This window comes from Taudactylus pleione, unplaced genomic scaffold, assembly GCF_031769625.1.
Source record: "Taudactylus pleione unplaced genomic scaffold, aTauple2 ptg000186l, whole genome shotgun sequence".
Classification (NCBI taxonomy): Eukaryota; Metazoa; Chordata; class Amphibia; order Anura; family Myobatrachidae; genus Taudactylus; species Taudactylus pleione.
Genome location: NW_028284588.1, coordinates 9,013,833 through 9,135,728, shown reverse-complemented (window position 1 = coordinate 9,135,728; position 121,896 = coordinate 9,013,833). Strand labels below are relative to the sequence as shown.

The 121,896-nt window shown below is 41.2% G+C and overlaps 1 protein-coding gene across 1 annotated transcript; it reads left to right on the top strand.

The window, feature by feature from the left end:
• Positions 1-254: 254 nt before the first annotated feature.
• LOC148519650 (uncharacterized) lies at positions 255-65,847 on the top strand. The gene is made up of 16 exons (XM_088476304.1): positions 255-341; positions 4,664-4,735; positions 7,286-7,304; positions 7,835-7,912; positions 11,123-11,259; positions 15,520-15,645; positions 25,749-25,782; positions 29,603-29,633; positions 47,853-47,871; positions 48,345-48,383; positions 48,836-48,943; positions 51,375-51,435; positions 51,925-52,113; positions 60,623-60,823; positions 61,551-62,273; positions 64,670-65,847. The coding sequence occupies exons 2-16, from the start codon at positions 4,679-4,681 to the stop codon at positions 64,723-64,725; spliced, it is 1,878 nt and encodes a 625-aa protein (XP_088332430.1). The 5' UTR covers positions 255-341; positions 4,664-4,678; the 3' UTR covers positions 64,726-65,847.
• The last annotated feature ends 56,049 nt before the right edge of the window (positions 65,848-121,896 follow it).

Genomic DNA, 121,896 nt, shown 5'->3' with positions numbered 1-121,896 from the left:
TCCGCTGATCAATGTGGATCCCATGGGTAACTTCACCATGGCTAGTTAGGAGTATGTGATGGTGGAAGGAATACTATGCTGCAATTTTGAATTGAAAGATAAATTCACTTTCTGTTTCTCTTTCGTACACTGAGATCTGCATCATACGGTACCACAGTACCTCAACTGACTGCATGTGATATATGACACCCCTGACAGATGAGAGGCGGGTCACCGGTACGTGCACCGGAAGTGACGTGTAATGGTGGCGCCGGGCTTCCTGGCTGCGCTTGGGAGATGTGAGCAACGCTCTTCCTGCTCCTGAGTCTGGAATCGGCCCGTCTGCATCACACCCGCTAACCGTGAGTCTATTATATCGTGTACGGGGCGCTGCTTGCTGTCCGTGACACGTGGGAGAGGCCCTGCACTCTCCGCTGCCTCCGCCAGGCGCGTTGTAGCCAGTACATGGTGCAGGGAATGACGTATCATTATGTTACGTTCAGATTACAGAGTGAATGGCCTTATAGCTGCAGCTACACTATAGACGGCGTTTTCCTGCCCAGGATCCCAGCTCCATATGTACTAATGCGCATAGTGTCTTGAATTTCAAAAGATGCGCAGATTTTATGCATAATGTCCTTACACCCTTTACACATTAGATCTGTAGTGGAATGTATGTTTTACTCTGAAAAATTGGACCAGTTTGTTACCCATTATAGGATTTTCTTAGTAAATTATGTATATGAGTCTTACACCAATAGGTGTAATGCAGCGTACACACAGTCAGATAACCTGTCAGATTTTAATGATAATGATCCTATCGTTATTGTTAAAATCTGACCGTTTCTGCCCATTGCAAACGATGGTCGATACGCGGGCATGGATGGTCGTTATCGACCATCGTCCGTGCCTGCAGGCCAACCTACTCAATATCGACCAGGTTAGTCTGTTTACTATAGGGACCCGCAATTGTTAATCGCGGGTTGTTATATTCGTTAGGGGGTTAATGCATGTGTTGGATGCTCGTTCACTATCATCCAACACATGCAGGACGATCAGATACCAATTATAAAGAATATATAGAGGCGCTATTTAGTTGTCGCACTTTTCAATTGTTGTACATATACACAATTGACACACGTCTGTCTACCAATTAATATTGAATATAACTGGGATTTGCTATAATTCCTGAACTGTGTTAATTGGTTTAAAAAAAAAACAGTTAACAAAAATTGTATACGGAATAACATTTGGGATTTGGTGGAATTCCTAAAGGTGCGTACACACTACACAGATATATCTGCAGGTGATGGTCATTCATACACACTGAACGGCCATCATCTGTATCTGCCCGCAGGTCCTGGCGGCCAGGGGGCATGTCCCGACGGGCGGTGGGGGAATAACATCATGATACTGTGATAATTGAGATTATATATCCATATTTAGTAGACTGAACTTATATAGATTCAATCAGTTATAGATAGAATAACAAATCAGTCCTTTTAGGAAGATTATAGTACCCACAGCTAGCATAGTTAGCCATTTCAATAAAACCACCTTGCACTTTTGTTACCAAGATGTGGATTTAACTGGGAGTTTGGAAAATTATATTATTGTTGCAATATTTGAGAAATACATAGAACTGTACTTGCATTCTCCCTCACAGTTCATTTGTGAATAGTTGAATTGCTATTATATAAATCACACAGCGGGACATTACATTTTATTATTAATACCTTTTCATTTGTCAAGTCAACTCAATATATGTTTGTCTATAGTCTTGAAACATCTTGTTTCTTTTTAAATACTTTGCTGTTCATTTCTGTGTAATATATGTTTATTGTATATGAATTAAAAGTTATGTTTTAACTTGTGCGCCTGGAATAAGACAACCTTTTTTTCTCTTTTGATGTACATACTGTTGTTATCAGGCTGTACCCCCAACATGAATATAATATTATAATTTGGATATATTGTTAAATAGGAGCATATGGGGTTCTTTATAAAATGTATGTATTTAAACCACAAACTAGTGCAGTGACCTTCCTTTTCTTTTTTGTAATTACAGTATCATCATGATAAATTATTTAAAAAATTGCATACTTTTAAGGATGATGTGTCACGGGTGATTGTGGACTACAACTAAGGAACTGTCATAATAACAGACATTTATTTCAACATAATCTGTGTCTGTCACATGAGTTCCTCATTGAGGGCCTGATTCAGAGCCGGACGCTATTTGCGCTCGCTCGTTTAGAAAGAGGGGCCGGCTATTTAAATTGAGCGCTCGCTCTTTGCGGGCCGTGGTTGACGCATCTATGTCTGAGCGAGCGAACGAAATATGCGCTCGCTATTTTGTAAAGACGCCCCCTGGCTGCTTGCATCCTACGTCATCTCTGCTATTTGATTTATCGAGTACATCGAAAGGCATCTGAACTGCTCGCAGTGCTTGTGGTTGGATTTTCCTACCGCAATCATGCGACCAGTTCAGGCTAAGAAACAACCAAGTGACGTGGTCGATGAAGCTGCTTTGATAATTATGCACACCCTTAAAACGCCCGTTTTGACCTTTTGGCACGCCTGCGTTCGGATCTCCACTCCCCGTTTTCAAGCACCTTCCCCTGTTACCACCCACAAACGCCTCATTCTGTCACTCAAATTAGCAGGCATTAGTTATTTTGCAAGCACACAATTTCTGACTGCAATAACTAGTTCGCGCATGCGTATTACAACCCATACGCATGCGCAGTTGTGCGAACATCGCTCAGAGCGAACGAGCGGCCGCTTACGAGAGGCTCTGAATCAGGCCCTGAGTTACATGCTCACTGGTGATATGAATGGGATCAATTGGATTGACATTTATTTATGCAACTAGGGGCCATATTCAATATGGGGCGAAAAGTCCATTATCGGCTATAATTTATGACGTCATTGGCGATAATTTATCGCCAATGACGTCATTTTCCCCAGTTTCATTTATCATTTATCCCCATATTCAATTTCAAAGACTTTTCGCAGGTGGGAAAAGTCTTTGTTGAAAAATGGGGATAAGTTTTCACCACTGTTTAGGTGGCGAAAAAAGTGCAGAATTGGGGTTTAGGGGTGCAGAATAAAACAAAATAGCCTGTGGCCTTTGGAATGCCCACTTAATGTAATTGTGTAAGAAGAAAAAAAAATCCTTAGGACACCCCAAAAAAGATACTTGCATTTTGTGGGGTGGAATAAAAATGTTGGGGGACAAACTTTAAAAATAGCAAAATTGACTCGGGGGGGGGGGGGGGGGGCAGGTGTTTTCTAATATGCGGGTGATAGCGGCAGTTGGATTTTTGAAGATTTTTTAAAAATGACTTTTGGGACTTAAAAATATGCTTGCACCCATTTTCATGTACCCCAAATTTGATAGGACTAGTTGTTGTTGGTTTTTTTTTTAAAAAAGCCCTAAGTGCTATTCGTCACCACTTCTTAAAAATCCGCATTTATGCTCCTGGCGCGGCTATTAAAAACCCAGAGTAGCTTCAGCAAGCCAAATCGGGGGGTACCCATAGTGATCCCCCATGTCAGAACATCTTTTGGGGGGGGTGACAGCATGATTTCCCCAAAAACTGACAGGACTTTTCGATACTTACCTTTCCGCCGGGTCCCATTTTCGACGCATCCTAATTGAATACTGGGATAAGCGGGCACGCACCCAATACTTTATCCCTGAAAAAAACTTATCTGATGGCAAAAAGTACGACCTCTGACTTTTCGCCTCAAATTGAATATGGCCCTAGGTCTTAAAGTCTCAAGACACCTGACACCATTGACAATATAGGTAATAATATAATAAAGAATAAACACACAATAATACACAGACAACAAGTGTATCTGAGGTGGTAATTATTTATTGAACACTTTTCATTAAAATTCTAAATGTTTTTACAATAATATATATATTTGTAACAATAAAAACAAATATTTCGCTGATTTTATAATTTTAGGGATTAAAATAAAAACTACATTTTATTATTTTTCATTCAAGGGTACAGTTATGTGTAACCTATCAATATGTCATAACCGCTACATTACTCACTTTATATCACCCTAGGGCTAATAGTTACTATATGCCCCAAGTCCTTGGTACTAATATTAATGTGAGTCACAGTATAATATGGAACTGACAGATTAAGATAATACATGTGTATTTTTCCTTCTGTGTGTACACCATTATAGGAATTCTTTATTCTCTTTTTGTTTCTCGTGTGTATGCACCATAAGCGTATCATGTGTGACATCAGACTGCACACAAGTGGGCACCGGAAGCCGCCATCAAATGATAGCTAGGCTACCACCATCAAAACATTTGATGTGATAATCGTTGCATCAAAAGAATTAAATGGAAAAACATTGCGATGGTTCTTGAATGCGCAAAATACCATGTTTGCGGTGCAGTAGTGTACAGTGGCCATTAGCAATGTTGAACAGCTGAGTTCAGCTGTATTTTGACATCGAATGGTCATCACTTCTACAACATTTATATTGTGTTAATATTTTCCCCAAGTAGCCATAATTTACTCACCTGTTGATTGATCGTTCTTCACTTGTTTCAGACCAACTTGCACACGTTTGGAATGTTATGAGTGCTTCTGATGACCTCTTTCATGCTTTTGCATGTTCAATTTTATTTTTCTGTTTTGTTCAATAGGACTGAATATTTAAAATGAGTTTTACCAATGAAATACCGTCCTATTCAAAGAAAAGGGCATACTTTTGTAAGGTAAGGTGAAGTTAATGCAGTGCTATACCCTATTTGAATAATGCATTTTGAGGCCTCTCATTAGGGTGTCATATGGCTGTAGACTGCTGCCACCTGTCTTGCAGTGTGTTTGGGAGAGATGTAGTGCAGTCTGCTACATCTGAATATGCATTTTTTGGCTAGAATGAATTTGTTGATAATTTTATTTTTCAAAATGTTTCTTTTTTTTTTTTTTTGATTCACAATATACCAAAGAAGAAAATGAATGAAATATTAATACAAATAAAAAGCTTATTTGCATTATTTCAACTTTTTTTTTTCCTATTCTCCTTTACCATCTCCTCTCAGTCTCCATTAATATAAAAGTGTATCGAAGTTCAGAAATAGGTGCTACAAGAAGCTCTGTTATTGTCCATCTCTGTCCATGCTCCTAGAGCCACAAGTGAAGTGCTGGTGTTGCCTGATTCTCAAATATATTCTTTTCTAGTCACCGTTCTTAAGTGCAGCACATTAAACTACTACAGTAATACTGTGCTGCCGACGATCCTTGCTAACACTAAAATAGAAGCTATAAGGACTCTTGCTGCAGTTATACTATACACTTATTTATTTCAGTTCATTTGAACTATCACAGGTGTTTATTAAGGAATCCCCATGAAATTTGGACCCGTAAAGTAACTTTTTCCATTCAACTCCAAAAATCCAAACCAAATTACTTTATCTTCCTTACGTTTCGAGTTACAGCAAAAATGCAAGCTTTTGGAACAGAAATAAAAACACTAGATTAAATCAACATTAGGTTTCCCATTTTTTTTTAGTACTACAAAAAAAATAATTAGCATGGACGTTTCAGCATTTTTGCTGTAACTCAAAATGTAAAGCAAATAAAGTAATTATTTTGGCTTTTTTTTTCGGGTGGAAATTTCATGGTGTTTTGTTAAGATGCTTTAAATAAACTGGAATAAACAAGCCGCAATTAGTAAATAGTTTAATTGAAAAAGATGGGAGATTTTACATTGAATGATTCAGCAGCAGGGCAGCAGCAGTGGGGTTTGTGGTGACAGTGGGTGGTGAGATGCAGGGTACTGTGGCGATATGGCATAGGTTGTTATAAGATGCAGGTGACTGTGGTGATATGGCATAGGTTGTTATAAGATTCAGGGGACTGTGGTGATATGGCATAGGTTGTTATAAGATTCAGGGGACTGTGGTGATATGGCATAGGTTGTTATAAGATGCAGGGGACTGTGGCGATATGGCATAGGTTGTTATAAGATGCAGGGGACTGTGGTGATATGGCATAGGTTGTTATGAGATGCAAGGGACTGTGGTGATATGGCATAGGTTGTTATAAGATTCAGGGGACTGTGGTGATATGGCATAGGTTGTTATGAGATGCAGGGGGCTTTGGCGATTTCCCAACCAGACAGTCAGATTGTGTCTTCTCTACCTATCCACCGCACATCCAGAAACTTATTGCACACCCCTCGTGTGTATGCAAAGCGTAAAATGGTAATGTTATATACATGTTGTTTACCAGATTTTTAAAGATCAATCCATAATGCAATAAATTAACACCGTTTTTTTAATTGTAACATATTGTATATATTTGTATTATATATATTTTTTTCATTTTAATACTATGTGTGGTCAAGCTCTCGACTGTATACCGTACAAACGGTTTAAAGTGTTGGTCAAAAAATAAAGTGTAATGTGGCATGCCCCTAAACACTGGGGAGCAGCAAGTCTTCAGAATGTCCTGCTTGTACTGCAGGTGGAGGGGATGAATTTCATAAAACGATGCAGAAGACTGCTGTTTGAGATTCACCAAAGTACGCAAAGTGATATGATGAGCAATCCATATCCAATAATACTTTTATACCAAAAATAAATTAAATATGTTAATCTGGGAACATTTCTTTTTTTCCTTCTTGGTGGTGGTCTGTCATTTACGAGTGATTGAATGCGGATAATATGTGACAAAAAATGTTTTGGTAACTGAATTTTATGCATGTACACAAACTTAGTTTGAGTCACAAAATTATTATAAATATTGTATAAAATTACTTTCATGCTGTGTGTGTGTGTGTGTATATAACACACAAATGCATTCTGTGTGTATATTTGGGTCCCATTCCCAAGATATTTCATTTATGATATGTAAATATTCCAAAATACGGAATATTCCATTATCCAAAATACCCCTGGTCCCAAGCATTTTGGATATGGGAGACTCAACCTGTAATACTATAATATACAATATGGGCACGCTACTACACACTTTTGGCACAGTTTATGGAACCACTTACCTGCTGCTCCTCATATCTGCCTTGAGAATGAGCATCCAAAACTGATTTTCATATAAGCATATTATTTATTTATTTTTTTTATTGTACACTTTATTCCTTATTAAAAAAAATGTTTCTGCTAAAGTTGCACTGCTATTCGTTGAAAATGTGCCAGTGTTGGTAACACTAATCATGTTTTATTATTTGTTTGCACTGTGTATATATAATATACTATTTAATGTATTAACTTTGTTTTGTTTTTGGCTTGAAATTACTCTTGAAGGCAGAAGATTCTTTCAAAGGTATGTATGCAACTACTTAAAAATGTATTAATGACTAGGCTTCTTTGTAAAGCATTTAATGTCATAGAAAGCAGTTTTTTACACTTTCAGGTGTATTATGTTGTACTCCATGTGTGCCAAGATGTTCCGCTGCACACATTGCAGTAGATTACAGTTCACTACCATCACCAATTTTCCTGCACACCTCTGTGGATTGCAATGTAAAATTGGTGATTTTGGTTATGGTAAAGTGCCACCATTCCAACGTCACATCATGGTCAGGATCAACACACCCTTATGGTTGAACATATTTATAGCTATGATAGTGTTCCTAAATGATCACAACAGCACCCATTGAATTATATTTTCATTGTGCTCTGCATAATGCAGGGATTTTGATAGTGATGGATTTTCCATTCAGTATATACCAATAAGTGGGATTCATTGTTTACTCTGTGCTTAATATTTGTGATTAATTTAATGAAATGCTCAACATGTTTCATTTTACTTAGTAGTTAACATGATTTTAAGCATAAACTATGTTCTTTTAGGTTCAAGATATAAGGGACCTTTTTACAGATACTTGCAAGATTATATTACAAACCCTAAGCGAAACGAACCCCTTATTGGTAAGTTGTATAATGACAACCAGCTGTTTTCTAGGATGGGATAAACATCTCACTTTATCACAGTGCTAAGTGGATAATTAGTAACCAGTGGTTACTCCTCCCAAAGCACATCAAGGAAAACAATACCAAATATTATGAGCATCTTGGGGAGGGGATATATATATATATATATATATATATATATATATACACACACACATACAGTCAGGTGCATAAATATTGGGACATTGACAGAATTTTCATATTTTGGCCTCTATTCACCACCACAATGGCTTTGAAATGAAACAAACAAGATGTGCTTTAACTGCTGACTTTCAGATTTAATTTGAGGGTAATTACATCTAAATCAGGTGAACGGTGTAGGAATTACAACGGTTTCTATATGTGCCTCCCACTTTTTAAGGGGCCAAAAGTAATGGGACAAACTAAACAATCCTAAATCTAACTTTCACTTTTTAATACTTTGTTGCAAATCCTTTGCAGGCAATTACAGCCTGAAGTCTGGAATGCATAGACATCACCAGACGCTGGGTTTCATCCCTGGTGATGCTCTACCAGGCCTCTACTGCAAATGTCTTCAGTTCCTGCTTGTTCTTGGGGCATTTTGCCTTCAGTTTTGTCTTCAAGTGAAATGCATGCTCAATTGGATTCAGGTCAGGGGATTGACTTGGCCATTGCATAACATTCCACTTTTTAGCCTTAAAAAACTCTTTGGTTGCTTTTGCAGTATGCTTCGGGTCATTTTCCATCTGCACTGTGAAGCGCCGTCCAATGAGTTCTGAAGCATTTGACTGAATATGAGCATATAATATTGCCCGAAATACTTCAGAATTCATTCTGCTGCTTTTGTCAGCAGTCACATCATCAATAAATACAAGGGAACCAGTTCTATTGGCAGCCATACATGCCTACGCCATGACACTACCACCACCATGCTTCACTGATGAGGTGGTATGTTTTGGATCATGAGCAGTTCCTTTCCTTCTCCATACTCTTCTCTTCCCATCACTCTGGTACAATTTGATCTTTGTCTCATCTGTCCATAGGATGTTGTTCCAGAACTGTAATGGCTTTTTTAGATGTTGTTTGGCAAACTCTAATCTGGTCTTCCTGTTTTTGTGGCTCACCAATGGTTTACATCTTGTGGTGAACCCTCTATATTCACTCTTGTGAAGTCTTCTCTTGATTGTTGACTTTGACACATATACATCTACCTCGTGGAGAGTGTTCTTGATTTGGCCAACTGTTGTGAAGGGGTTTTTCTTCACCAGGGAAATAATTCTTCTGTCATCCACCACAGTTGTGTTTCGTGGTCTCCCAGGTCTTTTGGTGTTGCTGAGCTCTCCGGTGCGTTCTTTCTTTTTAAGAATGTTCCAAACAGTTGATTTGACCACACCTAATGTTTTTGCTATCTCTCTCATGGGTTTGTTTTGATTTTCCAGCCTAACGATGGCTTGCTTCACTGATAGTGACAGCTCTTTGGATCTCATATTGAGAGTCGACAGCAACTGATTCCAAATGCAAATGTCACACCTAGAATCAACTCCAGACATTTTACCTGCTTAATTGATAATGAAATAACGAGGGAATAGCCCACCCCTGTCCATGAAAAACCTTTCAGTTGATAGTCCCATTACTTTTGGCCCTTTAAAAAGTGGGAGGCACATATAGAAACCGTTGTAATTCCTACACCGTTCACCTGATTTGATGTAATTACCCTCAAATTAAATCTGAAAGTCTACAGTTAAAGCACATCTTGTTTGTTTCATTTCAAAGCCAATGTGGTGGTGAATAGTGGCCAAAATATGAAAATTCTGTCAATGTCCCAATATTTATGCACCTGAATGTGTGTGTATATGTGTATGTATATGTGTGTGTGTGTATATGTGTATATATAATATATATATATATATATATATATATATATATATAATTACATCTACATTTATTTTTCAACTGGATAGCTTTTCCCTATGAAATTCCTTTTGAAGTATGCTACAACTGCACATGGATCCTAAGGGTATGCGCTTAGGTTTTCAGAGAGGAAATAACCTGAACAAGCTCACTATGCCAAAGTATAAGTATCATATAAAAGTCTGACCTGCTTTTGGGTTAGCACCACCCTCTTTTCCCAAAAATGCTGTGCAGTTTAGCCTCTTTTATGTCTCAAATCATGAGTGAGGGTACCACAGAACAGGGTTTGTTGCATGTGACATTTTGCTTTCCTTTTTAAGGATTACACTGGGCAAAGTGCACCTAGAAATGCACTTTTCCAACGCATGTAAATTGCATAACCGCTCTAAGCGCACACTACTCTTTTCTGAAAAAGAAGTTTACCCCACCCTAAAACTGTACCCTTTCCTCCATTTCTTTTTATTTCTATAATCTTGCACTTCAATATGCAATGTCATTTTTTTAATACCACACAAAACTTGAAACCCTGTCTCACTTACATCCTGGCACTTCTACTTTGTTCTTGTTGTTAGACAGCTCCATTTGAACAACATATAATGCTGCTCTGATGGCACTGCTTTTGGTGTTCTAATATTCATAAGGTGTCAGTGACTGCACCAAAACATTTTGCTGGCTATTCCTGAGAAGTGATGTGCTTTTCATTGCATTCATTAAGAGCTGGCCCTAGGCATAGACAAACTAAGCAAATGCCTAGGGGCACCCAAGGCCGTCTAGGACCGGCAGAGGTTTGGGGCAGGCACAGCCAGGGCACCTGCTGCTAGCTGGGCAGAGACTATGGCATCTGCTACTGTCACTGTGCAGCGTCAATGATCGGAGCTCAGCTGACAGCTCCGATCGGGCCTGGCAGAAGCACACAGTGAGCAGGCTGTGGCGGAACAGCCCGTGGCAGTTTGCGGGGACTGGGCACCTGGACGACAGCTAGTTTTTAGCTCAGGTGCTGGGAAAGGCACCTGGACGACAGCTAGTTGTTAGCTCAGGTGCTGGGAAAGGCACCTGGACGACGGCTAGTTGTTAGCTCAGGTGCTGTGAGGGGTGCTGTGCTGGGAACAGGGTTGCTGTGTGAGGGATACTGTGCTGTGATCTGTGATCCCATGGCGGGCACCACCAAAATCTTGCCAGGGCACTAATTTGGATAGGGCCGGCTCTGCATTCTTTTAACAGTTTTAGACCGTAATAGTTTGGTGTGTGCTTTGAGAACGGACAGGAAAAGTGATGGTCTTATTTTGTTTTTTTTAGGCTTACAATATATAATACAGATGTATCCACAAGGTAACCGTGCAAATGCTTTCACATGCAGTTTGTGCAAAATGAGTGGACCTATCTATTTTATTATAAAACATCTCAAAGGCTTCCATCATAGGATTGGTTACTTGGTAAGTACATTTTTTTTATTAAGTTATTCAGAAAGAAATAAGTACAGGTACACAATAATTTTCTGATATGCAGGGTCGTTTTATTACCTCTACTATGAAATCTTTAAATGTTCACACTTGTGCTGTGCAAGACAACTTTTACTGATCATTGGGTTACTGAGCAAGTAATGCCAAATTTGTGAATAATTTTATGTAGCAAAAGCTATGTATTACACTGTTGAATAATATAAATAAATTGCTTCAAATGTGCAAGTCCACATAGATTTCTCCAGCAGGTTCTCCTGTAATATCCCAAATTTGATTCTGTGGCTTTCAGTGCAAAAAAATGGACTATGCGGAAAGGATTTAATATAAGTGCAGCAATTCCTTTTCCTCTGTCCCTCCATACATTGAGAAGACTAACTAAATATTTTTATCATGTCTTAACAAGAAAAGCCAGAAGGAACTTGTCATGTTTTTCCTCTTTCGTAACATAACTAGAATTATGGACCAGGCATTGCTGGTTTTTTTTCCCCTACCTCGAACCCCCTCCCCTTTCCATGTCTTTCCTCCTTTTTCCCCCTCCTCTCTGCGTCCCTCTCCTTTGTGCTATTCCTTATCTGTCTGTCACCATCCCCCCTTCCCTATATCTCTTTACTGTGTTCTCGCATCTATCTCTAGTCACTTATTCCTCAGCAATTTGGAAAGCTCCACTTCTCCAGCATATATCTGCAAGATAACTGTGCACCACAGACCCTACTTCTACAGTTATCAGGGAGGGAGTGGTGCCTCCCTGCAAATCTTTACTGAGCCTGTACTAGTCACACGGTCTTAGTTCATGTTATAATATGATTATTCATTAATGCTGTAAGAATTACTAGAGTTAATGTTTGTATTCTTTACTACAAATGTAAGTAAATAGAATTCTGGTCTGATGCAGTACATAAATTGTAATCCCACTGTGCTCTGCACAATACAACCCACTGCGTCTGCTGCAGGCTTAAAGAATATCAATCCCTATACCAAGACACCACCCGAGGTCGGAGAGCAGAACACAAAGTGCCAATATTTTTCTTAGTTTGTGTGCTTAATTACCCTGTCCCTCCGTTTCTACTGTGTATATTTCTTCTTTTGTTCTGTGGATACTTATTCTTTGGATAGGGTTTAGCCTTTCATGCTAACTTACAAAATATGGATTTAATGCTTATAGGTGCATACACACAACGATTTTTTGAACGATTATCGATAACGATGTTGTTCAGTCGTTGTAAAAATTGCTCACTTTCTGAGTTAAAACGATGAACGATTATTGGTCATGCGCGATTCACGTTTGTAGTTCAGCCTGACTGACCAACACAACGATTTTCAGTAAGGGAATATGCAAAAACCATTTGTAGTTCAAAAAAATTTGTTCATTACATTTAGTAAATGAACGATTTTAGTAAAGGAATTTCGTTCATTTTTCCCTTGAAAAAATGAACGAAAATAGTTTACCAAAATCGTTCATTTACTAAATCGTTTGTCTGTGTATGCAGCTTATTTCTTAATGTAAAAAATAAAATCTCTTTAAACCCCTGCCATCGGGTTAATTTTGATATTTTTGGTACACTGTAAACAAAGATTAAACAAAAAGACGTTAGGTTGTATGGCAAGTACAATCATTTCTACGCTTGTTTCATTCCAGCATTTACTCACCTGGCCCCAGTACCCGTTAAGCAAACTTTACACTGTCTTATACTCTAAGGCAGGGGTGGGGAACCTTTCTTCTGCCGAGGGCCATTTTGATATATATAACACTATTCGCTGGCCTGGTGCAGGCCACTCCCCCTCTGTGATGTCACATAGGGGCGGGGCAACAATTGCCGGAGATTACTGCAGTGCCTGGAGCATCCTGATGATGCTCCGGAGAGATGTAAGCACAGCTGTGTGACTGTTTGAAGCATCCTAAGGACGCTTCAGGCGGCACTGCTCCATAAATTCTGGCTGCAGGGCGCCATTCTAGGCATCCTGCTAAGCAGATGAGGCTCGCGGAAAAAAGCTCTGAGGGCCAGACCAATTTATTCTGGGGGCCTAATACGGCCCCCGGGCCTGAGGTTCCCCATCCCTGCTCTAAGGGCTCATTCCAATTAGGCGCAAGTTGGGTCCTGCAAGCCATTCTCATGTCGAACTCACACTGGGAATTACATTTGAAAAATAAATGCTTTGGAATCTGATTGCAGAGGAAATTTGCGGGGGGGTTTTCTGCGCACCCCAAAGTAGGGAAAATCTTTATTCTAAGGTAAAAAATGTCAGGATGCAGTACAGAACCTCTTGTACACCCCTCCCAATGACTAATCATGCACTTGAAGATAATTTGGCCAATAAAGACGTGTCAATTTGAGGTGAATTTCTCTAAAAACCTTAATAATGGGTTAAATGATGTAGGACAGGTATGTGGAAGTGTAAATTATATGGGACAGGTATGTGGAGGTGTAGCGTTTCTGCGGGGCTGTTTTAGTGGGGCGCCGCGTCCTGCCAGATTTCAAATGGGCAGAATGTACTCTGCCCTTTATGGCGTCGCCACGCTAAAACAGCATGCTGGGTGCCGTCCCCACCCGCGGACCGCAGTGTCCTGCGGTTGGGAAAAATTGTGGTGCAGTGATATACACTGGTGAATAGATGCCATGCGCATGCGGACGTCATCTATTCACAGAGGGGAGAGCTTGGGGGCAGCGTAAGTGCTGGGCACGCTCTCAAAGAGTGATGAAAAGGGGGTCCTGTAATCTCACTTTTTTGGGCTCGGGATGGTTTCCTGACTTTTTCATGCGCTTCTCCCAGGTCGCATTTTGTCTCGACTTCTCTTGCGTGTCTCGGGTGCGCACAGTCATGCGATGTGAGTTTCATGAAGCAAACACGCATTTGCAAATTTGTACCTAATAGGAGTGAGCTCTAAATATATTTTGGCGGGATACTAATAAGTATGTGGATATTATTTGTTTCTATTTATTGATTTTCATCTGTTTGTGTATTTTGCAGTCATGGCAATATTTAAACGTTCTCGGAAGAATGGGAACATTTAGGAATGGTATTTTGTAGACATTCGTTTTTTCACACCCTAAATTTCAGTTACCCATATGTAACCTTGAAGCCTAATATAAAAAGTCTGCACACCCTTTGAAATTGCTGGTTTGGGGATGTAAATGCTTGAATATGTATAAATGATGTAACTGGCCATTTTTCCACTTTTTGAAACCAATAAAATCTAATGAAATGCCAATAGACCATATTTTAGGAAAGGGAAGTGGAAATAAAAATCCAGCTGTCCACATTGTCAGCAGTCTTGATAACACTTGATCTAGATCATGTTCTGTAGTATGATTATAATTCTACAAGAAACGCACATCTATGGCTGGGTACACACGTAAAGATTTTCTGTAGTTGATTGGTTGGAATGAAAATCTGGTAAGGTATGGGAGTAACTGATGATCAGCAATTTGCTCCTAAATACCAGAAAACAGATAAAAATGGTCGGTCAGACAAGTTTGTTAAATGTTTGATCAAAACAATTTGTTCAAACAACAGTTTTTGTCCATTTTCCGGCGGAATCTGTATGATTTACCGCCAGACCCCTGCCCAGCGGTTGGAATCCCGACAGCAGCATCCCGGCAGAGGTGGAAATCCCGATCGTCGACGGTAAGTACTTACTAACCTATTTCTTACCCCCTAACCCTAACCTCCCCCCCCAAGTGCCTAAACCTAACCCACCCTTCCCCGCCGCCTAAACCTAAGTACCCCGGGGGAGGGGTACCTAACCCTAACCCCCCCTTCCCCTAGCCTAATCCTAACCTCCCAGGGGGGTGCCTAACCCTAAGTCCCCCCCCGGGAGCCCTAAACCTAACCCTCCTCCCCCGCAGCTGTCCGCGCTCGGCCCCGGCATCACTTCGATCGGGATGCCGGTCTCCCAGCGTCGGTAAAATGACAGGCGTCTAGATTTAGACGCCTGTCATTTAACCCTCGCCGAGATAAAGCAGTCGGGAAGCCGGCTGTTGGGATTAGGTCCGCCAGCTCCCCGACTGCATACCTTTTCCGGCATTTGGGAGCAAATTGCTGATTGTCATTTGCTTTCGTATGTTACCAGATTTTCATTTCATCCAATCAACTAGTTGGATGGTTGGACAGAAAATCTTTACGTGTGTATGCACCCATTGGTTTCACACTGCACAAACGGCCATGCAAAATACTTTGCAAGTGTTGCATTCAAGATCGACAATGACTTTGACTGGTAATATATTTGTTTTTCAGAGTGGCACCTACAGCCATCTGTTTCCTTTATATTCAAAAGGTCTACCATTTAAGGCCAAATACAACATCGTTCGAGAATATGCAGCGGAAATTGAACTTCTAGAGAGAGAGCAACTTGACTTCAGTGTAAGTCCTGTGATATTGATCTTTTTGGACAATGTATAGTACATGCATTATATATGGAGTGTATTATAAATGTATTACCAGTGAAACTGTTTTTAGATTAAAAATGATTATTTTACAATATTATTAGTTATTTATAGGAGTTGGGTACAGGTTGCAGTAGCTCGGGATCTCGGCGGTCAGAATCCCGACGCTGGCATTACTGACATCCCAACAGTATCCTAACCATCCCCCTCTCCCTGTACATAACTAGCCCTCTCTCCCCGCTGCCTAAACTTAATCCTCCCCCCAGTGCCTAAATTTAACCTCCCCCCCGCAGCCTAAACCTAACCCACCCCCTAGTGCCTAAACCCACTGCTTACCGGCGGGATGCCGACAACGGGATTATCACTGGTGTTGGGATTCTGGCGTTGACATTCTGAGCGCAGGCATCTCGACAGCCGAGATTATGACTACATCCCATATATATAGTGTGCATATATTCCGCACCGCTTTACAGATGACATTCAGCCATTCATATCAGTCCCTACCCCATTGTAAATAGAAGACAGGTGCACAATGTAGTCTGTGTGAGGACTAAATTGACTACTGAGCTGCTACACTAAGTGGAAACTGCAACCCACTAAGGAAAACTACAATGTAGAAAAAGAAGTGTAGCGCTGGTAGACAAATAAAATATTTATTAGATCGCAAGGTTAAGCTAAACAATGAATATACACACAAAAAATAGACAATAAGCCTAATGAGTGTAATGTATCGATATACAAGCTACTAAAACAAACGGGGTGATAGCGATGTTTCTTCAATGTAACATTTCTGACATGTATCAGTCCAGATAGTAAAAAATGCTGAATAAAAAGAATTAATGTATCACGCAGATGAAAAGGGTCTGCAATGTCCAATATAATTGAATTAAAAATATTCCAGTAATGCGCTGTCTGTGTGACACAGGGGAGTGAAGGTGGGGATTGTTGGAGTGTGTGGATTAATTTGAGGGTGCCGTGGTGTAATTCCCACTTTGGTCCAGTGGCTCACCTCAGCCTGAAACTGCTTCCTTAAATGCAGTCTCCGTTTAAGTCTCCTGGGACTCTTCCCTCAGTGATCTGTATGTATGGCGCATGGGCTCCTTTTGAGTTTTGCTGCTAAACCTAAGACGCATTGTCTGCGGCTGACTACATCCACGGGTATTTCGATTACCAACGGCACTTTGGAGGAGTTGAGCTGTGACACTTTGCTGCCGAAACAGTGTTATCGCGGCTACTGGTCTCTGAGCTAACCCACTGAGCTCTGCTGCTTGCCACGGGAGTTCCAAACGGAGATTACTCAGCTGATTATTCACCCAAAGTGAGACAGTGGACCCAACTGTTTATACACTTGGTCCTGTTCCATCACGGCGGCTAATCATAGATCATAGTGCCATACATACAGTTACCATGGGAACGCCTCCTTCTGGGCAGCCACGCCCACCAAAGGGGTCGTGCTGTCACTCAACATCGACAGCACGCCCCCTTTGGTACGAGACCCGGAGTGACGGCTTGCCCGTCGCTATCCGGATCTCGCGCATGCGCACTGGGCCAACATCGACACGCTTGCGAGCGGGTCTGAATCAGGCCCCCAGTTGGACAAGTTTCCCCCGTAAAACACATTTATGAGCCTCCCACACTGACCTCGGAGACTTCAGGTGTCTCATTAAAGGAGAAGTAATCATTAATTGCCTCAACCAATTGAGAATAAAATTGTGGGTCAGCTAGAATTTGTTCATTAAGATGCCACACACATTGCTTTGAATAGGGGCATGAAGTCTCAAGGGTCAGAGAAATGGGGGCGTGGTCAGACCACGTAATAAGACCTATGGTAGTGGAATTAATCAAATGTAAAAAATCCCTGTGGGAGCAGAAAATAATCTAGTCTGGAGTATACATCATGGGGTCTGGAGTAAAAAGTGTAGTCCCTGTCCCTCTGGTGCTGGAGTCGCCAAGTGTTAACCAACTGGTGGTCATGGTGGGATCGTCTAACCTTGCGATGGGAAGTCAGCGAGAATCTAGCAGGTTTTCCTGAAACATCCATTTACAGTTGGAGAGACCCATTGTCTATTTTTTATGTGTATATACATTGTTTAGCTTAACCTTGTGATCTAATAAATTTTATGTCTACCAGCGCTACACTTCTTTTCCTACCCCATTGTAGCTTACAATATATATTCCCTACCACATGCTCTCACACACACACACTAGGGGTATTTTTTTTTTTTGGGGGGGGGGGGGGAACTAATTAAACTACCATTATATTTTTGGAGTGTGGGAGGAAACCGGAGCATGCAGAAGGTAACCCACGCAAACACAGGGAGAATATACAAACTCCACACAGGGCCATAATGGCAATCGAACCCACAACCTCAATACTGTTAGGCAGTAATGCTAACCAATTATACCATCCATGCTACAATATTGCATAGATGGAAGATAATAGCTGGTACGTATCTAATGGAAAATGAAGATGAAAACTGTATTTGTATTATGTTTTATTTTGGTTACTGTACATTTTGCAGACTACTGTGTTTACATGAATTGTTAGAAGATCAAACACTGTGGGTGGCAATTGATGTGCCTTCAATAGAGTGGTCCAAATGAATGTAACAGAAAAAAAACTGGGGCAACATTTTATTATTAAGCGATTTAAATCAAAGAATATTTAGTGTAGTTTCCCATATTAGATTGTAGGAAGCAATCGGTCATTCTTAATCTGATATTTCTTCTTCAGAGTCCATAGGGGGGAATTCAATTCAGTGAGATGTAGAATAGCTGCAGGAGAGAGCTCCCGCAGCTATTCAGTACAACGCTCTGTTTGGATGGGCAAAGGATTTCTTCTCGCACCCCCCTGGGAATGCGAGGAGAAATCCGACAAAAGTGCCAGGCACGCAGCTGTTTGCCGGTTTAGCGCAGCGCTAACAGCCGCACGCCTGGCACTTTAGTTGGAGAATGCCGGTTACCGCACCTTAACACCCAGGTTAATTCGTGAGAACCGGCATTCTCTGACTTACCTGCTTCCTGACAAGGCACACAGCGCATTCAATTTAATAGCTGCGGGAGCTCCGTCCTGTGGCTATTAATCATCGCGCTGAATTGAATTCCCCCCATAGGGTTCCACAGGGAGACAATGGGGTGTAGGTGGGATTTGGAGGACCGGACACCAACAGTAAAGCTTTTCAATCACAAGTTGCTCCGGTCCTTCCCCTTATACTCCGCCCACAGCCTGAGAGCAACTCGGTTTTGTTGGTGTTTGACAGGAGCTGGATCACCGTTTTTATGGGGCTGCAATTAAGCAACCCAACCCAATTTTAGTTTAATTTATTCTACTAATGAGCAGCAACACGAGACAGTCCTTTGGACATCTGCACTGCTGCCGTGACACCAGCCCTCGGCTATGTACACTCGGAGGGGTTTTGAGGGGCACCTAGCTAGCGAGGCTCCCCGGACCCCAGACTGTAGTCGGGACTCAAGGGGCAGGTAAGGCGGATCCCCGCTCTTGGGGACCCACGTGTATGCGCAGTCTTACCTGCGGTCTTAGGAGACAGACCGGAGTCGCTGATGTGGCCAACGTTTCGTTCTGGACTCCACTAGACCCACCAGGGCATTCCAAACACTGGCGCAGGGCATGTGTAAGGCCAGGGGACCCAGTGGTTAAAGTCAGCATAGGGGAGAAGGCGCTCTCCCTGCGGCCCCTCCCACAGCTCAGTGTGCCATTCCACTGCAGTCTTGCTGCTCCTCCCTCACCCTCCGCCCCCTCTAAGACTCACGGCAGCCATTTTCTGCATTCAGGTCTCCGAGAACGCTGGGTCCAGTCTCCCTGAATACCTCTCCCAAGGGCCAGGTTATATAGCTCTATAGCCTACCAGCCACTGCGGTCTGTTAGTTGATTTTAGTGCCCACTGTAGTTATATTGTATATTCTGCATTGTATGCGACTTATGCTAGCGCTGCTGTCTGTTTTCTTTTTCATATGTCTGTCAGCTTATACCTTTCCCTTTCTTCTACTATAACCCTGGCATACTAAAGGTATAGGGGGTTCATTGTACCTCACATCTCCATATATTTGTGAGGGCTATCTCATACTATATATCGATATTGCGCACTACACTATGCCATATTACACATACAGCTGGCTTGCACATTGCACTGTGTCATATTGTGTGTTACATTATTTTTGCAGCTATGACTGGTAGAAGCAATACTGACAAGCAGCCTGCTCCTCCCACTCTGGTGTCTTGTAAGTCCTGCTCAGCAGGCTTAACTTCTGAGGACCTCATTCAGGATGGTCTTTGTGCATCGTATTATACTGCCCCAGGCCCATCAGCCCCGATGTCCTCACCTCAGGACCCACCCTGGGATACTTTTTCACAGGTGCTGGCAAAAGTTGTGGACCATCTAACTGTCCCTGTGGTAGTTCCCCCTACGGGGTGGCCACAGCAGCTACTCCCTGCAAATCCTTTGCCTCCCCCATGGGTAGACCTACTCTCTACTTCAGTGCAGAGTGCGGTGGATACCGCTATAGCTTTTCAGCAAATGCTGCAAAAGAAGAGACCCTTACCTAGTAAACCTACTAAGCGTAATGTGTTATCTTCCCAGTCCACCCAGCTATCAGATTCTGATTTAACTTCTGGGGAAACAGAAGATGCAGACCTCTCTCACTCTGACTTCTCTTCGGGAGACGAGGAACCCCTCTCTAAAGTAAATATACCTGCACTTTTAAGAGCTGTAAAATCTATTCTTCAAATAGAAGGGACAGAACCTGCTCCTATGGCAAAGCAGCCATCCTTTAAACGATGAAAGGTAATTTTACCAGAATTTCCTTACTCGGATCAGCTATCTGATCATATGAGTGAGGCATGGAATATGCACAGTAAAAGATTTCAGCTGCCTAAGCGGTTGTTCCTTTTACCCTCTTCCCGCTACTGATTGAACTAAATGGGAAGTTCCCCTAGCAGTGGAATCCCACGTGACATGTCTGGTCAAATATGCTACCTTACCTATCCATACTGCAGCCTTCTTGAAGGAGACTACAGATAGAAGGATGGAAGCTTGTCTACAATCTATATACTCTTACAGGAGCTATTACTTGTCCTGCTAGGACTACGGCCTGGGTGTCTAAGGCCATTGAGAGTTGGGCAGAGGCCCTAGAGAGACATTTCCCTCTGATGCTTCGAGGGAACAGCTGTTCTACATATCTTACATTAGAGATGCAGCATCCTATTTGGTTGAAGCAGCCATGGATACAGCTCTCCTGGCCTCCAAGGCACCTGCCACTTCTGTAGTAGCCCACTGTATTGTTTGGCTCTGCTCATGGAAGGCAGATGCGGACTCTAAAAAGGCTTTGGCGTCTCTGCCTTATTCAGGGGATAATCTGTTTGGTCCAGAATTGGACAAAATTGTGACTACCTTGGCAGCTTCCAAGACGGCGTTCCTGCCCTCTGTACATCTTGAAGCCTCGGATGTCATCCTTTCGTCTTCAAGGAGAAGCTATAGGTCAGTCCTTTTCAAGGTATCAAGCATCAACTAAGGCTTCCAAGCCTAGAACCAAACAGACCTGGACTACTAGACGTCCACCTACCAAATCTGAGGACAAGCCTTCAGCCTGACCGGGCGGGCCTCTTCTGGCGTAAGACCGCATCAGATGCCTGGGTAAGAGAAGTGGTCTCCCACGAATATGCCCTATCCTTCCTGAGGCGCCCCCCCCCCCCCCCTCCCCAGCAGTTCTTTTGCACAGGCCCTCCATCGTTCCCACGCAAGGCCCTGCTGCTCCAAAAGGCTATTCAGTCCTTACTGCTCTCAGGAGTAATAATTCCGGTCCCCTCTGCACAGCGAGGGAAGGGCTATTATTCTTCCCTTTTTCTTAGTTCTGAAGCCCAACGGGGCTCATCGGCCTATCCTCAACCTCAAGTCTCTGAACAAGTTTCAGGGTTCCCAGGTTTCGTATGGAAACCCTCCGCTCTATTATCCTGGCTATAGAGCGTGGGTACTTTATGGTGTCTCTGGACATTCAGGACGCTAACCTACATGTACCTATCTTCGGTTTGCTATACTACAGCAACATTAACAATTTCAGGCTCTGCCTTTTGGCCTTTTAACAGTTATGGCAGCCTATCTTCATCGTAAAGGGATCAGACTTTTCCGTTGGCCAGCTCCCCAGAAATTCTTCACTGCCAACTACAGGTAACCATTGCCTTTCTACAAACGCACGGTTGGTTTATCAACTGGAAAAAGTCTTCCTTGTAACCTTCTCAAAGAATGGTACATCTGGGAGCCCTTTTCGACACTCAGGCTCAGAGAATCTTCCTAACGACAGAAAATATCCCTGTATTACAGCACCAGGTGCGTGGACTACTACACAGTCGCCAAGTGTCAATTCACTCTGCAGTGCAGGCCCTGGGATCCATGATGTCCACCTTCGACATGGTGGAGTTCGCTCAGTTTCACTCCAGGCCCCTACAACACCTGATCTTCAGGTGGAACTGGCTGCCTCATCTGCTCAGATCTCAGATGAGTCTTTCCCCGGAGGTTCGCCTGTCCCTAGCCTGGTGGCTACAAACATCCCACTTGAACAAGGGATGCCCCTTTTGGATCCTGAAGTGGGAACTCCTAACCATGGACGCAAGCCTCCGCTGGTGGGGTGCGGTGGCTGGCCAGCACTCCTTCCAGGAAGCTGAACTCCAGCCGTGGCGGTCTTGTCAATCAACGTCCTAGAATTCCGAGCCATCTGCAGAGCTCACTCTGGGTCAGGATATTCTTCAGAGCAGGCCAGTACAAGTACAGTTCAACAACGCCACGGCAGTGGCCTACCTCAATCACCTTGGAGGCACTCGAAGTTTGGCAGCAATGGCAGAAATGTCCCGCATTCTCACATGGACCAAAAGCCATCTCTGCAGTGCTAATCCCCGCAATTCTCAATTGGTAAGTGGATTTCCTCAGCCGTCACGACGTGCATGTAGGAGAGTGGTCTCTACATCCAGAAGTCTTTCAGCTTCTGGTGGAAAAATTGGGTCTGCCAAATGTGTCTTGAGGCCATGATATCCACAACCACAAACTTCCAGTGTATGGAGCCAGTACAAGGGATCCCAATGCGGCCTTTGTCGACGTATTATCTGTGAGGTGGACATTCCAGTTGGCGTACCTCTTCCCTCCAATATCCCTTCTTCGATTTCTTCGGAAATTCAACCAGGAAGGGGGCACAGTCCTGTTGGTAGCTCTGGCTTGGCCCAGACTGCATTGGTATTCCTTCCTTTTAAAGTCTCTCCAAAGACATTCCTCTTCAACTTCCTCTACGACCAGACCTGTTACCTCAGTGTCCCTGTCTACATCCAGACCTGGCCCACCTGTCTTTAACGGCTTGGCCCATGAGATATCCCTCCTAAGGTCTAAGGGATTTTCTAGCTCTGTGATCCAGACCATGATCAGAGCTTGTAAACCGGCCTCTGCCAAGATTTATTACCGGGTATGGCATACATATTTCGAGTGGTGTGCCCCTAGAAACAATGACCCTCAGATTTTTAAGTTTCTAGAATACTTGCGTTTCTTCAGACTGGATTGGATATTGGACTCCGCCTAGCATCTCTAAAAGTGTATGTCTCTGCTCTGTCCATCTGGTTCCAGCGCAGAATTTCTTCTCTACCATATGTTCACACCTTCCTGCAGGGTGTTTTATGTATTCAACCTCCCTTTGTGACTCCGTGGGAATTGTCAGTGGTTCTCCACGCACTTCAGGAACCTGCATTCGAACCCTTGCAATTAGTGGCTGTCAAGTGGCTCACTGCGAAGACTGTTTCTTCTGGCCATAGCATTTGCCCGTAGGGCATCGAATTTATTGGCTCTTTCATGTCTCTCCTCCTTTTTAATCTTTCATCAGGACAGGGCTGTTCTTAGAATGCGCCCGGGCTTCATTCCCAAAGTGGTTTCTCATTTCCACATTAATGAGAAAATTGTGGTTCCGGCCTTTCAATCACCAGACCTCTCGGCAGGTGAGGCCTCTTTGGATGTGGTCAGTGCTCTAAAGATGTACGTGGACCGCACTAGTTCCATCAGGAAATCAGACTGCCTCTTCATCTTATAAGGATTCCATAAGGGGGGATGGCCAACTAACAAACAGACTCTGGCCAGATTGATTCGCATGACTATCTCACAGGCTTACGCGCAGACTAACCTTTAATGGTGAATGTGGGTTTCAGTTTTTATATAAATAGGCCCCATAACTCCTCACAAATAAACAGGCTTATTTAGCTTATATACTTGCTATACACACCAGGGGGAGATGCATCAAGCCTTGGGGGTAGATTTACTAAAGCTTCTAAAACAGACAAATTGAGGTGTTCTGTGGCAACATAATCACGTTTAATTTTCTAGAAGCTTTAGTATATCTACCCTTTGGAGAGCAAAAGTGGAGAAGTTGCCTAAACGACCAACCAACTTCTGTCATCTCATTAAGTGACAGAAGCTGATTGGTTGCTTTGTGCAACTACTCCACACTCCATAATTTTTTTTTTTTCTAAATTTTTTTTAAACCAACTGTTTTTTTATAATGTGAGTTACAGTTAGTGACCTTTGACCCCTCCCACATCTGTCAGTAATGTTACTTCCAGAGTGATACTGCATAACACAGCTACAGTTTCCAAACACTTCTCATTTCATATAATTACTCATCACATATACCTCATGATGTTAACAAAGACACTCCTGGAATTCAACCGATAACATCACAATATTGCCCAAAACCAAATATGTATAAAAGGAAGGAAAAGGAACATGGATGCACAGGCCATACACGGTACAATATGTACCGTGCGACGCGTCAGGGTGTCCGACAACTCGACCGCCCATGTCGTCTACCCCTCCCCACCCACATAGCGCTGCATGGGATTGCACATCGCATCCCCAGATTGACTGAACCTGCAGTAAGATCTGGGGGTACGATGTACAATCCCACGGGTGTGCGCTCTGTCCAATATCATGCCAATACATTGTGCGATATAGCAGCCAAATCGTACCAATCTGTCAGATCGGCTGATTTATCGCACTGTGTATGGGTTGCTTAAGAGGGTGAGAGGAAGGAGAAAATGCGTGGAGGAGCGCTGAAAAGGAGGAACCTGGATCAGCATCTTTATTGGTGGCCATACACTGTGCGATGCACCGTGTAGGGCGACTGCCGATCCGTCGGCAGACTGATCGTGCTGTCCCCGCTGACAATCGCGTGGTCCCCACTGACCGCACGATATGCCGGCTCCCCCTTCCACCATCTGAATGGGATCGTACATCGCATCCCAGATCATATGAACCTGCGGGAAGATCTGGGGATGCGATTTATGATCCCGCAGGAGCGCGCAGCACAATATCTGGTATTATATCGTGCCCATACACGGCACGATATAGCACCTATATCGTGCCGATCCGTCGATTCGGCACGTATATCGTGCCGTGTATGGCCACCTTTAGAGTATCTTGATGTGACCACATATTAGATTTACCAGTAATCCTCAACAGTTGGTGTGTTAAACATGTTGTAGATGATTACTTAAAGGAAAACCTGGTGTTAAATACCCCATCCCAAAGTGAAACCTACACTCATAACCTGAGTGGGTTCATATTCGTCCCACTGCTACATAATATTTCCTGATTGCGTGGGCCTGTATGTTGCCTTTAGGTACCCACTTCACTTCTATTAACCTGTGTGGGGTTTTGATATATTTATGTGCTGTGTATTACCTACAAGCTATGCGCTGTGTTGTTACTAAATGTCATTGAGTCGCTTGTTTCTGCTTTATTTAATGCATCTTGGTTCTATCTGGCCTGTCACATTTGTGTTAGCATGTCCTTCTTTCAGAGTGCGCTGTTAATCTTTCTATTATTGTACATTGACCTTGTCTCCCTGATATATTGATTACTGTATTTCTTATGTGGGTGTAACTTTTAAAAATCAAATAATATACTCCAGTTAAAAAAACCTCATCACCTTCAATCTACCTTAGCTATATGATCTAGTACGCTTTGTGTATACTACATGAGGCCTGCGCATAGTTTTTCACTAGTAAATATATTGTTTATTTTTTTTTCTCCCAACTAGGTTCAAAGCAGCTGCAGCACTGTTTATAAAGATGGTATGTATTCATGTTGGATTGTAATTGGTGTAAGTTCTGACCCCCTCACACCTCTGTCAGTGTTGTCAATTTAAAGCAGTATCACATGATAAAATAAGACACATTAATAGATATACCTAAAATTAAAGGTGAAAATCTCACTTAAGTTGCAAAGCGTTTCACGGCATCTAGCCACTTCCTCATGAGTTGAACAGTGAATCCCTGTCAGCCTAATTAAACTAATTTCTACAACAACAATCTCATTTTCCATTTGTCGTGTTCAAACTAATCTAAAAACTACTGTCAAATTAGTAATAATTCCATAAAAACACTACTTCAGCATTCCTAATGGAATCAAACAGGAGATGAATCTTATAATAGATAATTGTTTTCTGGTTTAGACAATGGAGTCACAAATGTAAGCGCTTCCTTTTGACAGGCGTGCTGCCCGCCTAATCAGAAAAATATAAAATAATTAGGAATCAGCCATGCTGGAGATTTAAATATTTAGGGGAGACTTCAATTTAACCCCGAAGTGAGGCCGCTGGCAACACTTATTGGGGATTTTTTTTCGCCCTGCACAGGCAGTGAAAAAAAAAAATCCCTGATAAAGTGGTTAATGAGTGCTGCGGCCCTGTTAACGCACAAATCCATGACCTTTTCACAGATTGTGTGCGTTAACGTCCATTAACAATTTAACTGGCGTTATCAAAGGCATAGGGTGGAAAAAGGGAGCCTACTCTTAAAAATGTGCAAAAGCAAATATTTGGTTACTGATATATAAATGAACATATGTAAGTGTGAATGACCACAGAATTGTACAAAACAATATTACATGGTTACATGTTCGAGACTCTTAAGGGGGTATCCACTAGGCAATTTTAGCAAGCGATTGCACGATAACGACGTCGTTATCGTGCAATCACTTGCAAATCGTGCATGCATCGGGCATGTTTTGGTTGGAAGCAACCAGCGATGCCCGTGCACGCTGGTCACTTCAGACATCTATCATCGCCCGTACATGCTGGTCAACCTGACGATCCAGTATGTGCCTGGACTGAACGGGTGAACGTTCAATCTAGGCACATCACTAGATATACAAACGAGAGCACGATTGCAATGTCGTAATCGTGCTCTCGTTTGTATATCTAGTAGTGGATACCCGCCTTTGTGCTGTACAAACTATTTTTCTTATTTCAACGTCAATTTTATGTGTGTGTGAATTGTTTGTTTTGGAATGAATTGTAAATAATTTTTGATTACATTTTTTTTGTGTGTAGTAATCTATTGCATTTGTGCAATTACTTGACCCTCTGAATGTGCACATATCCATCTATGGTGCACTGTTAACATCCTACCACAAAATTGTTTGTTTTTTGTTTTTTTGGAACCAACTAATGCCAATTCATCATTGAATTTGCCTGATTTGGATCTAGGTCCACAGACTGCCACAACACCTGAGGCTCTGACATCACTGGGGTATATAGAGCAAAGCCCTTTATGTGTTCATCTTTCTTGTGCTAGGGTTTATTACCCTCTACACACGGCATCTTTTCACCAGGCGGCGAATGTAAGTTCTTTCCCAGACTTGTGGGTAGGTGCATTGTTGTGATGGAGAAGGGCACCACGAGCACGAGTCCTTGGACGGCGCCTGGAAATGGCTTCTAGCACTTGCGGCAGGCATTGGTTGGCGTACCAGTCCCCAGTGATGGTGCGTTGCTGCACCAGTAGTATGATAGCTACTTGACCAGTTTTGGCCACAAAACAGACACCATCTGCTTTTGTGGCTGTTTTGTTTGGGATGGTTATTCCTCCCCAAAAGCAGCTCGCAGTTGGTCAGAACAGTCCTGCTGTCACAGAGCCGTCTTGCAGTCGAAGAGGATCATGGCTCTCCAGTGGCATATGTTAAGTTCCATATCGAGTTTCTTGAAGGAAGGGAACAAGCGGACTACTTTGGTGTGCAATGCTGCCTATATACGGTTCTGTGCCCTGAAATTTCACAAGAACTTTAGTCGGAGATTACAGTTCACAACCAGACAGTCAGATTGCTTCTTTTCTACCTATGCACCGCACATCCGGATACTTATTGAGCTACACCTATACACTTAAATCATTTAAGAGGCAGACCATGCAATGTGATTTCTCATAGAAGAGTTCAATCTCATTTATTTAGAACACTTCCCCAATCACTAGTAAGTGGTGGAAGGTATATACTTCAGCAAACCGACAGGTTGGTCAGTGTAGTAATCTGGAAAGGGCTAGCGAGAACAAGCGCCTAATAGAGTAATATATTTTCATAAACCGTGGTGCAACCTTTATCTGTATAGTTTAAATGCGTACCGGAAATACGCCAATCAAGTGCTGTAGATTTTGTCTTCTGTCTTTAAATTTTTCGCTTGCTGGATAATCACAGATATGAAACTGTTTTGTTGTGATATAATGCAGTGTTTCCAAGGAAGGGATGAAAACCAATCTAGTGTAATACTGCAACTTCTATATCTCTATTTGCAAATAGTGTAGAGTTTTATATCCTAGTGACATCGTGCTGTTCAAGTGTATAAACTCGTACTAGAAATAAATTCTTTAGCTTATCTGATGGATATAATTTACTTCATCATATGTTTTTATCTACTAAGAACGGCCAGGTGGATTATGTGAATATAAAGCGACATATCTCCATAGCGTAGTACAGTGGTTCCCAAACTTTTGTGAATCACTGCGCCCTAGAGTATCAGCATTGTTTTCATGGCACCCCGAAGCCAAATTTCTTATTGAGAAATTCTAAAAATTAAGTGAATTGTGCATATGTCATCCTTGTGTTCAGTTTGCCTGTCACATGGACCATGAATAATTGATCCTGGACCACCAATCCATGGCACCCAGTTTGGGAACCACTGGCATAGTATTTTATTTTAATATAATGACATTTGTTAAACACTACACAATGAAAACTGTAAAAATGTACATAAGACTAAGCTTCTCTGCATCCAAGAATGTGGAATTTGCATATTTTAGCAACTGCGTTCCATCTGGACTCACATCTGCGATTGCTGCAGAATCAGGCCCATAGTCATCTTTGTTTAGTATTGATTTTCTGAAGCTTTCACTGTGCGCCTGCTTTTTTTTTTTAGGTTGAGGACCGATCTAAACAATACGATGTGTTAGGAAACCTATTTAAATTAGACACAATTCTAACATTGTGTTTGCCTGTCAGCTTACATAGAAATGTGTTTTTATAAATATATTCCCTAACCACCTAACTAATAATTTTTTTAAAAATGTTTCAAATTGTCATTTTGCTTTTTTTTTTTTTTCTTTTGCTGTATTTGGGTCGGTTCAATTCAGTGTGCTATGAACATCTCTGGGAAGTTAGTCCCTGAGCTATTCAATTCAGCTTGCTGTTTAGTCCAACTGTAACGACTTAACACATAGAATGACGTTTCTTGCGTCTTAACCTGGGTGTTTAGTCGCGAGAACCGGCTTTCTCCTACTAAAGTGCCGCGTGGCCGGCTCTTGAATCGCATTTCTCAGGAGGGTGCGAGAAGAAATCCTTTAGTCTGCTTAACAGAGCGCTGAATTGAACAGCTTCGGGACCAACTTCCTGGAGATATTCACAGCGTGCTGAATTGAATCGGCCCCCTAATGTCTACAACATCTTTTTAAAACTTATTCAACACAATTTTATTTAAAAATATAATTTTTTAGAAACCGTGCAATACCTAAAATGACAATTTTATAAAATGAATGAATTAGTACTTTTTAAAATTATTTAGAATGTATATAAAACTTATTTAACATTTAATTTAATAAAAACTAATTTTGTTTTCTTTTCATGTCTCAGATTTTTGGAAATACATCAAGAGGAAGCAAAAGTAAGTTTTTATATAGATATGTATTTGTGTTTGTTTTGCGAAATAAGATAAATTCACAGCATAGAGTACCAGTAAATTTAAATCCTAAATCTTGCCCATACCATGTTGAGTTCAAGTCATTTAGTGTCCACTTGCTCTGTTTCATATTATTTTGCAAACTTTCATCTTACATTTTTGCTATAGCACTTCAAAGGGGATGTAGTAACCATCCCGGCGGTCGGGATGCCGGCACTCAGAATACCGGCGCCAAAATACTGACGGCAGTCGAAATCCCATTGCCAAATTCCCGACCGCCGGCATTCCAACTGTAAGTATATTAGGTTAGGCACTAGAGGGGAGGGTTAGGCTGTGGGATATGTGGGTTAGGGGGAGGGTTAGAAAACTTACCTAATTAGGTCGGGTTTCTGACTGCTGGGAACCCGTACCCAACCCCTTCAAAGGGGGTCCGTTCAGTTACCTGCAACCTATTGGCACAATGTACCACAATGTAGGGAAGCAAATATATAACAGTCATATATGGTACCCTCTAAATCTTGCCTACATCATCGATTTCTGTGAACACCTGTATGTGAGCAATCAGAAATAGGCTATGTAGGGGGGCACTGCATGTGAAGTTCTGTAATGTGATGAACGGCATATTGGACCTAGTTGAATCGACCCCAAAGTGACTTAAAATGTTCAAGTTGCACAGTTGAGCTTCAAAAACGAAGATATTAATACCTCACAGAATTGGTACATCCAGAATAGGAGCGTAGTAAACCAAGCAAAAATATAAGTGTAATGAAGACCTAGTCAAGAACAAGCTGGCACAGTACATAGGTAACAACAAGGTAGAAGCAGTTAGGCGGTCACAGTGGGTGTGGTGTGATATGTCGACACGCATAATGTTGACATATTGTCCCTGGTGGCCCAGCAGTCACCTGCTCCTGACAAGTGCATTGGCGTCTTCTTCATACCGGTGATCATGTGAGTGTCACTTCCATCTGATGGATCTGCATTCTGGTAAGTATTCTCCCCACTAATTCCTACCCCTAATCTTCCCTCTAGTGCCTAACACTCTCGTCCCGCAGCCTAATCCTAGTGTCAACATTTTGACAATGCAGACATTTCACACATCGACATTCTGAGACTATCAATGTTGCCTGTCAATAATTTAACAATGACTGTATTTTATACTACATATATATATACATTATTCAAGGGAAAACGGAAAGATGCTGAAGATGTGTGTTTAAGTAATACAGTGATTCCACTGGTTAAAATTGCTTGGTAATAGTCCCTCAATAAACCTAATTTTAAAATAACTCTCTATAAGTGGAAGACCAGCAATATAAGATTAGCAACACAGAAAACAAACCGAGTCCAACAAGGGCCCAGTTCTTAACATTAGTTTTCCTTTCTTGATTCTATAAATGGCATCTGTATCTTGACTATTTGCAAATACAAATCTAAACGGTTTTTGAGAACCTTCTTAACATTAGTTTTCCTTTCTTGAGTAACAAATTTAATTACAGGTGTTAAAATTGTTAGACAAGTTGATAGAATTGTTTTTAATAATTTCACAGCATATACATTTTATAAAGGCTCTAAAGTGTCTCCTCTGGGCCATAATGTACGAAATTTACCAGGTGCTGTGACTTCTCTGCTACCATAAAGTCAATTTTCCCTAAACTCTTACAGAATTAGGTGCTGGATTTCAGCACCCAGGGAATGAATTCTCATTGAAAGGTTGCTGAGTGAAAAGTTTGCACTTTAATGGAATCAGGGAGTTCTAAACAGAAAGTCACTGTTTTAAAGTGGTATTCTTTCATTTTATAGCCAAACCTGGCATCCCACATGCTTACAGGAGAGCTATCTGCTGTGTCTGCTGCTTTTTATGGGGTGCTTGAGTGTTTTGAATTGTTACATGAAGTAGCTCTTATTTCTGGCCACTCATGCTCATGCTGTAGACAAATATCTCCAGAATTTTGACGTTGGTTCAGAAACCACATACTTCCATGGTAACTTAAAACTTCTAAATCAGATGTTAACTCAGCAGTAGTGAGACTGCTAATGGGAATGAAATGAGCCATTTTAAGATTTTTTTTTTTTTTCATCCCTATGATTTTATTTAATAGCTATGGAACTGATTAAAAATCTTCCTGAGTAACTCAGGAAATAGGCGTTTTTAATATTCTGTAGAGGTTTGGAAAGAGTAGTCTGTCCTCTGTTTATACAATTTAGCTTATATCACTGACTACAAGAGTACCTTCATGTTCCACCCTTTTTTTGAGAATAAGGAAACTTTAGAGGTTTTCATTACCGTTTATAGGAAGCACCCTCATAATGTTTAATATCCAAAAAATATAAATCTCTAGCCCAGGTAAAATTTCCACATCCTTGTGAAGTTTGGAAATCCTGTAGATCTCTGCACTTTATTTTATTATTGCATTTTGCTAGGATTCATTACATTTGTATTGTCTACTTGGGATGGACATGAGAGCACCCCAATACCTGGCAGCATCTACTGTGATTTTTTATTTTTTTCCCCCACCTATTCTACCACTTTCCTTTTCACCCTCGCAAAAGAGGAAACGCAACTCCCATATATTTTCCATGAAAATTATGTACTGGCTTTTCTCAGATTATTTGTTACAGCACTTGGTGAGAACAGCAGGTGTAAACATTGACCAGTTTTGTCATCAAGTGTTGCAATAATTTTTACAGGAGACATATGGCCTGTAACATATATATAAAATAATAATATATATATATATATATATATATATATATATATATATATATATAAGCTAGATTTAACTAGCTGGCGGTTAAATGTCACAAATGTAATAATGCATGACCCAAATTTTACTTATAGATATATAATATATATACATAGAGCTAAAAATACAAAGCTCTATAAAAAAATGTATTCTCTATATAGGAAATTGGACCCGTCTGATATTTGTAGTTACATTTATTTTCGAAATGTTTTCTCTTTGCTAACATTATCCTGTTATGATATGGTAACACAGAGGGAGAATAAATTACAAGCAAGTATAACACCCCAAAAGTTGATTAGAGGCTTTTTCTACCTTTGCAAGATCAAACGTTGGTTGGCGCATTGCGTAAGGTCATTGGATGTTTACAGATTTCTTTCACTTTGTGGCAGAGAGGCAAGTACTCCAATTCCCCAGCTCCTTAACTGACACTGTTCTCATACACTACAAGGTTTTCTTAAACTCCAATTGCATCAATGTAGGCTATGAGATAGATAGATAGAAATTATATACACAGTACAATACCAATAAAACTCATTAAATCCAAAACATAACTGACATCTATTATACCAGAGTACAAGCATTGAATTTGACATAGCTACATTGCTTTCTATTACAGATGTATCTATTCTGTAATCTCCCTTTTATTATATTATTATAAATACCACCTCCCAAGCCAGTAAATTAACCTTTAATTAAGGAGATTTTACATACAAATTAAATTTGACTTATCTATATTGTTTTTTCATTTAAAGAAAAATATATAGATACCATGGAATGTGTTATTTATTTATTTAACAGTTTCTTATATAGCGCAGCAAATTCCATTGCGCTTTACAATTGAAATCAACATTAACATTTTACTGGGTTGTAAAAGACATACATACATGACATACGTAAGACACATACATAAGGGTAAGAGGGCCCTGCTCATAAGCTTACAATCTGTAGGGAAATAGGTGTTGATACACAAGGATAGGTGCTATATATTGCAAATTGGTCCAGCCCGATTGCAGATGTTCTTGGTGGGCTGTATGATCCCATCACACTGGAAAGTTGGCCTAGGGTTAGAAGGAAGTAAAATTGAAGAAGGAGAAGATGTGATGGGTGTTTACTATAAGAAGAGAGTTAGATATGGAAGCTATAAAAGGTTATGTGGGCGGTTCTGGAATCTGATAAGCTTGTCTGAAGAAGTGAGTTTTTAGAGAACGCTTGAATGTTTGGAAACTAGTGGAAAGTCTTATTGTGCGTGGTAAGGCATTCCACAGGGTTGGTGCAGCCCGAAAAAAGTCCCGTAACCGTGCATGTGAACAAGTAATGCGCGGGGATGAGAGACGCAGATCTTGTGCAGAGCGGAGATGTCGGGTTGTAAGATATTTTGAGATAAGTGAAGAGATGTATGTTGGTGTGGTTTGGTTAATAGCTTTATGCGTGAGTGTAAGTATTTTAAATTGAATACGGTAGAAGACCGGCAGCCAATGGAGGGACTGACAGAGTGGATCAGCAGACACTGAACGTTTGGTGAGAAAGGTCAACCTCGCAGCTGCATTCAAAATGGATTGTAGTGGGGAGAGCCTGTTTTTGGGAAGACCAATAAGCAGACTATTGCAATAATCAATGCGGGAAATAATGAGTGCATGTATTAGAGTTTTTGCAGTGTCTTGCGTGAGATATGGTCGAATTTTGGATATGTTTTTTAGATGTATGTAACAGGATTTGGAGACATATTGAATGTGGGGAACAAAAGACAGTTCAGAGTCAAGGATGACACCTAGGCAGCGATCTTGTGGGGTGGGGTTAATTGTCGAGTTGTCAACAGTGATAGAGATATCAGGTTGGTAACTACAATTGGCTGGTGGAAATATAATTAATTCTGTTTTGGATATATTAAGTTTGAGGTGGAGAGATGACATCCAAGATGAAATGCAAGAGAGACAGTCAGTGACACGGACCAGCGTGGATGGTGACAAATCTGGGGAGGATAAGTAAATTTGAGAATCGTCCGCATACAGATGATACTGAAAACCAAAAAAGCTAATTAGCTTGCCAAGAGAGGTTGGTATAGATTGAGAAAAGCAGAGGACCTAATACTGAGCCTTGTGGTACTCCCACTGATAGAGGTAGCGAAGTGGAGGTAGAATCAGAGAAGCGAACAGTGTAGGAGCGATTAGATAGGTAGGATGAGAACCAAGAAAGGGCTGTGTCTTGAAGACCTAGGGATTGTAGTGTTTGTATGAGGAGAGAGTGGTCAACAGTGTCAAAGGCAGCAGAGAGATCTAGAAGAATTAGAAGTGAATAATGGCCTTTAGCCTTGGCAGTGACCAGATCATTTACTACCTTAGTCAGTGCTGTGTCTGTGGAGTGTTGGGAACGAAAGCCAGACTGAAGTGGGTCTAATAAGTTGTGGGTGTTAAGAAAGTGTGTGAGGCGAGTGTAGGAAAGTCTCTCCAGTAGCTTGGAGGGGCAAGGTAGCTGAGAGATAGGACGGTATGTTGTATACTGCAGAGTAAGTAATAGAGGAAATATACTTTCCTTTCCTGTAGGATGTAAACGGTATGATCTTCCCAGTCAAGCAAAAGACCGATATGGGAAGACAAGAATAGGGAAAACTATGTGAAATTGTGTGTGTCAGATTACACAAACACTTCAAAATGCCAACAAAAGTTGGGCACACACACAATAAAGATATACTACTGATGCAAGGTGGAGGTTTACCACTAAATTGTGTGTCAGGTTACACTATGTTTTCCATATTCTTGTCTTCCCATATATTATGAAAATTAGTGCATATCTTTTTCTTTAAATGTTATTTGGTTTTAAGGGTGTAAACTATAGATTACTTGAGCGCCGCAAGTGTCCTAAGTAGCGCCTTATTTTCTCCAGACATAGTATTTTTCTATATTGTTACTTCAAATTCAGATCAGCATTTCTATACGTTAGTGGGTTCACAAAATGACAATAACATTAACTAGGCACTTTTAAAATATGGCGCATATATCTAACTTGTTCAGATTATTAGGAAAGTCTGGCCCGGGTCATAAATATTGAGGAAAGTTGTGGTCTGATTTTATCCTGACTAAATGTGTGATTCCAGTGTCTGTATCTGAGTCCTGAAGAAAAAGTGCACTAAATAGCAGTTTACAGCATCTACATAGAGCGAGAGCAGTGTTACTAGCTTCCCAAGCTTCGGCTATGCTACTGCTGCTGTTGGGGTATGAGGCTGATCCCTCCGTTTCATTATCAGAGAAGCTGCTGTCACAATATGCACAGGATGGGCTTCCCAATTTATTTAAAATAGAAGAGTCCTAGTTATGGTCCACAGGTTCCCAAACTCTGTCCTCAGGACCCCAAACAGTGCACGTTTTCCAGGTCTCCTCACAGAATCACAAGTGAAATAATTATTTCCACCTGTGCATCTTTTAATATATGTCAGTGAGTAATGAGTACACCTGTGCACCTGCTGGGTGACCTGGAAAACGCGGGGGTCCTGAGCACCGAGTTTGAGAGCCACTGTTATATTCTATAGTCCCTTTGGAGAACAATATAAAATTCACTTCCTCTCGCTGTACACACCAAGATTATTACCTTCTGCCGCAGTGTTTGCAGATGTGCCTATTAGTGAAGTCTTCACCAACAGTAATACAAAATCTGGGCATCTCTCTAAATTTATGGGGAAGCATGGAGTTCTCCAGATAGACTATTACACGTTACAAAAAGGTTACAGCTTTACACCCCCTCCCACCGGACAAATGCGCTAGGTGGGAAGTTACGCCGACGGTCGATGCTCATGTGGCACTTGGTCAGGAGCGCTACATTGCCCATTCCATCTGCATCTTCCCTTAAGGATTCCAAAGATAGAAGACTTGAAGCCTGTCTCAAGGCGTTTTTTTCTCTGTCAGTGTTGTTACCCGCCCGGCCACAGCCTGGGTCTCTAAGGCCATTGAAGAATGGACAGGGGTACTGGAAAACACTCTTCCAGAAGCTTCCAGAGAACAACTGACAATTATCTCCTATATCAAGGAGGCAGCCTTGTACCTGGGAGAAGCAGCATTAGACGCCAGTATTCTGACTTCTAAGGTATCAGTTGTCTCAGTTGTTGCTCACAGGGCTCTATGGTTAAGGGACTGGAAAGCAGATGCAGGGTCCAGGCTTTGGAATCCCTGCCCTTTACGGGAGGCATTCTGTTTGGCACAGAATTGGATAAAATTGTTGCTATGTTGGCAGCCTCCAAGGCAGCTGGTCTGCCTTCAACGACTACCCCTAGACCTAGGCAGTCGTCCTTTCGAGCTTTTCTGCCACAGGGAAAAGTGAAAGGTCAGTCTTCCTCTAGAGCCAGTTCTCATAAGAGACTGTAAACTAAAAGATCATGGGCAAACAGAAGTTCGGCTTTGAATTCAGACGATAAACCCATGGCCTGATGGGGCCGGCCTCCCCCTGGGAATCCTGGCATCTCACCATAACAGATGCCTGGGTTCGGGAGGTGGTCTCAAGGGTACGCCCTTACTTTCTGGAGAATTCCCCCACAAAGGTTATCCTGCACAACTCATCCCGCGCAGTCTAAATTCATATTTGTATATTTTCCTCCGGCAGAGTCTGCAATGGCATTGGCCCTCCAGCAGGCCATTCGTTCCCTGCTGGATTCAGGGGTAATAATCAGGGTTCCAGTGGATCAACAAAGAAGGGGTTATTATTCCAACCTATTTTTGATCCAAAAACCCAATGTATCCCACCGGCCTACTTTGAATTTGAAAGGTCTCAATACATTTATCCAGTTGCCCAAGGCCCTCATTCAGAGCCGTACGCTCTGAGCAGAGCGCACGCTCTGCATGAGGGCCGGGCTCCTTTTTCATGGAGCGTCCTCCTGGACGCTCGTATAGCTGTGGGTCACCACCCACAGGCTATACGAGCGTGCATTTTGATGGCCGCGATGGTCGTGACCATCGCGACCATCGAAATTGCGAGCCGGAGCCTGCGGTTGAGGTTTTCAACCGCAAGCTCCGGAGTGATTTTGGCTCTATCAGAGCCAAAATCACTCCCACTGACATCACTAGTGATGTCAGTGGGCCGGCTTCTGACGGGAGGCGTTCCCGTGGGAACGCCCCCGTCAGGGAGGCACGCCCCCGGCACGCCCACCAAAGGGGGCGTGCTGTCATTCAACATTGACAGCACGCCCCCTTTGATCGGACACAACGAGCGAAGGAAAGTCCTTCGCTCGTCGTGTCTGGCGCATGCGCACGACGGAGCTCCCTCCGTCGTGCGCATGCTCAGTGCAGACCATCGACCCACTTGCGAGCGTACAGCCGCTCGCGAGTGGGTCTGAATCAGGCCCCAAGTTCCATGTGGAAACCCTTCGGTCAATTGTTATGGTGTCTTTGGACATTCAGGACACATATCTGAATGTACCAATTACACCTTCCCACCAAAGGTTTCTGTGGATTGCGGTTTTGTAGAAAATCCTATGCAATTTCAGGTGCTGCCTTTTGGTCTGTCAACAGCCCCACGGGTGTTTACCAAGCTAATGGCAGTATTGACGGCCTACCTCAGGCGTCAGGGAGTGAGGGTACTGCCATACTTGGACGTTCTCTTGATTATTGGCACAATTTCCAGAGGTATTGCAGCATCATCTCAGACTGACTATTGCCTGTCTACACAGACACGGCTGGATTATAAATTGGAAAAAGTAATTGCTGTTTCCAGTGCAACAGATGGTGCATTTAGGTGCACGCCTGGATTCTCTGGCACAAAGGATATTTCTGCCAGAAGACAAGATCGTGGCCCTTCAATTGCGCATTCGCAGATTTCTCCGCAATCAGTCAGTATCTGTCCACTCAGCAATGCAAGTTCTGGGATCCATGGTGTCCACATTCGATATGGTGGAATATGCTCAGTTCCACTCTAGACCACTGCAACAGCTGATCCTCTCTGGGTGGAACGGGGAGTAGCCTACCTCAACCATCAGGGAGGCACGCATAGTCGGGCAGCCATGGCAGAAGTGACAAACATTCTCGTCTGGGCAGAATGTCATCTTCCAGCAGTCTTGGCAGTATTCATACCAGGAGTCCTCAACTGGGAAGCAGACTTCCTAAATTGGCATCATATACACGCTGGGGAGTGGGCTCTTCATCCAGATGTATTTCAGAATCTTGTGGACAGATGGGGACTACCAGAGGTAGACCTCATGGCCTCAGGCCACAACCACAAGGTTCCCAGGTACAGATCCAGAACCAGGGATCCCTCAGCCGATTTGGTGGACGCTCTAGCAGTGGAACTTTAGGCTAGTATATCCTTTTCCTCTGTTCTCCCTCCCAAGGGTCATCAGGAAATTCAAGCAGTGGGGTAGAACAGTAATAGTGATTGCCCCTGCTTGGCCCACACACCATTGGTTCAACGACCTTCAGAGTCTCTCCATAGACACTCCATGGCCTCCACCTCTAAGGCCAGACCTGTTGACGCAGGGTCCCTGCCTGCATCCGGACCTTCCCCATCTGTCTTTGACAGCATGGCTCTTGAATCTTTCATCTTAAGAGCCAAGGGTTTTACTAATTCTGTAAATTAGACTGTGCTTAGGGCACAGAAGCCTTCCTCTGCCCGCATCTATTACAGGATTTGGCACTCGTATTTTCAATGGTGTAAGCATAGAAAATATGATCCTGAAGTTTTTAGGGTCTCCCGAGGGCTTGTTTTTCTCCAGGCTGAGTTAGACCGGGGTCTCTGCCTGGCCACCCTGAGGGTTCAGGCATCTGCACTCTGCACTCTAGTTTCAGCTAAGGATTGCCCCTCTGCCTGATGTTAGGACATTTTTTCAGTGTGTTCTGAGGGTTCAGCCTCCCTTTGTCCCTCCGGTAGCTCAGTGGGATTTGTCTTTGGTTTTCAGGGCTCTACAGGCTCCCCCATTCGAACCCCTGAAATCGGTAGACCTTAAGTGGTTGACAGAAAAGACAGTTTTTCTTCTTGCTATCTCCTCTGCCCGCAGGGTCTCTGGTTCGGCAGCCCTTTCTTGTCGCTCTATCTTTTTGAATTTTCATCAGGATAGAGCTGTTCTTCGTACCAGGGCGGGTTACCTTCCTAAGGTTGTATCTCGCTTTTATGTAAATTAAGAAATTTAGTTCCAGCCTTCCAGTCTTCAGGCCTCTCAGTAGGTGAAGCTTCTCTGGATGTTGTAAGCGCCCTACGTATCTATGTGGATTGCACCAACTCCATTAAGAAATCATATTCTCTCTTTGTGTTGTATTGCTGTCATAAGTAAGGCCGGCCAGCTAACACTCTGGATAGGTGGCTTCTCACACACAAGCTGATCTCTCTCTTCCAAACACAGTGACAGCACATTCTACTCGATCTGTGAGACCATCATGGGCATTTCGTTGTGGTGCCTCTGCTGAACAATTGTGTAAGGCAGCCACGTGGTCTTCTGTCCACACTTTCCTAAAATTTTACGCATTTGATACATTTTTCTCTCCGGATGCTTCCTTTGGGCGTCGGATTCTCCTTTCTACTAGACAGGAGCGTCCCCACCCTTAAGGGAACTGCTTTGGGACATCCCCAAGGTTATTCCTGTGGACCCTGAAGAAGAAAATAAGAGTTATGGTATAACATACCTTTTGTTGGCGTTTTTTCTTCAAGGTCCACAGGACAGCCCCCCTAACGCAACTGGTGTTATTGGGTAATCTTTTTCTTTTGTATTGCAATGATTCCCTCTTCTTAGTGTTTCTGTTGTACAATTGTCCTTCCTTCTCCTCTTTCCTTCTCCTGGCTTGGAATAGAATGCCTGTAACCAGGGGCAGGGTATATATGGAGGAGGACCCAGTGCATCCTGGAAGCTAAAGCTTGTAACTGTTTGGTGCCTGGATCACTCCAACCACATACCCCAAGGTAATTCCTGTGGACCCTATGGACCTTGAAGAAAAAGTTAACAAAGGTATGTTATACCATAATTCTTATTTTATTTTTTTTTATTATTTATTTTTTTTAAGCATTTCCTGTACATTTGTGGGAGTCATGTAGTTGTGGTATTGTGTGTTAGAACTGGGTAAAAAGAGTGCCTGCAAGCCCTGAAAGACTATGTTATCTAACCATCTTTAGAGAAGTAAACTTCTGTAACATATTGTATGCTGTTGAGTAACGGTCTTTGTTAAGACATGTTCTTTTGAGCAATAATCATCTACTTTCTTCAAGATGCCTGCATCTGCTTGCATTATGTGACCACCAGAAAAGAGCAAAATGCTATTCTATTTTCCTGCTGACTTGAAATGAGTCCATTGTTTCCAAGCTGAAACTCTGTCAGCTTACTCAGTGCAGACTGGTCCATGGTAAGAGACCAGTCGGAGGTTTTGCATGTCCACACAAACCCAGAAGTAGACCATTACAGGTTCCGGGATAGGAGCCTGGTGGTGGCAGCGAGATACCAGCCCTACTGCACAGTGGGAGGATTTGGTAACAGGGTGGTAACTTATGGTGTTAGTAAACCCTAGGAGTAGTGAAGAAAGCCCACTCTGGTTACTCAGAATAAAGAGAGTGGCCTATCTGTGACAAAAATCTGTAATCGCCTGGCGGAGTGAGGTCATTCGGTCACGTCAACTGTTTTTCTTATATCTGCAGACTAGTCACTACGCATTCAGTAAATTATACCCCAGAACCTCTTGGATATCTTGAACCAGTGTCCCCTTCATTTCTGTTTTAACACTTTGTACTACCCACAAGTTTTAAATTGAGATTCCTGTATTATGAAATGTTACCTACTAATATTGAGAGATTATGATCCCAAGTTTGGGCAGCCTGGACCCATGATTTCCCGGGATTTGACTTGCCAGAACACATCTTGAAATCTATGCAGTTTGTAGGCTCAGCCAAGCTGCAGGAAATCCATGTTAATATCTTAACTGTCTATATTTCACAACCCCAAAGACGACATATTGTAACAGAAAAATCAAGCCACTGCCTAAAATGTCATGTAGGGTCTGAAACTTTTATTCATAATGTTTGACAGCGCCCCAAGATCAATAAATTTTGGTATTCACTCCCAACACTTTATTACACAACTAAAGGAAGTGATGGTTCCATTCTCCTGGAAGGCTTTCCAGTTAGTGAATTTTGATTTCTTGTCTCCCACGCTTATACCTGCCACTAATATCCCCTTTCTCTCAGTAATGATTATTTTAGCCAATCAAGCTATATTGAGGAAATGGCTTTTTCTAAATCCCCCCTCCTTGCAAATGGTGAAATCTGAGCTACTTTCCCTTTACTCAGCTAGGTGCACAATGATGCTTGATATTAAATAAGGCTTAGCCAGATTCTATAAATGGCATCTGTATCTTGACTATTTGCAAATACAAATCTGAATGTGGATGGTATATAGTAGATTAATAGTGAAGACATTAAAACTATGAAAGAACACATGGAATTATGTTGTCAACAAAAAAGTGTTAAATCAAAATATATTTTAGATTCCTCAAAGTAGCCCCCTTTTACTTGGATGACAGCTTTGCACAGTCTTGGCATGCTCTCAATCAGCTTCATGAGGTAGTCTCCTGGAATGGTTTTCCAACAGTCTTGAAGGAGTTCCCAGAGGTGCTGAGCACTTGTTGGCTACTTTTCCTTCACTCTGCGGTCCAACTCATCCCAAACCAGCTCAGTTGGGTTTAGGTCGGGTGGTTGTGGAGGTCAGGTCTTCTGACGCAGCACTCCATCACTTTCCATTTTGGTCAAGTAGCCCTTATATAGCCTGTAGGTGTGTTTGGGGTCATTGTCTTGTTGAAAAACAAGTGATGGTTCCAGTAAGTGCAAACTAGATGGGATGGCATGGCGCTGCAGAATGCTGTGGTAGCCATGCTGGTTAAGTGTGCCTTGAATTTTGAATAAATCGCCAACACTGTCACCAGCAGAGCACCCCCACACCATCATAACTCCTCCTCCATGCTTCACAGTGGGAACCACACATGCAGAAACCATCCGCTCACCACCTCTGCATCTCACAAAGACACGACGGTTGGAACCAAAAATCTAAAATTTGGACTCATCAAACCAAAGTGCAGATTTCCACTGGTCTAATGTCCATTCCTTGTGTTTCTTGTCCCAAACAATTCTCCTCTTCTTGTTCATTCTCAGTAGTGGCGTCTACGCAGCAATACGACCATGAAGGCCTGATTCACGCAGTCTCTTCTGAACAGTTGATGTTGAGATTTGTCTGCTACTTGAACTCTGTGAAGACTTTATGTGGTCTCTAATCTGAGGTGCTGTTAAGTAGCGGTTTCTGAGGCTGGTAACTCTAATGAACTTATCCTCTGCAGCAGAGGTAACTCTTGGTCTTCCTTTCCTGGGGCGGTCCTCATGAGAGCCAGTTTCATCATAGCGTTTGATGGTTTTTGCAACTGCATTAGAGGATACATTCAAAATTCTTGAAATTTTCCATATCGACTGACATTCATGTCTTAAAATAATGATGGACTGTCGTTTCTCTTTACTGAGTTGAGTGGTTGGTGCCATAATATGGATTACAGCAGTAGTCAAATAGTGGTGTCTACTGTGTACTATCCCTACCTCTGCACAACACAACTGATGGTCTCAAACACATTAAGAAGGCAAGTAATTCCACAGATTGACTCTTGACAAGGCACATTTGTTAATTCAAAACCATTCCAGGAGACTACCTCCATGAAGCTGATTGAGAGAATGCCAAGTGTGTGCAAAGCTGTCATCCAAGCAAAAGTGGGCTACTTTGAAGAATCTAAAATATAAAACATATTTTGATTTGTTTAACACTTTTTTTTTTTTGTTTTCAAAACAATTCCATGTGTGTTATTTCCAAACTTTTGACTGGTACTGTATATATATATATGTGTGTGTATGTGTGTGTATATATATATATATATATATATATAGATATATAGATATATATATATAGATATATTCATAAATACACACACATACAGTCAGGTGCATAAATATTGGGACATTGACAGAATTTTAATATTTTGGCCACTATTCACCACCACATTGGCTTTGAAGTGAAACAAACAATATGTGCTTTAACTGCAGACTTTCAGATTTAATTTGAGGGTAATTACATCCAAATCAGGTGAACGGTGTAGGAATTACAACGGTTTCTATATGTGCCTCCCACCTTTTAAGGGGCCAAAAGTAATGGGACTATCAACTCAAAAGCTATTTCATGGACAGGTGTGGGCTATTCCCTCGTTATTTCATTATCAATTAAGCAGGTAAAAGGTCTGGAGTTTATTCTAGGTGTGACATTTGCATTTGGAATCAGTTGCTGTCAACTTTCAATATGAGATCCAAAGAGCTGTCACTATCAGTGAAGCAAGCCATCATTAGGCTGAAAAATCAAAACAAACCCATCAGAGAGATAGCAAAAACATTAGGTGTGGCCTAATCAACTGTTTGGAACATTCTTAAAAAGAATGCACCGGAGAGCTCAGCAACACCAAAAGACCCGGAAGACCACGGAAAACAACTGTGGTGGATGACAGAAGAATTATTTCCCTGGTGAAGAAAAAACCCCTTCACAACATTTGGCCAAATCAAGAATACTCTCCAGGAGGTAGGTGTATATTTGTCAAAGTCAACAATCAAGAGAAGACTTCACAAGAGTGAATATAGAGGGTTCACCACAAGATGTAAATCATTGGTGAGCCACAAAAACAGGAAGACCGAAGACCAGATTAGAGTTTGCCAAACAACATCTAAAAAAGCCATTACAGTTCTGGAACAACATCCTATGGACAGATGAGACAAAGATCAACTTGTACCAGAGTGATGGGAAGAGAAGAGTATGGGGAAGGAAAGGAACTGCTCTTGATCCAAAACATACCACCTCATCAGTGAAGCATGGTGGTGGTAGTGTCATGGCGTGGGCATGTATGGCTGCCAATGGAACTGGTTCCCTTGTATTTATTGATGATGGTACTGCTGACAAAAGCAGCAGAATGAATTCTGAAGTGTTTCGGGCAATATTATATGCTCATATGCAGTCAAATGCTTCAGAACTGATTGGACGGCGCTTCACAGTGCAGATGGACAATGACTCGGAGCATACTGCAAAAGCAACCAAAGAGTTTTGTAAGGCTAAAAAGTGGAATGTTATGCAATGGCCAAGTCAATCCCCTGACCTGAATCCGATTGAGCATGCATTTCACTTGATGAAGACAAAACTGAAGGGAAAATGCCTCAAGAACAAGCAGGAACTGAAGACATTTGCAGTAGAGGCCTGGCAGAGCATCACCAGGGATGAAACCCAGCGTCTGGTGATGTCTATGCATTCCAGACTTCAGGCTGTAATTGCCTGCAAAGGATTTGCAACAAAGTATTAAAAAGTGAAAGTTAGATTTAGGATTGTTTAGTTTGTCCCATTACTTTTGGCCCCTTAAAAAGTGGGAGGCACATATAGAAACCATTGTAATTCCTACAACGTTCACCTGATTTGGATGTAAATTACCCTCAAATTAAATCTGAAAGTCTGCAGTTAAAGCACATCTTGTTTGTTTCATTTCAAAGCCATTGTGGTGGTGAATAGAGGACAAAATATGAAAATTCTGTCAATGTCCCAATATTTATGCACCTGACTGTAATTCAAGGGAAAACGCAAAGATACTGAAGATGTGCGTTTAAGTAATAGTAACTCCACTGGTTAAAATTGTTTGGTAATAGTCCCTCAATAAACCTAATTTTAAAATAATTACTCTCTAAGTGAAAGACTAGCAATATAGGATTAGCAATGCAGAAAACAAACCGAGTCCAACAAGGGCCCAGTACTTAACATTAGTTTTCCTTTCTTGATTCTATAAATGGCATCTGTATCTTGACTATTTGCAAAAACAAATCTAAACGGTTTTTTGAGAACCTTGCATAACCTAACTTGATATTTAGGGTGAAGTATCACTTTGAAATATAAATATATATATCTCCAATAGGTATCCAGTTTCTTGCAAGAGGCAGCTATTCAACGCGTTTCATCCACTAGGGACTTCACCCCTTCATGAAGTCCCTACTGCCTCTTGCCTCATGAACTACTAAAGATAAGCACATTATGAATTTCAGAGAACCTTCATATACTTTGTATTTTAGAGTGTTTTTAAAGTTTTTAGAACATCTATTGAAGGCTCTGACACATTTTTTATTTATAGTCTCCTGTGCTTTTAATATATCTGACTCATGTATTTTATTTATTGAACCCATGTTAAGGACAGTTTTAATTATTTATTAACACTTTGCACTTCGTAAAATACACCTATTGCACCTGCACAGACCTAAAGGTCATTGCTAGAGCTTCTTGAAAACACGCACAGGCTCAGCAGTCCATAATTGTTTATATATCATATATAATAAATTGTTATTTTTACCCATATGCTTTTATATGATTTATGTAGCACATTGATAACATATTGGTCTGTATTATCTACGTCAGTCGCTAAAGACCTTGTACACTTACACATACTGCACTTTGGGGCAATTCTAAATGCCCTATTATATTTGGTCCAGCTGACACCCTTGACATATAGAGAGAACGTAGCGTACACAATTTTGCACAATCGTATTCACCTTTTAACAGTATTCTTATCAAAGTTGGCGCCGGTACCTATTTTTGTGTGTGTGTGTGTATATATATATATATATATAGATGGATGGATAGATAGATAGATATATATATATAGTATATTGGTGGTGTGGCACTCCAAGCTTTTTTTGAAAAAACGTCACTCAAATGGCAGCGGTGATGGTCAACGTTTCAATGCCTTTTTAATAACGCGGCATTTTCCTCAGGACATAAATAATATAGAAAAGTGTCTTACCTTAAATACCCCAACACCCAGTGAAGACGCTGCCAGAGCGGGACCGCACACCCGACTGGACAGCGGCGCACCAATGATGACGTCATCACGCTCGGCGCAACAGCGCTGACTCTTCGTTGTCATGACAACTGTAATAAACAATGAATACAGTTGATGAAACATTACTGTGAAAAGGACTACATTGAAAATGAATATTAAAAACTAAAGAGCTTAATGAAAAACGAATGTAGCTGCAATAAACATATAAATCTGAGAAATAAATTGATAAACAATTACATGGATAGAAAGAAAAAAAGAAAAGAAAAATTGACTGATACAATGCAAAACATTTTTTTTATAAAAAGAGTACTAACTTATGAATATAATATCATTTATATTTAAATTGATATATATGAAATGAGCTAATCAAAAATAGAAAACCAAAAAGGGTCAATAAATCAAGAAAAATATATATAAGGTACTGAAGAGAAAAAGGACTAAAATAAATTAAAACCAATTTGTTCATTTAATCCTTTTGGGGCTGAAGTCCTAAACGATGAATCCATCTTGATTCACACCTCAAAAGTTGCAGAGGTCTATTACCACCTCTGATGGACAGGGGTACGTGGTCAATCATACGATATTTAAGGCTAGATAGGGAATGTGGGGTTCTAAGGAAGTGGTGGGCTACAGGCTGGTCACTATGCCCGGAGTTAAGTGCCAATCTGATAGCTGATCGATGTCCCGCCATTCTTTCCTTGAAGGTTCTTTCCGTCTTTCCTTTTTTTCAAAAAAGCTTGGAGTGCTACACCATCAATATACTTTATTTACTTCACCCTGTGTGGGCAACCAGCTAATGCAGAGCACTGGACGGTACTCTGGATGCTTAAACATGTTCCAGAGTGCCGTCCAGTACTCTACAGACATATACTTATTTAGGACTGGCACCAGACAAGTTGCAGCAAAAGGATACGAGTGCCGGGCTCTTTTGCGCGCATATATATGTGTGTGTGTGTGTGTGTGTGGTATGTATATGTATTTTTTTTTTTTTTTTTTATAAATTCCCTGCTTCTTGTAAAGGACAATCCAGGCTCGCCTGCATACAAGTATAAAACTGCACTTCACATTTGAAAATATTTTGCTAACTTTTTTATTTTATGCTGTCCAATATGCCTGAAGTTTGTGCAACTCTGTTTCTAACTTTGGGTCTGATTCAGCAGGGGACACTAAACTATTGTTGGATGCAGATTTCCAGTTATCATGAGCCTGCGCAGGATCCATCCTACACGTGCAGGAAGGGTCCACTCTCAGCCCCTGCTATGCCTCTTCCTGATTCTCTGGCAGAGGCTTTTGCAGGGGTTGGGGGGGGGGTGTTGCGTGTTGCCCAGTTTTCCGGAAGTGCAAGGGTCTCCTGGCCTCAGGTGGCGGCTAGCCTGCGTAAGCTGAGGCATACTCAGCTGGCCGATGCCGTCCAACATCGCGAATTATGGTCCCAGGCTGCGCAGTGCTGGAATCGCAGATGCAGCAGGAGTTGTCAGACACCACCTGCTGCATTTGCATGTTAGCAAGGATGGAATTACAAATCTGCTTGAATCGGGCCCTTTATTTATAACACATACAATTTTTGGGGGTTAAAAATTAAGTAGTAACTTCTAACTTTTTTTTTATTTTTTGTTTAGATTGGAGGACAACAATAAGGTAGGATTATTGTCTTACTACTTTAGTAGCTTAAGATTGCTCTGTTATTCAGGAAGATAATTGGGTCCAGAAAAATCTCCAATTTGGCAGGCTGATTCCATTGCTTTACTTTTGTATTGGGTGTTACAATTTGATATACTTATGTTTACCAAAGAGTGAACATTATGAGGTAACTAGGGAAGTAGAGTACCCTTATTGCTGAACTCATGCTGTAGATGTGGGAAGGACTCAAATATGTGTCTGTCAGATTAGTTGGCAAGAAATCTTTGGCTTTGTTAAAATTTCCATAGATATGGCTAGTATACTGTATGATGCTCTTCGCTAAAAAAATGACTGACCTAGATTTCATAGTTTTAATGATTTCTTCATTACTTCAATAAATAGAAGAAGCAAACAATATTAAAAGTTATGAAAGCTATATAATGTTTTAATGAAAACAGTGCTGTGGTAATGTTTGAAATTTTTTTTGACAGATATTTGAAGCTCAGAGAGAGGACATCTTAAAATATATGGTAAGTTAAAAAGCGTTTCAACACCTTTTTAATATTTTGAAGGGATTTAATTTTGAAATGTGAGCTATTGTAAATATATACAAACACATACAATATTTGTACAGTATAAATGATGAATTATGAATTGAACACTGGATATTAAGTAATTTACACAAACTTGTTGCGGAAAGTGGAAGACAACGAGAGGAATGCAATTCTGTGCGATTTGCCGGCCATATATGCCAGTAACAGTAGTGCCAACATTGCAGGTTTTCGCTCCTTTCGATATTAGCGGATGCTGTGTGTCATTTCGTAATGGTACATCGGGTTGATTCCGAAGAATTTAATTCCCCACTAATGAGTCCCTTTATAATATATGAAGATGGTTCTCAGAATTTTGGCTAAATACTTTATTATTACGGTATGTTAAGGAAGCTTCTTAAGAAGGCTGTAATTTCTTTTTCCACCTACAGGAAACATTTGTGATTGTATCCTCAGAAGAGGCAGCACTGGCAAAGGATTTTGTAGCTGAATTGGATGCGGCAGTAAATGTTTACTGTCGGAAAACTAAATCAAGACGTGTACGTGTTTTTTATTTATTTTCCCCACACTTTTTGATCTTGGTTTTTGAGAATGTATGCATTATTTGTTTTGAATCTACATTATTGTAGAACTAACTGCCTGTTCTAGTATTACTATCTTCATAGTTTAAGCATGCAGGACTTCCATTTTTAGATTAATGTGATCTCACAAGCTCTCTGTTTTGAAAAGTCTTGAAAATCAGGATATAATTAGCATATCTGGAAATCTTTCTTCTAGGTGGTTAATAACTGTGTCTATGTATTTACCATAGATATTAGTCTTAGTAGCGTTTGCATCAGGACAATTATAGAAAGGGCTGACCATTCACCAGAAAGATGTACAGCCATGGGCAAAAATTTTGAGAATAACACAAGTATTGATTTTCATAAAGTTTGCTGCTTCAGTGTTTTTAGACCTTTTTGTCAGATGTTACTATGGTAAACTGAAGTAAAATTACAAGCATTTCATAAGTGTCAAAGGATTTTATTGACAATTACATTAAGTTTATGCAAAGAGTCAATATTTGCAGTGTTGACCATTCTTTCTCAAGACCTCTGTAACTCGCCCTGGCATGTTGTCAATCAACTTCTGGGCCACATACTGACTGATGGCTGCCCATTCTTGCCTAATCAATGCTTGGAGTTTGTCAGAATTTGTGGGTTTTTGTTCGTCCACCCACCTCTTGAGGATTGACCACAAGTTCTCAATGGGATTAAGGTCTGGGAAGTTTCCCAAAATTTCAATGTTTTGTTCCCCGAGCCACTTAGTTATGACTTTTGCCTTATGGCAAGGTGCTCCATCATGCTGGAAAAGGCATTGTTCGTCACCAAACTGTTCTTGGATGGTTGGGAGAAGTTGCTTTTGGAGGATGTATTGGTACCATTCTTTATTCATGGCTGTGTTCTTAGGCAAAATTGTGAGTGAGTCCACTCCCTTGGCTAAGAAGCAACCCCACACATTAATGGTCTCAGGATGCTTTACTGTTGGCAAAACACAGGACTGATGGTAGCACTCAACTTTCGTTCTCTGGACAAGTGTTTTTCCAGATGCCCCAACAATCTGACAGGGGATTCATCAGAGAAAATAACTTTACTGCAGTCCAGTCCCTGTACCTTTTGAAGAAAATCAGTCTGTCCCTGATGTTTTTGCTGGAGAGAAGTGGCTTCTTTGCTGCTCTTCTTGATATCGGGCCATCCTCCAAAAGTCTTCGTATTGCATTTTTTTATTTTATTTATTTTTTTACATTTGTGGCCTCAAAATTCCACAAATTCTCACCTTTTTTTTTTCCTACCTGTCTATTCATTTTTTATTTCAGTAATTTGTAATTTTGCTTATTTTCTTTAAAATTGCACAAATGAGCCATTTGACACAAAAACATCCAGTACTTTCCTTGTGCCCACTAACAGCCTTCTATATGATTCTGGCCCACCAAGTTAGATTTTTTCATCCCTATATTAGCAAGTGTTTTAATAATTGTTATAGTTTTCAGCTTTGCCGTCAATGATTTTACATGTTGATATAAAGCTAATACTAATCTTTTTTTATAAGTTGACAAACCTATTTAATGTACTGTATATTAGAATCTGCTTACTATTTCACATCTTATTTGTGAAGCTAAAATGTCAAGCCATTCTTACATTATTCTTTACAAAGTGCAATTTGTGGTATGTGGTCATTTGTTTTCCACCTGCTAGTTGGACACACACATAATTTTAAACAGTGGCCCAGATTATGCAGATTTAGTGGTTGGACACACATTTTTAATAACAGCCTAGAAACTGCCTCACTTGGTGGCTGGACAAAATTACAGCTGGCCTAGATACTGCCCACTTGCTGGCTGGATAGATTGTAGCCAGCCCAGATACTGCCCTGCAGATCCATAAACAAACACACAGCGGCTGAACATGCACCCCGGCAGTCTGCTCTCTTCATAATAAACCGGTGACAGTTCACGCCGGCAACCTTGCCTCTGCTTTTATAATGGGGGAGGGCTCTATTCTGCCCTTGAGTCTGACATCGCCCACCACTGTGTTGCAGCCAATAAGCCTTGGGCACCCATAACCCTGATGCTGGTTGCATGCAGTCTTGTTGGATTTTTTTATCTGGAAACTGTGTTTCATATTTTATATAGTTGTACAATTGTAGAAAATTAAGAGACTAGTTGAATTTTAACTTTTTTTTTTTTTTTTTTTTGTTAGTGCTGCATAAATTTGACTAAATGTGAACTAATTTGTCATCCTGATATTAGACATTTGTAACATTCTTGGGCCCATACAAGGGTTTTCTAACAATCTTATAAACTACTTCTCTATTTGATATTAAGATTAATGCCCATATAATAAAAAAATAATCAATTATCTAGGCTTTTCTTCTGTTTGTTCTTGTTTTGTTTTCATACACTACTTTTTCATACGCTACTTTTTGTTGTAGGATTATCCATCCACATACAAACGGGATAAATATCTTGAAAGCAAGGAGAGTGGATATTCAGGTATTTGGAGATCTATAGTTACACTTTCAAACACTAGCTATTTTTATTTATCATATATGCAAACACTATTTGATTTCAAAGATAAATGTTTTACCTGTTAGACCTAGACTTGTGCAGACTTATATATATATATATATATGTATGTATGTGTGTGTGTGTATGTATGTATGTGTATGTATGTGTGTATATATATATATATATATATATATATATATATACATACAGTATTAGTTTTAAAAGTGTTTTATCCTTTTTAAATTCTGCTTCCATAAAAGATGGTTGAGTACAAATCGTTAAAGTAAAAAAAATATAGTTTTCATTTCACAACAAAACTTAATGTTGAAAAACACTCATTTTAGCTAGCAAAATAAGATACATATAATTTCCATTAGTGAGCTTATTAACCATTATTTACTAAAATTATCTGTGATGAATGATTTGTATGTTCATGTACTTGAGCTTACTACAGTTCTACTTGCTTTCTTTTAGATCACAAGAGCAGGGATATGAAATTTCTGTGGGATGCAAAGAAGTCCATTCAATCTTCAAGCACTTTTTCTTCTAATGAAGCAGGAGTGTACCGTTCAGTTAAATGGTCTGCCAAAGGAGACTCTGGGACAAGAAAGAGAGCAAGAGATGCCTCCACAGATATATTGCCCAAATTTAATTTTTCCATAGGTGATTTCTGGTAGTAATAATTATAACACATTGGAGCTTAACAGCATTACACAAAGGTCAACCCATGCCAACCAATCTATTATAATCTAATATGACGTATTTACATGCAGCAAGAGGTCATTTTCTTTAGTCTACAGTAGAAAAAAAAACAAAAACATAATGTGTAGCATTTTTATATACATATAAAATATGCTATAGTGCAGGAGTGGCCAACCAGTCAGAGACAAAGAGCCAAAAAATATATGTGGTCAAGTTTGAGCCACGTGCGTGCAAAAATGGGGTGTGGCCTAGCTATCACAAGGCCATGCACCATTTTTGTGTGCACGCCTTTTGGTATGATATTTGCAGGGGCATGACCTTATGTCACACCCCCGTACTACTGCCCCTTATGCAGTGCCCCCTGTAGTTGTGCCCCTTAGGCAATGCCCCCAGTACTTATCTGACTTCACGCTGGGCAATGCTCCCGCTGTCACTCCCGCTGACTGCTTTATCAAACTGGGACACAGGCTCCTCACATCACGGATGATGTTGGGACATCACCCACGCACTGCATCACTGAGAACGCTGGACTCTGAAACGATCAGAGGCTTCTTTAGCCTCTGATCGCTTCAGAGGCCAGCGTTCACAATTGCAGTGGTGTAGCAACAGCCCCCGTGCCCCCAAGCCACTGTGGGGGCTGTTGCGAGCTGCAGCACAACAAAGAAAGAGCCGCATGCTTACATCAAACAGTCCAAAAGCAGCAGCTTGGTTGTCCACCACACAGAGTCCAAAAAAACTCCTCCAATTGACTAATACAAAAAAGTGGGGCACTCACCAGGCTTAAAAAGTGACGACATATAAAGGTGCCTCACATCTTTACTGAAACAATGCTCACGTACATCAAAGTTTAAAACTGCACATATCGCTCGGAGGTCCGTCCAGCTACAACTGCCGACAATATCCTCGGAGCGCCACTGTCTCTGGATTGAACAGGTGACGTCACAACGCCTCACGCTCTCTGCCACGCCCAACGCGTTTTGTCAGGGGGAGCCTGTGATGAAATGCGTTAAGAGTGGCAGAGAGCGTGAGGCATTGTGATGGCACCTGTTCCATTCAGAGACAGTGGCGCTCCGAGGATACTGTCGGCAGTTGTGGCTACTAACTGAATGACTGGAAAGGACCTTCGAGTGATATTTGCAGTTTTAAACTTTGATGTACGCGAGCATTATATTTGAGTAAAGATTTATATGTGACTTTCTTAACGAGTGCGCTCTCCTTTCTTATAGATGGATATAGTGATATTGTGGGGTAATTAACTCGGTAAATGGGTGTCAGAAACAAAAATAACAAATGCCTAGTCCCCATTCAGGGCAGCTAACTCACTTCTTGAGCCCTTACTAATAGAACACAGCTAATCTGTAAATTCAAAGTCACATGCAGGTCTGGACTGGCCTTCTGGCCCACTCAAAATTTCAGTCTCAGCCCTGCTTCCTGCTGTGTAACACAGGCTCTGGCCTGGCTTAGCTGGCTGCCACTGCCTCAAACGGATCCTGTCAGAGGGTTTAGGGATCTCCCTGCATCCTTCAGGTCTGACCCTAGCCACCCGGCCTGTTTCACTCTGACTGCTGTCCCCCTGGACTGTCTGACTGCTCCAGCCCCACCTGGGCTCTGTGCCAAGGGGTAGCATCTAGGCATGTTCCCACACTCCCTTTCTACTCTGCGTGGATGGATCTCTCCTGTCCCACAGAATCTGCTGCTCATCAGCACCATCTCCGGTTGACCGTGTGTGTGTGTGTGTGTGTGTGTGTGTGTGTGTGTTCAGTGCATCCGGAAAGTATTCACAGCGCTTCACTTTTTCCACCTTTTATTATGTTACAGCCTTATTCCAAAATGGAATAAATTCATTTTTGTCCTCAAAATTCTACACACAATTACCCCGTAATGACAATGTGTAAAAAGTTGTTTTGAGATTTTTGCAAATTTAATAAAAACAAAATAAACTAAGAAATCACATGTACATAAGTATTCACAGCCTTTACCATGAAGCTCAAAATTGAGCTCAGGTGCATCCTGTTTCCACTAATCATCCTTGAGATGTTCCTACAGCTTAATTGGAGTCCACCTGTGGTAAATTCAGTTGATTGGACATGATTTTGAAAGGCATGCACCTGTCTATATAAGGTCCCACACTTGACAGTGCATGTCAGAGCACAAACCAAGCATGAAGTCCAAGGAATTGTCTGTAGACCTCAAACAGGATTGTCTCGAGGCACAAATCTGGGGAAGGGTACAGAAAATGATCCGCTGCTTTGAAGGTCCCAATGAGCACAGTGGCCTCCATCATCTGTAAATGGAAGAAGTTCGGAACCACCAGGCCTCTTCCTAGAGTTGGCCAGCCGTCTAAACTGAGCGATCGGGGTAGAAGGGCCCTAGTCAGGGAGGTGACCAAGAACCCGATGGTCACTCTGTCAGAGCTACAGCATTCCTCTGTGGAGAGAGAAGAACCTTCAAGAAGGACAACCATCTCTGCAGCAATCCACCAACCAGGCCTGTATGGTAGAGTGGGCAGACGGAAGCCACTCCTTAGTAAAAAGCACATGGCAGCCCGCCTGGAGTTTGCCAAAATGCACCTGAAGGGCTCTCAGACCATGAGAAACAAAATTCTCTGGTCTGATGAGGCAAAGATTGAACTATTTGGTGTGAATGCTAGGTGTTATGTTTGAATGAAACCAGGCACCGCTCATCACCAGGCCAATACCATCCCTACAGTGAAGAATGGTGGTGGCAGCATCATGCTGTGGGGATGTTTTTCAGCGGCAGGAACTGGGAGACTAGTCAGGATAGAGGAAAAGATGAATGCAACCATGTACAGAGACATCCTGGATGAAAACCTGCTCCAGAGCGCTCTTGACCTCAGACTGGGGCGACGGTTCATCTTTTAGCAGGACAACGACCCTAAGCACGCAGCCAAGATATCAAAGGAGTGGCTTCAGGACAACTCTGTGAATGTCCTTGAGTCACTCAGCCAGAGCCAAGACTTGAATCTGATTGAACATCTCTGAAGAGATCTGAAAATGACTGTGCACCGACGCTTCCCATCCAACCTGATGGAGCTTGAGAGGTACTGCAAAGAGGAATGGGTGAAACTGCCCAAAGATAGGTGTGCCAAGCTTGTGGCATCATATTCAAAAAGACTTGAGGCTGTAATTTCTGCCAAAGGTGCATCAACAAAGTATTGAGCAAAGGCTGTGAATACTTATGTACATGTGATTTCTTATTTTTATTTTTTTAATCAAATTAGCAAAAATCTCAAAGATTTTTTACACGTTGTCCTTATGGGCTATTGTGTGTAGAATTTTGAGGACAAAAATTAATTTATTCCATTTTGGAATAAGGCTGTGATATAACAATGTGGAAAAAGTGAGGCTGTGAATACCTTCTGGGTGCACTGTGTGTATATATGTGTGTGTGTGTGTGTGTGTATATATATATATATATGTATGTATGTATGTACCTGGTTTAATCTGGGTAGGCCTTTTAGATATTTTCATGTCTTTCATACCATCTTCATTTATATGCTTCGTTTATATTTTATGATGTAAAGGAGCGTGCTAGTATCAAGACACGGGCCCATTTATCAATAAGTTTTGTCATACGCAATGAGTTTTAAAACTCTTTGCGTATGATAATTGTGCTCCAGCCAATCAGCTCCTGGCATCTGTTTTAGAAATGACAGTTGGGAGCTGATTGGCTTGAGCACCATATGTCATATGCAATGAGTTTTAAAACGTGTATGATAAAACTCATTGATAAGTGGACCCCTAAGTGCGGTAAACCTCAAAGACTTATTCGGAACAGTTGTCCAGTCGCCTCAGGTTCGCATAAACCACCATAAGTAAAGGGTTGGGATATTTCAAGGAGGCACTCACCGTAGCTGGTGTAGTTGTCCCCCATGCTGTCATGGGACATGATGGAGAACTCCTCCCAGTTGTCCACAATTATTTCACGCACCTCCCTAGCCATTAGCTGAGTGCCATGCATGAGATAGGAGAGGGCCCGGAACAGGCAGGCTCCGTCTTCTGTGATGGGGACAATGGTGTGAGGCACCATCTCCCCTTTTAACATTTAAAAACTCAATTGCCATGTTCGAGAAAACTAAAATACAAAGCAAGTGAAGTGTCCAAATGGAAAAAGCCTAGTCACAGTGTTAAGTCCTTAGCAGTGGCGACTCCAGAGGTTTGGCTGCAGCATAGTCCAATATTCAAATGGGGGATCCACACAAACTGTCACCTCAAATGCTGCCAAACATGACTGGCAGTTGGTGTGGCTCTCCTATTTGAATATTAAACTGTGCTGCAGCAACACTTCTGAAGCCGCCACTCGACCTAGTAAACGAGCTTAAGGCACACCCACTACACGATTAAATTGAGCGATTGAACAATAATGTTATCGTTTATTAATCGTTTGCAAATCATTCATTAAAATGTCTAAAATGACCAGCGAAGCGCGCTTCCGCTGGTCGTTTTAGACATCCATCATCGGCCAAACATGTTGAACATCCTGACGATAACGTCAGTTTGAGCATGTTAGGGGATGATTGATGTGCCTGCACTGACTGACCAACAACTGCACGATTACAATGTCGTAATCGTGCAGTCGTTTTGAGGTCTGCTAGTGGATGTGTGCCTTTACACTCCCACAGCACAATCACCTTGGTTGAGAGGAAACATTTTACCACTTTTCGTTTTTTTTAAAATCCCTGCTTAGTAGGTGCTTACGCCATGGCGAGAATACATAATCGGATTCGCGTTTTTTTTTTAATCCAGATAAATTTGCAAAGTGTAGATTGAAGATATATACACACACACACACACACACACACACACACACACACACACATACACAGTCAGGTGCATAAATAATGGGACATTGACAGAATTTTCATATTTTGGCCTCTATTCACCACCACAATGGCTTTGAAATGAAACAAACAAGATGTGCTTTAACTGCAGACTTTCAGATTTAATTTGAGGGTAATTACATCCAAATCAGGTGAACGGTGTAGGAATTACAACGGTTTCTATATGTGCCTCCCACTTTTTAAGGGGCCAAAAGTAATGGGACAAACTAAACAATCCTAAATCTAAATTTCACTTTTTAATACTTTGTTGCAAATCCTTTGCAGGCAATTACAGCCTGAAGTCTGGAACGCATAGACATCACCAGATGCTGGGTTTCATCCCTGGTGATGCTCTGCCAGGCCTCTACTGCAAATGTCTTCAGTTCCTGCTTGTTCTTGGGGCATTTTCCCTTCAGTTTTGTCTTCATCAAGTGAAATGCATGCTCAATCGGATTCAGGTCAGGGGATTGACTTGGCCATTAAATAGCATTCCACTTTTTAGCCTTACAAAACTCTTTGGTTGCTTTTGCAGTATGCTTCGGGTCATTGTCCATCTGCACTGTGAAGCGCCGTCCAATGAGTTCTGAAGCATTTGACTGAATATGAGCATATAATATTGCCCGAAATACTTCAGAATTCATTTTGCTGCTTTTGTCAGCAGTCACATCATCAATAAATACAAGGGAACCAGTTCCATTGGCAGCCATACATGCCCAAGCCATGACACTACCATCACCATGCTTCATTGATGAGGTGGTATGTTTTGGATCATGAGCAGTTCCTTTCCTTCTCCATACTCTTCTCATCACTCTGGTACAAGTTGATCTTTGTCTCATCTGTCCATAGGATGTTGTTCCAGAACTGTAATGACTTTTTTAGATGTTGTTTGGCAAACTCTAATCTGGTCTTCCTGTTTTTGTGGCTCACCAATGGTTACATCTTGTGGTGAACCCTCTATATTCACTCTTGTGAAGTCTTCTCTTGATTGTTGACTTTGACACATATACACCTACCTCCTGGAGAGTGTTCTTGATTTGGCCAACTGTTGTGAAGGGTTTTTTTTTCACCAGGGAAATAATTCTTCTGTCATCCACCACAGTTGTTTTCCGTGGTCTTCCGGGTGTTTTGGTGTTGCTGAGCTCTCCGATGCGTTCTTTCTTTTTAAGAATGTTCCAAACAGTTGATTTGGCCACACCTAATGTTTTTGCTATCTCTCTGATGGGTTTGTTTTGATTTTTCAGCCTAATGATGGCTTGCTTCACTGGTAGTGACAGCTCTTTGGATCTCATATTGAGAGTCGACAGCAGCTGATACCAAATGCAAATGTCACACCTAGAATCAACTCCAGACCTTTTACCTGCTTAATTGATAATGAAATAATGAGGGAATAGCCCACACCTGTCCATGAAATAGCTTTTGAGTTGATAGTCCCATTACTTTTGGCCCCTTAAAAAGTGGGAGGCACATATAGAAACCATTGTAATTCATACACCGTTCACCTGATTTGGATGTAATTACCCTCAAATTAAATCTGAAAGTCTGCAGTTAAAGCACATCGTGTTTGTTTCATTTCAAAGCCATTGTGGTGGCGAATAAAGGCCAAAATATGAAAATTCTGGGGTATATGCAGTATCATTAACTTATACTGGTAATGTTCCAAGTATTGGTAATAGGCAATGTGCAGTACTATACAAGCTCTTTGAATCGGTGCTGTATATAGTCGCGATTCAATTCAAAGCCATGCTAAATAGACCCGGGAGGTAGCTATTCAATTCAGCGCGATGTTAAGTCGTAGAATGCCAGGTCTTGCGGCTTAACCTAGGTGTTTAGTCGCGAGCAAGCATTCTCCAACTAAAATGCCAGCCGCACAGCCAGCACTTTAGTCGGATTTCTCCTCGCACACTCGGGTGGGTGCGAGAAGAAATCTTTTAGTCGGACTAAACATCGGGCTGAATTTAATAGCTTCGGGAGCTCCCTCCAGGGCTATTCAGCATCTCTTTGAATTGAATTGCGGCGTATGTTTCCCAGGATGCTAAAAGCAGCCTTCAGTGTTTCTGGCACAATAATTTTGTATGTTAGTAGTGTCCTGCTGACAAGATGATATCTTACCGATAGGATGAAGTCGCTAAGCGCAGATCTCATCTGCTGTTTTGGGATGCTCTGTCCCTGTGTCCATTCTTCCTACTATGAAGGTTACATGGCAACCATTGGTCCAGTTTCTTAGTGAGGGGTCTACTTTGCTGGTGACAAGCTGATTGTGCAGCAAGATCAGATCACACTGAAGGGAATCCTTCAGTGTGAGTATTCCTTCCACAAGCAACTGTAATGTAAAGCCGGATACACACAAACTATCCAATTATCAGTCAGATTGGATAGTATGTTTTACAGCGTTTGAAGCTAAAAACTGCTTTAAACACTCCTGCAACGGTCTGGTTGTCCGATTTTAAATCTCCCAGTTAATTATGTGCCTACTGTTGGAATTGGCTGCATGCAAATTCTTTATTCTACAAGTGTTTACTTCGTGATGGTCAGTTCATTAAAGAGCTAAATGTATTAAATTATTATGTCCTGCTCTAATTTACTTGGACTCAGGACCCTCATGATATCATAGATGTGCATGATATTACTAGTTTGCTCTGTACAGAATATTGTATAAAGACCATACATTTTTCATTTAATTGATAATGCTTATTGCAGATATAAAAAGAAAATTTGCCTTATACATCAATTCAGAACTCATCAATGTCCTAGCATACACTGTATCTAATAAAAGAGAACCATTATCATACGCCTCACACACACTTGTATCAGGAAGATTGTTATTATGTAATGCTTTCCTTTTGTATGCCCAGTGCCGACATTGTCTGTAAGCATTATGCTGATGAATTAGCTTGGGGGGGATACAGTATAATGCCCAAGCAGATATCTGTTAATTGTATAAAAAGAAATTGACCACTTATTCAGCGCCATCACTCCAACCCTTGCTGCCACTGGCTTTTTAGTTATTAGTGTTTGTGATATATGGATATTTCTATTAAATACATTTCTCATTTTTATAAAATCCTAGCAATCACATTTATTCAATTACTCAAGTACCTTTTCTTGTTTAATTGTCGAAAAGTGACAAAGGTGTCCACCAAATGGGTACCATTATGTTTTGGGGCTCTTGCCACTATTTCTTTTATTAAGGATCATATAGTTAGCATAGTAAGTAAGATGATGTTTTTTTGTTAACTTAGGTTATTATATGTATCTATTTCTCACTACAGAATAGAATAGTACAAGACTGCAACATTTTGTTTTTCTACATCTGGAGCAACTGAAATGGGCAGATTCACATAGCCTCACATTACTTTGCATGGTCTTTTTTTCTTGGGTAAAGTGCCCGAAGCCATTCAATCACACACCCACCACCATCCCAGGGATAGTAGTGAACGCTTATACGTAGTAAATGCTACTCATGGGTTGATCATGGGTGTGTAATTTAACAGCTCCAGACACTTTACCTGGGAGAACGGAATATGTGACTTAACATGTGGCTAATAGCATCTGCCCCAAAAAGTAGAAAATGTTGAGTGAGATGGACTTGTGTTTATCCATATTGTAAATCTTAATCTTTGTTTAATTTAGAAGGTACAGAGAACAAGCCAAATACATCAGGATTGCAACAAGAGCAGCACATACTCTTTGCTGCTTCGTCAGACACCGAACCAGCCGTAATCTCCAGTGATGATTTAAATGAGGCAACTGAAGCAACAACTAATACTACAAAAGTCAGATGGGTTGTTTCTGATGAGAGCCGTTTAAAAACTTTCAGGCAGAATATTACTAGTAAGTGTAAAGCACCTTGCACAGTACCCACAAATGGGTCATTGTTCTATTTTTTTCCTATCTTTGTATCAATTTGTATTGATTATAGCATTTGGTATACTTAAACATGATTTTTCCACTATCAGTTGTTACAACAATGGTGTAGTTGTTATAGGCATAAATTATCTGTCTTGGTTTTATTTGTAGCTTAGTATCATGGACATGATTGTAGCAAACCTGTATGTGTTTAATTTTATGGTGGAGCCATCTTTTGTAAACTACTGACTCCTCTTACCTGTTATATTTCTTCACCGAATGGCAAGAAATCCACAATTTGAAAAGTGGTGCAAAGATAAAAGGTTTTGTAGACCATAGATTTATTTTAGATCTTGTCCAGAGAAAAAAATGGTATGTTTTTGCTATTGGTAGCACCACTATTTCTCTATGCGCCAGATTAATGTGGATCATGTTTTTAAAAGCACCTGCTTCACATACCAAGAATGGCTGCTAATGAGCTATTGAAATGATTGTCTTATAACAGCATGTGTATTGCTTTTTTAAAAAGATAGACCTTCATAACGGCTGCACATCTATAGTGATGATGAATAGAATGACAAATGTGAGCTTATGTGGCATGCTCCCATCCCACCACTGTTACCTGCAATATGATTTTGTTTAGGTATCACTTTGTTTTGTTCTCAATTTAGATAATTGTATGTTAATATATAACCTATGCATTGTGTTTCAGATATTGCAAAATGGAAGACTCTTTTTACAGAACATCATCCTGACAAGACCCATTCCAAATTCTCTTGGGGTACAACATCACAATCATTTAAAAATGAAGAAATAAGCGATGTTGAAAAGAAAGAAAAGACCAGGAGAGCTTCTCTAGATGTACTGTCCACATTCACTTTGTTCTCTGGCACCAGTCAACTTGGTACAGCCAGTTCACCTTTTTTATCACTTAAAAGTTCACTTCCCAAAGGTAACACTTCACACAGTGAGTGTGAAGATAAAATCGATGATCTAGAGCATGAAGAGCAAGAATCCCCATGTTCGACATCTTCACATTTAGTTAATGTAACTATGACCGAGGCATCAAATGATTATCTGATGGCTACTGATCCAGACCAGCAGGATGGTAAATGTAGTCCGGTTTACAGAGTATCCGTGACCACTGATCTTCAAGACGATCTAGCTAAATCCCATCAGAATGCAGACTTTGAAATTAGTCATGATCATTTGTCTAATATGAATACTGATATAGAACCTACAAGTGCATTGAATCAAGAATCCAATTCACAGGATTCACCTTCATCTGCCTCAAATAGTACATTGCCATCAAGCAAGTCACAAGATCCTGGAAGACACCTTAGTCCAGAAGTACTTCAGCTTTTTAAAGGAAAAGATACAGACAGTATTATAAGTACTCTGAGGACCCTCTCACCGTTTTACCCAGCACTTCAAGGTATGCACTCTTCTTCTTCATGGTTTACGTAATTATTTATTTTCAGGTATTAAGACAAAATATTTAAATACTAGCAATTTTGAATTTATGGGTATAGTTATAGTCTCTCTTGACCGAGGTCTTATAAGGTTGCCTTGTAGTTGTCAGAAGTCATTTTCCCTCCTGACGTCAACACGAAAAGATTTAGTTTTGACGTGACACGCTAAAAAGGCCATGTAAAGTTGTCCATGAGAAAAACACTCTACTTAGGTCAACTCCAGCCTTGTTAAGTGTCTGTCCCTGGGCTTTATTTATTGTCATGCCAAACTCTTACCAGGAGCTAGACTCGTTTGAAAGTAAAGAATCGTTTTTCACATAATTGAAATAGGAACAGTAAAAAAAAGAGAAAAACTTAGATTTTGGATTTGTTAACAGCTTACATCAATTTTTTGGGGAGAAATCAGCTAATACGTACAGGGTAGGCTGTTTTAAACCAAAATGTTTGTTTGTTTTTTTTTTAAAAAAAGTGTTTTTTTTTATTTTATTATTATTATGCTGTGACTACAAGCACAACACGGTGACTGATACTATTCCACATTCTTGTTGCTTGAGGTCTTTATATGAGTAAGCTGAACCAATGCAGTAAATCACACACACACTACAAAGAAATATGGAGTATGAACCAGATAAGAGAGGTGCTAAATCTGCCTTGCATCAAGCTAAGACTTCTCTCCCATCATTCCCATAGGGCAGGAAAAAAAAACACAGCTAACATTTTCTATCTTGAGAGTAGACATCAACACATAAAACAGGCAATATACAGAGAAATACCTCATGGTTTAATCTTCATGTTTACCTTTGTATTTCAATTCAAAACCTTCAGTCCTATTGAGGTGAGTGCTAGAAAAAATGACTAAGGCCCATATTCAATTTGAGGCGAGAAGTCCAGACTTTTCTCCTGCAGGACTTTTCGCCTGTTTTCCAGGCGGAAAAGTATTGCACACGTTCCCGATAATCCCCGTATTCAATTTCAAAGGACGCGAAACTGGGAGCAAAAAAAAGTTAACCGCAATGTATTTTCCATTATTTAACAACTTCTGACTACTGAAGCATCTGCAGCTAGTGTAGAAAGAATTTTTTCTTCTTTCGGTTTAGTTCATTCGAAGCTACGAAACAGACTGGGAACTGAAAAGGCCTCTAAACTAGTATTTTTATTCAAATGTTTAATGCCTGTGACATTTCCAGTTCTAATGCTTAACTCCTTTTTTTGTGTTTGTGTATTTCTCTGAAAAGTGCTTTTGCATGTTTTAATTCTGTGTAGTCTAAAATTGGTTTTATTGAAAGATGTCAAATCATATCAAATCCTAATGTTAATGTTAGAAAGCATTAAAACGTGATTGAACAAGGTTTCTAATATATAGCAAGATTCTTTTTTTTTTTTTTTTTCATTTAAACATTAATGCAAAATAACTGGTTTAAACCCAAAAACCAGGGTGGTGTTTTTTTTTAAAAAAAAAAACAACTTTTTTTTTCCAACCCTGGCATGGTATAAAATAAAGTCCATCGTTGTGCTATATCTTTAACGGTTTACAAAATGTAAGCTAAGAAAGCACTCAGACGTCCATTTTTTCATTGACTTGCTTCACTATAAAATAGTCACTGCTCAGCTCCTCTTTGTCATACTGTACATTAATGTTTCATAAACCTAAACCTTTCTCGACAAATGCTCAAAAATGCATCCAGTGGTTCTCGAGATTAGCCTGAACAAACAGACAGATGCCTACTAGGGACTTTATTTTATACTATGTATAGATACTCCATCAGGGGCGTAACTAGGTATTTGAAGGCCCAATACCTAAAGTTTGTAAGATTCCCTATGTACCACTCAATGGTGAAAAATTTATATAATACATGTAAGAAAGATGGGTCCCTTTCGGCTCTGAGCCCCATAGCAGCTGCACCTATGGTAGTTACACCAATGTACTCCATGTCTTGTATGTATGTTTTATTTTTTAGATAGATATATACATCTATCATTATTTAAAAATTTTTTAACTAGTTCGCATCCTATTACTTTTTGAAAGCTGCCCAATTAATTACTTGTCCAGCCTAGACTTTGATGGAAATGCACGTTAATTTAGGAGAGCGAAAAAGTGGTTTGCAAAAGTAAAGAAAGAATTCTGACATGGAGTATATTGTATTTATCAGTGGCAGCCTAGTTAATCAGCATCATTTGTTGGTGTTTTGTTTGTGAGGTTTTTTATGTGCTAGAAAACAAGATAGGCCTAAAAAAATGTATAAAATATATTTTTGACTGATGTAAATGTACATTTAGAGATGAGAGACACTGCTTTATGATGTTAACAGAATTATTTGTATGTATTCCTAAAATGTAAGACTACCTTTTTGCTTTTTAGAACTGAATCTTGAAATATTTGCAAAAGAGCTGAGTGAAACTGGTGCAACACACTGATCCATGACCTTCCAAATGTTTTGTAAGATAATGTGTTATTTTACATGGCTCCTATCTGTGTCCAATGTTATAAAAATATGACCATTATTGCTTTTGTTTTAGAAGTATTTGGTAATTTTGTTCCAAATAAAGGAGTATGTGTTTGTTACAATGACTTCAATTTAGGCTTGCGTTATCAGATGTGGAAATTAAATCCAACTCCAGTTGTCTCTGAAAATAACAAGATGCTTTGGGCATGTAAGGACTTAGGTTAATTTAGATTGATTGAACAACAATAAAACCACCACAACTGCAACCACATTAATACACACAATATGTTTAAAATATTTGTTAAGCAACTAGACATTGTTGTAGTAAAATGGATGAGTGTTTACAGATATTAAATACTAGCAGAGCCCCATGTTTTTCCTAATTTATGGCCTACTGCTTCTTGTTAAGTTGAAACATATATTGAATTACATTAAAAGTTAAAACAAATCAAATCATGTACTAGACTTTTATATTTACAATTTAGGAGCATCTTTCAGAAATGAAAGATTATTTTTCATGTGGACAATTCATCTTTTTTTTTTTTTATTAAGTGGGCAGAATTGACGGTATGCTCTTTTGTAGCATACACTATTGATTTATGTAAGTTACTGTTAGCAGATCTTCTATAGCTGTGTAAATTTGTAATTTTGGAATATGTCATTAGCAAAAACAGCATTGAAAAAGGAGATCACTTAAATTGATTGCTTGTTGAACAAAATGTTATGCTATAATGCCAGTAGGGTTACACCAAAGGTGGCATACTGACTAAACGGGCCATAAGAAATTAAGGATCTATGATAGATACAAAACTTAAATTAATGTTTTTGTCTTATTCTATTATTAAAATTTGATTTGTATGTTCTATATCTAAGCAGAATCTTTCTTTATAAAACAGAGTTTGAGTTCTGTTTTGATGTTGGCTTCTAATTACCTGTGTTTCTTGGTATTTCATCAGATGTACTTTCTTTACACAAAAGTAAAATGTTTTGTTTTAACGGTCTCTAAACTCATTATGTTTGGGTTATTTTACAGAAGCATTGGTTTTACTGTAAATACTTATTTTTGCAAATAAAAGTGGTTTGTTTGTTTTCATTTTTGTTCTTTTTCCCTAAAATATTCAATTTACATTAAAACAATATATAACTAAAATTGGGAATGTGTCATTTATATTGAATTTACTAAATAGTTAATCAAGAATGTTTATTACAACCTTCCACCTTTCTGATACTAATGTAGTAGCCAAAGAAGATTACTCAGCTGGATGTATGTGTACACACACACACACACACATACATACACACACACACACACACACACATATACACACACATAAAGAGGTACATACAAAGGTCTGGTCTACTATTGAGACTATTGAACTGAGTTTAATTACGGTTTCCTCCCTCCTTTGACTTCGGGGGTATCCCCGCACCAAAATTGATGCCTTGTACCCAATTGTTACCCGCTTTTTATCTATATGGGACTACACCAACAGGAAATTTAAATTGGCCCCTAGTCCTTCACCTGCCATTCCGATTTTCCATAATCCCGATTTGCCCCAGGTAAGAACAATAATTCATTTTGCCTGGAAAGAAACGTATTTTTGATCTAAACTATATCACTAGAGTTGTAGATTTTGCTCAATTCTCTCAAATTCAGGAAGAGATAGTTCTTCCCTCTAGGATTTTTTTCCCAATGTTTACAGCTCTGACATTTTCACTCTGAAGTGAAACAATTTCTGTTTGGTAGACCCCTTTCAACCTTTGAGGCTTTATATATGAGAAGCACCTTGACCAAAGGCTTGATCTCCCTTTTGTATACGTTGCTTGTTGAGGAGTCTTCTCAACATGATTCCCAGGAAAGGGCCTGGGAGGTGGATCTGGGTGCTACGTTAGATGACGAAGAGTGGTCTGGAGTCTGGGATAATGCTACCTCTTGCTCTATTTGCATCAGAATGAAAGAGAATACCTATAAACTACTATACAGATGGTATTATGTGCCTTCTCGACTGCACAGAATATATCCCAATACATCAGATAGATGCTGGAAAGTATGTAAAAAAAAGGGCTCTTTTTTCATATATGGTGGTCCTGTCCAAAGGTAGTACCTCTTTGGAGGGAAGTTATTAGTCTTATCACACATTTACTTAACATTTTCATTCCCTATGATCCTAAATATTTTCTACTTTCTCTAGATCTCCCCACGTTGACTAGGCGTCAAAATAATGAATGCGTCACATAGTCTCTGCTACGACCTGCCAGTTGGTGGTAGACTGGAAACAATCTGCCCCCCATCTATGCAATCTATTTTATCCACAGTATGGTATGTTTACCAAATGGAATATATGACTAATGTTCATTCTAGGTCCGGCGCCAGGCAGAGTGTCGGACCTAGAAAAGCGGCACACCCGCACGCTAGAAAAGGGGTTGTGGCCACGAGAAAAGGGGATTGTCTTCAAGACACGTCCCCTTTTTGTTACTCTTGTGTGCATGCCTGGCACTTACAGACATGCTGGGCTGCCCCCAAGTGCTCCTGTGAATAGATGCCGGGCACACCGGAGGTGACCGCTGCACTGCTATTTTCCTCACTCACAGGACACTGCGGCCCGCAGGTGGGGATAGAACCTGCAGGCTGTTTTAGCATGGCACCGCCAAGAGGGACAGGACACATTCTGCCCTTTAGAAATTAGGCAGGAAATGCACTCCACTAAAACAGCCCAGCTGGAACACTATTTGATTAGTATTATCAATCGCTCTTCTAAACCATTCACAAAATATGGAACCCGTGGCTAGCCTCCCAAAATGCTCCTACCCCTTTTGCCTTGTAATAGCCACCTATATATAGTATTTTTTTATGTTTCTGTCCTTAGGACCCACATCAGAGAGAGGTATTTATTTTCTTTTTTTCTTTTCTCTTTCTAGTTATAATATAAAATTGATTACATAATTGTCTGTTTGTTTTTTATAGACCTGATATTTGTTTTGCCTACGTCTCAAGTTTTTTTAATTTGTCTTGGTCTTTGATGTATTCTGTGATCTCAACAAAATTTACATTAAAAAGCTACATACAGTCATAGGACAACAGTTTTGCATTTAATGTTGGTCTTGTGACATAGACATTTTGTGCTTACTTGTTAAGCTTGTTGTTACGACTCTTTCCTTATACCCTTCAACCATGCTTCGTACAGAGGATTAATTTACTGTTATAGGGGGAGAATCTCGTCACTTTTGCCCTGCCCACAGCAATGCGTTGCCATGCCACAACCCGCGGCATAAAGTACAGGGGTTAGGCTATGATGTCATTATTCGCTGAGAATTGCATAATTATGCTCCCTGTCCTGCCCATTTCAATAGCAAGTGGACAGATTGCGGGAGGGTGCCCACCTCTTCCTGAACTCCAAAAAGTTGGGTGTCTTCTGCAAACGTGGCAAGGTACAAACATTCTTTAAAAAATGTTTTGCCTAATTGGTAATTAAGGATGGTATAAAACAAAGTTCACAATAAGTAACAGCTGAGCACTAACTTGATTACTTTCCTTTTAAGGAAGATGTTCCTCAGGTTCATACTAGTGGAGAGAGAAATTTTCAACTCATTATCTCTCAATACATAAAAGAGAAGAAAAAAATGATAGTGCAACACCGTCTTGACAATTAATTTTAGTATATATCAAGCTGGACTCCTACCCAATGTTGTCTACTGGTTAGGTAGACTAAAGATGCAATGTCAGGAGAGGGATATCAACCCACTTTGGAGCCTTTTTTCCATAGTTCCTCCACGATTTCTATAGTGGATGTAGAGAAAAAACACTTCCCCAAGTGTGAATGAAGGGGAAGAGAGCCTCTAATAGTATATTAACATTTTTAATTTAAAGCAAAACATATAAAATCATGTGCAAAGATGCAGGAAGCAGCAATAATGATGGACTCCTACCAGATGTTGTGGTCTATTATACAATAATAGACTAGAAGGCATATAAAGTACAGTTATCCAGGCGTCCCCAGCTATCACCTCTATGTTCATCCCAAATGGGAAGGCAGGTCCACCCAGAATGTAGGTTCCACTAAAGCACCACACTGATGCGTTTTTGCATTTTCTAGGAGATTCTCTTATAAACATGGGGGCCATATTGGTGTGGATTGTTTCATTTTCTAGAACTCGAAAAACAAGATGTAAGTGGAGGGCCAAATAACTTAATTAAACATCATAATAACATGGGCGTGGCTTGGAGCGGCATGTAGTGGGAAGCAAACCTGTGTGCTCTCCCTGAAATATCCTGCAGGAGCGGTGCCCCAGGCTTTATACTCGCCTACATTGTGGGTGAGTGTGTGCTGCTGCCCCTGGGTCGGTGTTGGGCCATCTCTCCTCTCCCTCCGGCGCTCACGAGTGGCTGGAAGAGGGCGCTGCTATCTGGCGGTCTCCTCTGCTGGTCACAAGGACGGCTGACGCTGCCCGGTGGCTGCTGACTGCGGGTCTTCTCTCCCTCTTGGCTCTGGTGATCCTCTGGGGGCAAGATACTGCTCCTCTGCTGGGTGGACTGCTGGCCGGATCTCCCTCTGACTCAGGCTGTGGTGCTGGCTCCGGGTGTTGCACAGTGACGGCTGCCATCTTGAATTTGGTAACAGTGCTGCTGCTAGTTTTAAAGTAAAGTACAGTGATTCTCTAAACGGCTAAGTGGTGTTAAATTTCTCACCCCTCCCTTCCTGCTGCCTGATCTCCCTGCAGTGGTGCCTGTTTTATATTCATATTATTGCTCACACGCTGATTCCTGTGATTAATATTTGCGGGTGACTGGCTGGGACCTGTAATTCATCTGTCTGGACTCCTCCTGTGCTGCCTGTATTTCATGATTTATTGCTGGGCTGTAATTGGATCTCTCTATATTTCCTGGACTTTCTGCCTGCATTAATATTCTACTTCCCAGTATCCTCTGGTGATCCCTTTGTGGTATGATGGGGAAAACCGGCCATTCCTCTGGGGCGGCCTCTAAGTTGAACGCTTTGCCCATACCACTGCTCCTCCGCTTGTCGACCCTCCTGACATTCCGCCACCTACTCCGGCTACTGCGTCTGATTCTGCAAGTGACTCTCAGCTTTCACATATCTTACACGCTATTGCGGAGTCGGAAAAGAGGGTCACTGACAAGATAGGTGAAGTACAGATTGATATCGCCTTGATCCATCATGATCTTCAGAAAATACGGGTTAGGGAGGCTGAACATCATATATCTGCTGTGGAGGATCTTACAGCTAGAATACCTGGGCAGATTGCGGCCCTCTCCACTGAAGTGGCTGCCTGTCGTTCCAAGCTATCCGATTTGGAGGGACGCCTTCGAAGAAATAATCTGCGCTTTGTAGCTCTATCATAGTGAAAATACCTACTGTGAATTAAGAACTATCTATAGTTATTAACATACTACTATTATTAAACATAGGGGAAAGTACCCCATATAATTAATAAATGTATGTAACTATTACTGCAGTGGATTTCAGGCAGTCCAATAGAAAAATAATTTGGAAATAATTTAAAGCACCTATGACTAAATGAGTATTCATTATATTCAATCACAAATGTTAAAAATGTGTCTATAAATTTGGAATATATCATCTTGATAACTAGATTTAATTCATTGTTAATTTTCCTCTATTTGATGGTTGCCTGTGCGGGCACTAATCATATACTGGAGGATTTTTTCTGAGTTATGGAATAATGATCAGTGTCAACAAGTGAATTTTACATACTCTATGACGAGTTACGAGATGTTGATATCAGCCAGTGACAGTTGTTCAGATCAGTGGAGACTCATTAGTGGATTTTGCTTTTTAACCTCATTTTTATTGTTTGTAATAATTTTTTATTGCTTTATCCATATATTTCACTGTTCATTTCCCAAATATTGGGAGTATTTTACATTTATACCAATAAAAGTTCAATTTTACTGTACTTTTGTGAGCACATGAGAATACAACCCCTGGCCCTCTTTCTCCTCTTATAATTCTATGCCTATTAAACGCAAGCTATGGGAGCACCAACTTCAATATTCCATGCTTTTCCATCCCGTCTTCGTGTGGTGGCTGATGGCACTACTCATTTTTTCAATACACCTGCAGATGCTGAGGCCTGGCTGGCTGGACGTCCGCGGCCTCCACGTTGACTTTTTTGCCTTGGACTCCTTGCTGTTTCCTGATGCCGATTTGGGGGTTTCGTGAGTCCGTTACTGGTTTTCCCTGTTTTAAGTGCTCCCCCTATTTTGTTTGATCATTTAATGTATTTTATTGTATATTCTGGTCCATCTGCTGTTTTGTCGTGATTTTTTCATTTGTTCTCTGGTAATGGGGGGGAAGTTGGGACAGTTTAGTGGACTCTAGTTTGTTTTGAGGGGCAACTGCTCCTCTAACTATTTGGAGGGCCTTGCTAGCAAAAGCTTTGTCTACCAGTCCTAGATACGCAAGTTAGTTTTCTTATTTTAATCTGTTTGTTAATTTAGGGAATTTCTCTTTCTATTTTCGGGATTAGGTATACCTTAAGTTTGGTAGGGTATGCAGGGTGGGTTTTGGATGTGGGTTAGTTTATTTTTCTTATATTGTTTTTATTTGAATTATTTTATATGTGTTGCCATTTTTTTTGCTATTCTGATATGATGGTATATGTGCCGACCTGTGTATTGCTTGCGTATGGGGGTATCTTTATTGTCTTTCTGTCTGTTTTTTTTTTTATCCTTTTTGCTCTCCTCTGTGATTTATTATTATTATGGCTGCTGGGGATAATTCTTAGGGCATTCGTTTGCTCACCTGGAATGTTCAGGGCCTTAGTGATAAGGATAAAAGAGCCTTAGTTCTGTCACAGCTTAAAAAATTGAATGTGGATATTGTTTGTCTTCAGGAGACTCATCTCTTTGGTAGCCGTATTTTGGCTTTGAAAAAGCCCTGGGTAGGATGGATGTACCATTACACTTTCTCTCATAATTCTAGAGGTCTCCTGGTTCACAAGCGTCTTCATTTCAGTCTTAATACAGTTCAAATTGATCCCATGGGTAGATATGTTTTCCTGAAAGCATTTGTTAATTCTCTGTTTGTGCATATACTTGTTGTCTATATCCCCCCCACCATATTCTAATGTTTTGGATAAGGCTGCTGCCTTTATTGCACTTTCTCCCTCTACCCCTGTTATTTGCTTGGGTGATTTTAACAACGTAATGGATCCATCCCTGGACCGTTGGCGAGAATCCATTTCTTCCCTACCTCCTTCCCCGTCTCCCTTTTCTAAATTGATTGCTGAATTGGGCTGGTTAGATGTCTGGCGTGTCCGTTATCCTGCTGTCTCTGTACTTTCTCCTGTCAGTCCTCTACTTATCATACTTTTTCCCGTATTGATATGGTTTTTCTTTCACCTATTTTGGTTCCCAGAGTTTCCGCAGTTGATTACTTGTCGAGGGGTGTCTCCGACCACTCTCCGTTGTGTATTACTGTTGGTGCCTTCCTTTCAGAGGGTGCCCATTTTTGGAAGCTTAACCCATTCTGGCTGGACCTGATGGGTGCTGGCTCTGAGTTGGAGGCTGCTTGGGTGTCCTATTTTGAAGATAATGCAGGTACTGAGGTTTCTCTCCTTTGGGAATCCTTTAAGGCTTTTTTAGGGGGCACCTTTATTAAGCGTATTGCTAACATTAAATTTATATCATAAGCAGCGGGAAACGTTTCTGGAAACTGCTTATAGGGATGCTGAGGCCCGGTACCCCTTGTCCAGAGTGATCTCAGACAGGGAGAATATGCTTCGTGCCCAGCGGGAGTGGTCGGATCACCTGTGTGATAAATCCAAGCGCAAACTGTTGTTTTCGTGTCATAGGCAATATTCACAGGCGGATGTTGGGGGAGTTATTTAGCCTTTTTGGCAAAAGAGGATGGTTCTTCCAGAATGGTCTCTGGTATCCATGATTAGTCTACTTTGCATACCTCTGCTCCTTCTATAACAGATGTATTTTTGCAATATTACTCCTCTCTTTATGCTACTAAGGTATCATATTCTCCCTCCCAGCTTTGTGCCTATTTAGAGGCAGTCCATCTGCCCCGTCTTGAAATTGAGGTAGTGAATTTATTAGATGCTCCTTTTACAGAGGAAGAATTGGAGGTTGCTGTCTCCTCCTTTCCACACTGTAAAGCTCCCGGAGATGATGGTGTCCCGATAGAGGTGTATCAGAAATGTAAAAACTTTTTCATTCCGCGTTTCATTGAGACTTTTGATGCTTTTTTGAATGCTGGTTGTCTCCCACCATCCATGTCGGAGGCCTTGGTTGTAGTGCTCCCAAAACCTGGGAAGGACTCCCTCTATCCAGACTCTTATAGACCTATTTCCCTCCTTACCACTGACATTAAAATATTGCCTAAACTGCTGGTTATTCGTCTTAATTCTGTTATTACTTCTATTATACACCCTGACCAGACCGGCTTCATGCCTGGTAAATCTACTACTCAAAATATTAGGCGATTATTTTACCATGTGCAAATGTCCTATGGGGATACCTCTGAAGTGGTGGTGATCTCCTTAGATGCAGCCAAGGCCTTCGATTCTGTGGAATGGGAGTATTTATGGGAGGTCTTGTCTAAGTTTGGTTTTGGTCCTCGTTTTATTGGCTGGTTCCGTCTTTTGTACTCTTCACCGGCAGCCAGAGTGACGGTGAATGGTTGTGTCTCCTCTTCTTTTCAACTAGGACGTGGTCTTTATCCCCTGCATTGTTTGCACTGGCTATCGAGCCCTGGCGTGTCTCATTCGCTCAGATTCCACTATTCCGGGCATGCAAGTGGGCAATGTAATTGACAAAATAGCTCTTTATGCGGACGATATGCTCCTGTTTCTGGCAGATACGGGCTCAGCTTTGGATCGTTTCATGGACGTTATTAAGGATTTCGGGGGTTTTTTGGGGTTGCTGATTAATTGGTCCAAATATAATAATTTTCCTTTGAATGGCTCCTTGTCTCTCTCTCCTGCCCTTTACAATGGACTCTCTCCTTTCGGTATTTCTGTGTCTCCATTTCACCTAACCCTGCTGACTATGTAGAATTAAATGTGATGCCCATTACCTCAGCTTTTAAACAAAAGATTCATGTGTGGTAGAAATTTCCGCTTACAGTGACAGGTCGTATTAATTTATTTAATATGTCCATTCAACCTAAATACTTGTATGTTTTATAGCATTCTTCTGTATATATTCCCAAAAAAGTTTTTTCTCATTTATTCTATTTTATCTTCTTTTGTGTTGGGGGATAAGAGACCACGGATTGCTCTCCGTACACTTTGTAGATCTAAATCTTCAGGTGGGCTGGCCCTTTCTAATTTACGTATTTATTATATAGCTTCACAGCTGTCACAATTGGTGCCCTGGTTATCTGCTGGTACTGATACCGCTTTGGCAGGATTTCTTAGTGGGCAAGCAGGCTCCCCTTTAGCTCCTTTACAAATTTTGTTCTCTGTAAAATTTCCAGGTAGATCTCCCCCCTTACTTCGACAGGCTTCACTGGTTTGGCATTTTGCTCAGGGATTTTTTGGGGATGAGGGTGTGGATCCAGAGGTTCCCCTGTGGTATAATGGTGGTTTTTCTGAGCTGGGAGTGCTGGGATCTGAGTACTTCTGGATTTCATATGGTATCAAAACCCTTGGCCATTTGTTTCATAATGGGGTGCTTCACTCCTTTGATCATTTGCGCATGGAGTTTGGCCTTCCTTGTACGGCATTTTATAGATACCTTCAACTTCGTCATGCCCTGCACTCCCAGTTTGGATCTGACCCTGCTTTATTATCACCTTCTCTTCCTAAACTTGCACTTATCAAATTACCTCTTCATAAGACAGTCTCCTGTCTTTATAGTGATCTTACCTCTCGTAATTTGCCAGATGCCCTTCTCCCCCTTAGGAATAAATGGGAATTAGATTTGGTTCTCTTCAGGATGAACAATGGTCTCAGTTGTTGGGCTCTATAAGATATACTTCCCCTTGTGTTCGTTTCCAACAAATCCATTATTTTATTTTGCACAGGTCTTACCGGTCCCCTGTTTCTATTGCACGTATTGATACTAATGTTCCAACTAATTGCCCCAAATGTCATGCTCTTGGTTGTGATTTTTGGCATTTGTTATGGGATTTCCCTAGGGTTAATGATTTTTGGAACTTAGTATGGCCTGATATGCAGTTTACTTTACCCTCATTACCTCCCTTAGAGGCAAAACTTTGTTTATTCGCATTGGATATTGAGGAATTGTTTAATGCAAATATTTATCGTTATGTTTTAGGCTTATCCACTTTAGCCAAAGTAATTATTGCACGTTCTTGGTGTGCTCCAGATCCTCCTGATATACACAAATGGAGGGCACTTGTTAATGATACCATTGATCATGAACGGTATGTTTATAGTAGTCGTAAAGCCCTTTCTAAATTTCACAAATTATTGGATAGATGGGCTCTTTTTTTCTTTCTTGGGCCTTTGTAGACCAATTGGGGATCCTTCCGTGTAATCTATCCTCTTCTATTCTCCCTTTTCTTTCCCTTTTTTGTTTTTGCCCCGTTCTTTGTTTTGTTTGCTTCCTTATTGTTCGATTATTTTATTTTACTTCCATACGCGAGCTGTTTATATGTCATATTTGTGATCTCAGGTTCGGTTTACTGCTGATACTGCTTTGATTATATATTTTGGTATTTAATTGTACCACTGTACTTTCCTTTTTTTTATTGGCAACACTTATATTTTTATCTGTTTTTGTTCTGTTTATATGTTTAACATTTTCTAATAAAAATTACATGATTTAAAAAAAAAACCATAGTAACAAAAAATTAAATATATGAAGGTGACCAATCTAAAAAAATATTTATAAAAAACATTTTACTTCAAAGTCCTTATCTAACCCCTTAGGGTGCAGGGTCCCAAAGTCAAAAATCATTTTCATTTCCGTTTTGGCTAATTTTACTGATGTTTCTTTCATCCTATTATTGCCTTTTACTCTTTTTAAACCATAAAAGTTTTTAATATTAATATAATCACACTGATGGTTCTCTTTAAAATATAATAATAAAGCGTCTATTTCTAAACCCTTTTTGATGTTGCCAAGGTGTTTCCCTATCCTTATTTTAAGGGGTCTGCTGGCTCTCCCAATGTAGAACATCCCACATTAAAATCCCTTATAGTACATTTTTTTCCGTTAATAGCAATTCCTGTAATTTTTTTTACCAAAATTATTTTTAATATTTTTACAGTCTTTACAACAACCGCATTGATAGAAACCGGTTGATTTGTTTATAAATGTTTTTGGTGACGAAGGACAAACTTTTAACAAGGTTTGACCTAAGGTTAGGAGCTTTTCTATATATACACACCGGAACCTCTGGTAAATCCTTCCCAATAATGGGGTCCCTTTTTCCAATGATTCTTCAATATTCTTTCTACACCTCTATGTTGTGATGAAAAGTTAGTCACAAAAGCCCATTGGAATCTGCCCTCATCGTCCTTCGATCTTTCTTCTTTTCTACCCTTAACAAGTTCCTTCCGATCTATAGGTATTACTTTCTTTAAAGCATTATCCACATGTGCCTTTTTGTATCCTGAGGATTCAAAAGTTTTCTTCAATTCTAGGGCCTGATTGAGGAAGACATTCTGATTTGTACGGTTCCATTTCAGTCTTTTAAATTGGCCCAAAGGGATTGTATCTAGCCAATTATTATAGGGACAACTTTTCTTATTAATATAGGCTTTAGAGTCCGTGGGTTTAGTAAATGTTTTAAGTTTTCTTTCTTCCACATATATACTAATATCCAAAAAGTCAACACTATCTTTACTGCTGGTAAATGAAATACAATATTCTTAGAGTTATTAAGATAATGAAAAAACTTTCCAATAAAATTTGGTCACCCCGCCAGATAAAAAAGGACATCATCAATGTATCTCTGCCAGTACACCAGGTTCGCACCAATGGGTGGTTATTCCATATAGTATCTTCCTCCCATGCACCCATAAACAGGTTTGCATAGCTTGGAGCGAACAGAGTGCCCATCGCATTGCCCTCTTCTGTAAATAAAAATCGTCCTTGAAAATAAAATAGTTTTTAAAAAGGATAAAAGTAATTTCATCCACTAAAAATTCCTGCACATCACATGCCAAATTTGACTGAGAGGGCAGACTTTGTAGCCTCAATCCCCTGACTGTGATTAATAATGGTGTATAATGAACATACTTCTGCTGTAATCAGTAAATAATTTGTCTCCTATTTAATAGTTTCCAACAATCTAATTGCATCGCCAGTATCTTTAAGATGCGAGGGGTTATTAAGCACTAATGGCTGAAGATAATGATCTATAAATTCCGATAAATTCGATGTTACCAAATTTTTGCTGGAGACTATCGGCCTTCCAGGGGTTGCAATCGGATTTTTTTGTACTTTCGGAAGTACATAGATCGTTGGTATCACAGGGGACTCATTGATTATGAATTTCCCTTTTTCTGATATGGTTACTTCCTAACATAGGTTTCAACAATATTTTTAAATTCAATCAACATTTTTTTAGTCTGATCCCCCCCCCCTTAGTTTCTTATGTGTTTAAGTCTTCTAGTTGGCGATAAATCTCTTTTTCATAGTCTTTTTTTTTTTTTTTTTCCATATTACAACCCCCCCACCCCCTTATCAGCAGGTTTCACAATCAGATCTTCCCTAAGTTTTAAATCCTTAAGTGCTTTTCGTTCTTTAAACGTAAGGTTATATTTAATCTTTTCTGTATTCAATTTTGTCAAATCCTCCTTCACTAAGGCTCCAAAGGTTTCTAAAAAGTTCCCTTTTAGGTAGCTTGGGGAAAAAACAGATTTAGGTTTAAAAGGTGTCCCTGTATTTCCCATTTCCTGTTCATTTTCATTATTTTTTAATTTATGAAAATGTTAAGAGTCCGCTTTCTTAAAAACTTCTCTAAGTCAACATAAGTGTCAAATTGTTCAATTTTCTTCGATGGTGCAAACTTTAATCCTTTTTCAAGGAAATAAATTTCATCCTTCAAAGGAATATGATCACTTAAGTTGAAAATCTTTATTTTTTTTTTCTATTTTTTCCTGTTCATTTATTGTTACCTTATGTTGTTTTTTTAATTTTCTGTTTATTTTCTTTTACTTGTTAATGTTTTTCTTTTTCCCACCCCTGGACCCTCTTAAGTTTTTCAGCTACCACCGACCCAGAAAACCCCTGCCCTTCTCTAAAAAAGGACTGGAGGGATCTTCCAGTTCTAGTGGAAAAACTTATTTTGTGATTTAAACATAGGGCTCCTTCTATTCATACTTCTTTCATAATTTTCAGGGCTTCCTCTGTCATCTTTATAATGGACTGATCTATTTATGTTTTTTTATTTGAAAAGATCTTTGGTTGTATCTTCTATTATCAAATTATCTGAAACTTCTAGATACTCTTGTATCATGAAAACGATCTTCTTCCCAGTTCCTTCTATCTTTTCTCATGATGTTCCATTTGTTTTTATTCATACTCTGTTACCCTAAATTAGTTGATTGTGGAATATTAAAATTCATTTTATTCGGTAAGGGGTCAGTGGACACTTCTTTCATCCCTCTTGAATTCTTTTTTTTTTTTATAATTTCATTCTCTGCCATTTGGATTTTCTCTTTGTGCACCTTTGACTTGTCTATAAAATGTGTATTTGTTGATAATTAAGGATGGTGTCCCAGTGATTCTGAACCAAGTCCTTAGGTTTTGCACAACTTTTCACATACTCAGGAGGTGGTGAAAACTTTTCGCAGCAAATTGTATGGAGAATTCGTACCCGCAAGAAGTCGCAGCTAATAGGATAGCACGATAAGCTGTTTTTCTGGAAAAGTGACTTATCTCGGCCAATTGATTCTCTCATTAAGATCTTGCTTTCTAAATATAAAGTTTCTTAAGTTCTTAGGTGTACTTAATACCAAAGCCTAGCAGGGATGAGTGTATATAAAATCCTGTAAGGGTTCCAGACAGCCTCCAAAGGTTGCTCCACACATCAGGTAAAGTCCTGAGTAGTGCATCCTTGTAACTCCGCAACACTTGTTTTTCCATACCTAATTGTACCTTTCTCAAAGCATAATCACTTTTTTGTTTCTTCTGTCACAAGGGGACTTTGTATACAGCTATTAGAGGTTTACACTATTTTATTTCCTTTGTTTCACATGATATCCTGACTTGTATTGTCATAAGGAGCTGAAAGTGAAATCTACTTGCAGCACAGTATGAAATATACCAGGTTTTTTTTTTTATTGTAATTTTATGTAATTGCAGACTTTGCAAAAATCTGATTTCAGAGTGATCTTTTCTGCAAAGGATAGGGCTGGTGGTGTATGTGCTGATAACTATGATTTCTTTGAAAACACCCATCTGTGTGTGTTTCCATGGTGTTACCCATGCTACTGAGTCTGGTGGAATGTCAGTTGATGCCTGTGGTGCCCGGACCTGATGCTGGATCATTTGTGGCTGGCAGCTCGCTGTGTCTCTCCATTGTTTGTCCACTTTGCTGCTCCCCCATTTTCTTCCCAGCACCCTGCTATCCACTTTTCACATTACTTCACCGTCTCTCTTGTTCCTTCTTTTTTCTTTCATCAATATTTTTTTTATTCATTATATGCAAACAATTATAGGAATACAAAAAAAAAGAAAAGGGAATAACAAGAGGAAGGAAATGGGGAACAAATAAAGGGAAGGGTAACAGGTCATCTACAGCCATCAAGCGAACATCAAATCTGTAGTTAATAGGTGAATAAATCAAGCATCCAAATCCACCATTGGAGGTTCATTAAGGTTAAATGGGGGAGTAGGACTCTGTAGGGATAGGTTCTGCATGGGGTGCACCCTTTCCATCTGTGCCATGCAAATGCAATGGATACCATTTCACTATAGGGGAAGAGGTAGGCCATGGAAATAGGAAGCCTCTCATCACCATTTCAAAATTAAATTGTGTTTTTGCTATAACCTTAGCAAATGGACGTGGAGGAGTAGGGGGGGGGGGAAAGATTTCCAATGTTAAGCTATGATAGCCCTAGCAGAAACTAAAATGTGACCAAGTACATAACGGAACAGTAGTGGTGTACCAATGTGGAAGGGCTAAAGAGGGGTCTGGGGAGAGGGGTCTGGGGATAAGGTGAGACCTAGGGCATCTTGTATAAGAGGAAACTCCCCCGATCCAAGAAGAACGCAAGATGGGGCAATCCTAAAAAAAACATGGTAAATGGTACCGTCAGAGTGGCAAAACGCCAACAGAGTTTAGAAACAGTGGGCCATATCTTAAACACACCGGACAAAATAATATGGAATGCGGAAAGACAAGGTGCTATAAGTTCAACAAAGCGGGACTTGAACATGCGTGTAGGTGTTGACACTAAAACTAATTTTATGATCATTGTGAATGTCTGAGGTATTGATACAATGTGCATTTGTTGAGATATTATTTCTTCGTGATCCATAGGGATACCATGGGGTATATTATGGCTGGAAGACCAGGCACCAAATAGTTAAAGCTTTGGCTCCCAGAATGCCCTTGGTCCTCCTCCATATATACCCCGCCCCTAGCCATAGGAATTCAGTTTTGTTTGGTGTTGCAGGATTCAGATGCAGTTTTGTAATGGGACTGCTCAGTCAGCCCTAAGATTTTATTTTAGGTTTTATTGTAAGATTTTTGAGTTGGCAGTACCAAGCGTCTGTATTAAGATGCACGTACCGCGACTCCATCTACCTCCGCCGGGCCGACACTTCAGTAATTGTGCTGGTGATTTTGGCAGGTCGTGGCTGAGCTTAGCTAGCAGTGATGCTGTGACCTGGACTGCACTGGATGCTCGGAGATGTCAGATAAGGCGATTCTTCGCTTACGGGAAATTGCAAACGGCAGTCCTTGCTTTTGGTGTCAGATGCACCAGAAGTCATTACCGTAAGGACCAGGGATTGTCCGCATCCTTACCACACCTGCCGGGGCCCAATCATCTAATGCCGGGGGTCAGCAGCAGATGCCTATCTGCTTCCACGAGGCCAGCGTACCCGGTTGGTTAATGCAGCTCAGGGGAGGTAGGCGCTCCCTCGGCAGCCACTCTCCTGACCCAGATGCTGCCCCTAAGAAGGGTTTTGCATGTCTGGGTTGCTCCACCTACCCTACATGTGTAAGACACTCACGGTCCACGCTCTGTGCGCCCTGTAGCTGTTGGTCTCAGGAGGTTCTGGGTCAGTCTCCTTGTATACCTCTCCCTTGGTTGAGGTATACGGTGCTCGATGTCTTACCATTCCTTTGTGTTGCTGTAGTTGATTTATAGCCGATTGTAATTATATTACAAATGCATTGTATGTGACTGTTTGCTAGCTGCTCTGTTGACACTGTCTTTAATTTCTGTTCCAATGCACCGAACAGCAAAGCTTTGGAGCTCCCAGCATGCACTGGTCCTCCCTATATACCCCAGCCACAGGCATTCAGTTTTTTTGTTTGGTGCGCGGCAAGACGCACCTGTTATGACAGCGGGATTGCTAGGCAGTCCTAGGCTTTATCCTTTTATGTTTTACCTTAAGTTTTTTTTTTTTACTGAGTTTAGCGGTCCCAGGTGCTGTGAAAGATGCTTGCACCGCAACTCCTCCTACCTCCACCGATATCTAAACATCAGGACTGCTATATGCCCCAAGGATCTCGGCAGGCCTCAGTGTGGTTTGGTTAGCGGCTTTCGCTAAAGTCCGGGACTGCAGTCTGGTCACGGAGATGGCAGGTAAGCAATTTCTCTCGGAATCGTGTGCAAAGTAGTCCACCGCCTCCGGTATTGAGACGCATCGGAGGTGGCTGCGGGTGAAGGGCTCATACAATGTGTCCTCACTATGATGGCCGGGGCCATATCTGTCGCCGGGGACTGGTGCTTAGATGCACTAGTCAATTTCTTGCTGTCGTGAGGTCAGCGTACCCGGCCATCAAAATCGCAGCCTAGGGGAGATGGGTGCTCCCCCGGCCACTCCTCCCCTCAGACGCAAACTTCCATCTACAGATTCCCGCGTCTGGCTTGCTATAATTGACCACCTCGCAGTTTAGCGTTTGTCCATGCACTGCTGGAGCGATTGGTCTCAGAGGTTTGCTCTGTCTTTCTATATACCTCTCCCCTGGGTTTGGCAATATAGCACACGCTATATCCTACCATTACCCCTCTGGGGCTGGTCAGATGATTGAGAATCCATATTGCTTTAGCAAATGTGTGTATTTTTGCTTTGTATGTGACTGTATGCTAGCTGCTGTGTGGACACTGCCTATTTTTTCAAAACTGCCAGGTACATATATCACTGTGTTTCTCCACATCCCTCTGAAGGTGTGTGGGGTGTTTCATTGATACAAAGTCACATTGCATATACTGTATACCTTATACCATTTATACATTGTCATGTCTCAAGGTAAAGGTGAGGATGAGAGCCCTCCAGTGCTTACTGTATATCCTGTAAGTCCTGTTCTGCAGGCCTGTCTGACCAGGATGTTAACCAGTATGGATTATGTAATAACTGTTGCAAACAGCTATCTAATATACGCCTGAGGTTTTGTCCTATTTAATAGGCAAAACCACGGAGGTACAGGCTCCGGCTGCTGCAGTGCCTCATGCTATGGGGTACTTCACAGCATGTGTATCATCCTCTGTGTATGCCCCCCATGAATTCCTGTTAATTCTGCTGCTCACTCTAGTCCGAGTATACTGCCGTATTCAACCTCTCCGTAGGTGAATAGACCAGTTGTAGTAAAAAAGCAGGGGCATAAAAGAGTGTCTCGTTATGTGTTTCCTCAGGAGTCTGACTTGACCTCCTCATCAGATTCTGATACTCAGAGCTCTGGGTCTGTCTCAGTGAAAGAAGACCATCAGTCCCTTGTGGATGTTCCCTCTCTAGTAAGTGTGGTCAGATCTGTCCTCATTATGGAGCAAGAGGAGCTGTCTCTGGCATCTCAGATGCTTATCTTTAGGCGTCAGGCGGTGACTAAGGATTATTTGCGTCAGTCTTTGCAGCTGTCGAATCTCATGTCTGAAGCATGGGATACTCCTAGTAAGCATTTTCATGCCAGAAGGAATATAACCTCTCTGTACCCATACTCATTTCCACCAGGAATGTGTAATAAATGGGAAGTTCCCCCAACAATAGATGCTCAAGTGCCAAGATTAATCAGGAGCGCTACGTTACCCATTCCTGCAGCATCCTCTTTAAAAGAGGTTACAGATAAAAAAAAAACTTGATAATCACTTGAAATCAATGTTTTCACTATCTGGAGCTATTACCAGGCCAGCTACGGCTGTAGCTTGGGTAGCCAAGGCTATGGGGGATTGGACAAAATCCCTGGAGGATACTATAGTTGATCCAACCAGGGAGCAGCAGTCACTTCTTGGCCAGATGCGGGACGCAGCTATGTATATCGGGGAAGTGGGAATTGACACAGGCATCCTGGCTTCTTGGGTCTTGGCTGACTCTATTGCAGCCCAAAGAACCCTTTGGCTAAAGACCTGGATGGCGGATGCAGGGTCTAAGAAGGCTCTGGAATATTTGCCTCTTGCAGGGAAGGTACAGTTTGGACCAGTGTTGGATGACATAATGACTTCTTTGGCAACACCGAAGTCTGCTGAATTGCCTTCTACGTCTACCTCTAGGAGGCAGTCGTCTTCTCGGTCCTTTCGTCCACAGGGTAGTACAAGGAAACAGACCTCGACCAGACAGAGTCAGTCCTACAGGAAACCACAGCCCAAAAAATCTTGAGCAACTAAATGCCCGGCTTCCAAGTCAGACAATAAGCCTACTGTCTGATGGGGCAGGCCTCCCAGGCCTGGCAGCAAACAACTACAGATGCCTGGGTGCGAGAGCTGGTCTCTCAGGGTTCTACCATCACATTCCTAAGGCATCCCCCTTGCTACAAACCTTCCTGCAGACCTGATCAGAGCTTCGGCCTACTGGGAGTCTATAGGTAGTCAGGAGTCATAGTCCCCGTTCCTGTGATGCAACAGGGAAGGGGTTATTATTCAAATTTATTTTTTACTCGAAAACCCAATGGGTCACACCACACTATCCTGAATCTGAAATGTCTCAACAGTTTCATCAAGGTGCCCAAATTCCATAAACTCTATGGTCAATTATGCAGGCAATGGAGCCTGAAGACTTCATGGTCTCACTGGACATACAGGATGCATATCTGCATGTACAGATTGCAGGATCCCACCAGACCTTTCTCAGGTCATGGTATATCAGCAACATTGCCAATTTCAGGCTCTACTCTTCGGTCTGGCCACAGCCCCTCGAGTATTTACCAAGATAATGGCCGTCATGATGGCTCATCTCAGACGACAAGGAGTCAGGATACTGCCATATCTAGACAACCTCCTGATATTGGCACAATCTGTTACAATGTCATCTTCGGATGACCATAGTCTGCTTACAGGAGTATGGCTGGGTAATTAATTGGAAAAAGTATTTTCTTTCTCCAACTCAGTAGATTGTGCACTTGGGGGCACTGCTGGACTCTCTGGGACAGAGGATTCTTCTACCAGAGGACAAGATTGTAGCACTACAGTCTCATGTGCACAATCTACTTTGCAAGCAAACAGTGTCAGTTCACCTGGCTATGCAGATACTGGGCTCCATGGTAGCCTGATTTGACATGGTGGTTTATGCCCAGTTCCACTCCAGGTCCCTACAGCTGTAGATCCTGGCCCAGTGGGATGGTCAGTATCATCAGATAAAGCATCAAATGATTTGCATCTCACCAGAGGTTCGGCTCTCCCATGCTTGGTGGCTGGAGACGACTCATTTAGAAAAGGATCGTCCGTTATGGATCCCGAAATGGGTACTCCTCGCCATGTACCCAAGTCTGCGAGGATGGGGAGCAGTGACGGGTAATCACACCTTTTCAAGGAAGGTGGACAGACCAGGAAAGTCACCTACCAATAAATATATTGGAGGTTCGAGCGGTGTACAAAGCACTCAATCTGGCGTAGGACCTTCTTCAAGGTAGGCCTGTCCAGGTTCAGTCCAACAATGCTGGAAGTCAAAAAAGGGGAGAAGTGTCTCCGCATAAGTTTGGAAACAATTGTATACAGCCAATGTCTGAAGTTGTATGACAAGACAGCAAAAAATGATTACATTCAGAAGAAATAATTATATAATCAGAAATGCCATCAACAAATAAAGTTGGCGGTGCTCCCCTAGAGTAAGATATAGTATCAATGAAGGGAAAGGAAAGAAAACTCTTTTTGTTGGGGGTACAAACTTATCAAAAATGATATATAAAAAACAGTCTTTAATGTTATCAATAGAAAAAATACGACAATACATGGACGTTACACACACAACATAAATCACATGTTTTTGGATGTAAAATAATCTTCAAAACTTTGATATGTCAAAATGGATTCCATCCAGTAATATCTCAGTGTCCAAACTCTGTAAAGACACCGTAATGAAGGGCGAACATATATAGAGAGTATTTATTCAGGCATAATCTTCTAAACTGCAAATTCCCTATAATATATGGAGGTATAAGTGTCAAAAAATGACAAAAGAAATAGTATGGTTAAAAGAACTGCTCAGATCTCGGAATGAGATACTGCTGTTAATTCATCTGCTAAATAGCATCAAATGATCTTAATGAGTGTTCCCCTCCTTGGTGGCAGTTATAACAGTGATAAAAAATATAGATGAGTAGCAGGTATTGTGAAAAGAGAGAATAAATAAAGTCATGCATCTGCTTTCAAATCTCATTGCTTCTAATCATCGTGCAGAGGAGAATTTGATGAGAGTACATATAAACGACAGTAGTTAATTCTCTTATAGTGCATCTGCTTTCGGTCAGACTGTCATTTGTCTGTCTATATGCTTGAGTAATTTATATATGACTCAGAAACGTGAGTTATGTTATGTGTGTGTAACGTCCATGTATTGTCATATTTTCTATTGATAACATTAAAGACTGTTTTTTATATATATTTTTGATAAGTTTGTGCCCCCAACAAAAAGAGTTTTCATTCCTTTCCCTTCATCAGTCCAACAATGCGATAGCAGTGGCCTATATAAATCATCAAGGAGGCACACAAAGTCTGGCAGCCATGAGGGAAGTGGCAAAGATTCTGCTGTGGACAGAGGGCCATCTTCCAGCAATCTCAGCAATATTCATCCCAGATGTTCTCAACTGGGAGGCAGACTTCTTAAGTTACCAGGACATACACGTCGGAGAATGGGCTTTTCATCTGGAAGTGTTTCAACTACTGGTGGACAGGTGGAGATTACCGGACATAGATCTCATGGCATCACGTCACAACTACAATGTCCCCAGGTATGGGTCCAGAACAAGGGACCCCTCAGATGCCTTAGTGGATGCTCTGGTGGTGAGATGGAACTTCAGGTTGGCATACCTGTTTCCTCTCCCTTCTCTCAAGAGTCATCAGAAAGTTCAAGCAGGAGGGAGGCAGGATGATACTAATAGCCCCTGCCTGGCCCAGGAGGCATTGGTTCTCGGATCTGACATGTCTATCTGTAGACAGTCCACTTCCACTGCCTCTAAGACAGGATTTGATAATGCAGGGTCACTGTCTTTACCAGGATTTACCTCGCCTGGCTTTGATTGCATGGCTCTTGAGTTGTCCGTCTTAAATGCCAGGGGTTTTTCTGCTTTTGTGATTCAGACGATGCTGAGAGCAAGGAAGCCTGCTTCTGCTGGCATCCATCACAGAATTTGGCGTTCATTTATTCTTTGCTGTTCCCACAGAAAATATGACCCTAAGGTTTTCAAGGTATCGAGAATACTAGGTTTTCTTCAGGCGGGGTTAGACTTTGGTCTTCGCCTTGCTACTTGAGAGTCCAAGTTTCGGCTTTGACAGTTTGAATTCAGCGCAAGATTGCTCCTCTGCCAGATGTTAGAACATTTTTACAGGGCATTTTGCGGCTGCAACCTCCATTTCTCCCACCGGTGGCACCGTGGGATTTGTCTTTGGTTCTCAGGGCACTGCAGTTGCATCCTTTTGAACCCTTGGATAAGATGGCCTTGAGATGGCTGTCTGCAAAGACACTTTTTCTTCTCGCTATCTCTTTAGCTCACAGAGTTTCCGACTTGGCAGCATTGTCATGTCGTTCTCCATATTTGATCTTTCATCCAAATAGAGCAGTCCTCCGTACCAAGGTGGGATACCTCCCAAAGGTTGTTTCCCATTTCCATATAAATGAGGAAACTGTAGTCCCGGCCTTCAAGTCTTCAGACCTACAGTCAGGTGCATAAATATTGGGACATTGACAGAATTTTGGATCTATATCTACATCTGTGGATCTATAGGGGATCATTGGTAGGATGTGGGATCTCATCGAACCTATAAAGGAAGTTTGGGGGAAGTGAGACTACATTATATCTATGATGTTTAAAAGAACATTTTCAATAATTATTATTATACATAACTTAGCCTATTCATACAGTATCTACAGGTGAAGCTTCCTTGGATGTGGTTCGAGAACTTCGTATTGACGTAGATCAGACCAATTCCATCATTAAATTAGAATCTCTTTTTGTGTTATATGGATTTCACAAACGAGGTTGGCCAGCAAACAAACAAACGTTGGCTCACTGACTTTGTATGACTATTTCTCACGTCCTATACACAGGCTGGTCTCCCTGTTCCTAACAAGGTGACAGTACATTCCACTTGGTTTGTTGGACCATCGTGGGTGGTAAGACATAGCGCCTCGGCTGAACAGCTGTGCAAGGCAGCCACTTGGTCTTCCGTTAATACGTTTATCAAATTCTATGCTTTTGATATTAACACAAACAAAAATCCGGAGAATACCACTCTGCGCTCACCCAAGATATAGAATTTACTTATCTTCAATATGAAGTCCTGATCTTGGGACCTCAAATCCTTTTTATAATGGACACTTTATATGATAGGTGTGGGATGTATGTTCCAATGTTGATGAATATGTGGGAACATAAAACATAGAAAACAATCTAGTGCAGACGTATAAGAATTCACTTGAGTACACAATAATTCACATATAGGGGTGTATATGATCTACCCCAAATTAATACATATATAGTCCATTCAGGTATATGCTCTCCATATGTCCATATTAAAATGGAAAAAAAGGCACATTTAAAAACCAAAGAGACAAAATTTCCAAAAAAATAAGTGTTTTAATTGGATATATCCAAATGAAGGAGTTCCAAATAACTTTAAAAATACAACAATGCTTCACAGCTGAAATATCCACAAAAGGTGAAGATGGCTTCCTACCAGAATACAGTGGTTTTTTGTGCGTATAAGAGTGATCTCACTGCCCGCAGTAATGCACCCAAATCTTCGATGGAAATGGCACCGTCCTCCTCTGGTCTGGTCAGGATAGCTGTTCAACACCAATACTGCCAACGCGTTTCGATCAGTACTCTGATCTTCCTCAAGGCTTGGATGTTTGCCACTCTTCCCATGGGTATTTATACCCAGTGGGATAAAATGCACCTAATTGCTGGGAGGAGCCATCCTCACTTACAAAATACACATGTTTACAAATATTGCATAAAAAACTCTCTAACATAAAAAATATCTTCCTGAACAAATGACAATGCCATCGTTTCTTTAATAACATAAAAAACATAGATTTTATAGTCTTTATTTGTAAATAAAGTTATATACATAAATTTCCGGCTATTACTTCCGGTTCGGCCAATAAATATGTCCCCACAAAACTTAACCATAATGGTTCCTCCTGCCATTAATCTGATCCTATACCTCCGTGTAGCCTGCGTTGCCCCAAGGGCATCACCATCCGGTCCCGCATCTGCATCCGGTTCGGACACAAAATGCGTCCCCGCGATGCTTCTACACCAGAGTTCCCCCCTGGCACTGCCTCAATGGGGGACTTCGGCTGCACATCCGTAACGTGACGGACATCATCTTCCGGTCCCGCATCTGGGCGGGCCGAGAAAGATGTCCCCGCGATGTTTCCATACCAGGGTTCCCCTTCCATAGATTTATTAATAGGGGACAAAAAATAGTGTTGTGCATTGAACTCTAACCCGGATGTTATTCCGGTACTATTCCTGTTACATGCACTTCACAGTTACCTACCCAATTATTTTAAAAACCTTAGATGAACAATACAACAATTATTGCTTTTTGAAATAACCAGATATCTCTCTTTCTTAAAATTTGGCAAATCGATATGTTGACATTTGGAAGTATTAGCCGGAAATTTATGTATATAACTTTATTTACAAATAAAGACTATAAAATCTATGTTTTTTATGTTATTAAAGAAACGATGGCATGGTCATTTGTTCAGGAAGATATTTTTTATGTTAGAGAGTTTTTTATGCAATATTTGTAAACATGTGTATTTTGTAAGTGAGGATGGCTCCTCCCAGCAATTAGGTGCATTTTATCCCACTGGGTATAAATACCCATGGGAAGAGTGGCAAACATCCAAGCCTTGAGGAAGATCAGAGTACTGATCGAAACGCGTTGGCGGTATTGGTGTTGAACAGCTATCCTGACCAGACCAGAGGAGGACGGTGCCATTTCCATCGAAGATTTGGGTGCATTACTGCGGGCAGTGAGATCACTCTTATACGCACAAAAAACCACTGTATTCTGGTAGGAAGCCATCTTCACCTTTTGTGGATATTTCAGCTGTGAAGCATTGTTGTATTTTTAAAGTTATTTGGAACTCCTTCATTTGGATATATCCAATTAAAACACTTTTATTTTTTTGGAAATTTTGTCTCTCTGGTTTTTAAATGTGCCTTTTTTTCCATTTTAATATGGACATATGGAGAGCATATACCTGAATGGACTATATATGTATTAATTTGGGGTAGATCAGATACACCCCTATATGTGAATTATTGTGTACTCAAGTGAATTCTTATACGTCTGCACTAGATTGTTTTCTATGTTTTATGTTCCCACATATTCATCAACATTGGAACATACATCCCACACCTATCATATAAAGTGTCCATTATAAAAAGGATTTGAGGTCCCAAGATCAGGACTTCATATTGAAGATAAGTAAATTCTATATCTTGGGTGAGCGCAGAGTGGTATTCTCCGGATTTTTGTTTGTGTTAATGTAATTTTGGTGAGGATAACACCAAGGAGATTTACCCTTTAGCAGCCTTTGTAGCGCAATTGTTGGCAGATATCACCTTCTATATGCTTTTGATATGTTTGGGAGGCAGATTCTCATCTCTGCTCAGGAGCATCCCCACCCTTAAGGGAACTGCTTTAGGACGTCCCCAAGGTAGATCCTGTGGACCCTATGGAACCTGAACAAGAAATAGAGAAATTATGGTATAGCATACCTTGGATAATTATTTTTCTTCGAGGTCCACAGGGCACCCACCCTGACGCACCTGTCCTCAGTTGGGATCTGTTCTTCAGCCTTTTTTCACAGATCCCCTCTTTGTATGTTGAGTGTTTCTTGTGCAATGTTTCTTCCTTCTCCACTCTCCATCTCTTGCCTTTAGGCTTGGTTACAAACTGAATGCCTGTGGCTGGGGATGGGGTATATAGGGAGGAGGACCAGTGCATGCTGTGAGCGCCAAAGCTTTGCTGTTTGGTGCATTGGATGCAACCCTATGGACCCCGAAGAAAAATAATTATTTGAGGTATGTTATACCTTAATTCTGTATTTTTGAAGGTGGTCAAATTGCATTGTTACTTTTATACGTATATGTATATGCTAAGCATAAAGGGAAACAGGAGTTCAGGCAGGCTTTATTTATGACTGTCAGTTATAACTATCACTGCTATTGCTCCATTTGACCCTCAACTACCAGGATGTGTAGGAGTTAAATTGTACTTCACATTTACTTGTGAAGACTGAGCTGCCATCCCCCTCTCTTCTAATTAATTGGAGACGCTCAGCTGCATAGTATATAGCACTGGAATCCTACCAACTTTTGTGTTTGTATAAGTTGATTCGGTGCCGACTTGTAAGTATATTTGTATGCATTGCACTTATATCCTACCATTATGATTGCAATTTAGTGCCCATTTGCAAATATATTTATATGCATGTAGATCCTACCAAACTTATGTGTTTAGGTAGTTGATTTTAATGCCCTTTTGCAAATATATGCATTTTATGTGACTTATGCTAACTCTGCTGAAAAAAAAAGTTTTTTGTTTTTCCTAACCCCCAACTTCCTGGTGTATAGGGGTTAGAGAGTATTTCACATTTATTTTTAACTGTAAAAATTGGTCACATTGAATTGTTAACCCTACACTGGGTGTAGGTTACTTGCAAGTATTTCCCATGTCTCAGGAGAAGGGTAAACATGAGACACTTGTCCCTGTGCTGGTTTCATGTAAATCCTGTGCAGTTGGCCTCTCAGGATTTCATACAGGATGGACTGTTGTTTGATTGTTATACACCACAACAGTCCACCTTGCCAGCACCTGTTCAGGGGTCATCTTGAATGTCCTCCTGGTCTTAAGTTATGACACAGTTAGCGGACCACTTATCAGCCCCCACACTGCCTCCCACTTTGGATTACCCACAGTGATTACAGCCTGTTATGTTTCCTCTTCCCATACATCCTTCCTGGATGGAGGGGTATATCCACTCAGTTCAGAATCTGGTTTTTAGCATCTACCTATTTGCAGTTGTTACAGGCAAATATGGCATCAGCCGTCTAAGCATATAGATGGGCTGCACCATCATTTTAGTCCACTCTGCTTTCATTTCTGATATATCATTTGAGGATGCAGAGGATACACAATTTTCTCCCTCTGGGCCTATCTCTGAGGTTGAGCATCATTCATCAGTGGATGTTCCTCTCTAGCTGGGGCAGTTAATTCAATTGTCATTATAGAAGATGAAGTACCGGCTCTTAAAGCCCAATAAACCTGGTGTTCAGACACCACAAGGTGATTTAGGCTGAACAGCTCACTGAGCTTATGGGTGTTAGCATGGAACACTCCAGGTAGACTGTTCCAGATTCCAAAAAGACTAGTGTCTTTTTTTTTGAATACTCTTTTATTGGGTACAGTAGAAAATACCCCATAATAGACATGTAATACAGTAGTAAATAGTAGTACGCAGTGGTTCTGAAAGAACAAATGGATAGTCAAACAAAAAAAATAGAGCATATAATAATTAATTAATAATAGTAGACCCATACAAGAGAGTAAAAACAACCTTAATCATGGTGACCATAACGGGTCAAAGAAGGTAACCAGTAACAATAGTGATTAGAGAGAAGAGTTATCAGGGGAATAGGAGATAGGGAGAAGCGGGGAAATGAGTCAAGGGGAGAAAGAAAAAATGATGGAGGAGGGAGAAATGTCCTGAAGGGAGTTAGCTGAGCCCTGGAAGAGGAACATTATTATGGGAGTACTATGGATTCCAAATAGATTGGAATTTCCGTACAGTTTATTCTGTAAACTGGTGATATACTCCATTTTCAATATAAATCATAAACCTGTTTAAGAATTCCAGGTGGCTGGGAATGTGCAATACTTTCCAGTTTCGGGCTATTTGATACTTCGCTGCGCAAGATATGTGGAGGATCAGCTTATTGGATGTATTGAAAACCTGGTTGCTCGGATCACAATGTAGTAGATTGGTGGCGGAGAAAGAAGTTGGGGTGTCAATAAGTTGGGACAGTAGAGAACGGACATGTCCAACAGATATGAAAAAAAATGTTCATCACTACATCCCCAACATTAATTCGATGTGTTCGGGTAAATTTAATGGAGGCATTCAGGTACTAGGTACCATCTGGTATATACTTTGTAAGAATTCTCTCGATTGGCCAAGCTAATGGTACATTTTGAAATGGCCGTACATATAGTATCCCAAACGTTGTCCCCAAGGGAAAGGCACAGATCTGATTCCCAAGCCTGTTCATGTGCCTCAAGTGGGGGAGACTCCAATGCAAGAATTGAATTGTATAGCTGTGAAATGGCCCCTTTATCGTTGGGCCTGTAGATACAGAATCTTTCTAAGGGAGGGATGAAGAAAGAGTAGGAGTGGTGAAGTGGCGAATCTGTAAGTATTGATAGTGGAGTGAGTTGGGGGTCCTGTATTTTTCTTGGATATCGGCAAAAGACATGGAGGCAATATTCCCAGAGATATGATGGAGTCTGGTGATTCCGACTGAAATCCAGGGATGAGCCATAATAGGGGAGAGGCCTGCTGGGAATGCAGGATTATTCCAAATGGGAGTTAGGGGGGACAGATGCAAGGAGAGATGACATTTTTTATTAAGAGTTCCAGTTGCTAAGTGTCAGAGATAGTAGGAACTAACGAAGCAGATTTGGGTCTGTGTTTACGAGGTAACCATGGTAAATGAGAGATCCACTATGCATCTACCAAGTTGCTTTTTTGGTCAACCCAGCATTTAATGTGACAGAGAGAGTGCCAGGCGATCATTTGACTCAATCGGGAGGCACTGAAATATCGGTGAAGGATGGGTAGCCCAAACCCCCATCCCATGTGCGTTTGGCGAGAATTAAGGATATTGAATTAGAACCTCTATACACTCCTGCCTATACATTCTAATATCCTGCCTATACCTTCTAATATCCTGCCTATAAACCTCTAAGGATGACGCTATTTTGCGTATGCAGTCATATAGTAAATAAAGACTCCAGACCTTTTACCTGTGGTTCCAAAGCACAAAGTGATATTTCAAGTAAAAGTACAGTCAGTTACACGCTATGATCTAAGTACAATTTAGCGCAAAGAATTATACAGACCCAAGTACAGTTATACATACGCAGCGCTCTGGGCCAGATGTAGGCTTCAGCAAGAAACCCCCGTCTATCAGCATTCAGCAAGAAGACTCAGACTGGGGTCACAACACACACGTTTATACTCTCACAGAAACAGACAACACAATAGAGAGGCTTGTCGCTGATGCCATTGGTTCCCAAGGAGGATGCATCTGTTGCAGAGCATTTAACAGGTTGATTCAAATAGACATAGTCCAGCCTCTAACAACTGGTTGTCTCTGCTTTCCTATTCATGCACATCCTAACAGTTGGTCATATAATGTACATTTCGGTGCTTTAAGTCTCTGCGGACCATAAGTTGAGAGTGCATGTTGCGATCTTCACACTGACGATATCAAAATGCTGTTGAAAGAGTGCAGACCAGTATAATATCAAGCACGGCATACTTATCATGTGTTAAACCTGAGCTACTAAATAACCTTTATTTCACAGCAATTGTAATAAATGAACAAACTTGAATCTTATACTTTAAAGCTTATGAAACCTTTTATGTGAATATGTACTGTGTAAGTATTTGGGGTTTGATATAAAAACGCTAGTTAACTTGGAGCAGATGCGTGCGCATGAGGCTAATAAACAGCATTTTCATACAGGATCTTATGCATTCGCTAATATGCGACAAGCTAACAGCGCAATTGTGCGTATTAATGTGTGTATGAGAAATGGTGAAAGATGCAATCGCATGATGCTAATAGTAATATTGCCATATGTACTTAAGTGTGAGTTTACCTAAAATGGCGCTTGGGCGGCCATTCGCAAAATGGCGTCTTGCGGCCAGTTGCAAGATGGCGTCTTTACGATCTAATTTTAAGCTGATCTTGTCTCAGCCAATTATCCAGCTTCGACAGTCCACCCTTTGATAGCGAACAACATGCTATCACAATCTGATTTTAAAAATTAATTTAGGCTTACATTTATATATTATTTAGTGTTATTATGGGATGGCACAAGGTGGTTCTTAATCCATCAATAATGTGTCTCTGAGTGTGGATATAAAACTACTATTATACGCACACCGCGGATCTTGGAAGATCATGTGAAAGGTGTGGGGATACACCATTCCAATAAAGGCAGTCTTGAAGGGGAATTTGAGACTTTACATTATCTGAGGTGTTTTAAAAATAACATTTCAATAATACATTCTATGCATGTCTAAATATAATACATTAAATGATGGTATTTCCTAGTTCAGGGTTGTAATGCAGTTCTATATTTACCTCAGTATTCATATTGCCATTACTGACCACCATCATAATTTTGTTATTTCGTTTTACTCTATTTTTACATTTTCCACACTTCAACACAATAGGAACACACCGGACACATATGCCAATTATTATGATGACAATCCGTATAAGGATAAAGAATTTGCCTATGCTGGTGATTACTTCCTGGACCCATTCCCCTAGACCTGAGAACCATTTCACTGGGTTCAGCCATGAAACCCATCCTTCTATCTTCTCCCCTACTTCAGCCACTGAAGCATTATGGTTCTTATGAAACTCCCGTTTTTGCTGCAGAATTTCATCCATCTTCCGGTCTATCACCTCCTTGGGGTCGCTGGTATCATTGGTGACATAGGTGCAACATTTTACTCCAAATCGGGTGGCCAAAGTTATGCAGTACCCTCCAGTAACGGCAGTTAAATAATTTAACACTAGCCTGTGTTGCACCAGTTCTTTCTTGCATGGTTGCAATTCTCTCCCTGTATACCTGAATGTGTCATCATACATCTCGGTGATATTATCTATCAATTTAGCAAGTTCCTGAATATATCTAAAATTTAATGTACCCCGAGCGATCCTGGTGGGATCCAGTGCGACTAAAACTTGAAAGCCAGTTGTCGCACAAATTAACTGAGTGGCTTTATGCACATCACCAGGTATCATATTTCGTTTGCCTCTGTGTTCATACTGCATGTGAAGATATGGTGATGGTGTGTTTTTATGGATACCGAGCATTTCAACATGTGTGAGGGTCATAACTTCTGGTATGCATCATTATCATTAAACACATTTCCCTTGGAAACAATCCTATCTCAGGGTCTTCCATCTGGTACATGCAAGTCTCTGGTTGTATTATTTTAGCACAATAACCATCTGGTACCTTACCAATAATTTCTTTGGTGGAACTCAATGTATACCGGTACATAAAATGTTTCCCACTAGATTTAATTGAGCGTAGCAGATCATGGTTTATGGACTCATTATCAGCTCTATGTGAGAAGGTCATCATCTGATTATTCCCTGTCACTTCCCAACTCCCGGGTTTATTGGGGTTGGTTATGTTTAAACACAAAAGACTTGGAATTGATAGAGTTTAAAATGAGGTGGTTTGGATGAGAGGAATTTTCCATCCAATGTTTTCCCTTTTTGCAATTCTAAAATTTCCGTGATATTCGGTGGAAATGGCACCAACCCTACATTATGCTGTCCCTGTGGCACATGTGAACACACCCAGCAATCAGTTTGATTTTAATATTTTGCCTACCATGCTATGATAATCCTCTAAAGGATACTCACCCCAATACGGGTTATATTTAGGGTGGCACCGTTGCATACAGTTCTCATCAACTAGGGACCCACAAAGCTCACAAATACTGGAATCTTCAGATGATAAACACCGTCCCCGAATATCCGGAATTATAGCTCTCTTAATAATAACAGTACTGAGATTGGTCAGACACTCCTCTGATTGGCATTGCACTTCTCCTGACTCCATTCCATCAGCACTGCCATCAGCTCCCATCTCCTCAATTGGTCCCCCATCACAGAAACCGGATATCCCCGAGCCAATCAAAATGGTGAAAACTCTGGAAAAGAATATGAAAATTAACACAGCAGGCCAGTCCATTGCAAAAACAAAGACCTGCAAATTTCTTTTAGTTCAGGTATCTCACTGCAACCTTTTCAATCCTCTCGGAACAAGCTCGCGATAGACAGGTCCACGTTATCAGCCTTGTCTCTGACTTGTTTCTCCACCGGTTGATTGACCTTTTTGCAATGAGTAGAATGGACCCAGGTATCTCTCTCAGCCACCTTCAAAGATGTAGTACTTGTCAGCAGCACCTGGTACGGACCTTCCCACCGATCAGTTAAACAACCTGAACGCAAGAAATTTCTGATCATAACATATTCTCCTGGTTCAACATCATGACAGTTAGTTTCAGTCATATCATGGGACAATTTCAGTTTCTGCTGTTGCTGTTTTAATTGCTTACTCATTGATATAAGATACCTTACAGTTACCTCGTTGTTACCTATCAAGTCTTCCTGTGGACTTGTCTACCGAACAGTATTTCAAATGGGGACAGATTTAGAGGGGGTCTAGGAGTGGTCCTTATGCTATGCAGGACCAACGGTAACGCTTCTGGCCATCCTAGTCCAGTCCCTGCCATGATTTTACTTAACTTATTTTTAATAGTCCCGTTCATCCTTTCTACCTTGGCGCTGGCTTGCGGTCGGTAGGGGGTGTGAAGTCGGCTATTAATACCCATCAGCTTACACATATTTTGAAAAACATCACCTGTGAAATGAGTACACCTGTCACTCTCGATGATTTTAGGGACACCGTATCTGCATACAAATTCCTGAACTATTTTCTTGGCAGTAAACGCAGCAGTATTAGTGGCCGCTGGGTAGGCCTCAACCCAATTAGAAAATACGTCCGTGCACACCAATACATACTTGAGATTCCTACAGGGTGGTAATTGGATGAAATCAATTTGTATCACCTGGAAAGGTCCATCAGTCGGTGGAATGTGGGACAGTTCGGTAGGGATCGCTTTCCCTATATTCTTCCTCAAGCAGGTCAGACAGGACATTGCTCTCTTTTCTGCTTGTGAAGAAAAACCTGGTGCACACCAGTATGCTCTTACCAATTTGCACATACCTTGCTTTCCCAGATGAGTCAGACCTTGTGCTGCCTCAGCCAGGCTGGGGTAATATGCTTTGGGGGCTACTGGCTTACCTTGTCCGTCCCTCCAGAGCCCGGAGGACTCTTGCCCACATCCCTTGGATTTCCAGATGGACTTTTCCTGAGTTGAACACACATTTTGCATCTCAATTAATTTCAGCATGTCAATTGTTTGAAAAGACATAATTTGTTCAGTTGGAGAAAACATTTTTAACCCTGCTGCCCATTTTGCAGCTTCATCGGCTCTGTTGTTGCTTTGTGACACCGGATCATCCTCACATGTATGGGCTTTACACTTAATCACTGCCACCGCTTTGGGCAGTTGGATTGCTTCTAAAAGATGTGTTCTGTGTCGGGAATGTGCAACTGGTGTGCCTGCTGCTGTCATAAAATTTCTCAGACGCCATAGAGCCCCGAAATCGTGCACCACCCCGAACGCGTACCTCGTGTCAGTGTAAATGTTAGCAGACTTGCCTGCTGCCAGGCTACTAACTCTGTCACCTGGGCTGAGTGAGGAGGACCAAGAGGTTTAGCTTCTTTGATGTCTGTGTCATTTACAACAGCATAACCTGTACATAATTCACCTGTGTCTGTTTGTCTATGACAACTCCATCCATGTAAAAAGTTACATCTACATTCTCTAAAGGTGTGTCATGTATGTCAGGTCTAGCAGTAAAGGCAGTAAAGGTCTGATTCAGATATTCCATACAATCGTGTGCATCATTATATCCGCTGAACTCACCTCCCACCAGCAACTCGTCTCCTTCCACCCTTTGTACATCATGTTGTACATATGGTAAATACGTTGCTGGGTTCAGCGTGCTGCAACGTTTAACAGTGATGTTTGCAGGTGCGATTAGAGCTAGTTCCCATTTGGTAAACCTAGCTGAAGAGACGTGTCTGGTTTGGGCAGAGTTCAGCAGAGCAGATACCTCATGGGGAGTATAGACAATCATATCATGACTCAATACTACGTCCTCACTTTTACTCACAAATAGAGCGGTAGCTGCCACACTTCTCAAACAGGTGGGGAGTGATCTTGCCACAGTGTTCAATTGGGCACTGTAGTATGTTACAGGCCTACTGGCATCACCATGTTTTTGTGTGAGGACACCTGCAGCACAACCATCGGCTTCCGTACAATACAAATCAAAAGGTTTTTCATAATCAGGTATTCGCAATGCAGGTGCTTTTGTCAGACTATCCTTAAGATTAAGGAAAGCCTGCTCTGATTCCTCTGTGTGTATGACATGATCGGGCTCTGAGGAAGAGACTAAGGGCCTGATTCAGAGCCGGACGCTATTTGCGCTCGCTCGTTCAGAAAAAAGGGGTGGCTATTCAAATGAACCATTCGCTCTTTGCGGTCTGTTCACACCTCTAGGTCTGAACGAGCGAACAAAACATGCGGGCGTCTTTTGGAAAAATACGCCCCCTGGCCGCTCGCATCCTACGTCATGTCCGCTATTTATTAGATTAATCGAGTACATCGACCAGCGTATGAACTGCTCGCTATTCTTGTGGCTGGTTTTTCCTACCGCAATCTTGCGAGCAGTTCTGACTATAAAATAACCAAGTGATGTGGTCAATGACGCTGCTGTATTAATTATGCACACCCTTAAAACGCCCGTTTTGACCTTTAAGCACGCCTGCGTTCTGATCTCCACTCCCCGTTTTCAAGCACCTTCCCCTGTTACCACCCACATATGCCTCCTCCTGTCACTCAAAATAGCAGGCATTCGCTATTTAGCGAACAAACGATTTCCGGCCGCACTGACTGGTTTGCGCATGCGTATTACGATCCGTACGCATGCGCAGTTGTGCAAACATCGCTCGGAACGAATGAGCGGCCGCTTACGAGCGGCTCTGAATCAGGCCCTAAGTCTTTGCAAGGCCAAAATTGAAAAACCTGGGATCCACATTCTACAGTATCCACACATTCCCAAGAAGGTATGAATTTGCTGTTGATTCTGCGGCAGTGTCATGTTCTGTATGGCCTGGAGTCTATCATTTGTGAGATGTCATAACCCCTGGGTTAGGCAGTGTCCCAAATATTTTACTCTGGATTGGCACGGCTGTAGTTTGTCCTTAGCAACCTTGTGTCCTGTATGCGAGAGATGAAGCAACAAAAGTTTAGTATCATTCAAACATGACATAAACGAATCAGAACATAGCAATAAATCGTCCACATATTGAATTAGAACAGATCCATTGGCAGGTTGAAAAGATTGTAAACAGTCGTGCAAGGCCTGGGACAAGATACTGGGGCTGTCTGTGAAACCTTGGGGCAACCATGTCCATGTATATTGTACACCTCTGTATGTAAATGCGAATAAATACTGACAGTCAGGGTGGAGAGGCACAGAGAAGAAAGCAGAACAGAGGTCAATGACAGTGAAATGGGTTGATTTTGGAGGGATCTGCATAAGAATGACAGCTGGATTTGGAACTACGGTGAATTGGATCGCTACTACCTTATTAACACCTCTAAGGTCCTGTACCAGCCTATAACCCCTCCCACCACTCTTCTTCACCAGAAAGATGGGACTGTTGGCTACACTAGCTGTACGAATTAAAATTCCCTGTTGTAATAATTTCTCAGTTATTGGAAAAACCCCGAATTCTACCTCCTGTTTTAGTGGGTACTGGGGAATTTTTGAAGCTTGCCTACCGCCTTTTAAATTTACTATTACGGGGCTTACGTTTGCCATTAATCTAGTGTCCTGTCCATCCTTAGTCCAAAGGGAATCTGGAATTTGGGACAACATTTCATCTACCTGAGATGGATTTTCATTTAAACTGGTAGAGTGATACATTATCCTTTGGGGAGTGTCTAACATATCCCGCACCTCGTGCGCAAGTCTTTCTGGGATATCTAGAAATACACCATCAGGGGTGCAATATATGACACATCCCATCTTACATAACAAATCTCTACCCAGCAGGTTAGTAGGAGTCGCAGCAGCCAGAAGGAAAGAATGCCTGGTATACAGCAGCCCGATAGTAACCCCTGTGGATTTTGTTAAAGGATAATGTTCCACTTTACCTATTACACCCATTGTTGGTACTGTCTCGTTGGTCACCTGTAAATTAATGGGAGATTTTATCGCTGACCTGGTCGCCCCTGTGTCTACAAGAAAAGGATATTTAGTACCAGCTACATCAACCATCATGACCGGTTATTCCCTAGTACTTCCTGTTAACCTGACTATCTGTAGACTACAGGTATGACCTGACCCCTAGCGTTGGCTTCCATTCTCCAATAAAGCATTAACGGCTACTATTGGAGCTGGTGCCTGTTGGATATTTGTTGGTCTCTGTGCATATCCCTTATGGGGATATGCAGGTTTTCCCTGATTTGGGGGTCCTACTCTTTTTGCTCTGCAGTTTCTACTTACATGTCTTGGCTGGTTACAATTAAAACATGGTCATGGATCGGATGAAGACACGGGTTGTTGTGAGGTTTGAGCAGGGGGAAAAGGTGATGGATATGGGTAGGGATATGGAGGATAAGGGTATTGTGGGGGGTATGAAGTTTGTGAGTAGTATGGGACCTGTGGTTGTGTAGGGTTAGTGGAATAGAGCTGTGTTTGCTGTTGCATGGGATTAGTGAGGGCATATAACTGTTCACGTGTAAGTATGTGTGTAGATGCAAGTGTGTCTGTTGGCTGTGATGTTACCGTCATTCCTTCCAGAGCTTGGATACTGACAGCCATTAGTTTTTCGCTCTGGGTCTCTCTTTTCTTTGAGATGTTCTTATCATGTTCTATGGCAGATTCTATGAGGGTATCTATTGTGACTCCCCTCCAGCCAGGTTGTGAGGTCTGAACCCGAGTCTTTAAGTTTTCTTTAAGACCATCCATGAGTACCGTGACTATCATTCCCCTGTGGTGAGTGCTATCTTTAATATCTTGTATCCCAGTGTACTGGGTGATAGCCTGCAGAGCCCGGTCGCAATACTCTTCTGCAGATTCACTCTCTTTTTGCTTTATAGTGAAAATTTTGTTCCAGTTAACTACAACCAGAAAATATATACCCAATTGAGTTACAATGCGGGAAATGTTACCTTGGTTTACTTGGTCTGTTAAGGGAACGTCACCATCCAATACACAATCCGTGATAAATTTTGTCACATCGGTATTGCGTGGTAGACAGGCCCTTAACACCACACGCCAATCTTTATTAGTTGGCTCATAAGAACTACCCAAATTCCTCAAAAATCTTTGACATTTGGCTAGTTCCTTTTTGGGATCGGGGAAATAATTTATGATTGAATTTAGTTCTGCTCTTGTCCAAGGACAATGCATTACCACTTCCCTCGTGGGCACTACACCGTTCGCATCTGCATTTCCATTCGGAACAGTGATTGTCCGAATGGGATGCAGACCGGCAACGCTGCTACCTTTGACCTAGTTACCTGGCTGGGGGGTTTAATCTGTTGCTGCTACGTATGGTATTAACAACTTCCTCTACGAGTGCAGAGGGTGTTAGCACTTCCTTTGCTGTTACCGATGGAGATGGCGGCACCACTCGTGATTGTCGTGGTGCAGCATCTATCATCTGTACAGCATGGGAAATGGCAGACATTACAATAGGCTCATCATCCACATCATGAACATTTTCTTTATGGTAGCTTAAGAGAGGGTACAAATTGCTTGTTACATTTTTATGGGTATTTTTGATAACTGTACTTGCACCTCCATCCACATAAGGTGGAGGTGGTGCGTGTGAACTGCTGGCAATACTTTCCACACCGTTACCTTGCTGCACGTGCGCGCCATTTTGCCTCTCGCCCGCATTGCAATTTAGCGTTGCGGATGTATTCTCTGGCAATGCGCTCGCAACGCTAGTTTGCGTCGCTTGCGCATTTTTAAGCCATGCATCCCCTTCATGCTGCCACAACTTTAACCATTCATAATATTTGACCTTTTTTTCTCGGGAGCGCATCAGATCCCGGACATTATCTAGTACATCTTTATCAAAACTACCAATTCTGGGAAACGGTCTAACACTCTTCATCGTCATTTTAAACCATTCATCACAATACCTTATCGCATAAGTACCGTACTTAGTATGCATAATACAATGGGCCGATCCAAGCAGCGCTTCCATTAGCAGCACATCATTGTCTAACATCTCTATTGTTTGCATGGCTCCCATTCTGAGACAACTCCTACGTTTTTCAATAAAGATTTAAACTAGTGCAAGACAGTCAAGATACTTTCACTTACCTGTGGACGATTTAAACGGCAGCGCCCACACTCCTGTGAAGATTTGAAGAAGGCTACTCCACACACCTGGATAAGATTTAAGAAGGCAACTTCCACACCTATGGAAGTTTAATTCGGCTACTTCCACGCACCTCATACAACAAAGACAACATGTACACCTGCTACTGTGCATAGAACGGTAAGCTGCTTACCGAGCGGCTAGCACTTAGCCCTTAAAGGTCATACGGTACCTCTAACTTTATGGAACAAGTTACCCCTACCAACAAATACTCACTGTCACCCCCTTTTTCCTGCGCAGAAAAATACATGTTAACCCAGATATTGATAACAATTGAAAAATGTAAACCTCAACGGCTTTGTTTAAACACGTGGCAGCACAACCGGAAGTACGTATACACTATTGTGCGACCAGTCGCATACACAATAATGTGACTAGCACACAACCGCATGACAACCTTTAGCTGCGTACACAAAAGTGCGTCTTGACTGTGTGCAAAACTGCGACTCAGCCTTGTGCTCAATACTGCGGCAGCCCTCTAAACATAAGGTTCTATCAACAAAGGAAAACAAACTTTTTCCTCTCTTGTCCCTGGATTCTAGTCAGCGTCCCTGGCTCACATGAAAACGGGTAGCGATTTCTCAGCACCGAGCGGTTGCAGGTAAACCCTGCATGTGGCCATTCCACCCTTTGGTGAGATATCGATAACCGTATGTATCGTGTGAGTAGGTAAGTGACTTCACTATGAGCCCCCAACTAAGGATATTGAATTAGAACCTCTATACACTCCTGCCTATACCTTCTAATATCCTGCCTATAAACCTCTAAGGATGATGCTATTTTGTGTACGCAGTCATATAGTAAATAAAGTCTCCAGACCTTTTACCTGTGGTTTCAAAGCACAAAGTGATATTTCAAGTAAAAGTACAGTCAGTTACATGCTATGATCAAAGTACAATTTAGCGCAAATAATTATACAGACCCAAGTACAGTTATACATATGCAGCGCTCTGGGCCAGATGTAGGCTTCAGCAAGAAACCCCCGTCTATCAGCATTCAGCAAGAAGACTCAGACTGGAGTCACAACACACACGTTTATACTCTCACAGAAACAGACAACACAATAGAGAGGCTTGTCGCTGATGCCATTGGTTCCCAAGGAGGATGCATCTGTTGCAGAGCATTTAACAGGTTGATTCAAATAGACACAGTCCAGCCTCTAACAACTGGTTGTCTCTGCTTTCCTATTCATGCACATCCTAACAGTTGGTCATATAATGTACATTTCGGTGCTTTAAGTCTCTGCGGACCATAAGTTGAGAGTGCATGTTGCGATCTTCACACTGACGATATCAAAATGCTGTTGAAAGAGTGCAGACCAGTATAATATCAAACATGACTTACTTATCATGTATTAAACCTTAGCTACCAAATAACCTTTATTTCACAGCAATTATAATAAATTAACAAACTTGAATCTTATACTTTAAAGCTTATGAGACCTTTTATGTAAATATGTACTGTGTAAGTATTTGGGGTTTGATGTAAAGACGCTAGTTAACTTGGGGCAGATGCGTGCGCATGAAGCTAATAAACAGCGTTTTCATACAGGATCTTATGCATTCGCTAACATGCGACAAGCTAACAGCGCAATTGTGCGTATTAATGTGTGTATGAGAAATGGTGAAAGATGCAATCGCATGATGCTAATAGTAATATCGCCACATGTACTTAAGTGTGAGTTTACCTAAAATGGCGCTTGGGTGGCCATTCGCAAAATGGCGTCTTGCGATCTCATTTTCTAAAATGGCGTCTTTATGATCTAATTTTAAGCTGATCTTGTCTCAGCCAATTATCCAGCTTCAACAGAATATATCATCGGGTTTGTGTTTGTCTTATTCCAGATACATTTGCAAAGTGTAGATTGAAGAGAATTTAAAGTGTGTAAAGGAATACAAATTAGGGAGTAAGGTACCCCCGGGTGCTGAAGATCTTAGCGGTTGGTTTTCTGCCCTGGGTCCTATTCAACTTAGGACCAAATGAAATGGCAAAAAAAGTATATATAAAAGTGTGAATTACTATTTCTTCAGCTTCTATAAAGATGAAAGAATTCCTCATGCACATCAGTATTAAATTCAGAATTTATTCACACAACAATATATATATATATATATATATATATATATATATAAGCATTTGTCAACAGATAGAGTAAGCATAACAAATCAGCATAATTATATAGGTGTATTAATCATTTATATACAACAAATAACATAATTACCTTCCCTTGGGGGATATATAAAAAAAACTTAACATACCCAGAACGTTAGCAGTGAGCAGTGAGCAGTGGGACCCCTAGGTTACCGGTTTCCCATGAAAACTCCAGATATTTCTATGGGGTCAAACAGAGTTTTCCAACGCTTGTACGATCTCCAGGGTGATCCTTATTGTGTGGACCACTTTTTTGTCAAAGTGTGTGGGCACTAGGAGTGTCTGAAAAAGATATAGTAGTTTGGGGAGGATGTTCATTTTCACGGCATTGATGTGACGTATCCATGAGAGGAAGTATGAGCGCCATTACTGTAGATCCTTGTCAGTGGAGCTAGTTGGATTTGTAAAGGGAGCTGTAGGATTTTGTGATGAGAACCCCAAGATATTTCAATGAATCTCTCCTCCAAAGAAAAATCAAAATTCAATTGTAGAAGCGTCTTCATGTTCCCAGGCAGATGGAGAGGAAGAGCTTCATATTTGGTATGGTTAACTTTATAACCTGAAAAAATCACTGTAGCAAGAGAGTTCACAAAAAAGGTTGGGAAGGAATATAGGAGGTTTTGTTAGTGTATGGAGTATATAATCTGCAAATAGGGATAGGGTATAATGGGACTGTTTAACCTCTATGCCGGCTATGTCGGGTTTAGCCCGTTTTCGATTAGCAAGTGGCTCAATTACAAGAGCAAATATGAGGGGCAACCCTGTCTGGTGCCGTTAGTGATTGGGAATGGGTCAGAAAGTAAACCTCCAGCCAATACTGTGGTGGAGGGATTAAGGTAGAGGGCTTTAATAGCCTTGAAGAATTTACCCCGGAATCCAAAATGGCATAGGGTCTGAAACATGAATGGCCAGAATACCCTATCAAAGGCCTTCTCCGCATCAAGGGCAATAATGTTAATCGTGCGTCTGGTGTTATCGAGTGCTTGTCTAGATGGGACAAAGCTCACCTGATTAGGGTGGACCAGGGTAGGGAGAAGTTGATTCAGTCTGTTTGCGAGTACTTTTGCAAAATTTTTGAGTCAGTGTTGATCAATGAAATAGGACAATAATTGGATACGGACAAAGGATCTTTGTTAGGTTTTGGGAGGACCGTGATAGTGGCTTTAGTCATGTCTGAGTGAAATGGAACACCTTCAAGGATATAGTGGTTTTGCAGTGGACCTGCGCACTCAGTGTAAATGGTACGGGCTTACTAATTTGTGTGCTGCTGCACTAGTGGATGTCTGACTTCATCCGTTAAAGGTACAAAAAAGGGTTCAAGTGCTGCGTACAACTTATATCTTCTTAGAACTAGGAGGGCTAGGGATATAATAAATGTATTGTAGTAAATGTAGCCAAGAGCTCTACCTGACCAAACATATACAATGTGTAGGAAGTGATGCTGGACACAATGAATATAGATATAATAATTTACTTTAACTCAGAAAATACATGCAGTAAAGTGCAACAATATATATATATATATATATATATATATATATATATATATATATATATATCAATAGCAACTGCGAATCAATACAATATGGTAGGTGAAATGCACTGGTGGTGGATTTAGGGGTTATCTATGGTGGTACTGGAACTTACCTTTGCACTTTATACATCCAGTGCATCTCATCAGGATTCCACACTATTCCGGATAAGAGTGGCTCCTGTTTAGCTGGTAATTGTTTCCTTTTTCACCGTGGAACCCATCTGTGACTGTATTTTTAAATGATTTTTGTACATTTTTTGGCTGTATATTATCTAAGGATAGACACAACCTTTTTATATTCTTGGATTAAAAAGTGAAACTTTATTCCTTTGGAGTTGCATCATCTTTTAGTTGTTATTATAAAGTCATCTGGGTCAAGGATAGAACTCTCCTAAGGGGAATAAAAAGATACCTTTTTGTGAATGCCTATACCTGATTTCAGGTGAGTGTATTCCCAGTGGGGAATAAGCGATGAAAATTGGTGTGTTTGTCTATGACCAGAGTAAAACACTTCAAAAAGATACCTTTATATGAACGCATCTCACCTAGTTTAGGTGAGTAGTCTTTAACATTATCATTTGGAGTATAATCGTGTATTATTCTGTCTCCCTGTTTTGAGATCATTGCATTATCCATGAAAGAATAGGAGAAGACGTGACCTATGAGGGACAGCGCTCTTTGGACCACTCATATTGTTGTATTTCTGCTATATTTTGAAGGGATGGTGCTCCCGAGTGTGGCCTGAGCTGCAGTCCTTGAGGGCGCAGGTTGTTTTTAGATTGTTTTTATAATTGACAATATGGTAGGTGCAAATACCACTGTGTACCCTGCTGTACGCCTTGTGGTAGTCCGTGCAAACCCAATATGAGAGATCGCCCGTTGGTCTTATGATATAGTAACAATAGAAGGGGTTAACGTCATGTGCCAACCTGATACTTGTATTACACCTCTATTAGTGTGGATGTATTAAATGTCTATGAACTAAGAGAATGAGAAATAGCGGCGTCCCGCTATTCCCAAATTCGAGATACCTCAATGGAGCGTTCAAGCATCTTGTTTGTTGATGGTGTATGCAGCCCGGGGTGATGCTGCGATGGTACGGTGGTGGCTGGCTTAGGCTGGCAACGGGGATCGCTCTGCACTGTGGTGCTCTGGACTATGCATACACGGACACTATCCCTGTTCCCAGAGTTAGGTCCATGCGGGTGTCTGAGTATACCAGCAGGTAAAGAGAGGGGGTGAGTGAACAGCGGTCCTAGCTCTGGGGAGCCGGGGGCCACGTACACGCCTCTCAAACAGAGGATACTTACCCGGATGTGCTCTCAGCTCTCTGCCTTGTGGATCTTCCTGTCGGCTGTGTGGGTGCGTTGGCGCGCTTACTGTGGTTGCCAAGCAACGGCGTTCTCGCGATGAGATGTTCTGTGTACAGGTGGATACAGGTCTCGGGGCACTCAAAATGAGGGGATAAGTTCTGGATAAGTTCTGAATGTTCTGTCACCAACGCGTTTCGACCTATTGGTCTTCCTCTGGGAGTATAGTATAGCACTAACATGTCGCTGTTGGGTCTTTTATACAGTCCCGCTCCCTGTGATTGGCAGGTCTGGTGATGTCATCGTCTTACTTGATAGGTCTGTGGTTGTCATGGTGATTGTTACCATGGATGTGTATACCACAGACAAATTCTGCTTTGTCCTAACTAGATAAAGGGTGTATTTGACAGCCTTAAATAATTGTGAGAAACTTCTAAAAAGAATATATAAATATAGACCACCTTAATGTTTAATGGACACAGGGATCCCTGTTATAGATCGATGGTACAAAAAATTAATTAATAATTATGTTACATAAGACATATTAAATGATAATAATGAAATAGTCTGGTCAGATCCAGGAACTATTCGAATATGTATAACTATTGTTGGTGCAACTTATAAAAGCTCATTATAAAGAGCTAATAACTAGATCTCATCTGTATTGTTTGCAGTTAATAACTAGGAGGGTGTTTCTTAGTGTCGGTTTTTCTCCTGATGGGATTGTCGGTTTGCCACAATCCGATTGTGGTATAGTTTTACCACACTGACTAACCTACATACGGTCCTAAATGTATTTTTTGCAAATAATGGATTTAATTTCATTATCTCTGTTGAGACCTTTAGGATGGAATGTTTGCAACTTGTACATCCATTCCAGTTCAAGTTTGTTGATGTGGTAGTCAAAATCTCCCCCCCTCCAGTTATTTTTCACGGTTTGGATTGCCATAAAACTCAGATCCTCATTTTTTATTTATCACTAGGATAAAGCTGTTCTTCGTACAAGGGAGGGTTACATTCCTATGGTAGTGTCCCGTTTTCATGTAAATTAAGAAATTGTTGTTCCAGCTTTTCAGGCTCCAGACCTTTCTGTAGGTTAAGCCTCCCTGGATGTAGTTCATGCTCTCTGCATTTATGTGGAGCGTACAAATTCTGTTAGAAAATCAGATTCTCATTTTGTATTATATGGTTTTCACAAACGAGGATGGCCAGCTAATAAGCAGACTCTGGCAAGATGGCTACGCATCTCTCAGGTGTACACACAGGCTGATCTTCCTGTCCCAAGCATTATAACTGCATATCCTACTCTGTAGGGCCATCGTGCGCATTCAGTTGTGGTGCCTCTGCTGAACAATTGTGCAAGGCTGCCGTGTGGTCTTCTGTCCACACTTTTCTTAGGTTTTATGCCATTGATACTTTTGCCTCCCAGGATGTTTCCTTTGGGCAATGAGTTCTCCTTTCTGCTCAGGAGCATCCCCCACCCTAGGGGAACTGCTTTTGGACATCCCCATGGTATCCCTGTGGATCCCTATGGACCCCGAAGAAGAAATGTAGAGTTATAGTAGACTTACCTAGATAACTCCTTTTCTTCGAGGTCTATTGGGTGAATTTCTTTTGGTCACATATTCCCACATCTTCTGTAAGAGTGTTTTCTGGTGTCCAAAAAGCTCATCACTCACATGATGCCCTTATTAGATAAAAGATAGCACATTTCCAAAATGCTATTGACTAAATTTGAATAAATAAAATGCATACACCTCTGGAAGAAAATTGTTGGAACAGAGTCAGTGATGCGGAGGACACTCTCTTATAACCCTTCAGAATAAACATCAAGCCCATAAAATCACCTTTCTTTAATAATATATTTATTATTATTATTATTACACAAAATTTGACAGAGAGCATATTTCTCAATATAACATACAATTGCAACATTTCCATAACATGGTAATGTAGAAAAATCAAAAACATGTGTCATATAATGATAGAAAGAAAGAAGCAATCTCCACTCCATAGTCAGCATCTTAAAGGATTAGTATATAAAACAAAGCATGAACCATTTAATGATAGTCTTGTATAAATATTCCCATACAACCTAGTTGATTATGCATAACATGGTTTACCCTCAGAATGGTGGATGACCTTTCTCAAGTATCTCCGTATTATACCATGTGATCATAACTGCCACCTTGCGTATATTTTCTTTGCTAGATGGAGATAAATTATTGATATAGGGGAGCCATATTTCAAAGAAGTTTTTTGCATTATTTTCAATATCAAGTGAACTTTCTACCCAGTCCATCTGATAGAGATATATCAGTCTTGGTAGCATAAGCGTTAAAGGAATGGAATTAGGATCAATCCACTGTGACAAGATAGTTTTTTTTGCTGTTCCCGCCACTCTGGCTAATAATAAACATTTTCCTTTTGTTAGTCTTGGTTGGGTTTCATTAGAATAATGGTTCCATAATGCCCATGACATTGATATCTCAAAGGAAATATGTAATATATTATTTATATAGGATTGTACTTCTTTCCAAAATATCTGAACAATCTCACACGACCACAAGCAATGAACTATGTCAGCATTGGGAGCTGAGCATTTAAAACAATTAGAGTTGTCTGATATTCCTGTTAAATGTCTAAGTTTTGGTGTGTAATACGCTCTATGCAATATTTTATAGTGCATCTCAGCATATGAAGATGAAACTAACTGCTTATTTAGTGTAGTACAGGACGTAATGATGCACTGGAGCTTTAATTCCGGAAATGTATCTTTCCATTTGGCTAAGCCTGTATCCACTTTAGCAAGATCCAATCGTCTTCGTACATAATCATAAAGCAATGAAGTAGATCATGGATCTCCCATCCTGCTCCTCACTACAGCGTCTAGAACATTGACTCTATTCAATTGATAAAGATGCGACAATTTTTTCAAAATATAGCTTCTTACTTGAAAATATGCAAATACTGGAAAATTAATATTAGGATAACGCTCCTTAAGTACAGACAAAGACAATATTGTGGAACAGTCTTCATCTAAAAATTGGTAGATCAAGCTAAGTCCCCGAAGATTCCAGTCCCTAAAAGTCTTTGCAGATATATCATCTTGTAGAGTGACATCAGAAAAAATAGTTTTAAACAAAGACTCAGTGTGTGAAAGATGAAGTCGTTTCCTCAATAATCGCCAAGCAGAACAAGGAGTATTTAGCAGAGGATTGCATTTAATATCTGGAGCAACTTGTGAGGGCGGAGTATGTAATAAGTTGACCAAATTACACTCATGGCTGAAAGCCTGATCTAATTCCTTATATGCAAAATAACTGCTATTCCCTATCCAATCTAGGGCATATCTATAATTGGCTGCGATGACATAATCCTGTGCGCATGGTAAATTTACCCCACCCAGTGATAATGGTTGTTGTAGCTTTAATAGCGAAATTCTGGGTCGTTTGCTAGCCCAAATTAATTTGGATAATGCTCCATTAATTAGTTTAACATAATTTTTTGCTAAAAGAAAAGGAAGCATCTGGAGTGGGTATAATAATCTGGGGAAGGAGATCATTTTATATAACTGGCATCTGCCTAGAAAAGATAAAGGCAGATGTTTCCATCGTTCAAAATCTTGTAGCATCTGTTGAATAGAAGATGTAATATTAGCTGTATATATATTTTCTATCTTATTTGGAAATTTTAGCCCTAAATATGTTAGATGACCCTGGGCCCAGCGAAAGGGAAATTGATCTCCCCATGCCAATCTGGCCTCCGCATACAGTGCCAAAGCTTCAGTTTTGCTAAAATTCACCAGAAAACCTGAGATATCATGAAAATCTTTTAATATTCTCAATAATGAGGGAAAAGCCTTCTTTGGTTCACTAAAATATAAAAGAAGATCATCTGCAAAAGCTGACACCTTAATCATAGAATTCCCTAGCAAGACTCCTGTCCATAGATCATTTTTAATAAATGTGCGTATTAAAGAATCTAAAGCAAGATCAAAAAAGCAATGGGGATAAAGGACATCCCTGGCGTGTGCCTCTTGATAAATAAAAAGGAGAAGAATTCCATCCATTAATTGTCAGGAAAGCAGTGGGACGTGTATAAAGTAATCTTAATAAAACCAGTACCAAATTGCTGCAGGTGTAAGATACGTGATATTTGCGACCAGGAGACGCGATCAAACGCCTTATCGGCATCACAACTAACTATTATAGTCTCTCTATTATTTATTTGTTTAGATCGTGTCAAAGCTGCTATCAACATTCGTACATTATGTATAGATGTACGTCCTTTAACAAATCCATTTTGTGCTGGGTGGAGTATTCTAGGAAGAATATTTTGAAGTCTCTGAGCTAGTAACTTAGTGAACAATTTTAAATCCTGGTTTAATAATGAGATGGGTCTGTAGGACTGAACTAATGTGGGGTCTTTTCCAGGTTTTGGCAATACTATAATTCTGGCTTCATTAAAGCCAGTTGGTGGTGGTTTCCCTCCAATAATAGCATTAAATAAGGACAACAAATGCGGCATTAATTGGGTGGAAAGAGTCTGATAATACTCTGCTCCAAAGCCATCAGGTCCTGGGGTCTTACCTTTAGTTAATGTTTTAATTAACGGTAGCAATTCTGTCTCCGATACTGGTTCTACCAAAGATTCGATTCTCTTTCCTCCTCCGTTAATAATGGTAAACCTGCCTCCCTCAAAAACCTTGTAGCTAACTCAGGAGAGTTGGGGGGGGGGGGGGGGGGCGTGTATAATTGTTTATAATATTGTTGAAACTGTTCTGAAATATCGGCTAAACCCGTAACACAAGTACCCAAATTATTCTGTAGTTGAAGAATATGTGAAGATGTATTGTGAGTTTTGGCTAAATTTGCTAATAATCTACCTGATTTTTTGCATCCTCTAAAATATTTGTTACGTTGAATATTATGTGAATATTGGGCACGTTCTTCACACAAAAGATCGTATTCATTTTTAGCTTCCACATATCTCTGCCTATTCTCAGGTGTCTCGTTCAAAATGAGTGCGTCATATGTTTTAGTCAGGTGTTTGTTAGATGTATCCAATTTAGAAGCTAGCAGCTTACGTCTCCTGGTCACATACTCCATAATCTGTCCTCGAAGCACTGGCTTCGAGACAGCCCAAAATAAGTTAATATCCTCCAAATGTTCAATATTATCATTTGCATAATTACAAAAAGCTCCTTCTAAATGGGTACGGAAATCAGTTGATTTACTTAAATACGCCGGGAATCTCCAATTATATGAAGTATAAATAGGGGATTGTAATGAAAGAGTGAACCATATCGGAGCATGATCTGAGACTGCTATGGGTGTTATCCCTGAAGACTCTATCCTTTGATATAAAGAGCGAGATATTAACCAAAAATCTATTCGTGAAAAAGTGTGATGTGGATGTGAATAAAAAGTATATTCATGAGATACGGGATTTTGATATCTCCATGGGTCGCATTGTTGTAGTGAATCTACTAGCAACTGTATAGGGGACACCAAAGCCTCTCTATTTCTACCTGAAATGTTGGATCTATCCAAACCTTGAGATATTACACAATTAAAGTCACCTCCTATAATCAGTTCACCTTCCATCCAGCCATTCAATCTAATATATAAATTTGTGAAAAATACTTTATTTGGGCCAGTAGGAGCGTATATAGTAACCAAAGTATAGATTGAATCATGTAGTGATATCTTTACAAAGAGATATCTACCCTCAGGATCTATCAATGTGTCTTTAATAGTATATGGGATATTTTTGCGAAAAATAATTAAAAAATCCTCTACGTTTGGACGTGAAGGAGGCGGCTCTATAATCACCTATCCATGTGTCTCTTAGTTTATTGGGGTCTCTTGAATTCCAATGCGATTCTTGCAAAAATGCCACATCCGGTTTCATACTTTTTAAATGTTTAAGGACCTTACGTCTCTTGACAGGTGTATTTAATCCCTCCACATCCACGAAATTAATTTAAGTACTGACTTAACCCTTGTGGAGTCTGAAGATTTTATAACCATATCAACCTATTCCTACTCTAGGTTCTGAACGATAAATAATCTTAATACTCGCGCCACCCCCACCAGTCCCAGCGAGCAGGTATCAGGGTAAGAGAATATACATTTCGAGGAACCATGTCATGAAAAATATAATAAAGAGAAAATATATCTCCGTATATAACCATGTAAGTAACAAATAACATATTTGTGAATTTTTAGGAACCCAATGGTGCGATTGGAATAATCGCCTCATATAACAAAGAAATAAAAAACGTTTAGAAAAGGGAATTGTAATACCTATATAGGTGTCATGAGACCATTGTAGACACAATAAGATTATGTTGCCCAAAATTTTTTCTTGATATAAAAACTGTTGATAAACTAGAAGAGAAATTAGCAAGGGATTTTCTAATGGTCCACATTGTGGCCACCCAGAACACCATAACAATAATAGTATTACCACTTGAGTATAGTAAATCGTAAAAAACTGTACCATATTAATAAAATAATTAAATGCAATTATCAACAAACGAATAGAAAAAACATTTAGCATATAGAACCTGAATGTAATTCACTCATAGGGAAATCTTGGAACATAGTGAAGCATCTGTGTCCCGTCAATCATAACTCTGCGGTGAAGCGCTAGATGGAAGTGAGTCCACAAAGTTCTTTGCAGCTTGTGGTGTTTCAAAGAAATAAGTTTTTCCTTCATATGAAATTCTCAACTTGGCTGGATATAATAAGGCGAAATGTTGTCCCCTTTCAAATAAACTTTTGCAGATGGGAGCGTATTCCTTTCTCTTTGTTGCAACCATATAAGAGAAGTCCTGGAACAGGAGTATCTTAGCTCCCTGATATCTTAGATCTGATTGTTTTCTGTATGCTTCCATTAGTCGAGCTTTGTCAGCATAATTCAACACTCTCATAATGACAGGTCGTGGTCTGTTTGTGGTATTTTGACTGTCTGGACCAATACGATGGACCCGTTCCACCATCAGCATTCCCTTGTCAGGGACAGTCTTTAATTCACGAGGCAACCATTCAGAAACAAGTGCCATCAACTCAGCATTTTTGATGGTCTCAGGGAGACCAATTATGCGCACGTTGTTCCTCCTGTTTCAATTTTCAAGATCTTCCAACTTATCTTGCATGGAGACTGCTGCCTTTTCTTGGGTTGATAAATCAGCTTTAAGTACAACAAGCTCATCCTCCAGGTCTGAAATTCTTTGTTCCGCCTCTGAGATACGCTGATCATATTGCGTCAATTGTGTTAAGGCTGAGTCTAAAGAGTCTTTCAATGGGGCTAATTTTTGATCCAATAATGAAGCTAAGATGTTGGGAATCTCATGCGTTGTGAGAGGGCCAGCAATACCGTTGGTTCCAGCATCTGACTCCCGGTCCCTAGGACTACTTCCCGGGCTAGCATTTTGAGAAGTCGGAGAGGATGGGGAGGTGGCCGAAGGAGCCTCTCGTCCCCTGCCCTTTCCCGTCTGATGTCCCCTAGGACCTCTAGGTGTTTTGACCACATGTCGATCCATATCGCTATCTGACTGTTAACAGTAAGGACTATGACGAAAATGGGTACAGTCAATCGATGTAAATGTCTGTTGCCCTTGTTATTGGGCTCTGATTCTGGTGTTCTGGGAGTGTGTGGAAAGGATGACAGCCCACTGCTTCTCACCAGGACCCCCACGGAAAGGCTAGTAATAAACGTCCACTTTTTTACCACTCGTCTCATGTGAATAAGGCAGTTGTTTTAATATAGACTGCGTGAGCCAGCAGTCACTCAAATAGGACCGCCCACCAGATTGCGCAGTAACTTTCTTTATATAATTACGTTTTTAGTATATGATGACTGTACTCACTCTTTTGATTTGAGATAGACAACTGTCTAATGTGGCCGGAGGTGATGTGGTATCCGGTGATAGATTATGTCAGAGCAAACAACATTACAAATGCAGCTTATAACTACAGCATCCTCAGAGAAAAGTAGCCAGGCTGTGTTACTACAAGTTTCAGTGTCCACCTGAGAGGGAGACCCCAGCAGGAAAAAAGCCACACAGGAAAGTTCCTTATGGAGTTTTGTCAAAGATAAATTTATGGGAACTTCTGACCCAAGTTGAGGTTTTTCCTCAGGTTACAAAGGGAAGCCTTCTAACCAGTGTGACCAGCACATAATGGAGGGGAACTGCTGTATATAAAGGAGGCTCAGCAGTATGGGTGAGTTGTCCAGGAGTTTGCACTCCTCAGCGCAGGCCCATGGATCTTATTCAACTAGGGGAGAGCCAGATGCCATGCTGATAACATCTAAGGCACTCACCCCTAAGTCTGGCCTGGTCCTGGGTGCAGGTGAGTCCCGGAGTCCGCTTTCAAGATGGCGGCCCCCCGCGAGATGTGGCTCCGACCGTGGGCGTTTTCCGGCCCTTGGGGGTCTAAATTAATCCACCGCCTGTCCCCACGTCCCCAGCAGAGCCCAGCAGAGGGTCAGGGAGGCCGTGGAGATGTCCGGCGGCGGCGCGGTGATTCTGCTGAATCCGCGAGACCTCAAAATCCAGTCCCCGGCCTCAGGAGGTGCGGTAGGCCGCAATGACGCCGGAGCCGGAGGTCGCTCCAGAAACAGCCAGCGGGGCTCAGCAGAGCATGCGGAGGCTCAGGGCAACCGATGGAGCCCCCCGAGTCCACTAGCACAGCGGGTATTTGTGCCTTTTTAGTGGGGTTTCAGAGGAGCTGATCTGAAACATGTCCTCTTCACTCAGATGTCAGGCCACGCCCCCCATAATTATATTTTTAAGGGGCTTTAAGTGGGCTGACAGCCCAACCAAGAGAGACCATTCAAAGTCTAGATTTATAGGGGCTTACACGGAACAGACCCGGCTCCATATGACATCAAAATCACCTTTCTTGACAAACTCTATGACCTTGGGAATAGGAATCGTATAAATAATTTGAAGTTTATTGTTGGGATGCAGTTTATTTTCCGACGTCCAGAATGGCGGACGCCGGAAGCCCAACACCCGGCATCCTGAATGAAGGTAAGCGGGGACTGTAAGCTGTTAGCCGTGTGAGGGGGGGGTGAGGGTTAGGTTAGGGGAAGGGGGATTAGGGTTAGGAGCCACTGGGGGGGGCAGGTAAGGGTTAGGCACCCCCCGAGATGGTTAGGTTTAGAGTGCAGGGGGGGGTTAGGGTTAGGCACCACTAAGGGAGTGTTAGGGTACTTACCAGCCCCAGTCAGGATCCTAATGGTTCGGGCTTCCAGCGTCTGTATTTTGTCCACTGGCAATACATTCGGCAGCATTACATACTGATTCCTTATCATTATCCAAGTCAAAAGTCTGGCTCTATTCAACTGTTTCCATCTCGCCCTTCCTTCTCACCTGGCAATTCAAGCTGACCTTGATACCCCTAACATTAAAAGAGGCCATCAACTTGTGTAGGAGAGATTGGGTGTTATCGTCCTATAACCCTCTTAAATCTTTACTGTAAATTGATTGCCAAAATAATGGCTTGTCACCTACAACATACTCTTTGTTATTTACAGACTATCAACTGGGTTTCGTAAAGGGCCGTCACTCAGTTTGGGGCATTCAATTAGCAATAGTGACAGTAAAGCCGCATACACACTTGGCGATATTTTGAATGATAACGATATTGTTATCGTTCACACTATTGGCCAGTGTGTATGCTAAACACGGCCAGCAATGCACTCTCCCGATGGCCGTTTACGATATCCCCAGTCGGCTGTACAAGTAGCCCAATCTGGGGATATCGTGAGCGATGCCATGCTGCTGAATGCAGCATGGCCCCACTCCCTAAATCCCCACCGTCATCCGCCACTGGTCGGCATCCGCAAGTGTGTATACACTTGCCAATGCCGGCACCCCCGATGGGCCCACCGATGACTATATCGCCGCATACACACTATATGATGTGTATATGCGGCAATATCGTCATCGGCTTCCAATTCTCACTCCAGTTGAATGTTGTTTGGATACAAGTAAGGCTTTCGACGCAGTCTCCTGGCTGTATATGTATGTTATCCTTTGTCAGAAAGGATATGGTGCAGTTTTCATTGGTCCGTTTTCTTTACACTACTCTACCTCTTTATTGATGAATGGTTTTGGTAGTGACTCACGGCCAGGATGTCCACTTTCTGTATTACTATATCACCCTGAAGAGGTGAGGCTATCTGCTTTTGCTTATTTTTTAAATTTTCATCTCCAATCCTGAAGTCTCCTTCGCCCCATTAATGTCTAAAATTACTGAGATTGGTGTTCTGCTATAAAGTCAGTTTTTACTAATCTTCAGCTCTGTGTATTCATCCTGAACTACAAGACCTACGTAGATGGGTTTCCAACTTACCTCTAAGGTGGGCACCAGTTTCCATCCCCAATTTGGGGATACTTATCCCTAAAAACAAATCCCAGCTATATTTTTGTAATATTACCAAATTGATATCTACAATTAATGCTGAGATACATAGACGGAAATGTTGAAATCGTTATAATTTTGCCAGGATAACCTTATTAAAATGCTCTACCCCTTTCAGACATTACACGTCTTTTGTCCCGAGAGCAGATATGCATTACTGTCTGTTGTGTTGTCCCTGATCAAAATTTTTTGGGTTCAGATCTGGAGGTTTACCACTGATTCCTAATGATTTCCTGACACCGTCCTGGTCCAACTTTAGTATACGCCTCTGTCGGGGGTCAGAGTGTCATTTCCAATCTGTAAATTATTACTGCCAATTTAAGCTGCTGCACTGAAAAGTATTCTTTAGACCAGGATAATTTGGATCCTTTGTCACTGTTTAGGTAGAAATTGTATCATATCTTTAGGATGGACTGAGTTGCAGCCTCTTTGCAAACAGATTCTAGCTCTCAGATGTTTTTCCTTACTTGGGAAGTGTTACTTCTATATTATCTCCACGCATTAAGGAGCAACTTGTGCTTTGCTTTACAAACACTCATTGGTACGAGACTCGTATATATGAAAATGACCCTTTGATCTTTTTGCAGCCTTTCTTTGTTTACATTGTCCTTGCATATAACACCATTCCATTGAGCCTGAAAAAGACCTCACTGTTTGATTACATGCATGCAAATAGTGGCGTACCTACTGTGGATGCAAGGGTTGCGGCTGCTTTGGTGCCCGAGCTGCCACTGTGGCCCGCCGCTCCCCCTGCACCCAGTCACACACACAAGGTGAGCCGATCCAGTCAGGGCTGCCGAAGGGGGCCCTGGTGTCAGCAGTTTTGATTCGGTGCCAGCACGGCAGCTGATTATAGCTGGCGCACCGGCAGACAGACTTGGAGAGACTGCGCCGCCGGTGGCGAAGCAATCAGCTCGCGGACCATCAGTCAGTAGTGGTGGCTCCTGATTGGCTTGCGGTCTGCAAGCTCTAATTGGATTGCGACCAGCACCAGATCAAATTGCCCTGGTGCTGTCTGTTCATGTCTGCAGGTGCCTGCCGGTACGCCTGTCGTTAGCTGGTGTTCCGGCACCAAATCCACACCTGCTGGCTGCTGATGGAACACATGGGGAGGCAAGAGGCTGCTGGAGGGACACAGGGAGGTGAGTTGCTGAGGGGGCATAATGTGTAAGGGACATTACTGTGCCGCATGTGTAATGGGTACTACTATTGTGTGGCATAACCTGAATGGGCTCTGTGTGGCATAACCTAAATGGGCTCTGGTGGGGGGCAAATGTATGTTTTTTTGTTTTCTTTTTTACCTCTGGTGGGCCCTTTTAAGATCGTGCTATGTGGCCCCCAAAGTTCTAGTTATGCCCTTGCATGCAAACACAGGAGGGCTGAATAATATATATGGTCACTTTAAAAATAACTAACTCTGGATTTATTATGAACTTTCATGAGTCATAGGGGCATATTCAATAGGGTGCGAGAATCGCAAAAAACCCACACCTGCGAGGTTTTTCCTACAGGTGCGGGTTTTTTTAAAAAAAAAACACGCGCCAGAAGTTTTTTATTCTCGCACCTCCTGAGCAAGCATGATTTTTCCTAAAATCGATGATTTTAGGAAAAATCACCGGGACTTGCACACCCCCCCTGAGGACTAATTAAGCAATTGATAGTATCCAATTAGCTTAATTAATACTTAATTACCTGCAGCGCTGCCTTCTTCATCCAGCGTCGGGAGCCGGCTCTTTAGCAGCAGCAGCGGTGACTATGTCAGTGTGTGTGGTGTATGTATGAGTGTGTGTGTGTCCCACTGTCAGTGTGCCCCCGCAATGTTAGTGTGGCCCCTTGTAATGGGCGCTGGGAGAAATACATCTCCCAGCAGCCCTTGCCTCTCCCATCACCCCCTGGGACTCCAGCAGCCCCCTCTTCAGTAAGAAGAGAGAGGAGACCACTGGGTGCCGCGGAGATGACTGGAGAACCCCAAGTTTGTTTGTTTTTTTGCAAAATTACGCGGCCCGGGGTTTTCACAGCTGAAAACCCTGCAACCCGTATTTTTGGAATTGTATACCGTGGGTATCGGGAGTGCGCATACCCGCGGTATTTCTAAATTGGGCGCAAGGTTTTAACCTCGCACCCAATTGAACATGCCCCATAAAGTTTGGTCAGCCTGCGAGAGTAAAAGGATACATTTGTAGCTTGACACAGGTTTTTGGAAGACTGCCAATTTCCACTGGAGTCAGCTCTTGAATCTATGTAATGTTAAGCTGGGTACATATTAGACGATGTGTACCTAGCTATGACATTATTCCCGACGGATCGGTGAAGGTGCCGGCATCAGCAAGTGCATACACACTTGTCGATGCCGGCAGCGACGGCGGAGGGGTAGGGGGGGCCATGCTGCAATCGGCAGCATGGCATTGCTAGTGACATCCTCAGATCTTTTTGCATGTATAAAAGATCTGAGGATGCGACAGACAACCCGCGGGAGCACGCATCGTGATAGCGGGCACACATTAGACGATTTGAACGATTTGTCGTTCTGAAGTGTCGGAATTGGACAAATTGCTGAAGATATTGTCTAGTATGTACCCAGCTTAAGAGTGTCCCCATTTTTAGGGATTGTGTGACAATGTGTGGCCCTGACAAAGTTCAAACCTAGGCAAAAAAATAAAATAATCTTGGTCAAACTACACCACAATGCTAAATTTGGTAGGGCTAGGTCCAAATCTCTGGATGTAATATGGAGAAAAAAATAAACAGACAGACAGGCTTTTTTGCATATTATATTGATTATATTTGTTAAATGTATTTCAAGTCGTGTTGCGTTAATAGAGAAAAAGCAGCTGGAAAGTCGGGTTGTGTAAACAATGTAACTGGTTCGATAATTTTAAACAATGTTTATTATTAAAATGTATCAGAACATAAGTTCTTATGCCTCTAGTATTGCATATAATATAAAATGAACATTAAAGCAAAAATTGTTGCAGAGTTTGAACTGTGACTCACACAGAGTCTTCAATTAGTTCTAGTGTATTATGAACAAGTTCAAAATGTATAGATATATACTTGCCAGCCAAATGGAATGTTGAAAAAATAAAGTCCTGGAAAGATGTTAAGTATCGCTGACAGCCAGAGTCCTTATATAGGAAATTGTATAGAGATCACGGTGTCACTATGAAGGCTCAAACCTTATTGAAGGAAGCCTGGATCTCCGTGAATCTTCTATACCTGCTGCAATTGTCCTGATTAGGGACACTGGGCTCCTCGTCCTGCAACAGCCCCCGTTGGAATCAGGGGGAGTATAAAGCTGTTATGCAGTGTCCTCTGTTTAGAACAGCGGAGTTCATGGTGTCACTAGCGGGCCTCAGACCTTGTAACGGGAGCCTGGATCTCCATGTAGCGTCTGCAGCAGTGGCAGGTTCCTGTGAGGTATAGAGTGAAGCTCATCTAACAGAAAACCCTGGTGGATTCAGGGGGAGTGGAGCACTGGTGTGCGGTATCCTGAAACAGGAAAATGATCGCATGTGTTGGTCAGCAGGTGGATTAGCTGACTATTGATGAAGCGGCAGATGGATGTATGCCTGTAGGCATAGTGAAATGTTCCATGAAGACATCCATAAATAAAGGTGGCTGAGTAAATTGGTGTGTCCTTTTGAAGTCAAATCTCTGTAACAATAAAGGAATCTTGGCAGAAAGTTCACCTATGCTTTTCAATGCTATTCTGGCATCTTTGTCAAGGTGTTGTGTTAATAGAACTATCATCT

What these genes read in the sequence shown, in the direction of transcription:
- LOC148519650 (XM_088476304.1), top strand. Translation starts at nt 4,679, where the DNA reads ATGAGTTTTACCAATGAAATACCGTCCTATTCAAAGAAAAGGGCATAC. An exon ending in GCGAAACGAACCCCTTATTG is followed by an intron (nt 7,913 to 11,122) that starts GTAAGTTGTATA and finishes TGTTTTTTTTAG; the next exon opens with GCTTACAATATATAATACAG. An exon ending in ATCATAGGATTGGTTACTTG is followed by an intron (nt 11,260 to 15,519) that starts GTAAGTACATTT and finishes TTTGTTTTTCAG; the next exon opens with AGTGGCACCTACAGCCATCT.